The 144,179-nt window shown below is 31.7% G+C and overlaps 2 protein-coding genes across 6 annotated transcripts; both read left to right on the top strand.

Annotated features, from left to right (window-relative positions):
- Positions 1-16,684: 16,684 nt before the first annotated feature.
- On the top strand, positions 16,685-19,511 carry LOC123698564. Its single transcript, XM_045645242.1, has 6 exons — positions 16,685-17,138; positions 17,864-18,173; positions 18,247-18,343; positions 18,413-18,523; positions 18,639-18,812; positions 19,455-19,511. The coding sequence occupies exons 1-6, from the start codon at positions 16,685-16,687 to the stop codon at positions 19,509-19,511; spliced, it is 1,203 nt and encodes a 400-aa protein (XP_045501198.1).
- An 8,192-nt stretch (positions 19,512-27,703) lies between these two features.
- Positions 27,704-138,698, top strand: LOC123698517 (hemicentin-2-like). Of its 5 annotated transcripts, none has more exons than XM_045645170.1 (7): positions 27,704-27,961; positions 105,555-105,811; positions 112,124-112,260; positions 127,739-127,949; positions 128,310-128,409; positions 134,149-134,306; positions 136,946-138,698. In XM_045645170.1, the coding sequence occupies exons 2-7, from the start codon at positions 105,772-105,774 to the stop codon at positions 137,203-137,205; spliced, it is 906 nt and encodes a 301-aa protein (XP_045501126.1). In that variant the 5' UTR covers positions 27,704-27,961; positions 105,555-105,771; the 3' UTR covers positions 137,206-138,698. The 5 variants fall into 5 exon arrangements, with proteins under 5 accessions (XP_045501126.1, XP_045501124.1, XP_045501125.1 ...); XM_045645168.1 differs by lacking the exon at positions 27,704-27,961 and adding an exon at positions 97,154-97,332; XM_045645169.1 differs by lacking the exon at positions 27,704-27,961 and adding an exon at positions 97,173-97,275.
- Positions 138,699-144,179: the final 5,481 nt, after the last annotated feature.

Genomic DNA, 144,179 nt, shown 5'->3' with positions numbered 1-144,179 from the left:
AATTGAAGCAGTTCACAATGTTTGTACATATTTATCTTAATATTTATTATGTGTACACTACCTAGTCCTAGCAAGTACCCGCATCTTCAAAGATAATAATATTATATTGTACTTATTTGATTTATTTCAAAGTACGTTAATGTACATACTAAGTATACATATATTTATTTCGTTGTTTAATGACGTAAGTAGATGTATTTATTACATTATTATTATAAAATGATCAATAATGTATTCGTTATTTTTTTTTGTATTGATAGGATAGGATATTACGTTGAAGGATAGTCTTTAACAAATCACAAGGCCTCTTAGCGTACCTCTTTCCCTTTAACGGGATTTTCAATCAAGTTGCCCTCATCTGCTTTGCTTTATCCGTCATAGTCAACAAAAAATCTGCCTATATCAGTCTGTTACTATTTGCTCTAACGCACAAATAGCTTTAAACTTAAAGTCATACACCTAAGGTACATTTTGCATTGTATTGAGATCCATTATAAATGTTCTCGGAGGTGAATATCGGCGGCGCAGGCCATAAAGGCAGTGATTCGAGGAGCGTTTCGACAGTTTACAAGCTCGCTGTAATAAGATATTAGATAGGGAGGCGAGGTAGCTAAATGGCGTAATTAAACGGCGCCGTCGAGACTTATCAAAATCGATAGATAAAATAATTTCGAAAAGAAAAGCTTCTATGGTAAAAACCATTTTAGCGGTGGGTTTGGCGTGTACGGATTTTCAAAAATGTAAAAAAAAATAGTTACTTGGGCATTCTCGAGCGCGTCAGATATTCATACTACGTATGCCCCAAGTGCCTCTGATAACAACGGTATACTAATCTGCCGGTTTGCGTGGTGGGGCTAGGCATATTAATTCGTCAAAAATGCACAAAAAAAAAATTTACTCGAGCGCGTCAGATTTTCGGAAGGGGTGTTAAGTAGGCCCCAAGGAAGCTCCCCTTAAAAAAACTGACGATTTCGGCGTGACGATAAGTTACGATGAATTTTTGAAAATGCAGAAAAAAAAAGTCCTTTTGAAATACTCTAGCGCGTCAGATTTTCATAGGGGAGGTTTATCTCGGTCTCCTGAAAGCATATTTTCTTAATCTGACAAAAATGTTGGTGGGTTCTCTTAATCTGACCGAAAAAGGTTTGAGAGTTTCTTTTTTTTAATCATCGTTATTTCATATCAATTTTTCTTAACACCCTCAGTTTTCGAGATATACTCAAAAAACCGGGAGTTTGAGTTTTTATGATGCTTCAAGTCAAAAAGTTTTAACTTTGGACAAAAACGTAAAGAGACCTTTTTTGTGTAAAATAAAATTACCTTTTTTGTTTATTCAAACTTTTTTTTTTGTAAAATGTATCGTTCGCGACTTATATACTGCAACGCGTTTTTCGGAAGACGAAATGGCTCCTCCAGACTTCCGGTCACGCGGAAACCGGCAGATTTTGTATTTTTAGTAAGTTTTAGATTATATTCTTCAAAATAAAAATAAAAACAATCGCGCTCGAGAATGCCGGATTAACGTTTTTTTTTTACAAGTTCGCGACCCTATAACTTGGCGGCGTCAAGGACTTATCGTCAGATTAGTTAAATTTAGTCTTAAAACACTAAAATCAACCCCCAATATCTTAATCTGACGCGCTCGAGTATTTCAGACTATCGATTTTTTTTACTAATCTGATCGTCTATCCTGGGCGCGCGTCACTACTTAAAGAGCTAAATAGTTAACAAGGTTGTTCTATTAGGTCTAAGGTATCTCTCATATCTTAAACTGCCACGCTCGAGTATTGCAGAAAATTCCCCTCTTCGCCTCCCTATCTATATCGGACGCTCTATCACCCTGGAAAATGTCTTTATTATGCTCTCTGGAACAAAGCTTCAGATAGGTTCTGAAGAAATGCCGGAGTTGACAGTTTAAATAGTTTTTAATCAAACTCTTTTTCTCTTTGTAGAGTTTTTGTTGAGGAGTAAATTTGATGTACCTAATATAATAAATGCATTTGAAATTGTTTTAAATATATTGTGTCCATGATGAAACTTTTGATTATTTAATTAGGTATAACCAGTACAGTGGATATAGTGCGTGGTACAGTGAGTAACGTGTAGTAGATCAAAAAGTTACGGTAGGTACGGTCTGGCAGAGCTGGAACACAGAAGGCTGTTTCACCTACTTGTCCTTAATGTAAAATAATATTCAGTATAATAAATGTACCTATAATGTATCAGCCCCACGAAGTATACACGGGACTTCACTTTTGTACCTTTTTTTTTGGTAACGGGGAGGAAATCACTTTTGTACCTACTTAATGTAATTGAAATATTGTTTTAATAAAAATAGATGGGTAACAATTAAATCATTATTTGATTGTACTTACAATAGGTATATTACAACTTTGTAACGTACCTATTTAAATTATTATTATAAGTATTTATAACGACATGATTTGAATGCAGCTAGGATTATGTAACTCTTCACTGGAATATATAATTAATTTCGCTTCTACTCGTTTACATGATTTAATACCAGACAACAGATATCTATTACCAAGTTGATTGATTTACATAATATATTATATTAAGGTAGGTAGGTACATGCGTTAATCTGATCATGAATGTATTATCGTTTGAACCTATTTAAGCTTCTAAATTTATACCAATCTAAATTCGCTGAATAGGCATATATGAGGGTTTGGGACAAGAAAGCCGGATTGAGTAATTTATTTAGAATCAGAAAATTTATTAGAACACGTAGAAAAACAGCCTGAACGAGAAGTTTGTCTAATTTAATGATAGGACATAGAGCTTTTTTATATATAAAATCGAAACCACTTACAAAAGTTTCCCAAAAAACACTCAAAACTCGCCGTCTGTATTGGTGCCAAACGATTACGACTGCGTATCCCATTTTAAGTAGTTCTAAACTTTCCTAGAAAGGGTGAACCGCTTTGGGTGGTAATTTGTCGCTAAAATCCTTATTTATTGCAACAGAGAAGTTGGATCGGCCCCGGGGGCGAATTCGCGAAGTTCGCTCCTTTAAGTTCGCTTCACTGAATACCGACACCTTGAGCACATATTCAGGTTGAATCCCCCTTTTCTGTTTTACTTGAAATATGGTACGACGCATAGGTAGTTTAATACGATTTCGATAGAACTTTCTCTGTTTGCTGTCGTTATTCGGACTTGGAGTTCGAGTAAAAATATCTACTCATATTGATATTATTTACCCGAAACTCACAATATGTCGCAGTATCCATTGTAATTTCACATATTAGAAATAAGAAAGATTACGTTATAATCTTACATAGTTGAAAAGTTACACCTACTTAGAGTTCATAAATACAATTGCTTTTTTTAAATATTTCAATATTGTAATTGCATAAATTATTAACCTTTGTATTGTGATAAAATCTAAAAATACAAACCTGCTGACTACACAATCTTTCGTACAAACTGAGTAGGCATAGTGGGCGACTTTGAGTTGAGCCACGTTATTCGGACAAATATTTGCATAGCTCTTTTCATACCTCGTTGGGCGCTAGTAAATCAGTGTAGTTACACTACGGCTTGTTGTTCGACTTATGTTTAGCTGAATGTTGTATGAGATGTTCTAATATTGCTTAGCATTATTCATTGTTAATATTAGTTTTTCGTTTCGCAGAAAGAAAAGCGTTTATTTAGTTATTAAATTAGTTTGCGTTCGTTCTATGTTTATCTTTTATAATAGAAGGATCGTAATTAGTTTTCTGATGGACAACATAATGATAAGATTGCTTTTGACTAATAATAATTTAAAGAGCGCGATTATTTGGGAACAAAATACAAATCAAATCTCTTTAGGAAAATATTATTACTATTTATTTTGGCAGAACCCTTTAAAAGCACACAACCCACAATACACTCGACACCATAAACCACGCACCCCTATAAAGTTGCTGGGTTACTCGACGATGATAACAATCTGGTCTTAAATCATCACCTTTATCAAGAAGAAAACATTTTTGAACATTGTTTCACTAATGCTACGAGTTATATTGAAAATTTATCTTTTTAATAATTGACACAATAATACTTTATGTTATGTAATGGACTAATTTAACACAATTGCTCTAACTAGAGCTCTACATTTGTTTGTATGTCTGTTTGCTGTACAAGACTTTGATATAATATCGTGTTATACACCTACACTTACTCGTTCCTCAGCTGTTTGATTAACATTATAATCGTGTTTGATACCACATAGTTCTGTGTTTGATACATTGGCAATAATGTTGATAAAGCGGTGCAACCTGTTCATTGTAATAGTATATAATTAACGTACACGACTATTTTGGCGTGGAACACACATTGTGGCGGAGTTAATTATTTATTTACATACAAATCCCGTGACGCGATAACAATAGTAATTGTGTTGTATGGCTCATTAACGCGTATGTTTAATGTCACTATAACTCATAAACAGGCTATTTATATGATGACGCCTAAATATGATTAATGCTTCATAATAATATACTCGATACTAGAAATGTATTTAAATGATTGTTAGCCCAAATAATGTTTATATTGTCTAGGGCGGATCCGAAATCTGACCTCGTTTAATTTGGTAAACGAATGAAATATTAAATTGAGTTTGTTACATGAAATCTAAAATAATCTGGAAATTTAAATGTTTTTGTATCTAAAGTGGTAAAAAATATTCGTTAGAATGATTTAATTTCGTAGGTATTTGTTTTGACTTTTGTACATCGTCGCAAGATCGTCGCTAACAAAATACGCGCAAGGCGACATAAAATCTTCAGATATTACCAGACTGCGGCTGTCCTAGTTCCATTGTAGTCGTTGACGGGCGACTTTCAAAACATTTTTGAATATTTCTGTTATGAAAGTTGGGACAACCGAGGATTAGTGTGGCAACCCTGAGAAATGGTCGGACGGAATTGGAAAAGTTGAAGCGGCGCGGTCCGGATTACAGTTGGTTGTATTGATACAATACGACATGTAGAAAGTTTACATTGCGAAAGACATCCGTGTAAATGTCTCGAGCTGTACCTGTTTTATCACACGTAGGTACGTGTGATAAAACAGGTACCTACAGGTCGTCTTTATATGGAACTCTATAGAGCTGCTGTTTCATACCCTTCTTAGTTTTGTTTCAAAGTTGAATTTTCCGATAAAATGATTATTTACACAGGTAGCAGATAGCAGTGGGGAATGTGAAAATTAACAAGAGCATAATGAAAGTTCTGATCATTCTACGGTATCAGAAATAGAGATAATCCCTGATTCTGTAAATCCTTTGGACTGAGATTTGAATGATTAGATTTCACAATTTAAATGTAAACCAGTGTTTGAAAATCATTTTTTAATATAAACTTTGTCTTTTTTAACCTTCCATACATCCATCATTAGGTACGCCAGCTTCAGTAACACACTTTAATAGTTTTAACAAATATATATTCGCAATCGTGTGGCTTATCCTCGCTATTAACTTGCATTGAATTATCGAAACAAATTTCGTTACTTATCTCTTTTACCAGAAAATCATATTTCTAATAAACTATGCATGAAGAAAATACATTTAACCACTCTATATACATATCGTCTTCGGAGGCTCGGGAAATATGACAGTTGTCGAACAGTCACGAATTTTTCTATGCGCATCACAGCGCATTATTAGTTTGCGAGTACTGCTACAACTATACAAACATATTGCAATAAACGGTAGAACAAAGAACGAATAATTGAAAAAGAACTATAAGTAGGTAGACGCTGTGCGGGATCAATTGTTAAATGTCAATTAAAAATACTGATTTTTGTTAAATGTATTTCTTTTAAAGACACTGTAGACTCTCCTGAGTAGGTACTTATAATATACTATAAAATATACTCAGGGGAGGCTGGGGAGACATAATATTATGTTCTGTGCACTGTACTCCCTAAATCTATAATTAAATGAATGAATTAAATCAAAACGATGTCCTGTGAAAGGAAATTATAATCCTAGCTATCGAAAGGCACGACTTCTATTTAATTAATTTGGTGTAATAACTGAATTGAAATACGTAAGGCAAGTGTTGTTTAAATTAATTATTTCTAATATTAAGTTGAATCAAATTATTTCCATAGAATAAACTTATACGTTAACTTTTAATTCTAATAATTAGAAATATCTCAGATATAAATATATTTATTTTTTATCGGACATATGTTGAAAAGTAAGCACTATCCAATAAAAAAACAATTAAAAGAGAACAGCCAAACTTAAACATTCATATTAAAAATAATTTTAAGTTATAATTTTATCAACATTATCATTATAGTATTTGCTATTGATTAAAATAGTGAATACATGACGTATGTAGGTACTACGTAGTATAACTATATTCCTAGGTGTAGTTTATAAAAAACATGATTTAAGTGAGCTATAAAATAGTTCCAAAATAATGTGGATTTCATTTTTCTCGAGTGTAGATACCTATCTTATCAAAGATTATGCCGTTCACGCGCGTGTCTCACTTTCTAGTCACGTTTGCTAAAGGGGTGAGGCCGCGAATTCAACGAATTTTCATAATGGCCGTCATCATACCGTAGGATATCGACACTGATCTAACACGGTTTGATCAGGGAAAAATTAAATTTCAACATTGCAAACAATATATTTTTTAAAGGAACATTAACTATTATTTATTACACATACACTCCGACACCGCAGCTCATTTTACTTTATTCACCCTAATGTATCACTATCATAGAACTATACGAGATCATTTACGACGTGTATTACTGTATTAATCCAATATTAGCGAGACATTCAATAGAAATGATTCAATATCTATCACGTTATTCCGATCGCTGTTGCGTGCGTGAACAAATTAATTAATTAGATTTAGCTAGTAGGTGCGTTATCATTATTAATCGCTGGGCCTAGGCTGCGGCTGATGGATCACCGTGGACGCCTACGCACTTTATCAATTATTCACGTTACATTAGTTCACTGGTCAGCTCCTGTCATGCAATCAAATAAAATTAGTGTTTGTCGTTTAAAAATATTGCCCGCTAACTTATAGGGTCTTTTTGCCATTGATAGCTTCGTTGTAAGATAAAGTATAGATATGGTATTGTTCATATGGTAATGTTGTGTAGAAAATATAAGAGTTAATGCTTTGTTAAGATTACAGATTTTACTGTTTTACAAATAGAATAGCCATAAAGGAGTATGTGCGGGCACACAGTTATAAATTTTATGATTTTTGGTATCCGTGACGATGTCGCTCATGGTAATGTTTATTTGAATAACATTCGACTGAACCGCAGTCGTTTACGAGGGCGGGCCCTATAATATATTTTCATTATGCCCCATTTATTCGTGGGTTGTCGATATTCATTCTTTATATGCTTACCTTGAAATGTCAATAACGTATTACGAAGAACTCGTATCGGAACATGAGAAGATAGAAATTATTAGATATTGTCGATAGTAAATATACATATTTAGTAGTACAATACTGAAATTTAAAGCATGATTTAAACTTCGGACAAAATGTATTTAAGTACGCTATAGAAATTGTTAAAATATATTCAAAATATAGGAATGCAATCCAACGCCGTTACAAAAGTTATTCAAAGAAATAGGTTACAACTTTAGCGTAGCGCTACGGTGGCTACGGTAAGCGCATATCGTTTGTAACTTTGTGCACGTTCGTACTTCGCATAAACGGATACAGGGTCGTTGTTACCGCTGACCATTTAGAACGACTTCAATACTCCACTTCATTTTCCCGCCTCGGTTAAGTAAGATGAATTTAAAATAGCCTCGACGTACTGATTATAGCGTTGCGAGCCATTCATCATAAAAATTACACGCGTTTGACGTTCTAATACCATTTAATTGGCTTTTAGCGATCGTTAAGTAAGGTTCATAGTTGATACTTTATAAATTGGTACATGCGGTTAATGTAGGCATGTCCTGTAATGCATATTAAATAGCGGCTGATTTAAAATTCAGTGTATATCAAAAAGGTTTTGTAAAAGTAGCACGAGTATAAAACAATTTACAGGCTTTTCCTCGAAATGCTGAAACACTTCAACCTAATCAATGATAGTGTAAAAAGCCTAACCTCATATTATGTCATATCCATCTCGCTTACCCACTTTTACTTAATGATGGTGATAAATGAAGAATAATATGAATCGCGAGAATGAAGTATAACGAGAGAAGACAGATGGCGTGCATTATTCGTGTTACCGATAAAGAGGACGGTTTCGACGTTTACATTAGATCCTATTCGAAGATATATACGAGGGAGGGCTGCTCTTGTGAGTGACGAGTTCGTCGGGATTACTATCTACATTATTAGCTGTAATCATTTTCTAGTATGAGACGAAAATAAAATCTTAGACCATTTCAAATTGTGGTTACATGTGAAAATATGTTTAGATGAAATTGATGTCAACTGCGCGTTGGAGAATTGAATTGTTATTTTGACTATAAACTGAATTAAAATGGGTGCCACTTATACTTTTTACTTGTGAACAAAACTATATTGAATATGTCCATGTCTATGTCTATGAAAGGATAAGAAATAAACGATATATTATAAAAAAATATTAACGGCAAAAGTGTTACAATAAATTAATTTTATTAAAAATCATTCAAATCAGTGATGTGGTTGGTTTAGTTGTGAAAGAGGCAACAGGTTGACAGACTGATATTTCATTGATAACATAATAGCTCATTTCACAACCTGAAATTGTTCCTGTTCTTTTTCTTAATATAAAATAAGTTTTTTTATTTAATTTTAACGAAGCAATGTAAAGTAACTTAATAAACGAGACATTCCCGCTGTGATAATATTGTTAGAATTTCAGCATAGGTATATGTTATGAGATCCTAGACTGAATACCAATAATAATTTATATGATATTTCAGTTCATTCGGTGTCTTTGTTGCTAAAAATAGATAATTATGCATTGAAGATAATTGTACTATAAAGTTCTATTTACGTTATCTGCGTAGGTATTCTTGATTCTGCTAATTTACAATATTTGCGTTATTTTTATAAAGAATCTAATAATATTATAGCCAGCTTAAGATTAAAAATATGCAAGTTAATGCTGCGGGTTTAAATACTACATTACATTTTAACAATTTTCACCTGTCTTCGCTTGAACGTATCATGATGAAACACTATTTTCAATTACTTTGTACTATTGTATAAAATCAAAAATAACAATTGTACGATCGTGAGATACGGCCTCTTTATATTGTTTATCTCGCGTATGACAAATATAAAGAGACATGTTATCACTTATTTAACGCTTTTCAAAATAGAAGCTCATGTATAGACTCCATAATTAAGCAATGTAGTGAACTGAACTTCTACAAATCTTAAAAACAGATCTGTTACAGTAAAATTTGTACGTTTATTGCCTATCGTAGAGTCGACGTGAAGTTTAAAATAAGTCTCATTAGCTGGCACCTGGAACGTGTGGTCGTACTAGGACCGAGTGCTGACAAGCTTCTCATTTGTATGCAAAATACTGGTTATATGTTCGTTACTGCCCCTAATGACTGCTACTACACACTTACAGTGTTTCTTTTTATCTTAGTACCAATAAGGGTGCTACGTTTATAAAACATATGTTTTGATAGCTTTTTATTCCCCACATTTATCGTATTGTATTTATTGCAGTGCAGTGTATATTTTTGTTTTAATAGATGTAGATAATTCCATGTTCAAGTTCCGAAACGAAAATAGAGTTTCGTAGCTGGGATTTCGAGTAAAACCTACCTGCCTATTAAATTACCTTAATAAATTTTAACAGAAACGACAGTATTAGTCCTGTTAAAATCTAGCACGGCAATATTAGTGAAAAAAAATTCGGCTTAAAAAGTTTATATTATCTACTAACGTGATATAAAGTCTTTCCACGCATCAGTTTTCAATAGAATAGAGGTAATATTAATGTAAACGTATATTTTTATTTTATTTATTTATACCGAAATGAATAAAACAATACATAATTACCATGAACAAACGTTAAAATATAACCTCTCATTTGCGTACCTCAGAAAGAAAATTAAAGTAGTTCGTAGCATTTTTCTTATTCTCGCCACTCATAAATTAATGTCTGTCTACTTTGCGGGCTTTCGAGAGTCATACTAATTGCTCGCGACTCCGCCTAACTAGATCTTTGAAAATAATGAATATTTGAATCTGACTTTTGGACCGAGCTTTGTATTAATTTGTTCGTTTCCAAATTAAATGATGTTAAGAGTTTATTCAGTGTAAAAGAAGCTGTAAGCTATAACCTCATTATTTTTGAGGAACCTAGGTGTTTTGTAGCTTATAGTAAAAGTAGTACAAGTCGAGCTCTATTTCATTATCATTTTCTCTGTAACAAGTATTTAAGATATATTTCAATTGCCTTTTTCTTAAGTAAATCTGAATTCTGAAGTCTGTGTTAGCTCCACGATCACCACACAACTTTCTCGACTTTGCATTTTTGGATTCACGTCTGGTTTGAAGTACCTTTTCCAAGGTTGTTACTTTGGAATAGAAATAGATAAGCTTTTTAACTCCGTCTTTGGTCATACAATACAATTTGGTATCATAAAATTTTACCAATATTATATTATATTTATTTTAAGAGCAAAATTTTAATTTAGAAATGAAAGTAGTTATTAAGAAGGCAACATACAAAAGATATTAAAAGTAAGTAAAGCATAATTTGAAAATGCAAATGTAAAATGAAACTTTTTACTATCATACGTTTTCATTCTATATCTATCTAGAGATGCATACAAATTAGGCAACTATTGACTAGGTAGATAGAACGCAGCGAGAGCGGATATTTGACGCTCTAAAGTAAACTGAACGTGAATTGGATTCGAGTCTCCGCGTGTGGGCTATGAATGTTGAAATTTACAATGAGAACATCGAAAATTACTTCTGTGAGTGACGCAGTTGAAATGAACGAGGCACCGTAATAAATTTAGAGCCAGTTTAATTGCGTACGAAGGCTTGGGAACTCGATGATTACAATTGTTATTAGTTGTTAACACAATTTATGCCATTTAAGTTAAATTTGATAGAAATGTATTAACTAATTAAATGCTATAATTTTTATTATAAATTTAAAAATTCTGTAACAATTAACAATTTATTTATCATACTTGTATGGATAATAATTAATATTCAATTTATAATTGAAGCAATTTAATTTCAATTTGGAAGATAGACTGCGCAAAATAATACCGACTACATTTTAAATTTGTTACCGTAAAATATTTTACAACATAATTTAAAATGAAAGCTTCTTCATCTAACTTAAAAATTATTAAGAAGACGACAGAAAAACATTTTTTTTCGTCTATAAAAATTACAATTGTGAAAAATATAGTTTTAGAAATAGTCTCATTAAAAAAAATTAACACATGTTTAAATGATTGTTCCTAATTTCATCCTTTGTTCATTATTAACATGGATGTAGGTACCTAATCCATGTCACACACCAACTTCAGAATGTAAATAATATATGCCTTCTCGAGCCATCTTTGGCGGCACTTAACCTGGTTGGACATTGAGTGATGTGGTGCTAATTGTTGGGCAGGACCTTTTATCCACAAAATGTATTATGTATTCTCTGTCTTACATAGACTCGATAGAGCAAAGTGTATAAATTAACCTACGTGCGAGGCTATTATGTTTTATGACCAGTCATGTTTCAATACAAGGAGTATGTAAAAAATAAATGACGAAAATATATTATTCATAAATTTTAAACACGTGTTAAAATTTTTATGGAGCGAAGTTCAAGTCGTGTATTTGAATAATTTCGTTTCCTATCTTGTATGAGTTGTGAGTTTACTTTACCAGTCAATATAGTGAAAACATAGTACAGTACTCCAAAATTAATAATGCGCATGCAAATCTTCGCTAATTGTCGTATTTCCAAAATGTATTTCATTTGACTAAACAAATTTTACTAAATTATGCATGAAGAAAATGCATTTAACAACTCTATATACATATCGTCTTCGGACGTTCCGGGAATATGACAGTTACCGAACTGTGACAAAGATTTCTATGCGCATTATCACTTTTGGAGTACTGTAGAATATTTTCTGGGTGCAGCAGTTATGAAGTTTAAAAAATGTAATATAAACAACAAGTATATTTGGATTTTATATTATACTAGCTTCCGCCCACGACGTTGTTCGTGCATCCCCGTTTTTCCCGTTCCCGCAAGAATTTCGGGAAATCCTTTCTTAGGGGACGCCTACGTTATGACATCTACCTGCATGCTAAATTTCAGCCCGATACGTCCAGCGGTTTGGGCTGTGCGTTGATAGATCACTATATCAGTCACCTTTGAGTTTTATATATATAGATACCTGTAAGTAGGTACAATTTTTGTATTACAAGTGTCATGATAAATTATCGTAAAGTTTGATAGACGTATAAGAAAATAATAAAGCCTGGCACATTTTCTCAGTAAAGCTTGCTACGTAGAAATACATATATTCACATTGAAATTTTATTACTTTGAGTGCATTTACAGAAAATATCGAAAGGGCACTTACCATTTTAAATGCATTTTTAATGCAAAAATCACAAATGGTAAGCTTCAATAAATCCTACCGCGTATATAAAATGAATTACTCCCGTAGATCTTTTCGCCAAAAGTTCTAAGTCAACAATCGCGATCTATTCGGAATTATTGACGTTGAGAAAAATAAATTTATATAAATAATATAAGTTTCTAGACATGAGAGAAATCAAATAAATACACAATTTCGTATAGTGGTCTCTTACATGCTGCGTCGCGTCGTTGATATTCCCTGTGCTAAGGTATTTCTTATCAGTCGCAATGGATTTTCAACTACACATTTTATCCTGAAGATTTATCTTCTGATTCTATTAAACTTTATTTGTGAATGCAAATAGGAATAGTTATATATTCTTATGAGCTGTCTATTTGAGTACTTTTTTGAAGTTCTATTGATAAATAAATCTTTTATTTGTACACTATGTATTGTTAGAATTGCAATCACAACAAATAATCTGGCATCATCTCTTCATCGAATTGCAAGCTGAAATGAAGCTATTGCATGAAGCATTAGCTTCATTTCAGGTTGCAATTCGATTAACATTAGTACAGAAATGGATCAATTTGTAACTGAAAATAATAATAATTAATCCACCAGTATAAAATTAAATATTAAAACAATTCGACCACAATGTTTACGTTTTCTTTTCACGCCTTTCGTTATAATTCATCAATCATAATGTAATGTGCAGCGCAAATGCACTAAAAGGATTTTGAATTTTCAACCCGCCAGCTGCCTGGTACCAGAGAGAAGCGAAAATTTGTCACATGTGCCATGCCGTCGTGGGCTGTCGAGCGGCAGAACACAGTTTGTCTAAAATAGAATACAGCACTATTTAAATTTAAATATTCCCGTAGAGCATTGCATAATTTTTCGTTATGGAAATGCAATATCCAGAAGCGAGTTTATCTTGATTTTGATGTGGTCTTTTTAATTCACGTTATTTTTGAATTTCCTATACCTATTTTGAACAAAGTCGTTATACTTTAATAAAATTATGCAAAATGCAATTGAGAATGAAACTGAATGGAAATCTAATTAAAATAACTGAGACGAGCATTAAATACAGAGCAGTTACAATAATTGAATAGTCACTATTAGAACTACAGCTAAGTTTCAGTTTAAGTAAGTTTCAAAGGCAACACAAAGTCTTATTAGTTCGCTCCGATATCGAGTGTCTGCTTCCAAATCCTCTGTGAGGTTGAAACGCGGTGAATGATAAATAACTGACAAAACTTCGAGATGGTTGATAGATTAATAATGTCAAGAGTAGGTATGGAGTTTTGTTGTTACTAACCCTTTATGGAATTAAGTAAGTTCTGTTTAAATATGAATAGATTGAAGAATGTAAAAAAAAATGTATTTTAGAAAAGAAGGCTGTTATATAAGCTTGAATAAATATATAATACAATATTGGTAACGACGAATCCTATAGTAACAAACAACTTAAATCTATTTATTATATGTAAAATGAATTTCTTATTCATACAATTTGGTTGACACCGACCAGCAACTTTGATAAAACATTTAAAATGTTATAACTTACTTTGCATGGTGAGGAAGTCTCTATGAAATATAAATATAAAAAATGTGAAATGCAACCAACTTACGAGTTTGTTTGTATCTCTCTGTATCAAGATAAAAAAAAAAATAACCTTAATTAGTAACTGTCAGGAGAGTAGACCAAACATAATAAAAATTCTAAGAATCCTCGGATATTGCTGTCTGTGTATTTTTATCAGAAGCAAATTTTGAATTTAGCTGCCAAAAATTAGTTTGTAAACGTATGCAAGTATGTACCTACTTTTTAGACTATAATATTTTTAGCCCATATATAATATATAATATACTTGAAGACCTTGACCATGGTTATTCAGTGCAAAAGTCTTTTGGAGATAAGAAGATTTTTCCCAAACGGTGTTTTCATATAAACAAATATTTATCCAGGTAATAATTGGCAACATTGTTATTATCATGTTTACAGATTTGTAGGAAATGGAATACCTATCTCTTATCCAATTACTACGTAAAATTTTCTCGTCTTTTTTGTTTATTGAATTTGTTGAAGACTCGAATTAGTCTAAATATGTGCTTGAATAGTTTTACGTTATATTTAAATGAAATAGGTTTCTATTGTATTAAAAAAAGATGAAAAGATGTGATTGCATGTTGCCAAAATTTATTGCGATTGTATGTCTTTCTGGAATAGATAAGAAATATCAGTTTTAATTAGCATTGCATTAAACATGGTAGCAGTGATATCTAATTAAGCCTGTTTATAGGAATCAGATATAAAAAGACTAGTCCTACTCTACCAACGAAAGGCAAAGAGCTACAAAAATAAAACAAAGAAACAAAAAATGCCTAACTAATTGTACCACAAATATTGAGATCTCAGTACAATTAAACTCAAAGTAAAGTTTAAACAGTCCTATTAAAAAATATAGTAAATATTTTTCTATCCAACTGATTTAAGGAAAATAAATATAATTTAAGATTAAATTTATAAGTTTAACGTAAACTTTACCATAGCACTCTAATTACACTGAGATCAAAGTTATAATAATATATATTGAAGGGGGCGCTTAATTGGAATCCTCTCACAAAAATTGTTTAGAGAGCATTGCGAGTTGGCTCCGCTACCGGGGGAAGGTTGGCCCGCGGCCAGCGAGCTCCGTGCGGTCCTGAAATGAGACAAATTGTAATATCGAATATTTACAACGAGAAATATTATATGCTACTTCTTTAGATTATGAGTAAACTGAGATTTCATAAATTGTGATACTCGAAATTCCAGATGCTTAATTTAAAAATTTATTATACTACCTACAGTGAGAATATGAAAAATTTTTTTTGTCTTAAGTATACGAAATTGCTTTATTGCTATAACAAGCTAATAATGAAGAAAAATCTCTATTATGGTAAAATGTAGGTATAACTAATAATTAAGTCCTGAACTAATAACTATATTCTTGTTCGGTAAATTTCTGAGCTTCGTTTTAATAAAATTCGTTGTTTGTTGTGAAGTGTAAGTACTATATTATACAATTAGTACATTTATTATTCAGTGAGATTGAGTTATCAAAACAGTGATAAATAATTAGAACAGCTGCCGCAACAGTGAGCGATAGGTACAAAAGTTTCCTCTTTCGAGGGGGCCAAAAGTAATTTAACTTGATAAAAGTACTATTTGCTAAACTAGTGTGTTTTACCGTAGCCGGTGCCGCTAATAAAACATTCAGTTATTCACGCTGTAGTTTCACAGCTTGATATCATTACGAGCTATTTCACAAATTAGAAAAGTTTTAAACGACTCATATATTTAGGGATAAATATATAAAGGTAAAAACCTTTAAAGGTGTAGGTACTCTACTTTGGTGCTACGGATAATTCATTCGTAGCTTTATTGGATATTTAGATTTGTTTATTATATTAATTCATACAATTTGGGCAAGTATACTAAAATTTAATAAATATATAAAATAAAAAACTTGACTGTTTATATTATAATCCATTAGGGTTAAGTGAAGGTATATAGTCAGATAATTTAAATACGAGAATAATTGAATAAATCATTACTTCTTAAAATAGCAACCTTTTAGTGCGCTATTTCGTGTACATAATGAATAGTAGATAATGCTTTTAGAAATTAAAGATTTTAACGGATTTTAAACGCGATTTATTCATTACATTATTATCCCGACTTTTCGCTTACTTTGCAGCGAGCGTGATCACAGGGAGACTGAAATTCCTCTCCGCTCCGTCAAGTTTAAAATCCGTTAAAATCATAAAGTTTCTAAATGTACAATATACTCGCATAAACTCAAACACTAGAAAATACTATAAAATATTTTTATGGTAAGAAAATATAATAAAACATTTTTTAAATAGAGCCAACTCGATATTATAACTTAATACAATGCTGAATTGTATTTAAAAATCTATTAGAGCAAACTTTACACTAACTTACTTAACTTCTAACAACTAAATTGACTTTTAAAACAAATTTCTAATAATAATTACTGCCAGACACCATTTTGTTATTTGAAAGAAGTCTATTCACACGTACCTACCATGAAGAATTATTATATACTTAAAACATTTTGTAGGAAAATATTCCTCGTGGGTTCTGGGAATTTTTGGTATGAGAATGGGGAAATAGGAGATGATTCCGTTATTTACTATAGACTGTTTACTCTAATGTTATTCCTAGCATATGGTTCTATGACGGCATTAGAGATAATGGCGGCTTTAGTTGGCGACTTTCCGGAAGATGAAAAAAGTGATTCAATAACATTTTCTGTTAGTCACGCAATTGTGATGATAAAAATTTTCTCTGTATTACTTAATAAAAATTTGATAAAGAAGTTGATGTACGACATGATACGAGTATGTGAGTTACACGAGAAAGATTCTCTTATGGCAGAAAAATACAGAATAATGAAGATAAACATTATAGCGTATACTGGTACGGTATATGGCTCGGCTGCTTGTTTTGTGTTTGAAGGATTACGAAAAGTATACGAAGGTAAGCCTTTCAATCCAAGTTTTTATTGATATAAAATTATCTAGTTATATAAGTTATATAGTTTGACGACGCGGTTGGCGCAGTGGTAAAGTAACTGCCTACTGAGCCGACGGTCCCGGGTTCGATCCCCGGTCAGGGCAAATATTTGTGTGATGAACTCAATTATTTGTTCTTGGGTCTGGGTGTTATTATCTATATATCTATTTTTTAAATACATATTATATTTATCGTCGCCTAGTTCCCACAACACAAGCCTTAATTGAGCTTACTGTGGGACTAGATCGATTTGTGTAATAATGTCCTATAATATTTATATTTATGTTTTAAATATTTATATCTGGTATTCGTAGAAGGTACCGTTCTATTCAAGTAAAAGAAAAAATAAGAAGTAATAGCAAATTGAGAACCTCCTATTCCTATCCTTTTTTGAAATGTTTTTTTCCTTTTTTGTTATTGTTAGTTTTGATTCTACATTCAAAATCCAACTAGTGTTTCGTTGCATCAATCGTCTTATTGCAGATTGCTACTGCGGTCAAAATCACATACATTGTGAATTCGGGTTATTTCAGAAAAAATTCTGCAGGAACATTTCGAAATTTTGTGCTGTGTTTGAAATGAAAACAATTCTAGTGCATCTCTTGATTCATAAAGCGAAATAACACTACCTAGTAGGTACTGGCGTAACGATAATAATAATTGTAGTAGTTATTATTTTTTAATTTTAGGATCCCACTTTGTCACTGTCGTCACATATTATCCAACATTTACCGATAACTCAGTGATGGCAAACATAATCAGAATATTAACTACTATTACCCTATTCGTGATGTTGATGAGCATGATAATAACTGTAGACGGCTTTACAATGGCTAATCTGATAATGTATAAGTACAAGTTTATTACATTGAGACATTATTTTGAAGACTTACGAGATGAGGTAGAAAGGATCTGTGAAATGGGCAATTCTGAGATGGCGGCGGAAAAGTTGAGAAATGGACTTATAGAAGGCATTATTATGCATAAGGAACTTTTGAGGTATTCAAAGTGTCGCAATTTATAGAACAGTTTGTGTTAATTTACTTGGTTAGTCATTACTTTTTTTAAACAGGTTAGGAAAGGAAATTGTTAAAGCCTTTGGTAATGTAATGGCATGCCAGCTATGCCAGAGCTCAGGATCTGCTGTGTCACTTTTGCTTCAAATTGCGGTAAGGTTTTTAAAAAGTGTTTTGTAAATTAATAAATAATAATGAAAATACATAATCATTTCTGTGTAGGTTTCAGAAGATTTAACATTTGTTGCAAGTCTCAAGATAATTTTCTTTGTCGCTGCTTTATTTTTGTTGCTCGGTCTTTTCCTATGTAATGCAGGAGAGATAACGTATCAGGTAAGAAAGATATCTATCTTTATCTATCTAATATTATATCATTATAAATGATGGATTTATTTTAAAATTTAAATAAATTATATGCAAATAAGAAATATTTATTTTAATTTTGTAGGCGTCGTTGCTATCAGACTCAATTTTCTATTGTGGCTGGCATCTCTTTCCCGCACACTTGCCGCGAGGTTGTCATCTCCGCAAGATTGTCTCGATCGCATGTGTTCAAGCACAGCGTCCTCCGATAATGAAAGCTTTTAAAATGCTAGAACTAACGTATGCGACGTTTCTTTTGGTGAGTATGCACATTTGAAGAACAACTTTTAAATATTAAGTTTTAAGTATTCCCGTAGACCTGGGATTCTATTTTATTTGAAAACAAAGCACGCTTTGATTGCCATGTCTCATAATTCTGAACCCAAAGAAACCTTTATTGAATTTTTATTTGTGTGTTGCTTCTCAGCTCAAATTATTTTTATTCTTTTATGAAGCCGAAATGAATTGAGAGCGCATCGTTAGTGGGGACAATACAAATATTAATTCATCCAAAAATATTTTATTGGGCAAACATTAATTCTTTTAATTGTTTGCCTATTGGTAAGAAATATTGCTGATTGAGGTTCGTTGGAAAAATAAACCTAGAGCATGTCAATCCGAACCAATTTCTCCGTATTTTGATACAAAGATACCAAACATATTAAGATACCAAACAAATTAAGTCAAACAATTTTAATATAAATGATTTAAAAAAAATTACTTTATGCAGCTATGGAAAATATGCTCAGTAAATGAACTGTGCTCTTATTTTAAATTCACGTTTTTGGGAATATATTTTAAAACGCATGTCTGCTTTATGAATAATATTATTATCATTTAGAAATGTTTCTAGCATTTTATAATGAGTGTTTATATTATTGTGTTGGTATCTCTTTTACAGGTCGTTAGAGGAACGTATTCAGTTTTCGCATTATTTTATGCACATCAAGAAAAGTAAAAGGGTGTTATAAAACTACATTTTCGACAGACATGTAATGAGAATGTGGCATTGGGGCTTATGATTAATTAATGCAATAAACATAAGTTTAACTAGTAGAACGAACTGTTTTATTTCTAGTCTTAATATTGAATTTCAATTTCTTTGTTTTAATAAAATGCAGTTTTGTCAATTAGTCCCTACATTTTTTTAATTGGTTCCACATGATAACTTAACTATTATAACCTATTTTAATAGCTATTCCAATAGCATGAAAATTTTCGTTCCGACTAAAATTCAACAAACATAATCCGTATTTCCTTTATCGTGGCTCTCAGTGATTTAATTTGCGTTCTGATCGAATACCCCATGTGAGTTTTACCAATGCTTGAGGCTTATCGCGAATATCTGCGAACATAAACAAGTAACGCAAGTCACGCACGGGTGTATCAAATAAAACAAGATTGGTGATCTCGATAACCCGATCTAACTTATCGCATTAGGGCTCATACATGCAAGCGGAATATATTGTTGCCCATTGATTGTGGCCGATGTGTCGTGGGTACATTTTTGTACCGGAAATGTGAGGCGGTAAAATACGTTATAAACATAGAGGAAACGAATAAAACATTGTGTATACGTAGTTGCTAAAGTATATATGTCATGATAGTTTATACTTTTAGCTTTAATTATTTATTGTTTTAAGAAGGTCTAATACATGATCATATAAATTTAACCCTACAGTATTCGCGTGTTCTACATATGTAATCCAGTGATACAAAATTGCAAATTTCAAAAAATATTATAGCTCCAGCTATTTAATCCTTCGTGTACTCTAAGTTGAATAATTGCCGCATGCACTCAGTGCAGCGCGGAGAGTCGGGTGCGCGTGGTTGTGCAACAGGAGCTGCGCAAAATTCGTGGTCTACGTACGTATGCTGCGCGACCAACTACGTAAGGTTTTTGTTGTGACTGTTTCATTTATTTTTTACAAATATTTTCTTGTAAAATTTAAAATAATGTTACAAAACTCATAAATTATAAATTTTATAATGTATTTATTGAGACCATGTAGAGAAGCAGCAGTAGATGCCTATACTGGAGATAAATTGAAACTTAAATAAATTATATTATATATTTAATAAATTAGACTAGGATTTTCATGTATATATTTGTTTTGATTTCATATAATGTGAATTATGTTATATTACGACTGCAAAAGAGGTATTTTTTGTTTTAGTTGTTTTTTCAAATCATTAAACATATTATGGTTGTATGTTTTGATGATTATTTTAAATAGAAAATATATATGTAGTTATGAAGATTAATTATAATTTTATAAATAAATAAACAGACTTTTTAATTTATTTGTGTACATTTTCTTATTTTAGAAATGGTATACCCTTGCAGACCACGCGACATCACACGTCACTTTTAGATACGCTACTAAGTACTACTGTAGGGTTAAATTCTTGTACAATCAATCAATGTGACGATTTACTAAATATAAACATTCATTCAGAAAATAAGGTACAAGTAGATATTAATATGCATAAGGTCTAACTAAATTTTTACTAGTTAAACCAGCCCTTCCATTTTCCCCTTCCTATTACCATGTCGGTAAAAGCCTACTAAAATCTCTACATAATCCGATAAAAGCAAAAAAGATACGTATCTTGGTGATAAGAACAGATGCTTAATCAGTGATATCCTTTCATTAAAAATAGAATAGTTGAGATAGACAATCCCGTGTGGTTAAATATATTATTCTAGATTTCAAATTTCTACGCATAGAGTTTCTACGTATTTATTTTAAGTTAATCGCAACCCACAAGTTTTAATACTATTATTCAATATTTGAAAATAACCAATATATTTTTAAATCAAGAAAATAAAATTTTATGATCGCATATGGAATTTACTGGAAAACTCTAATTACACTAAGCTATAACGTGGATATTGAAGTATTGACTTATACGACCCTTTCTTCTTCTTCGACGTATTTATTTCACGTTAATATTTCGGTAGAACAAAATACCTACCGATCATTCAAATAGATGCCTGCTTCTAAGAAGACAGCAAAGTTTTCAACATGATTTTCAGTTTAGAGGTCATTTTGTTTTGTTTTTTGAAAACAACTATTGTGTAATTAACAGTCTTTTCACGAAACAGCAAATCAATTTTACTTATTCTATTTTTACCGAGCTTCTAAATAAAAACGTATTTATCAAGTTGATTTATATTTATTATAAAGTTCTGAGATCAGTGGTTTAAGTGCGTATCGTGGATGATTATTTTTCCAAGATTTTACGCGATAACAAAAAAACCCAAAGAAAGTTTAGGAGTTACGAGGCCCGAAAGAAACGAGTTTTTATTGCGATGCAAACTTTTCTTTTAAAGCTCTTATTTCGGTAGAGTGGGCAATTACTTAGAAAACAGCCGTGTAATATAAAGTTTGATTTACTTGTTAAAACGACAAACATTTAATTAGTGAGGTTCGAGCCGATTTAATGTCGAAGGTGAATAGGGCATTTCTCTTTGATTAAAATTTTTGAAATAATCCTTTGTTCAGCAGATATAGAAAACGTCAGCAAGATTAACAAATTACAATATAAGTTTAATTATTTATAGGGTCTTTAAGGTCAACGTTTTTAAAAAGAATATTATCACTAACGTTGAAGTTTTAACTGTTTGAAACACTTTTATTAGACCGCCGCCTTGGTACAGTGGTTGACGCGTGAGCGTAGAACCGAGGGGTCCTGGGTTCGATTCCCGGTGGAGACGAAGAAAAAAAAAATGTCTCGGTCTGGTAGGACACAGAAGGCTGATCACCTACTTGTCCCTAAAAAGAAAATCGATCAGTGAAACAGATGTATGCATAATGCATCTGCCCCTTACCCCACTACGGGGACATGGGTGATGGGACTTCACTTTTTATGTCTTGGCCATGGTTGATATCACTATGTATTATAATATTTAGGTAATTTATATGTCGTCTCTGAGGTAAAGAAAGCATTTATGTAGAACCTAATTTCGCAGTCAATTTTTTACTGCCCGAATATTTAGATCCACAGGGCACGCATACAAAAGAGGTTCCGCGCGGATTGTGAATCTTACTCGTGCCGCGAATAAAAACTTTCGCTACCATAAAAGTATATGAGTTCGTCCCAATACTGCGTCGATGACTTCCAATCTCTCTGTAGCGTGTCCCGACCCAACCCTGGAGATTACTTTTTCTCCTTCATCCACTAAATTGAATTAAAATGAGAAGCAAACGGATAAAGAAAACTGTGCACGTCAATTTTCACTAGAGTCTGACGATTAACAGGCGTTTCTCACATGTGGCCATTTGAGCTTTTGTTTTCGCGATTTTTCTGTTTTAATTCGATTTAAAGTTTTAATTTCGATCCGTTATGTTAATTTAACGGCTTAATTAATTACTTACACTGAAGTAAATTCTTTTATTTATTTCATGTGAAAAATTTTATACATTTAGAAAATAATAACAAACACGATAGAACGATGATAAAAATAACACGATGGTCTATTGGAAAAATAAAACTATTATTTTTTTGCTTAAATTAATTACTTAACCTTCTCCGGCCAATAGTCTTTAAGTAGATAATACATTTCGTCTGGACGTAACATTCGGTAGATTTATTTGTTTGCGTTAGAAACTAAGTGATCCTCTTAACGGCTACGACTCCTTATTTTACTTCTCATTTCCCCACAAATAGCCCAAGGTGCTTGTTTTCACTGTCGTCGCAAACTATGAAATTTAATTTAGAACTTTGTAAACGCAATATCATTTCTTGAAAGTACCTTCTACAAACTAGTTTAATATTTCATAAATGTTTTAACTTTATGTTACTCTATAGTAATAGAATGGAATGGCACTCCTTGAGAAGGTACTTTTAATGCTCCAACAAATTAACAAACCATTCCATTTTTTAGGAAATATGCTAGTGAAATAGAAAATAATGAGACATTATTGCTTGTTTATATTCAATACAATTGCTTATAAATAATATTCTGTCAAACCGTCATTATTTAATTTCTTTATTGATTTCACTAAATCACTCCGATATTCCAAACAAAATGTGAGATAGCTGGACGAAAAAGATAAAATACTTAGTTCTCAATAGCTTTTCCACAGCGTCGTGATTCACGTAAGCGTATTGGTGAGGCTTTCGGCCAACGTTTCTCGACACAGCCTTATACAATATAACAAAATAGTTTTGATTTTGAAACTAGTCTTGACATTAAATCAATAATCTTGTTCTGAAAAAAATAAGAAATGATATGAACAAGCAGCAATAGACTTAAAATTTAGGGGCATATGAGGCCAGCATAAAATAATGTTTCTACCACGCGCTCTAAAGGCATGAATGTAATCTGAGCATGTAATTAAAATGCAGCTTCTAAATGAAAATTCTTGAACAATACATAAAGATAAAACAGCGACATTGTAATATATATTATATATGTTACGAGGAGTGCGAAGGGAGAGGAATTTTCCAGTCTAGAAAGTACACGCGAGTGAATTTTCTTTCAGTTATATTTTTCTTGAAATAATAAGTTTGAGACATTTTGGGAAACAAGGTTCATTTAAGTTGTTTATTAAAAAAAATTATAATTGGCGTAAATTATTTTTTTTAGAATAGGTAGGTACTAGTATTTACATAGAACGATTAATGTTTTAAAAATGACTGTTAAAAAAGTCCATTTATGTTATAGTCTGCGAAAAATATTTAAAGTTGTTGTTTTAGGTATTGTAAATTTGAATTTTTAGTAAATAAATAGTCCATTTATAGTAACTACGTAGCTGCGAAATTATTTTTTATTTCAATTATTATAACAATATATTTTTCAAATACGTACCTACTCACAATGTACATTTTTGACTTATATTGTAAATTCTTGTAAAATAAAGATTTAATAATTAACTAAGTACCTAATTTAAAATATATTATTCCACTTTTTGAACACACGACATAATTAATTAACGACGTCATGCTATAAGTATGTTTATTTCTTCATTTGTTATTTAATTTTCATATTCCAACCATAATATATACTTTTGGTCGTTTTGTATTTTGTTGTAATTCTGTTAGTCCTGTTATCCTATTATTATGTGTCATGGAGAATATAGCCCAAGAGTAAAGAAAAGGATTGTGGTTTATAAATGAGAAAAAGTGGGTGGAATAATGTCAAGCGGTTTGAAATAGGACAAGAGCAAATATGTGAATGCTGAATTGCCATACATGAGGCCACAGAATTTCACAGAAAATCAATGTGTAATTGTTCGGAGTCAATATACTACGTTTGGAATGGATGAGGGATATTCCCAAAAAGATATAATAATTTTAATATCCATTTCTATTAGAAACATCGAGATATATGTACTACGTAGTACATATTATATCTCGATGATTAGAAACGACAAAGTTAACGACTAGGAAATATGCAGGCTTAAATTCTTTTTCCACGGATATTAATATCTTGTGATCGTTATTTGGACGCTATAAGTAATTACTTATATCATTTAAAGTTTTCCTTTTTACTTTACTGTTTGTCAAAAAAAAACTGTAGTTTTTAAGTTAATTATGAAATCCCGAATGGTTTATTAAATTTCAATAAAAAAAAATTTCAATTCGTATTTGTAATATTTCTGAGCAGCTATATCTCGATTGGTAGTAGTTGGTTTACGGTAAAGCATCTGCTAATAAATCTAAATGCCATAAGGCTCTATAGAAACCCTATTTACTTTGGCATGATATTCATTTGTATCTCAAAATAGGTTCCGATACGCCCACTCGCTTATAGCAGCTAGGAACTATTAATACCTGACTATTTCTTTTCTTTCTTCTTTCTTTGACACCCAATACATACAAAGGAAACCAGCCAATTGATAAACATATAACCGAACACGACATTGATTTTTTGATAAAGAATTGAATACATCATACAGTTATACACTCACAATAAAATTATTATTTTACAAAATAAGTTTCTGACGGTGAAAGAAAGTAACATCTGATAATAAATAATTTTATTTAAATGCCCAATGTACTGTAACGATACGCAATTTATAGTAACAACTGTGGTTACAATAAGAATAAAATCCTCATCACAAACCAAGAGAAATTTTTTTTTTCATGATATGAGTTTGTCATTTTAAATGTATAAGCATAAGCATACAAATATAAGCATACATGATATATCCTCGGAAAAATTAACATGCCTTTATCCTGTCCGCCATTGGGACATCGCGTAATAAGATGAAACATAAATAAAATGTGCATTTGGCCAAGGAAGTCATAGAAGCGTTTCCCAGTGATGTGCTACTTTTTTCTTATATTTTATCGATGTCCAAATATACTCGATATTTACTGTTTCATAGAAATTTTCCTCGATTTTATAATAAAATATTTATACTTAGTTACTATAAAAGCCTATCCGTTTTCATTAACTTAGAAAATTTATTTCTTCTATAAATCGTATATGTATAGTAAAATGAACGAACTCGCCGAGCAGACAGTCTGTCATAATATAAACATAAGAAGTATATTATGTGTTATTCTGGATATTTTTGAAAGAAGGAATATGATGATATTCCTACATCCATACATAGATGTATGTATATGGAAATTAACCAATGAAATGTTACTTAGATTTCTATCTGTCTCTATTCCCTAGAAATCTAAATAACAAGTCTTGTTATTTACATTTCTATGAAATTAACCAATAACTCCTTTAAAATAGCTTATCTCAAAGAAAATAAAACAATATTTTACTCAACGGATCATATTTATATAAAATAAATACGAATTATGAACTCATACGGTCGTATATAACGTACCGAATTTATCTTAACTACTGTTTTGCAATATGTGTCAGTGCGTAACCATGTTCCCATAAATAATTCCCCGTTGAACCGATATCATAAAGTTTGTGCTTGTCACGTAATCCGGATTTACAGGGATAATCCGACATAGTATCGATGTTTTAAGGATGTTCAGCGACAAGCAAAATATTGATAAATGAAACATCAAAGTGTAGGTACGTATTTGGGACGAGGGCGGTGTACGGAAAACAGGGTTCGAATCTACGCAATAGATTAAATATGAAATACGTTATTATAACAAAAGATAAGAATTTGCGTGACTTTCCTTGACATTCGCGCCTTTATTTAAAAATCCAGAAAATCATTTTTTTACAAACCTTAATTAACAATGCATTTTTAAGTTGATAATAGTTTAAAGTTTATGTACTTCATATCTTGCATTAACTAATTTATAAATGTAAAATACAAATAAAAGTGTTTCAAATAATTTAAGTTGGTCCAAAGAGAAAATAATAAGTATTTTCAGAAGACATCAGTGTTCTGTAATTATAAATTGTATGAACACATGAACCTGCAAAATGGACCAGACATTTTAATTAAATTAAATGTATTCAATAAAATTATTAAATACCTATTTCTTGTACTTAATTTTACGTGGTACATCTGAAGACCTTTTAACGAACATCAAGCGCGATTTATTCGTTTACTCGATGTTTTCAAACACTTTAAAGAGAGCTTTTCGAGAGTAGGTACCCTTGACTGAGAGTTAAAATAACATAGAAATCATTTGCTTTTATAACAAAAAATGAACTATAATTCCTAGAGTAAATGCTCGTATTCTTCACATTTCAGCAATGGTAGAACGGATTTTGTAATGATATTAGCAACCGTAATGCATGCATAACTGTTGGTAACTAAATCGTTGACAAAAATGATAAATTTTATTTTATTTATCGTCTGGAATAAGCAATATTAAAATAACATAGAACTATGAAAATGTAGAGCAATAAATTTTTATGATCAAAAAGTCGAAATAAAAGTGATTGTATATTTTAATAAAATCGAATTGAATTTCTGTTTGATATGAATGGACAAAATCGTTCAGCAGTTTGTTTCCGCAATTCGTGAGTCTAATTTTATACGAGGGATAATCTGAGTGCAGCGTATGCCGTCGACTGCTACCAATTTCAGATACAAATTACATACCAGATTGTTTCCTATCACGCTTCGCGATAATTGTTTTGCACTTTAATAGATTAATGCTGATTGGTTCCGACAAAAAATGCAATGCCAATTATTCCGTTTATAAGTGAGAATTAATTTTCTGTTGCTAGTTTTAATAATTCAAACTTCATTTAAAATTTGATGTTAAAACGTTAAAAACTACGTTTCAAATAATGTTAATTGCTGCTTGATTTCAATTAACTAATACATACTCTTGAATTTAAGATAACAGACAATTAATCAAACTTGTTATCGTGACAATAATAATTAAGAGTGATTTAAGTGCCGACGTGTGCTTGCTTTAATGTGAACATATTAAGACAGGTTGTTTTAATTTAACACATGATGAGATAATGCGGTGTTTATAATAGCAGTGTGGGTGCAAGCAAGCGTAGTGTTGGTAAGTGGACGTGGGTCGTTGCACTTGGCGTGCTAAGGAAGTGTTAACAACTGGCGGCTTGGCTCTCTCGTATCTCGTTTATAGCAATTGCACTTGTCAGCTTACACTCGCCTACTTAATGCTATATAATAATTTATTGAAACAAACGAATTGCTGTCGGCAGAGATTTCTATCAAGAAATATAATCGCTAAAGAGGATTGTAAACGTAGAATTGCAATGGAAATTCAAGTTGCCTAGCAGCTGAACCCTCCTTGCTTTACGATATTAAAGTATGCAAAATAGTAATTTCTTGGCTGCAGACATTACAAGTATTAATGGGGCTTTCATCCTGTTATTTAAATGTTTAATTGTAACGCAGTGTTGTAAGTTGCTGTTTCTCATTTGTAGATGTTTTTATGACAATTGAGGTTTTTTGCGCATAACCATTTGAAACGTACTGCATTCACGTTTATAATGTTTAGTTATATTTTGTGCTGCGTGATTTATAATAGAAGATATAGATATCATAATGCTACTAAAAATACTCTCAGTTCAGTTATAATAAACAGAGGGAGATACATACAAAATATCATATTCTAAGTAACTTAATAAGATATACATATAGGTACCTATACCTCAAACTATTAATTATGGCCACTCGTGGTCGGTGAAAACCGAAAGGTTTAACCCTTAATATTATTAGTGGAATACCCGGAATTCGTATAATTCGAAATAAGCAAGGGCCTTCATAAACAATGCAAAATTAGCAAAAACCAACCAGGACGTAAATTATTTACAAACGCACTAATCAACTCATTATGCAGGTTAATCCGTGATAAATTATTCCATTTGCTAATGAATTAATATTGTCGTCATTATTCATAATTAATACAAGGGATACATCAACTATGCAAGCGTTATAGAATATTCTGGTAATATTATATGCTGTATTTAAACTTTTTAAACTGCTCGCGAAATACATTGGATCAATGAATAATCGTTGTTTTTGAAGTACAAAGTAAAAGTATCTAATTATGATATTAATCAACAATTATAATAGTATCTGATTGCTTTGGTTATGCTTGTGACTTTATGTGAATGAAAAGTTTTCGTATTTAAAATAAACAAATAGAAAATTGATCCAATACATACTATCAATTTAGATAATGCGTTTTCATTCATCTTTTGAACAACAGTCACACGTTACAGAAACGATACATATAAGATATTTAATTAAGAAGATAAGATTCATTAAAGATATTAATTAATTGTTAAACATTTCCTGATTAAAATTACTCTCAGTTTCTCACATTAGCTTATCAAAAGATTCTGCCGAGGACTCCAATTAGTAAGGAAAAGGGTAACGAACTACAATCCCCAAGAAGTGTAAGGTAAATATTAATCAGAATATCCCAGAAACAAGCTCTAATAAAGCCGAGGCCTTGCCTGAGGGCACGGCAAACATTTTTAATCCACCGCACATCGCATAAATTTCATTGCGCTCGGAAGTCTTCTTTGTTTTTCTTCACGAAAGATATATTTTTAGTTAAATTTACAACGTTTAGTTGCGGCGCGCTGGTGTTCGACCGTAGCATTTTCTTTTATTGTTCGACTCGTCTTCATCGAAGCCACGTTAGATCTTATGAAAGCCTGACCTTCTCTCTGTGACTCATATACTACTGCAAAACCTGAGCTAAAATACTTTACAAAATTGTTCAAACATTTCTGTGTGGCTTTTGTACCTCATAAATAAAAATTAATCCCCAAAAGTGTTGCTAAGCAAAAACTTGAGAACGGCGCTACCAATTCGGCAATTTGTTTTTACATAGTTTTCACAAGGAAGTATTTTATGCAGAGAAAACAAAGTAAAAATTACGAAGAAAATATAAAAACAATATTTTCATTTTCCCGTAGAAACCATTCCCGGCGTCAATCATTTGACGTCAATCAAAGCAATACAAAGGTCATTAGGTTAACCCAATGTAATCATAACGTACATTGGGTTAAGCTAATGACTGAAAAAATTAAAAAATGTGAAAAGAAATTAAAGCTGAAATCATAGCCATGATTTGCTATTTAATTGTTCATATAAAATTAAATAAAAATAAAATTAAAGCTTATTTTGATGAACCATAGAACATTTTTTAATTATATTTACATTTGTTCTTTGAAAATTGTCTGAAAAAACTTATACACAGTGATAAGACTGTGTTGATTTAAAGTTTCATTTATTTCTAATCTCCATAACAATTTATAATGCTGTATATTATAAACGCTTACGAATTATAACTGCTTCAAATGAGCGTGCTAGTTACGCATTACCGTAATGGTTAGAAATCATCTATGATGGTATCTATTACAACGATGAAGTTTAAACATAATGCGAACATGCAAGAAATTAATATATCAGGTGGGCTGTTTACATTGTAACTTTCCTTATAAACATAGATTTATTGGAGGCACGCTAGGGCCGCCCAGAGCACAAACTTTTAGATACAAGGTTGTTTGTTTATAACAACTAATGAAACAGCTTTCTATAGCAAAGTTTTTTACCTCAATGATGGGAAACCATAGATATTATATCGCCTTCATATACAAGAAACTATGATGAATAGAAAAATTGAAGCTTTCGTACGAAGAAGAAGCGAGATTATCACTACTAATATTAATTATAAATGCGAAAGCAACTCTGTGTGTTTCTCGGCCTGTCTGTCTATCTCTCGCTTTTTGCTCTTCTCTCGCTTTTCACAATTAATGTATTTTAACAAAAAAACACTTTATATTTTCTTGTCGTATTTTCCTATACAAGACTAGATTTCCGCTGCAGCTTCGCCCGCATTTTCATAGAAAAACCCGCATTTCCGTTCCCTTTCCTGTGGGATTCACGGGATAAAAGTAACCTTTGTCGTATTCTGGGTCTACAGCCATCACTACCATTGTAATCCGTTCAGTAGTTTTTACGTGAAAGAATAACAGACATCCATGCATCCTCACAAACTTTCGCATTTATAGTAGTAGGATTGTTTTGTTAACTATTTTGTTTGAACCAGTTACAATATTTCAAAGTATAATTAGTTTACACGTGCACTATGTTAAAGTTAATATTTCTTAAATAGATTCGTAGATCGATTGTGATACTTCACAACAATGTAAGCGAAGTCTCTCTTTACTACTTCTTAAGCAACTAAGCGCCTGCAACTTTTAACTCGATGGAGATAAACATCAAGGAACTAGGTTGCCAGCAGTTTATCAACTTTTATTATGATTTTCTTTATAATTTTACAATATAATATAAAATTGAAATTATCTATTTAATACATTATTTTGTAGGTAATTATGCTATTTTGTTATTTTTAATGACATACCAATAGATAACAATATAGATTTTTAGGTACATGGAGTCTGGCAAGATAAAATCAGCTTTTGATTTTTAAGAACCTTATTAAGAACACACAAGCATACAAATAGGTGATTAAACACCAAATACTTTATATCAATTATCAATAATGATAATCATAAATGTAACAATGAAACTAATGTGTTTATTTTACGAAATGTTCTTTTAAAAATATAATAGTCTTTGTGAATACAGATCGATTTATCCGCACTTACATTAGTAGTTCACAAACGAGCTACAAAATTTCTTTTGTATCGACAAAGTAACCACAGAAATCCCATTTTACGATAACGATCTGTCCCACCTTACGCCCATTAAGGGTCAGGCGATGGCCAGATAGAGGGCAATTTATGCACTGCACACTCCAAAGTCTGGGCTCCTTATATTTACTTTTTTATGAGTCAAGATTCTTATCCTGTCCGTGCAAAATGTATCCATTGTTAGGTTCGGATTTTCATCGTCCCTTTTATTGCATTTAAGGAATACAATTACTGTATGGTAATTTTAATAACGACTACTCGAAATAAGAGAAACAAAATTTTATTCTATTCGATTGTTTGGATAATCTCATTCGTTTAGTGGGTGTATTAGGAGTAAAAGGTTTATTTGTTAAGCTCCCCGAATACGTGACTAGAGGCTATAAAGGCACCTCTCTGTGTCATGGCTTGGAGACGGTGATAAATAATGAGATACGTGTCGTGTTTTACAATTTAGTGTTAATCGATTACAAATTAAGAGGTCGGTGGAATGGATACCAGTCGTTGTTGTGTATTTCATTATCTCTCACAATTGAAAATAACTTCATCCCGTATTACGAGAATCATTCGTAAATAAAAGAGTTTTTATTAGAATGTTTTGATGATTAGAGATAAGACATCATCACTTAGCGTTAGATAGAGTGTCTTACACCACTCATCTTCATACAATAATATTTACTACCTATAATTAAATAAAATAACATTTCAATCTACATTATGAGTTTAAACTAAATCTTACAAATTCAAGCTTTATGAATAATAAATAAAGTTCCTACTTAAGCATGTGCTTAGTTTGGGCACAGATAGAGTAGAACGGAAGCGGGTCCAATCGCGCAGAGTGTCCGTTAAGATCGCACTCTATAATGGTGACTCTACATTTGTGCCGTGAAGCTCCATGAACAGACGTGAACGTAAATTTGGACGGTTTTTGAGAGGTTCAGGTGACCAGAGTCGGTATTTCATAGCACCGTGCCATAGTAACCATATTAATCCATAGTAACATAGAAATTTGGGCAGCAGCTTCTTCGTCCATATGACGACAGGTGTTAAGAACGACTGCAAATGTCGTATGAATGTGTTATATGGACGACATGACTTATACCGTGAATTCGCGGCATGAATTCACGTCACTAATCTAGAGCCCCCATTTTGCGCGATGCAACTATTCGCTACTCAAAAGCTTTTGGTACATTGCGGACATATTAGGCAATTTCTTTCAAGCACCCTTAACTGACATTTATTGTGAGGCGGAATAAAAATATCGCGCTTAGCTCGCTTGTAAATCAAAGTTGAGCTTAGAATTTTATTGACTGTAGAGCTTAAGCGTACTAGGCTTCGTTACGTTTGAATGTGGTTGATATTATATTTATGATTTTGGGAAATAAAAGAATAGGCTTATCGAGATTGGTTGTAAATAATGAAATGTATTGCAATTAATTTTGGTGGTATTTAAGTAAATATATATCAAGAAATGTAATATGGTTGTTACCTATGTCAAATATACCATTTTCAATATGTTTATTAACTTCAAATTGACTGTGTCTTAAACGCTTTCCGTATTCATGTTACAAATACCCAGGACACTGATGTTGTTGACGGCAAAATGATCGAAATGGCCTGAAATGGCTTTCTTAATTTCGAACTACATGCAAATCATTTGGCCGCACGTTGGCTTCAAAAACACTAAATCGAATCGACTGTAGCGACCACACAATCAGCAGAGCGCCACCTAGTACCAGCGTACTGAGGGGTGACCATATTGCGATTTATTTATGGATTTTTTATATTTTAATATTTTGGAATTACTGTTTTTATTTACCCTACAGTGTTCGTAGATAAAAAGTTTTTTTGGAAGGAGACTCTTGCCTCTTTCTTTTCTTTTGAATGTTGTTAGTTCGCAGCTTGGAATGTATCAAACAAGAGATACCTAGGTTTTAAAAAACAAAGAATAAATGTTAATAATTTTTATAACCTCATTTAAAAAAAATGGATATGGGTCAAGCTTATATATTTTGTAAAGTTGTAATTTGATCCTTTCCACAATCGCAATGGTGAGAAATGAATAGAAGTTATCTTTTAGCTTTAACATTCAGCTAACAATTTATTCAATAATCTGATGTAGTATCATCGACAGGTATATAGTTCGCTCGTTGAATTATTGGGCTAGCACTATTTCTTAGCAGGTACATTACTAATCCTAATCAATAATAGCTCTACGTTAATCAATAATGGTTACCGTAAACTCGGTTGCATATCAAGTTGATATATTATGGTTATCTGGTCGAACTAGCTGGCACCATCTATTTCATTGCTCCGAACCCTTGCGGTCCGACCGTGGATTTGTGGCGGTGTGATAAGCCCTTCGATCTAACTCCATCGAAACACCCTTTTGAATAGCGCTTAAAGAAATTCTATGAGATTACCCACTTTTGCTGAACCCACCTTAGATACTCGCCAATTTGACAGGGCTTGTGACATTGCTAAATTGCCTTAATGCGAATAAGAACTTACAGGTAGACGGTGGTAGTTACTTTATTCATATTATACGAATTAGATTTTGAAATACTGCTTAAAATTTCACGATTGTCTTTTGTTATTTTATTTTAAGAATAGCCTACGATAATAGCATATAATGAAAGTGACATATTGAATCGATTATGTCTCCGGTGTACAAACTGCGTTTCGATAAGCAAGTGTTGACGTATCACTAAAATTGGGTACTAGTTTGGTTAATTTAAACCATACAGAGAAACTACGTTAAAACCGTTGTTGATATAGTTTAGAAGTTCTGAAACAATATTGATGGCTCTGTGAAACGCTACAATCGAGATTGGAATATGTAGTTTAGTATTTATTGTCGAGATACCGTTCTGGTCATTTCAATTTACCTGTCAATACTCTGTTTGTTGAGTAACAAAGTGCAAGGCTGTGCAGGAAAACTAAAGATATATCTTTTGTATATCACTGGGGGCTTGCCTCAAATGGTTATTTAAAAGTCAATTTACAAATACACATTATAACTTTTATAAGCAATGAATATAATAGTAATATTAGGATATGAGTTTTACGATAGGTAATTGTTTCTACGGTCTATTTGCAATGTGATTATTCAAATGGTTCGTAATGCCAATGATTCTATTTCATAAATTTTATGATATTTTACACAAAACGTTGTGCCGTCAATTACTCTGTTTGTTTACAAATAAAATTTTATCCGTTGCGATCAAGGCGCCCGTTTGTAGCGTCTCTAGTAATTTACGCAGACGTCAGTAAAACATTCCGAAACCTAGCGTTCATGGCCCAAATCAATTTACGGTACCTATTTCTATCAAAAACCTCTCGTTTTTATTTACTTGCCTATTGGTCAACGGATATTTTTGTACTATTTCGATGTCTGTTTGATACTGAATTTCAGTTGAATTCTGAAACTATCAAAGTATGTTTACAGGAAGGAAAGTATTTATATAAATACGTTTACGATAAAGGAAATAATTACGCGTTTCTCACGTACCAATGGCGTTCATTATGATCATTCAGCAGGAAATCGTTAACCAGTACATTTGATATTGAATTCAAAATTATCCCGTTAATAATCTCGGTCAAATAAATTATATTGAAAGTCTTTTTATACCTATTTGTAATATTTTTTCCATTCAATCTTGTCTTCTAATAGATTAAGAAATGTTTTTTTTTTCCATATTACTATTTCTAGTACATAGATTTCTATCTTAATATTATACAATATACATATACGTTACGTCTATGATGTAATAGGTTTATAAGGTAATGTTTTAATTATTTATCTGCATACCGAATTTCAATCAAATTGTCGTAGGTACTAAGGCTCTTGGATTTTATCACAATTAATCACCTTTCATATGTATAGAAAATGTACTTCATTAAATGTTTTGTTCCGTAACCTTTGTCATTGTCTATAATTTAAGCCCGTAAGCTCGATAAGACATGTACATAAAAGTCAAATAAAAGTTTTACGAAGCATAAAATAAGACAGACATGTTGAAAATCTTAAGTCATAAAACTGGGTGCGTGCATCACCCACGCGATTTCAAAAACAAAATGGCGTTATGGGCGATGGGCGTTGCACAATTTAGTTTAATTATTTTTATCGTCCAATTAGATATGTATTATAATTTTGAAAACTATACGTATTATATAATTCATTTGGTAGAAATTTATTTGATTTCAAAATATTTGAATTAAGAAACGGGTTGAGACTTTAAATGATTTAAAATCAATTACTCATTTTTTTCTTTTGAATGCTAGAATATAACTTAAATTTAGAAATTGAAAATCAACTCTTTATTTTTAGCAGTTATTCATTCATTTCATTTTCATTATTTTACCTTATACGTGGAAAAGTTGTGAATGGCGGGTAACCGCTGGCTTCCTTTTTGTTCTCAAACGATTTTGCTTTATATAAGAAATATTATTAATTTAGCCGAGGACACGTGTCAGAACTGAAAAGTCTTTGGCAAGATTCAAAGATACCATAATCTTCGTGTTACTCCATGACGTGACGGTATTGCCATGACGCGACCATGAAATTTAATTCTCAACGCGCCTAAAGAAGTTTCACTTCATAATAAACTGGCCATAAGTCTGCTTCACAAGACTCTTAAAGGTTGAAATGCTTACAAACAATATAATTGGTATCTCCACATAAATCTAATCGAAAGTATTTAAGCATTGTTGAATTCACAATCAAAAATTAAACCTAAATGCTCATACCTCGAATACCACTTAATGGCATAAATTTAATATCGTGACCGAGAGCTATCCAATGGAACTTTTGTAACAAATTTCATTTATCTCTCCTCTCCAAGGAATTCCATAAAATCGATTATTATCAAGATGATTTAAAGTCAGCTTTTAATGAAATTTTGAATTTCAAATTCTATTGTCAATATTTTCGTCCCTAACAAGGATTTGTACCGTGTTATTTTAGCGACATAATATGCAAAATATGACGATCCTGTTAAAAGTTTACGGACAATTCCTATTAATTTATGGTTTCCTGTGCAATACAAAGTTATAATTACGACAATTAATAACAAGAAAAGTGATGATTAAAAATATTAATACTACGTATTGAGGCGGTGTTTATTTATAAGTCATCATCATCCTTTATTTATCGTATTATTTTTGTAAAATATATGGTGTAAATTTAAACGTGCTCTTTATTCCGAGAACAAAAAATCTTTTAAGTAGAATTATAAAACTGAAAAGTGTGTTTACAAACATAAGAACTACTGGTATGTATTTTTTTGTGTTGGATAGTAAAATATGTTTCAAAAACTGGTCGAAATTGTGTAGGTCAACTGCTGGTAATAATAAGCTTACAAATGTTATTTATTAACGTTTAATCTCTGGTAAAATACAAGCGACGGATAAAAAGCGCTTCAGGCGTCTATAGGAATGCCATCTATCACTGGCCGTCTTGGGAATGACTGAGAAAAAGTTTGGGTTCTACCAAATGTCGAGCGCACATTAGGATAGTCGAGAGCAGGAAATTTATACCCGCGATTCTAGAATACTACGAAGAGTAGTGAGTAGTCTAATATTTTAAAAAAGCCTTTCTTTATTTGAGTCTTGGATCCGATGAACGTCAAATCCAGATTTAGCGTCGTCGTGTGTAATTTATTAACTGAGGTAATAGTTTATAATATTTTAAATTTATCAAGATAACCGGGGAATAAATCTTATGGATTTTAAAAGTTGGAGTAGTTACTAGTTTAACATTATAAAATAGATACCTAATATCGATAGGTCTGGGTAAAATAAAGCTAAAGCACAAAAAAAAGATGCTTATTTATCAGGTGTTAATATTTTGAGTTACGGATTAGAATTAAGTCTTATGGAATTATAGCCTAGGGAATAATTCCATAAAACGCGCTGACCATATGAAAAACAGCAAAATATTGTAAAGAGCTTGTTTATCTGAAAAACTTTATTTTACTACAACTTGTCACAAGTTTAAGTGACAACAAACATTACAGTTGTCATCCTTCTCATTATAAATGATCGTATTCTACCTACGCGCCGTAAAAAACAGCCTCTAGTTTTTCCTGAGAGAGCTGTCTCCGTATTATTGTACGGGCAAGTTTCATCTTCATTACGTTGTTATCGACACTGGAAATCGGTTTTCTACGTCATAAATCTCCACAGTAATTAATCATGAACCTGCCCGTGATGGCGGAGTAACGCTGACACCTCCCGAGACAATGTTTTTCTAACCATCCTTTGTCTTCTGTGTCCACAGACTTTCTCGCTTTTGTTCGTTTTAAAAGAAAAAATATATAAATTGTAACTGCGCTGCGCAGACGAGAATAGTTAACACGTCAAGAATTTATTGTTCCGTTGCTTAATTTTCACTGTAAAGGTTATATTGCTTTACGAAAAAATGTTTTACGGAACGAAAATATCACGTGGATCAAAATCGAAAGTATCCGTTGATCGTGATATGAATAATTTTAAAATAGGCATTGAAAAATTAAAATTTTTCATAACATAAAACCATACACTATTATTTTTTCCTGGTTCAATATTTCTAACTCATTAATTGATATAATATGTTACACTTTAAAGTGCAATCACCTCTCACGAGGACCATCTTAAGCTTATAGGCTTATTACTTATTCAAATTTGAGTAGAAAACGTCGTCAGAACCTTTCATGTTAGAAGATAGCGCCATGTCGGAGAATATTTAAAAGGAACCTCGTGGAGAGAGTCGACGGTTTAGACCCAGCGTTATGGAGCTTTATTGTAAGTCCTCCGACAAACGATTATTATGAAGACGACTCACTTTGCACACGTTCCGCTCTAACAATCTTCTTTGATATAATAGCTTTGTATTGCCCAAGACAGGTAACTGTTCTTTTTCATTTCGATATTTTACCAACATTTATTTCTTCCTGTTTATTTTGGCTCAGCGATATTGCATTTTTAATAGACGCTGTGTCACAACACTGCAGTATGATTAAAAAAACTCATTATGTTGTAAGAGTATTTTGTGCCTAAAATAAAAAATGTTTTTTAAACGAAGAATTTTTTAATAACATATTTGCCAAATTTTATTATCGTGAAATTGTTTTATAATGTGTTTCAAAATAAATTGTGATTTAATGAATTTTCCATGCTCAAGTCCGTTAAATTGGAGTACACTGAACGGCGTTGAAATAATTATGGCCTGACGACGGTAAGGATATATTGTATAATGAGAAACTTTCTAATAATGAGCTTTACTTAGCTTTAATCCATAGTACTAACAGAGCTTTAATTCTTATTGGAAACCCTTCTTAGAGTTTCGAACAACTATCTATTAACCAGGTCTCATTAAAGTAGAACTTTGTTATATTTTTACTGATTGAAAAAAGGTTCAGAATCTGAATATGCCTTTATTTTAACGTAGTACTTTTATGTTTGTATGTATTATTAGATTGTGTTGGAGATAGGACAACACAATCTAATAATACTATTTTATTATTATTTTTAAAGAATGAAAATTGTATACTTACACACAAACAATTACAGAAAACAGTACTCTTTACCCAATATTATTTTACCTTAGAACTGGGGATGCTATTCTTTAAATGTAAGTTGACTAAGTTTTATTCTAATAACAGCGAATTTCCGTGAGAAGTTTAATCGATATTTCATATTCAATTGTGCGGCAACTCCGGTTCCGGTAGGTGAGAGCTGGAGTGGTAGCATGAATTGAGCAAACTTAGCGCGAGCGGTTTCTAAGTTGGCTAAGACCATGCTGTAAATTGAAGCACGACTCACGTCCCATTTATGTTGTTTTATGGTTCCTTTCCTCCCCACACTCAATTCTACTCAACTGGAAAACGTATTCTTTTTCCTCGATTTTCCTTTGTTACGATTTACTAAACTTTTATGCTCTAGCGAGATAAAAGAAATAGTAAATTGAAGCTGTATGAGGCATGATTGTGTTATTTCGTGAATAATAATTAACTGTTTGAACTAAATAATACGTTTAGGCTTTACACATGTTATAAATATGCGGTTACTTAAATAGATATGATAGAGTTACGAAAAAATTAAGGAGAGTGTTTTTTTTGTTTGAAGTAAAAATAACATGAAATTATTGATCAGTGTTGTCTATAAATATCTATCAGTGGTATCGATGTGACATAAAAGCAATCGATTTTATGTAACAATTGTATTATATATATATATTGTACCCACAGGATTATGAGCTTCATAAAATATTTAATGGAACATAATTACATAAGCAGCTATTCGCGTTCTTGTATGCGGGAACAGTGCAACAATGATGGATCGTTCCGGCAAAGGAAGTTTTAGCTCTCATGTCTAAGAGAATAAGGAGTATGCACTGGCATTCTCTTCATTGTGACATAGCTCGGCTTATGCAAATTTCAGTCAAGTTGCAGTTGAGGTTAGTTTTGTTGGTGAAGTTAGTAATCTTTGTTTATAAGACAAATATTAGATCTTACGCTGCGAGTTACTATGCCTGAACTCCGCTAATTGAATATATTTTAGATTCAAATTAGAATTGGTTAGATGTATTATTAGGGAAGCATTTGACCAATTATTTAGTAAACTACCATAATAGACTTAGACCGTTGATATTCATTTGAAATTGTACAATCGTTTATTTTAAAACGAAGTAGTTATGACAAGATATTAAAAAATATTTGAGTGGTGCTGAAAGTGAGACGTGCGTAAAAAAAGATTGAACTCAATTGAAAATTCTGATTGCTAGCATTAATCAAACAAAAAGGTCTTTAGAACAGACAAAAGTTATATACATTTATTCAGGATAAGAATATATAAATATGTATTTACATTCTGATATTGTCGGCAGACCTTTGATCTTTTATTTAAAGGTCAAACTTTCATCTATCTTCATTGCAGTACTGCGCAATATTTGAGACAAGCCTACGAAATGTACATATACTGATTTATGAGATAAAGTTATTCGGTTATATTAAACGTTTCTATCGGGTAAGATCTTTATAATAAAATAGTATATATTCTATAGGATATATATTATGCATATATTTGTTTTAACATTACCTCTACGTATGCCAAAGTAAGTAGCTGTCATGAATATGCATGACGCGGCTGAAATATGTGGCAGATTTGGATTAAAACTATTTCAAGTTAAATCCAGATGGAAGATAATAAAAATATAATAACCCATGGAGGGTTGTCGCGTGAGAACCGCAGGACAGTTCTTTGGCATATTATGATAATATATACGTACGGTTACTTACATATTTTGTAAAATTAAATTGTAATACTGAAATGATTTAAAAGAGCAACTATGGAGTTTCTTGCCGATTCTTCTCCATAGATACTGCTTTCCGAATCGGTGGTAAATGATAAAAATATGTATTGACGTTTCAAAAGTGCTTCTCGAAGAAGTCTAATTGAATAAATAAATGTTTGAGTTTGAGTTTGAGTTTGAATAATACTAATGTAAATTTAAGTTTATGTCTTTCATACATCACCGAAAATTGTCTATTATATTTGTGAAGCTTTTTATATAATGTGTTGGCGAAACTCAACATGCTCGGAGTTTCCCTACGAGATCGAATCAGAAATGAGGAAATCCGTAGGAGAACCGGAGTCACCGACATAGCTCGCCGGATTAGTACGTTGAAGTGGCAATGGGCGGGGCACATAGCCCGTAGAACCGATGGCCGTTGGGGCAGAAAGGTTCTGGAATGGAGGCCACGAATTGGACGACGAAGCGTGGGACGACCTCCCACAAGATGGACGGACGACCTGGTCCGAGTGGCAGGGAGCCGCTGTACCGGTCGTACTGGAAATCCTTGAGGGAGGCCTTTGTCCAGCAGTGGACGTCCCACGGCTGAAACGACGACGATGACGACGACGAAAAAAAAAAGTTATAAACGAACCGATAGAATATGCTATTTATAATATAAAGTTATTGTGGCTAAAGAGATTGTTATTGTCTTGACTTTATGAAGATTTTCATCATTATTGTTGAAATAGTTTTAGTAAAAACTTTCTGAGGTTGTCACAAGAACTACATCTCCTTTATGTTCAAGTGGAATTGATTTGATCGGATTCTGTTAAGTTTTCAGACCTCTCGTAAAAGTTTGTATAAAGTTGTGGTTTAAAATAGTTTCGTCTGTAGATTGAAGGTATTTCTGTAAGAACCCATTCTTCATATAAGTTGATCGTTGGGATGTGGAATATGACATTGATTTATTTAACTGGCAATAGCGTGGCGGAGTTGTAATATGAGAAATTCAACATTACGTGCTACACTCTGTGTAAACATTAAATATGTTCCTTCATCCGTTTCTTGTGCATATGTCATAAATTATGCATGCAAATAAGTGTAATTACTTGTAAATTTGTACTGCATTAAGCTGTTTACAGTTTTGTTTATGGAAGGAGGTATTTTCGTAACTTCTCAGAAACCGCGGATGAGGATTTCATATTTATTTTTTATGTAGTTAACTCCATTCTTAAAATAATTTACTGCAATTCAATTATTTTATTCTTACACTACATGTTACTACAAACATATATCATTCTTAGAGATAGTTGTATGTTAACGCAAAGCAATTGAGTTTTTTAAATAATTTCTTTCGAAAAGGCTTTGAAGTGAATGAGCTGCTTTACCTCAAAGCTTCGGCTCGTTTTATGCCAGTGTTAAGTAAAAGTGAACCTTGATAAGATTGGTTCCTGTTCAAAGAAACTGCAATATAAAGGAACCCGGTTGTTTCTTGTCCTTAAATAAATTTTCTTTTTGTCTTTGAACCCTTGGTCCCACGTGTGGAATGAACCATAAATCAAAGCCGTCTCAATAAATCTCGTCTTCCGAATTTCCGAATATCATCTGCAGTTTATAACTTTGAGTATTTTACAGGAAAAGGTTTGCTCTACATTAAGAAATATTATGACTGATTATGATTTATGCCTATCGATATTATTTAAGAACCTATCTCATAAAAAATGTTATGTTAACAAAGTAAACATTTCGTGAACCGTTAATGAAAGTATTTTCCTTCAACGCTGAAAATATATCTGTTTTAAATTAGAATTTGTAATGTTTATTATGTAAAGTCGATGAATAAAATTTTATTAATCCCCTAAATTCAGGATATCCTTTAATCTTTTTCTCGAAATTAAATCATTTATTGACGTCCCAATTTCGGGAGGGCTGAAGCAATCTATACATAAAATTAGTGGATGTTAGCGTGGGATTTGAGTAATATTTTATAGAGGGATATAGAATGGTGTATTTTGCTCTCAAGCCACGTCCTCAGCTATTCATCAAGTCGTCGGGCCATTACCGGGCCCGCCACCTGCACGGTCCCCACTTTGTATTATGTAAGATTATTCTCGCCTTTCATTTACCGCCAATAACTTGTTGAATTACAACGCGAAATCGATTTGGGAACGTAATATTGGTTTGCATTATGTGTTTATTATGTTTCGAATTTGTCGCCTTTATTCGCTTGATTGTATATTTTGTTTCATAGTATTTGTTGTTGATATGTGTGTTTGTATCGTATTTGCTTGTAAAATGGGATGCAGTAAAAAAGAGGTAATATAATGCCACTTATGTACGCATTTGTCGTAGCATGCGCTACGTCGTAGCAGCGTAGTACAATGATATACAGCTTTCTAATAATTATTTATAACAAAAAGATAGCCGTAAATATAGTAACCGTCGCGTATACTTCAATTCTTTTTCTTAAATTCAAATTCCTTTTTTCGATTACAAAATGTCGAATTGAAAGGTCTATTGTAAACTACGATTGGAACTACAACGTTTGGAGTGAAAAGCATTGCTTTCTATAGACTAGATCGAAGCGTGTTAGCAGAATCACTGGTTTTTGTGATATTGAGTGGATCGATAAATAAATATTGCACCTATTTTCGCTCTTCTACTCGTAGTATCTTTTTAATACTCTTAATGAGATTATAGACGATGAGCTAGGAATTATGCGGAAACAAATTGATCCAAGGTTGGAATGATTAATGTTTTGCATTATTGTTTATGTTTGGTTAAAATTTATATTATATTAAGAAAGATTACCTCTTTATAAATCTACTTGTGAATGTAAAATGTATGTATATATGTAAAATGTATAAATACAATACTCTATTTATAAAGTACTACATTAAATTAGAAAATCATTTACGCATAGACGTAATTACATACATACATGCCTTTAGAGAGAACTTCTTCGAAGCATAAACGGAAATTTCTAAATTTATAAAACAAATATAAACGCTTAAAAGTAGAGCTTTAAAAAAGAAGTGTCATATATTCCATGAAATATCATAATAGATCACACAGCTTGGTAAAGTAATAAAACGCATAATGGATTTAAGTTTTCCACTCCTCCATTGATTCAATTAAGCCGTGCACACGAACGACGATCATGTGTCATCCGGGAGGTAATAGAAACCCGCTTCCTATGATATTTTGCATGACGCTATTGAAAGGATTTTCATTTTCATACGCTTCTGATGCGGTATTACTTACGATAGTGTTTATATTGCAGGCATTTTTAGATTATTCTGTTTTGCTTGCTATTTAAACGACGTTGACGTTTAAGATCAAACATAACTAATATAATGGAAACTAATGCAAAATAGAGATTCTCTTCTAAGAAAGAAAACTTAAATTACGGTAATTTTTTAAACAAAATAGAGCCTATTTATTATGGATCATACATTTAATTTTTAACGATAAATACAAGATAATTGCGCTAAAAAGAAGAAAAAAAAATCTCAATTTAAATATTTAATCGCACATTTAAATAACTTACACCAACGTAGCCACAATAATAATTCTATTGGCTTGATATATCGAGACACGGAACAAATATCGTACCAGATCGTTTGTCATAGAATAGGCAATACCGCTCGTTGCATCTGGTCCTCTCTATTTATCGATATCCAGTCATTACGGAATTCCGTTTTAGATTAAAATACAAACTGACTTTTGATCTTCCCATTTTTATGGTGTTACACATTTTTAATTTGATAAAGCTATTTCACAACAGTTTACTTAATATTGTTGTGAAATAGCTATCAATATAGCTTGTAAATTTTGTATTCGTGTTTAGTCATGTAGCATATTTTCATATTTTAAGAACAAAATTTCAATCTGAATTAACATTTAAGTATCTCAATTAATTGCCTATTCACTTGATTAATTATGCAAGATGAATCACCTTCTTCTTCTGCTTAAAATTATTTTGTAATTTTGATTTTGTTCGATATGAATCAGTAAATAAATTTTCTGTATCTTGTCTTTTTTTGGTCATATTTTACATTAATTTATTATCATTTCAATCATTTTATAATCAATAAAAATAAGGTATATAAATATGCTATTATTACCCTTTGTTACGTTGTAGAAGTCGGCTACAATAAATATCTGTTATAAATTATAACGTTATTCCATTATCCTGATTACCATAGAAACGGAAAATATTGTAAAGTACAAATTTATAAATATCTTAAGAATTTTCCTTCACTTTAATTTAATTTTTCTTTTATTTTTGCCTCTATAAATTATGAAGACATTTCTATTTTAAGTGGGCGTTAATGATTCGTTGAAAGATTTTCTACCTCAAAAAATACATTGTGAGGTTACACCGGCAGCGTGTTTAATTTGCCGCGGTTTGAGATTCAAATGTAACGTTTAATTAAATTCCACTAGAATTTATTAAATAACATTAAGTAATTTACTTCATATAAATTCCGAAAAGATATTAAGTACACTAATTGACTTAAAGCATTTGTAGCTGTGACAACGAATTAGTTTTTTCTGGAAGTACATTACGAATGAAAACGTACTTTACACATGTGATGTTTTATTAAACGAGTGTCGAGTATTTGACCAGTTTTCTAATAAAAACATTCGTATTAAACTTGCAAGATTAAGGTACGGGTGAAGTTTGTGTCATGACTCATGCATGAACTGAGGAAGTCGAGAAGTGATTTAGTTCAACTTTGAAGTAATTTTAGTTCAGACACGGAGAAGTAGCTGATGAGTGTGCGAAATGTAAATGAGAAATTATTTTGTTCTAAAGGTACGTTACGACTTACGATGTAAGAGAGAAGAGAAAATTTGTATATAAGTTCATCAAATTAAAATGGTATTTTAAAATAGAAGTTCTAGGTTCGGTATATTTTGATGTATTTATTATCAAAAATATCTGAAATTTTCATAGATATTAGGTCAGTATTCATAAAGCTTGCAATATGTCATAGTTATATTTATTACAAACTAGCGGTCCGCCCCGGCTTCGCCCGTGGTACATATTTACGCTTTCTCTACATAAGAACCATCCGGGTACTTCAAAGAATATTATAAAAAAAAGAATTAACAAAGTCGGTTAAGCCGTTCTCAAGTTATGTGCTTTCCAACACATTTTGGGATTCATTTTTATATTATAAGAAGGTGGAAAAATTTACTAATGTTATAATAACTTAATATGATTGAAAGAGTTATTTCACATCAGTGAATTCATATTTGATATTTTAGGTTTCGGTCAAAGGCACTTGGTCAAAGGCAAAAGTAATAATTTTAAATACAAAACGAATTCAAAAGGAACTTTTGCACCACGAGGCAATACAATAACGAAGTATAACAATAGTACGATCCTCGTGTATTTTTTGTATGAAGAAATAAAGTAATATTTATTGTGATTAAAATAAAACTGGATATCTTCATATTTATATCTATAATGTGTATAATTAGTATGGTAAAAATAATTTCTCTTAGTGACATGAGACAGAGACACTATCTCTTTGGAGAAAAAAAGGCCCTACAATCTATAGATATATATTTATAGGACTTGTACTACAGCTAGTATATATAGCTAGAGGCTTATGTATCCATAGGGTGAGGCATGGCTACTTTGTAGCCAGACCACGTCGTAAGACATTCATCATCAGTAAGCCAGCTTATTGTACCTACCTGTAATTTTACTTTTGGTGAAATTTCATAAGCCTGGCGTTCTTTTTTTTAAATATGTATGTTATCGTATCGTCGTGGAGTAGGTACCTATTTACCGAATAAGATAATGTCTATTAAACGTTCTATTTAGGATTTTTTTAATCTACTATTCGGAAAGCTTAATATCTAATATATAAAAATCAATGCCACTTTTCGTTGTAATTCCATAACTCGAGAACGGCTGAACCGATTTCGATAATTCTTTTTTTATTATATTCCTTGAAGTACGAGGATGGTTCTTATGTAGAGAAAACGTTAATATGTACCACGGGCGAAGCCGGGGCGGACCGCTAGTATTTATCTATAAACAATTGTCATTTATAGGATTGAAGCTTCACTTTCATTAGCAATTCCGTATTATTAAGACTTAAAAGGTAACAATAGCATTATGCTCTCATAAATCTTCAATATTGTTTGATAAATGGTTTCATACAATTTGCAAGACGATGGGGTCGCGGCTCGCCTGTAAACACTGAATGTTATCACGGAAGCACTATGACGAATGCAGCTATTTTCCGTTGCTATCATGTATTCACGTTCAACTTTTATTGCTTTTTCTGCGCAGTTACAAATCGATTTGGCTTTAAGCCAATCGCGTCATTTTTAATAGTTCCTCTTTGCTACTGACAGATCATGCACACATTTAAAAAAAATATCTACTCTACCACAGACTCTACTCCCGCATATATAAATTCCTAAAAGAAAATAAATATATTATTTACAAAATCTAAAAACATGTGAGTGTTAAAATATGGTTGTTTTTGAATAAAGGTCGACGTAATTCAAAGGGACCTATGTTTATAAATATACCTGATTGATGAACCGTAGTAAATTTGAAATCCTTATAAAAATATTTTTATAAGTTCAAAGCGTAACAGTAGGTATTATGATAATTTGTTAGTCAGAAACAGAATGCTAATTAAATTTTGAACTTCAAGAACGGAGCAAGTCTAGACAAAGGATATTAGACAGTCATCATTTTAAGCATAATAGGCCTTCAATTTCAAACTTAATTTTGCTATACGATCTAAGAGCCAGCGCGCATTAGCAACTTTGACTCCGCAACTATTTTGTCTCTTCCATCAATTGTATGGGGAGTTGCGTCGCTACGTGCGCGCACTTTCATACTAGCCCATGGGTGGGACTTGGGAGAGACAAAATAGTTGCGGAGACAAAGTTGCTCGTGCGCGCTACCTCTAACAGTGTCAAAACTGTATCACAATTTTGTTAAAATTTCTCAAGTAAGAATTTTACAAAGACATAAATTATAGAGTTTATTGAGTACAATGAATACAAAAGGAATCACTTATAATTTAAATACCACAGAACAGTAAGTGTTAAATACATATGTTGGAGCAGATATTATAAACTATTTGACGTTCATTGCGAAACAACTTGAGAAATATGAGTAACGACTGTCCACAAGGTCCTATGTTGCATATAAAAGGGCTCGCAATAAATCTACCAATTAAACCAATTAAACCTAGCGCTCCGTACATTATTTACATAATATGACGAAATATACGTAGATATTTAAATGAAATATGACTTCCACATTTTTAGAATATAGCATAGGCAACTATGTATATATATTATTTATATATTCAATATGGAACTAAAGACTTTAATAGTAAATAGGTAATACACATTCTATACTTTTTAACAGCTTTACAACAAAATACTTTATTTAAATCGATACATTAATTCTTGTCTAACAAAACATATTTTATAACTAAAATATACTTGCAACGTTGCAGTGTCGATGATATTTAACTGAACCCTTGGACATAGTATAATATAGACTTTATGCTTTAGGTTGAGCACGACTTAACTTTCACAACAGAGAGCTGTAAAAACCTTACGTCGTTAGTAACTTCCCGATTCAGTCGCCGAGTTGCTGACGCGAAATGTTATTTAAATGTGCCTGATATTTTCTCTTTCATTGCGCTAATGTAATAAAAGTGGAAATGAAAACAGCTAAATAGGAAGAAAGGATAAAATAAGAGGTTAAATGGAGCTCGTTAACAATATCGTTGGATGTTAAGCTTTGTAACCTTATATCGTAACATAATAATATTCGTTAAGATAAAATATTTAAGTTTTTGTAATAAAAGGTCTTTATTTTATTGATTTCTGTAAATAACACGAGACTAATTATAATCTTCAGGCAATCATTCACATTTATCAATCAATGAAATCTATTCCCGTCTCATCGCGTTCATTTTCACAAATCAACTTATATAATATATAAATATTATTTATTGATATAATAATATTAATAACCTTTAATGGTCTCAATGAGTGAAGTTAATGGTGCCTTTATTTTGTAGAGTTAAGACAGTTAATGTTCAATAGAAAAGCGAATTCAATATAGGTACCTACATTTAAGCAATTTATTGTAACATCGTCTATACCTCCTCCATTCAATGGAATTTTGGGGTATTTTAATGAAGCGGTTCTCGAACAAAATTAAATAAAACACATTTAAAACAAGTATATTTTTATTAAGAGTTTTAGTATCAATGTAGACAAATAATAAATATATGATTTCGTTTGAGTTTTAGTAAAACAACAGTTAAAGTATTTTGATTAAAAGCTTTCATAATCAAACTTTCATGAAAATAATAATATATTAATTCGCAAAACTCCAGGGCTTCCCGTATTTGAATTTATTCCCAGCTCATTGCGTCCGTTTCTGACCGAGTTAACAACGCTCGTTAACAAATAACTTAACTTTTAATTAAACGTTATGTTAATAATATTCGCGGTAAAAATGTTCATATAAACCGCGATATAGGAACGTTATTTAATGCATGTACTGATCAAATTTTAAAGTAAAATGAATCAATTAATCATCTATAAACATTAATTTGTGAAATAGTTATAGAATGTTTAATTTATAGGTACCTACTATCTAGTATCTAACCTGTGCTACTAAACAGAATACGAGATTGCACGGTGACGTTAAAAAATGTAACCGTACACAATGCATTCTTGTTGCCTGTGTTACATTTTGTGATAGAATCTTGAAAAAGATTAATTTTACTTTTATAGCATATACAGGGTGTAATCGTTAAGTGTGCACAAGCAATTATTCCGTAACTATTGCAGATACTAAAATACTTTAAACTGATATCGAAAGTACTTAACCTAATGAGTAAAATGGCCATAATAATTTTTTAAAAATAAAACGAGAAATATCCAAAAATGTTACATTAAACGCTCCCATACATTTTATTTCCCATACATTTTGTATTCATAGCAGATTTTCGAAGTGATGTCCTCATTGTGCAATACAATGAGGAGCTCTATTTACAGTTTCTAAATGAACTTCCCTTCAAATTTGCGAAGTAATTAAAGCAGAAAACCAAAAAAAGAAAGAAAAAGCTAAAATCTTTCATATTAAATGTACTTAGTTGATCCAAAAGTAATGATAATTGGGTATTTCCTGTGCACATAAAAATATAAAATAAATGTTTTTTGCTTGCTCATGTATTCACTAAGTAATCACAAAAAAATCATATCAACAGGCCACGTTTCCAATTATTTACATTAATTTGAATGTGAACCGTGCGTGCCAGAATGTTTCCCGACGAAAAGAAGAAACAACGATTCGACATGTAGAGGGTAAATTTCTAAATTTTTAATGATATCAGGATAATTTTTTGTCACGTTTTGTAATCATGGACGTTACCCGAGTTCACCATGTTTATGCTGAAACCAAAAAACAATCAATGTCCTGGATGCAAGCTTCCAAAGTGACGATGAAGAAATTCAAAGTGAAAATCAGTAGGTTAGATTAAAGCGGTAGTTTTTTGGGACGCTGAAGGAATAATTATGGTTGAATATTTTAAAAAGGTAGCCACTTTATTAGGCTCTTTCTAAACAGACCAAATTAAAAGATTGCGGTAGGTTAGTAAGGAAAAGAGACATGGCAAACTGCGGACCTGAACGCTGTTTCACCAAGACAACGCACCAGATCACAAAGCGTCAGTTGCGATGGCTGCCATTCAAAAAACGGCATTCCAAATGCTTGAACACCTACCCTATTTTTTAGATCTAGCTCCTATTTACTTTTATCTCATTCCTCGGCACAAGAAACACTTTCTTAGCAATAAATTATTTTAAGACGACAGCGAAGTGATGGCCGCGTGGAGGGGTTTTTGTGGATGAAGTCAAAGTGTTTTTTTTAAGTTTAGGAAAAAAATATTGAAGTATATTTTCTAGTTAGAAGACTATCTAGAGAACTACATAATTATTATAACTGTAATGACCTTGTTTAAAATTGATTGTCATTACTTTTGGATCAACCCATGTACATGGGATATTCGTATCTCATACGAAATGTATGGGAGGGTTTCAAGTTAATTTTTTAGATATTTCTCGTTTTATTTTTAAAAATTTATTATGGCCATTTTACTCATTAGGTTAAATACTTTCGATATCAGTTTAAAGTTTTTTGATATCTGTAATAGTTACAGAATAATCGCCTGTGCACACTTAACGATTACACCCTGTATATATAACGTAAATCAATTCAGCAATGAAAGTATACATACTAATATAATCGATGATATCTAAAGGGGCAAAGCGGCTTTTAGTTTTAAATACCGTAGGTACAATGTTTTCAATGCTTTCAATGTTACGTGAAAATTATATTTCTTTGCAATTTAAATATATAAATTTAATACCTATCGGATATGTCGAATCCTGCACAGCATTTAAAGGAAAGTCAGAGCCTTTTACTATGTTGTGCTGTGGACAAGAGCCGTCGCAAACACGTGCAAACTTCGCATTGCTTTTGTAAACACACTTTGCAGTTAATTTGACGATAAACTGCTCATTTCAAATTCGAAGCTTTTGTTCCTTTGATATTACATTAACAAAATTTAATTATGATGATTGATTTTCGAGGCATGATTAAATATAACATTTATTGAATGTAAACTTAATTATATTCAAAATAATATTCCAAGATAAATAATTACCGGCTTTATATTTTTGGAAATACAATTATTTTTCCACAAATATTAATAAGCGAGGAAAATTTTGAGGCAACAACATATTCAGAAATATCAGAACCACAAATGTGTGCATGATGAGATTGATGAGTAATCAGAATCGAAAAGCAATTTACATAGAAGCTCATAAGGGTAGATAAATTGTTCTTAATTATAGCGGAATGCGTTGTTAATATTATTCAGTAGTAATATATAAAGAGATACTCACAGAGTTCGTATAACAAGCGTTTAACTGCCCATAAAGTGGGATTTATGTGCACCAATACGCGCGTGTGTTGTGGATGCGATGTTTACCGTGTCACGTTTTTAACGGCCGTTCATGAAAGATCACAATTTAACTTAGATAATTTAAGTAGTTATTAGTCTTATGATTATAAAAATGGAACTATATAATTAGTTTTAATGAATATTCACAGTTTTATAAAGCCATACTAATATTATAGAGCTGAATTTGTTTGTTTGGTTTAACGCGATAATCCCAGGATACAGGTTAGAATTGAAAAATTGTTTTTGTTCGAATCATTTATCGAGGAAAGCCATCGGAGCTACAACGAAAAATGTATAAATGTTTTATGGGTCAGATATTAATAACATATTTAAAACAAACACTTCATTATTACTACGTGTATTTAAATAATAATTATGTGTCTCTATATTTGAACTCACATTTAACAAATTCGAATGAATCGAGTTTCCTAAATATTTAATTTCGAAACTTTCATTTTGCTCGGTAATGTTTGACTGTTTAGACATTTTTAGTGTGAACTGTGAATTTAGATACTAATTTCGAAATGGATTTTGTTACCGAGTAGTTCGTAATATATACATTTACATGCCTTTGTAACCTACATAGGTAATGTAATATTGTTTTTATTGCTCCTTGGATTAACTTTAATTTTAATATTTTAAATTTATTTATTTTTTTGTTCTCGATACTTATATTTAATCAATCAAATTAACAGAGCGCATTTTATCCCGTTGATGTTAATTACATGAATTGAGATTCATGTTAATTGTTTATATTCATTTTAATTCATTAATGTACTGTAGCAAAAATATGAGTAATAAGTATTGATTTTAAGACGTATTACAAGATTATGTATTGTACTTGAAATAAATTATTATTAACATTGCTATGTTGGAGAATTTTTTACTCATATATTTAAAAAGACTAACTATTACTACAAATTCCAATTTTGGTCAACGAATCATGAACATACCGCTTCAATGTGTTTACATATTATGCTCAGTTTTAGATATACATAAGTACCTTGAAACGTTTAAGTATATACATCCCGTGCTATTTGTTACAATTTGCCTACATTCATTCAATTTGCTACACTTTAACAAAGCCGCATCCAAACCGAACTGTTTGCATTCACTTGCATTAATACACATGAAATCGTACAAATCCATTTATGCAGTTAGGGCTAGAGCACCTAAATAGCTATGTGTTAATCGGTACTCGGTCAACAATGGCCGAGTCCGGTCAGGATCGATCTTATGGTGATCTAGACAACGTCTTGCCAGTTACCAGGGCATTGTGTGCAGCTAACAATAGATGATAAATTATAGATGGAACTTTTCAATACGTCCATTGAACGGGAGCGGTGTGTAGTGCATCGATAAATTACGTTTATATAGCGATGTGACGGTGATTTGTTTCAATCACGTAAAGGTAAGAAATGTTGATATAGGTAATATTATCATCATCTGCAATAGTTACGGAATGGTCGCTTGTGCACACTTAACGATTACACCCTGTATATATATTGCTTTGGTATGCACCACCTACTTGTATTCCTTCTTAGTTACTGTTTTCATTGGTTGGGTTACCTGGAAGAGATGGCTCTGTAGCCATAAGGTCGCCTATTGTGCAATTTATGTATATTTTACTTAATGTTGTTTCATTGTTTTGGTGTGTACAATAAAGCTTTAATTCATTATTTTATTCATCATCAGCACCCTACGTTTGTTGTTACGGCAGGAACACAGATCTCTTATGAGGTTTCAGTCTCGATTATAGTTTTGTGTTTCAGGCCAAGTATTTATTTACAAATTTAGTACAAAACTTACGTTTTTCTCGTAGGAAATTAGAAAAACATTATTTTCTTGTAAGACATTTCAGTCAGTATAGAAATTATAAATTTATTTCATAGTACATAGTATTAAAGTTTAGAGCTGATCTTCTGAATTATGCAAAAGCGATTGGCTCCTGAATACTGGTTCTGTAGGTGATATTATATTACAAGGTAATTAGTATGTATATTAATTACATAGCGCAACATCTGTCTTGGACACGTGAACGATATATAGTTTTAATTTACAATATTTATACAAAATAATTATGTTTTATCACAGCTGAAAATGATCTTTATAGACCACAATACATGTAATAAATGTCCATGACAGTGAACATATCAAATTCAGACTTTTATTAATAATGTAAGCTTTAATTCACTGTCTTTACTATACACCGAAAACAATAATGCTAAAAATAAATTATACACTACAAAGCACATTGATAGATGTCGGAAGATTCGCTCTCTACAAGTACAATAAACATTAAAAAACATAAAAAGAAAACTGTTTCTAGACCATACTTCGTACTTGGTAGATAGTACAAGAAACGTGTGAACATTCTTTTGTTACACAAACGGTTACCTAGAAAAAGGTCACTATTGTTTGTTGAGAGTCTACACACGAGAGAAGTAAATCTTTCACTGTTTTGTTAGAAATAACTGACGCGTTCACTTGGACTTCCAAGTGGTCATTAAAATGTCTGCATAAAATATACATGATAATTATTAGATTTTAAGGTGCATACTTTAAGCATGTGTAAATCTATAATATATAAATGAATCGCAAAATGTGTTGGTAAGCGCATAACTCGAGAACAACTGAACCGATTTCGTTAATTCTTTTTTTATTACATTTCTTGAAGTACGAGGATGGTTCTGATGGAGAGAAAATGTACCACGGGCGAAGCCGGGGCGGACCGCTAGTGTCTTATGTAATCTAATAATTGAAATTATTAATTTTAAAATGAATAGTTAATTGTAGTATATAAGATGTTAATAATCTGATTTCTTTGATAGAGCTTTACGTGATTCTATATTTAGGCACTTAATTAAATTTTATTCAAAAATGTTCAAGCAACCAATTTGAAGGTTTGAAATTAATTAAATTATAATAATTCGATGAAATTTAGTAATAAATATATTTCTAGCGTCAGCTATGCCGTCTCTATATTACTTCTTCTTTTTCTCTACTTTTGGCAAGTTAGATCATCTTCATCATCAGTCGATATTTGTATATTGACTGCTTGAGCACGTCCTCACTGCTGGAACACGGGCCTCCTATGAAAGTTCCCGGCCAAAATACACCACGCTGGCCAAGTGGGGATTGGCAGATGTCACAATTTCGTCGGTGTTTTTAATCTTACGCACGCAGATTTCTTCACGATGCCTCCTTCACTGTTTCGTGCAGCGGTGATGTTATTCACATGTGTAGATAATTGAACAATCAATTCAATTTCTGCACACTAGCCAGGTCCCGAACTCTACTTATCAATTTTAAGAGCGAGGTCCTCACCATTGATCTGCCACGGCTGCTGAAACTAAGATATGACTTCTTTTAATTTGGTATTCTATGAAATGAAGTGTTTACAAGAAATATGAAACAAAATTACTTTAATTTTCTCATTTAGCAAGTTAATTATTTTTGTACTTTGGTAAATGAGTGCATAACGACACATGTTTTACAACAAATTATCATGCGCACATATTTCCTTCTCGCCGTAACACATGTATAATTATCATGGAGCGCACCGCCATAAATTATTTTGAACATAAAGCGTCGCTACAAGTGCGACGTGGAATCAAGCAAGAAATGTGCAAACATAGTCGGAATATTCATGTGTGTTAATATTCATGGCCGCGGCGGCACCTGCCCCACTTCGGTTAAGGACTGCTACGGACAGAAGTGTATGCATTTCTGCTCGCACTCACACCCTCGGCGCCTCGAGACATCACCTCATACACAGTTTATTTGGTCAGATAACGATAAAGGGAGCAAGTTTCGGGTCCGCCCCACGCGTGCATACCGCCCCGCTTAATGTACGGTCCAGGTTAACTTTAATGTGGGTTCGTTCGAAGTTTAATAGAATCGAGTTCAGTTCGGAACGTCTAATTGCAACTTGATAGAGTGATTGTTGTATAATTTCAACCAAATTGAATATTATCAGTTTAGACCAGCGTTAGTCTTAAATCTAGCTTTGATAGTTAATGTGCTGCTAAATTTGTTGGTGTTGTATAATATTTTAAATGTGTTAGAATAAAAATAGTAAGTTAATTCTTTTCATAAATTCAGTAATGTCAATAGGTACTAAATATTATCAAGTTCAAACCGTTAAAACACGTGAATCAGCTTCGAAAATACAATTGATTACGGGAAGGAGCAACGAACGATTGCGTACATTTTATGAATTATCCTTCAATTACGGATGGTAAACAGAAAATCATATTTTGTTATTGAAGGTTCTTTGTTCAGGAAGTGATCAAAATTTCTATTGAGTTAAGGAACGTGCTTCTCATATCGTACCGTGGCATGCGCCAACATATAACGAGATTCGAAACTGTAATGGCTCCATGTTATAGACATCGATACAATTTTTAAAAGGAATTTAGAGAAATGTAGCGAAAACAGTTCGTAGAATTTTAATTTAGAAAGTTATTTTACGTTCTTATTTCATAATAATGTTTTCACTTCCAAGTATAATGCGATCTGCAATAATTCGTTTCATTTATTGATTGTAAATGATATTGTACTGATGGTATTGCTTGCTCTTAATTCTCATTCAAGGTTAAGTTTTGACCGAGATAGAATTCTAAATAAATATATTATAATAATAAATGAATTCTAAACTTTGAGTACCCTGTTAAAGCCTTTTATAAAGTACTAGCTTTCCACCCGCGGCATCGCCCGCGCAGTCAAAGACAAACCCGCATAGTTCGTTCCCGTGGAATTTCCGGGATAAAACCTATCCTATGTCCTTTCTCGGGTATCAAAATATCTCTATACCAAATTTCATGCAAATTGGTTCAGTAGTTAAGGCGTGATTGAGTAACAGACAGACAGACAGAGTTACTTTCGCATTTATAATAGAGAATATATCGGGCTACAAAATTTAAGTTATTCGTTTATTAATTTGTGTAAATAACGTTTCCGGCTCCCTGCATGCTAATAAATAAGGCAACTTTGTAATAGTGAACACCGTTTTAAACAGAGCTGAAGGTAAACAAAGTTTTGGGGTAGTTCCTATTTAACATTATAATGTTATGTTTATGTTTATAAATTAAACATAAATATATTAAATTTTGGTAATTATATCCATGGATTTATGGGTTTGTTGACATGTCAAGGTAGAAGCTTAATATGACTTCGCTCTATTTATATAGCTATATATGATATGACTTACTAATTGTTGAATACAACAAAAAGTGATTTGCACACATTAAATAATAATTTATCTTAAATGTTTTACACCATATTCCCTTGGTATATTTATTTCGGATGTCTACTACAAGATCCGCGTATGAAACCTGATATAATACTTGTAACTAGTTCAACGGATATTAATTGTTATTTAAGTACATAAAGCTTAACTGATGTGGCTCTAACAAGGCTAAGGTGGAGAGAGGGTTCGTTCGATAACTATGAGCGCTTATTAAATTAATCACTCCATCGTTGCATAAATCGCAAATGTTATTAGCGATTAACAGAGACTAGACTTGAGAATGAATTCCAAACGAGATCTCTGTAATGCAAATAACTTAGTAAAAACCTGTAACAGGAGGCAAATATTTGAAATACTGAAATAGCAACGCTGAAAATGGAATTTTATACTCTTTAAGTATGATCTATTTAAAATTTTATCATTTAACTCGAAATTAATTATTCTTTTGCTATTCAGGTATCTTAAAGTTTTAATCTTAATATTTTTGACCACTAAAGCCGTTTTAGTTGTAATTCAAGAACGGCTGAACAGTTTTTATATATAATTTTTCTTCACTAGGATTAACATTAGGGGAAACTTGCCTAATTCGTACCACTTAAGGAGAACCTCAAAAATTTTGGAAATGAACAATGATACACAGTTATTTATATTAAGTAATTATAATTTCACTAATGTTCTATTAGTATTTCAACAAAAAATAACATATATCTTATAAACTTCTGAGAAATAAACAATTTTCAAAAACTTAAAAAAAGTACGATTTAAGACCATTCATCTTAAATCGTACTAGTATATTCTTAAATCGTACTTTGAGATCCTATCATTGGTTTACAGTCTTAAAAATCACAATCTTAATAATCTTCTCCTCTTTTTCTTAATTTTAATGTACCTAGATTAATTCTTATTAATACAGCGGATGGTCTTTGCCAAATCCTGACAGTCATCGCAGTAATAACATTTTGTTTTTTTAGTTGTCCCTGCACATAGCTCATGTAGGTAATTGTGAAGTATGGGTAGGTACCCATACTTCACAATTACCGCATTTAATCAAATAATTTACAAGTTCGAATTCTTAAAATAATAGTGTCACCACAAATAAAAATGAAATTTAAAAATGATACCTCAAAACTCTTTAAACACTGTAATGTCCTGCCAGTCAATTATAAATTTGAACTTCAGTTGCTCAAGGAAAACTTTTTCAAAACAAACAATCAAATAATAAACTCTAACTGCTACCACACACGTAACACAACACTTAAGAACTTAACTAAACCATTCTCAAAAAACATGTATGGTCAACGTCGTACCGCGTACTTGCTACCGGATATATTGAATGGGTTGGATATTAAACTAAGAAATAGTATTACTGAAACAAATATCAAACGTAAACTCAAGCAATATTATATAGCCCAATTGTAGTTATGTATATTAAAGTTATAAAATGTGTCTTCATATTATGTAAACATTATTTAGTCTTTACTTATAAAAATTGTTAATCAGTTAAACCGAAATTGTCATTATATAAATACGAACATCACTATAAACCTCAGTGGTTTTTTAAGTCACAACTGTACACTTATATTTGTAAACATTATTGTTTTTGATAATTAAAAAAAAAAAAAAAAAAAAAAAAATCATGTTTTCTTTAACGTCTTCTTGACATATTTTGCAATACCAACTGTCATTTTCATCTTGTTCTTGTTTCTTTTTCTTGTTTCCTTTTTGAGGTGTTTTCGTTCGTTCGTACAGGTACGTTTTAAGAAGTTGCTGCGAGTACGAAATAGGCACAAGTATCAAAAGAATTTCAAATTTGCCGCAAAAAAAACTGTCAACGAACAAGCCGGCTTTACTATATTGAAATATATTCACAAATATACGCATAAATATAAAATAAACAGTTAAACAACTTATGAACGGTATACTTGGAAGACAGTTCTTGTGAAGTGTGCGAAAAAATTACTCAAAAAGTAAGAAAAAACTTACTTGATAAATATTTTAGTCGGGAGCAACGTAACAGGTATTTATTTGTCACATGGCAATATGGCCGACTATTATTGACATTTTATGCCACCAGAGGCGCTGGTAACTATTACCCAAGCCGAGATATAGACGAGGTACGATTTAAGCGCAGGTACGAATTATGCAAGTTTACCCTATATATAGAGCTTTACATTAGATGCATATTGTAGGTATATAAAATAATAAAAGCCATAGAACAAGGAGATTATAGAGAAATAATATACATAATATTATAATACTACAAGTTTTGTTGGTTGTAATTATCATCATCTCATTTTTTTCTGATTTTTTTTTTACTCTTAGATTAATTCAATTCCTTTATGAAAATGAGGTGTTGATATTCCTACTTTGGGATATGGTAGGTTTTATTTTAGTCTTGTTTACTTTAGAAACACATATTTCATGTTTACAAACAAAGCGATATAATTACTCAAATCTAAACTTGTGAGGAAAAAGCTGTATATTATCATGTTCGCATATTCCCTAAGGATTTTTGTGAGCGCCAAGATTCTCACGAAACGCTCACTCCAACGTGTTCATTTATGTACGCCAGGAACAAATTAGAATAAAGCTATCAAAAAGGTATTCTCATTTCCAGAAATTAAGCGAAGATACGAGTAGAATGAATTGAAAAACATAAAGTGAGTGCGCCAGTATATCCGTCAGACTCAGAGCGACGTTCTCGCAAGTAATCTGCGACCCGACGTGCTTCTTTAAACTGATTACGAGTTCAAATTAAGTCGTAAACTCACACAAATTACTCCACATTAAAGAGATCCCAGTATTTATGCTGATTTCCCTAATAAAGTACGTAAAACCGTCGATTGCGATTTGCGTCTACGTAGTTTTATTGGACTTCGTTTCTGGCGTGCTTCTATTGTTTTATATTACTGTATACGTGTTAGTTCCACCCTACATGTAGATAAATTATGTTTGCTTAAAACTTAACAATACTTAATATAGAAAATCTCCACGCTGGGTGCGCGAGTGGACTAAGAACGTAATATATTAAAAGTTTTCATTTGTCTAATTTCATTTAGTAAAATTTTTGTCAAATTTCTTATCCATACTAATAAGATAAATGCGAAAGTAACTCTGTCTGTCTGTCGGTTACTCAATCACGCCTAAACTACTGAACCAATTATCATGAAATTTGGAATGGAGATATTTTGATACCCGAGAAAGGAAAAAGGCTACTTTTTATCCCGGGAAAATGACGCAATCCCGGAAATACCACGGGAACGGGAACTATACGAGTTTTTCTTTGACTGCGCGGGCGAAGCCGCGGGCGGAAACCTAGTAAAAGATATATTTAAGTATTTCTCAGAAGCCACATACTTTATCAAGGATTGAAAATACGTACAAGGCAATATGGCACAAGGAAATAGGTAGACTCTGGAAATAGTTTTATCGTTGAATGAACCATATTAATGATGACAGTAAGTCACGCCAAGATATCTGCTCAGCTAAGTTTTTGATAAGTCTTATGTTTGGTTTTGTTGTCATATTATATATTACTTATTACTGAAAAATATTGAAGTCTTCAATCTAAGTATTTAATATTACGTTTTATAATATTTTTATAGATATCTTATTTAATAATTTCGTGCTACGCAAAAGTCATAATATTAAAATTATATTCGAGACGTAACTATCTTCATTTTATTGCGTCTGATAAATGTTATGGGTTTGAAATTCCTAATGATAATAATAAGCGCAAAGGAAGCGGGCTGTTAAAAGTATAATAATCGTTAAGAGTAGGTATCGCAATAGGTAAAGACGAAAAGTCTCATTAAGATTTTCCAACGAAGAAATAAAGCTCATTTATGACGAAGTAATGGTTATTGAGGTAATAGTTATTGCTAGACAACAAAGGGTACGATATCGTCTATGAATTTTACCATTTAATTTTATGTTATTACTGAAATAACGCCGTATAAAACTATAATGCTTTATAGCCTTAAAACAAATACGCGAGCCATATTAATTTTATATTGCCATAAAGAGTTTTCCGAGTGGCTTCATTAGTTCCACTCAAAGGGATCCTGCAGAATGCTACAAATGTTATAGTTTTAAAAAATATTAAATAGTTGTTAAATTGCGAAGAATAGCTACGGTGAAGTTTCTAATAAAATGTATTTTATATTGAACAATAGACTTCGCCGATATTGTACGCCGCCGGGGTGGCCTCTCGCTTTTCAGCCAGCTATTTGCAGCATTTCACCTAAATAAAACCTCTTCTATTTATTTGTTTGACACACATTGTACTTCTAATGCTTTTAACTAAACAATATTGTCCATTGAATGCTTCGTATATATAATATATACAAAGTAAGGAATTTGTATTTTACTTTCTGAATTGGTGTTTATTTTAAGTGTTAACGTAAGAAAAAATACTTTAATTAACAAAAAAAAATGTCCTGAAGTATATTAATCTGTTAGTTGTTTCTCCAACAGTTTACTATAAAATTTGTGTACTTCCAACATACCGAAATGGGCTCTTAGCAAATGCCTTTTTTAATAATTAGTGATAAATATCTTAAGGTAATTTGTCATTAAGATCGTGTCAGTAACCCCCATCGAATGAAAACGAAGATCCACGTCGATTACCTCAATTGCTCTAACTATTGTTATCAAGACAATCGTTAAGCCAACGCGTTTTCTTGATTGGCGAGGGTTTAATGATTTCTTTGAGTATAATTTTTAAACGCTGATACATTTTCTATCTCTCTATTACTATTTTATATTTTTTCGTATCATATCATCTATTTAAGTTAATCAGATACATTTAATTTAAAAATATTGTTGAGATATACACTTTTATATTAAAAAAAATATCACTATTAATTGTACCATTATCAATATATACCTACACTATATATTTACAGTTATTTAAATTTATTGAACGCTAATTTGGAAGTAATTTAAAAAGGATTTAAAAGTTACGTACTGTAAATTACAGGCGACGAACGCTGTGTCGCAGAAACAATGGTACCAGAATCGCCGTTTTACACGAACCGGGTCTTTATAAAACCTATTTTGCACTTATCTATAATCCTATAATTTCCTTAATCTCGCCACTCAATGTATATTTAACTTTTGTTCGTTATATTTTACAGCTAATTATAAAATTAGTATCGATCCGCAGATATTTTTATAATAGTGAAACATAGGAAAAGCCTATTTTGCTTTTGATCTACTGATCAACTCAATTTAGCGTTATGACTATTTTATAGGGGCAAATTGGAGATCTGTGTTCTTTTATTTATTTATAAAACTCTTTCCTAGTATACACTGCCTGGGACTCGCATTTACCTAGATTGTAAATTGTAATGCTAACGCGCTAAATATTTGACTAGAACGGTATTCGGCAATTATTTTTAGTACCCAGTTTAATTATACTGACTATTGAGAAATCGCCTTTACAAGTGGGGCCATCATTATCCGTGTTGATATTAATTCTACGGCGATGAATTCGTTATCCTTTAAATTAATTGGATAAAACGTAAAGTACATTTCTTTTTGAGCGTTATAAAGTGGTAATTTTAACCAGTTTTAATTACACATCAATGAGATCAACCACAAATTTTATTTATTAATAACATGGCGGATTCTTTAAATAGAAGTTTAATATTTGAACATTTTATTATATCCTGAAGCTTTTATATTATTTTTGTGTTTATTATATTCGAAATAGCACACTAATTATCTAAAAATATATTTACATAAATAACACTAAACAGTCAAACGCTTAGTTATTTTTTGAATTGTAGGTTGGGTTTTAGAAACATAACAGTATGCTTTTCGAGAAAATGTGAGGATAAAAAAAGCTCGAAGCCTAAATACTAGCAGGTAGCTGTTATTTCAATTTTAAGTTACAGTTTGTATAAAGCGCGGTAGCAACAAAAATGTGAAATTAAAATGATGCTCTAATTACGCAATCCTGCCTAATGAGAGTGGCTCATCACGAACTTCCTAGGGTTATCACGGTTATGTTTTTAGTCGTAAATCAGAGGGCGTGTTCCCACGTAATGATATTACTTGCCCCTTCTGGGATATGCACTGAATATTTGTTATGGGCTACAATCGCAGTGACATACTTTCCGCAGTGATACCCTGGATGCGACGATGTGGGAAATTATTTTAAAGTATCATATTTGAGTAAGTAGTTGCGGGAGCTATAATAGAGTGAATTTGGAAATTAATACCTACATTTTATAAAACAATTTTTATTTCGTCATGTGCAACTTTGGCATAAATATTTCACGTGTCGACGTTACATTAACAAGATAAGCGAGAGATACGGTATGTATATGTATGTATATTTATATTTGAACCAGATTTAAAAAACGTGTACAAAGTAAACACTCGAAAAATTAATATTAAAATTATGAATATTCGCACAGCTTTATCTAAACCGACACGATACACGAGTTTAATCCAATTTAGTTAATTTAAAAATGTTCTCTCATATTGCCTCTCATATTTTTGTTCCGTATAAGCAAAATATGACACAAAATAAAGGGTGAAACAAAACAACGCGAGCCCCGAAAATTGCCATGTCGACCTCGAGAATGGCGCAGTCAATAGCAGCGGCTGAATTATGCAAAGTATGCCACGGTAAAATTGATATAAAAATTGCCCGTAAAGCATAAAATTAAAGCGTGGATCAGCGGACGGTGTTGCAACATGCTAAATACCTGTCGTATTTCAGGCGCCATCTGTCGGCGACGGCACTGAGACTGCCGCTTTTAATTTATTAACCAATTTGCTGAACGCTCCGAACCGCGCTCCAGTCGTTATTTTGTTTCTTGACTTAATAAATTTGAAGTCATAATCCGTGAAAAAGTATTTTCATGAAGGTATGAGCGACCCGTATTACCTAACTATATTAAACTCCATTTTTCATCAAATTAACTTTTTCTGGGAATGTAAATAAACATCCTTTCACGTAAGTTTTATATGAGTTTGAATTTTTAATACATTTGCGTCGTTATTCAGAGAAATGTAATATGTAGTTAATATTATTACGAAACAGTCCTTTATTCAGCTCAGTGGGGTGGCTTTATGCAATCAAAGGAGGCCATTCTGTACATGCCGTTCTAATAATACCGTGATTCGACCGATTCATTCGCTTCAATGTTTGCTCGTGGCAGAGTTGTTGTTGACATTAAACATGATGTACGCTTATCCCGTTACGTGTCCGGCGCACAGCCGGCACCGATCCCGATAGTGTCAAGGGAGTTCACGAAATCTAGCTTTTTTATGACTACCGAGTTTGAAAATTTTATTTACCCTATTGTTCTATAATTATATGCCATGTATGATATATTTTTGGAAAGTTTGGATCTTGTAAAGCCGACGATCTATCTTCCATTCCCTCCCTACAATTACGTAGACAGGTTTTATATCATATGATCAAAATTTGTTATATAATAGAAGAGAGCAAAAAAAAAAATTAAGCATCAAAATGTTTCAAGAAGGTATTAGATATTTTTTGGTAGGAATAAATGAAATATATTTATTTTCATGTTTATAAAAAGCCTTAAAAATAGATTCTTATAAATCTTTATATTTTCTTATTTATCTTTTGGGCAAAGATGTAAATAAGGCCGCCATACTTACATAGATGCATAAAATATAAATAAACAAAAAGTTTTATAAGAAATTATTTTTAAGGCTTTTTTGAATAAATTATAAGGAAATGTAGGAATTTTCTACGTAATGAAAATATCTAATAGCTTCTTTAAATTTATTGATGTTAGTTATAAATTATAACTTAAATTTCATATTATGTTCTTGTAATAGCCGGGTAAACTCATAGATAAGACATTATACTAATTACTGGACAAGCTGCATCCACTCAACCGGTCTACAGAGAGTATTGGCAATTCACTTAGCACGAGTGGCTATGAAACTATTGAGACATCCGTGTTACTTGTTAACAGCTCTCAACATTTCAATACTTTCCAATTTTTAGCAATTTGATGATGGAGGCGAGTTGATTTTATATGTGGATGATATAAAAATGTTGCTCATATAATAGATTATGAAGAAGGTTATATTTTATTTGTGTTTTCCAAACCGCAAGCCGATAAATAAAAACCAATTTACTGATTTTTTTGATTTAGCAAAACAAATATAAAGAACTAGAACTCCTGCCAGCCTGTCCGAGATAATTGGCGCCTAGAGAATTTAATCGTAAAGTACTCCCTTTTTTGGTGTAATTTATGTAATTTAAATTAACCTTACTTGGTGTAATTTAATACAAATATTCCCAGTTTCATTATTATTATTTTTAGACTTTATTTATTTGACATTAATTGAGATAATGACAAACACGTAATAATAGCATTAATTTACTGTGTAGCTGTTAATATTCATTGAAAAACAGCTTTTTTAAATCCGGTATCATGAAATTACAGTGAAAGGCGGAGTTGTTTGTATCAACCAAAAATAAACTAATTTCACGGTAAAATTCATCCCGACGTAGAAAACTAGATGAAGTTTATTACCCAGCGAAATTGTAATGAACTCATTCCAGCTATAATTTCTAGTATTTAATAACGTTACCACTACACGATAACGTCTACATACATTTCCCAGTTGGAATAATTTGTTCTTTGTCTTCGTAAACATAGAGCAAAGCAAAATAACTATTCGGCTATTTATTCAATTTGTAAGAAGTACTGTTTTACTTTCGTATCTTCGTGTTATATAATTAGTTAATAACAGTTTGTTTCCGCTGATGGGAAAGCAAAGAATGGTTGATATCGGTCGGCTTAGACTGATAGAGTTGCTCTCAATAGTGAGTGTCACGCTCGATAGGGATTGGGGGATTTAGCGATTTTCCAACACAACGCCATCCTTCTATTTTCCGCTCTGTGGATTCCGATCAAGATTACGCATTATGTGTGGAAATATTTGTCTTGCTTCAAGTACTTTCTAGCATTAACGCGGTATATTATTGCGATCCAATTTCAAAGTTTTTACATGTATTTTCGGTTTTAGAAGTTACATAGCTCTAAATAGCTTTGCCTTGAAGAGGTTGTGGGTTAACAACAATGCTGTTTTGAACTCTGTTTACACTGCCGGTCAATGTATCAAGTATAATTTTCTTTTTAAATGTCTAATCTATCCATATTATAACGATGGGCTTTTTGAAGTGATATAAATAGCACGACATGAATTATTTTTAAAATTTGTATTACAAATACTGTGTAATATATATTAATTACTTGTATTCTAGTACAAGTTCATACGCAATTAAAAGGCTCAAAAATCATATAAATCACATTAAATTGGTGATTAAACGGAAAAATAAAATATGAATCAGGGCAGAGTAAATACGCAGAACAATGGACTGCGGTAGTCCGCAATATTTTCCTCAGAGACGAATTTCCTTTAGCAGAGCGTAGGAAATTAACAGTTAGTGTAGCCATAAAGCGACCGACAAGACTTTGTAAGCATTGAGTGCTTTTAGCTATTACGTTAACTCGTCCATTTACCGCACTCTCAATTGGCGTCTTTTGTTGATTTTCTTGAATTGGTCATGGCGAAGAACTCAAGTTGACACAGATGGAGCAGATAGGATAGTGCCAATTTAGCGGTTCACTGTTGAAGTTTTCGCGTTATGTATCGTTTAAATTAAGGCATGGTTGGTGCGGATTGAGTTGTTTGCATATTCAAGGGGCAATCTTGCGACAAGCAGTTAGACACAGCCACCAAATGACGTAAGCTTATGAATGCAGACGAACATAATATTGAACGTCTTTAAACCTTATATAAATATCTACATTATAAAATCTACATCGGTATTAGGTACACAAATTACTAAATATATAAATATTGTTAGTATAGCATAGCAGTCAATATTGACCAAAGTATTCAGTTTTCTGTTAGGAAATAACTTTCTCCTCTTTGCTAAAATTTGATTAAATATTTACCTAGTTGAACGGTAGGCCTGCAGAGTTTCTGTAGAGTTCTATCGATTTTACTAACACGCCCGTCCTATATGGCTTCACGGAACGTCAGCATACTTGCCAAATGTTTGCTGCAAAGCTGCATGTAGTAAATATTTAGAGAGCCAACAGACTTCACACTCTTTACCAAGACATTCACGTCAAGATCTCAAGTTAGTACGACGGGGAAGGATAAATAAAAGCATGAAGATCTGCCTGAAAGATACGTGCTTGCGCGCTGTGCAAATATTGCACTGAGAAATGTACACATACTCGCATCCGACGTTCGACAAAATCATGCCATGAACAGCGATCGATGAAACGTAACGGAATTAATTTTTATTTGAATAAGTCTTGGGTCTGGAATAGATATGTAAACAATAGTATTGTAGTAGTAGTAGGCAGATTGGTAAATGATTGTCAAACAAGTTTGTTTAATCTACTGAGTTCACTTTGATATCGTTCAAAAAGTCTGAGGTAAAAAAGTGGTCACGATCAGGTGTATCCTGCACTGCAAACGTATCTCAAGTTACAAGTAGGTATGCTCATAATTTGTAATTGTCAACGGGGCATTTGCTAACAAAGCCGGGCATTTGAGTGGAACCCAAGGCGACGGGGCTTGACAGCGACAGGCGTAACAAGATAAGCGGCCGCACGCGAGCCGTCTGCCCGTCGCTATTCCCTCGTCCACTGGCTGTAATCCCTTCAGACGTTGCGATACTTGTGCTCGCTAAGATCGGCTTAATCACTATTCACCTCTTAGCTATCTTCCGTTTGCCCCAGAATTGACGATAGTAAAACGATTTAAGGGTATTAAGAGGGAAACTTTTAGTTCGCTAAAGTTTGTAGACACGTTTGGGTACTAATTGGTGGTGTAATAAGATGGTTTAATATTGATTGATCTGGTAAAAACTTAACTCACAATTAATTTGAACTTTTCTAAATTATTTTCATTGTGAATCTAAAAAAGCATTATTGATATTTTTATCGTCAAAAATATACTCTTACAAAATTTTTCTATTTAAATATAAATTTTATCTTACAATTTTGCAAACCGAAACATAGACTTCATTTTGCATTCTGATATAGGGACGTAATATGAAACTTTGAAAGTAGGTAAACTACTAACATGAGACGTAATAAACTTCTTCTTGTTTAGTAGCATATTATAAGTTTGAAACTTAAGGACCTGCATATTAGTCTCGAATGTAAGCAGTGCGTTAGTTCGAAGTTCTCGTCTCGTGGTGAACTAGAAACAAAGTCAACAAAACTGTTCGAAGATATTATATTGCCGGCTTTAGACTCGCCAATATTAAACCGGGATGAAATTGCTCTCAAGAAGCAAAGTCCGAGTTCATTTAGATAGGAAATTTAAACTTACAATTGTTTTACTCCAGTTACTTCGCATTGAAATGAAATATGTAGCGAAGAATTTTCGTCAGATTGTTATTGCTAAGTTTTATAAGAAACCTGTTTGTTAGTCGTCGATAACAATTCATTAGATAAGTAATTAAAAATAAATGACTTTATTAAAATGTTCCGTTGTTTTAAACATAATTATAAACAAAAGATAGACAAGAATAGTTAATGTTATTGGGAGTTTTGGTTTGTTTACTAATATTATTTTAAAGGTTATTTTATTGGATAGAAATAAATGAATAATGATATTTAATTATCGTTCTATAAATGTTATTTTAAACATATCGGGTGAGAGTTTTTATGTAAGTATATTAATTATTAATGTCTCCCAATGAATTTTTGTCATCGTTTAAAATTCGACCAAACCAATTAATAAAATAATGCAAATGTGATGCCCACTGATAATACCATAAAGGTATTGTGCTAGTATTGACAAGTTTATGAATATATAATCGAACAATACATCAGATTTATCGAAAGCCGTCCACTACGACCGTCATCAATATCTCGAGACTCGAAAGGTATAGCAGAGCAAAATAGACCGCAATTATTTACGCAGAGGCTCTACACTATTCCCAAATCCTGTATAAATATTCATGGAACGGCTTTATAAGGAGAATCCGGCGGTGTAAACGAAGTTGAAAGACTTTACTATCCCCTTGTCACCTCGTAGTCACTCAGGGAGCATAAAGCGAGAAATACCTTATCATAAGAAAGCAAATTATTCTTAAATCCGCAGCGAACGAGTTCGCGAAACTAGTTTCAGTTAAAGAAATATTCGTTTCACCTATTTCTTTTTTTCTTCGCTCAGTTAATATTTTTCAATACCCATTTATAACGGACAGTATCTATGAATTGTTTGCATTTATAAATATATCATCATCTTAAATTCAGTGCAATGAAATCTTCCTTTCTCGAAATTTTAAACAAGTATAAAATGTGGACATTGAAAGTGAAGTACCTAGCGCTATTGCTCATTTGTTGCCTCTACTAGGAATTGAATGTTTATTCAACAAACCCAGAAATTATTTTTTTACAATTTACATTGTGTGTAGATCAACCATGACGACAATCTGAAAAGAAAGCTTACATTATAAATACTAAAACAAAACCAAATAAACAAATACTCTAATTAGTTGTTACACAATGCGGTATTATGGACATTAATTGTAAATATAATAAGGTCATGTCGCGTAACACTACTTAATACTTGTACCGGATTACGCGGGCCCAAACAATCGAGATTGTGGATAGTGGAAATTTAATAACTTGCTCCGAATACCACTGTATCGGGCGAATTAAGTATTCCATTACAAACAAGTATTAAGCTTTATTTGCATTAGATATTGCTAATAAAAGTTTTGCGGTTTGTAGTTTATTTAAATTTCTTTAATGTTAAGAGCACACACATTTCATTTTTGTTTAATTTGTATTGTATGTAGATATCGCCTAATTTATTATTAACTAGCTGTGCCCGCGACTTCGTCCGCGTGGAATAGTGACTGCATAGTAGTTACTACTTATCTTAATTATTGAGTAAACACAGACTACCATAAATAATTAAAAGAACTGTAAGTAAAATTTATTACTAAACTGAGCTAAACAATACAAAAAAAATGCCTTATTAATTTTCTACGTAAAATTTCTTTTAAATTATGTCATATTATTTTTAGGCACCAGGGGGGAGGGGAGCAAATTTATTTTCCTTACTTCCTTGTATGGATGTTTTTAACTATGTATCGTGCAGCAACTGATCAGCTTAATCGATACTCAGTTTTTATCAAATCCAGCACAAAATCCAAATCAGATCTTTCCTGAATCCTGTCTCACGCATGTAGTAACTAAACCGTTTAGACCGTGCAATAAAAAATAAATTTAAAAAAAAAACAGCGCTACGAAGAAAAGTGCATAGAAAAAGGAATAAATAATTTGACAAACTTCCCGAAGATTTTTAAAAATAAATACCATTTTAAATAGGTATTTATAAAAAAAAACAAAGTCTTCGCGTCGGGGCTGCCATGCCAACATCATCATAATATACCTCATTATCAAAATTTAAGGTACTTAATTTTAAAGATCGTCGGGAAGTTTGTAAAATAATTATTTATTCCTTTCGGTTTCTTATTTTCATGTAATATTTTCAAGTGAGCGAGACCTACCTCTACCTCCATATTACATTCCTACATCATATTGATATCTATAAGTTTGTTGCTCCTTGACATCTTTTAAGTTGGGCCGTAACCGTGCACAAATTGTAATGGACCACAGTGGCAAAAGAAGTGGTATACTTAGGAAAAAATATTGCCAAGGGCCAGGCCTATGTAGCTTTGAGTAGAGTTCAAAATTTCCAGGGTGTGGCTATCCTCTCGCTCCCGTATCCCCTCTTCTTTCACAGACTTTCAACACTTCCCTTTCCATCCCTAGTAAATGGCAGAACCGATTTTGATGTAAACCATATCTAATTGTACCTATATGTACACGTCATATCCTGTAGTTTGATGCTCCATTTGGTTTATTTATCCCCACTGTCACCCCTAAAAAGCCCTAAATGTAATAAACGGATGAACCGATTTCGATAAAATATGACTGATTGTAATTCACACGATGCCCTTTCATATTTTTATATGCCGCTTGAGTATTATTTGACCACATTCGATTATTGTTCATTCCCACTTTTACCGCTGTAATCTAATAAATGGATAAACCGAATTGGATAAAAATATAACTAAGTGTACTTCACCCGTTGTGCACTTTTATTTGATATGTCACTTGGGTATATTTGACAACATTCGTTTTTTTTCATTCCCACTTTTACCCATATATAGGTATAATAAATGGATGAACCGATTTTGATAAAATATGTCTAATTACACTTAACACGTCATGCCCTTTCATTTGATATGTCACTTGAGTATGTTTGACAAATTCTTTTTTTTATTACCACTTTTATACCTATATCAAATAAATGGGTGAACCGATTTGTTACTGATAGGTCGTTCACTTTCATTTAATATATAACTTAGGTACTTATATTTGACAACTTTCGTTTTTTTCATTCCCACATTTACCCCTATATACCTAGGTATAATAAATGGATGAACCGATTTTGATACACTTTATATAAGAACCAGAACGGAAAATATGCTGCCTAACTAAAAAAACCGCATCTAATTCGGATTACCTGTTAGCGAGCTACGGTGGCACAAACAGACACACACACACAGACACACATAGCGGTCAAACACTTATCACCCATCTTTTTGCGTCGGGGGTTAAAAATATAATACGACATAATTTAAAGGACATTTTATGTATAAAATTTACCTAGAAGTAAGCATAATTCTAATTTGACCAAATCAGTCCCCCCCCCACCCTTGGGCACTTTCGATATGATCACTTGGACATTTACAGGAATAATAATTGTAACAGATAACTTACGTTTTATTGTACAGTGTATAGAATGCCTTAGCAAATGTTCGCCGTGAATACTTAAATGGTCATCACTTTTTTATTTACGAACCGATTGACATGAAATAAACACTAAATGTTAAATGAAGATTACCACAATATATTAGTGAAAACCGCATCTTAATCGGATAAGCCGTTTCTGAGATTAGCGTGCACGAACATACAGACAAACAGACAAAATTTTTTTTAACTACAGTTTTGGGTTTGGGATCGATTTAATAATAGCACCTGCTATTTTTTTTTTATATATTTTGATTGTACAGACACGACTTTTCTAGAATTTTATTATATGTATTGATTTTTGTGAATGTAGTGTTCATCTGTAATAGTTGTGCATAATAATGTGTAAATCCTATTGTTACTATTTAACGAGAATGATACATATGTAACAACTGGTGATGAACCTTTTTAATAAATAAAAAAATAAATAAATTTAAATATGCATTTATTTAATTTCTTAATAGAATTGGCACTCACTTGAAGCTTATTTTATTGTAACTTTTATAGATAAATTGTATTCTATATTTAATTCAGTATCTTAAATAAGCTTACAAATGTATTTAAAGTTAAATGGCTGTCAACCTTAACAACATAATCTGTAAGAACTGAGTATCCCTTATACGGGCTGGCACGGCTACGATACACTCTCGTACCTGTGCAAGGAAATAGGGACCTAAGTCTAGTTTTGGCATTCCAAGCAATAACAGAAATAACGTACTCACTTATATTTGGAACTTTTAAAATAATATTTCGGGATAGCCGTCGCAAGCGCAATGAAATTTTTTTAAGAAAGGATTACCCAAGGTCTAAAAATTCCAATCGCCAGAAAAAACATTTCACTCAAAACAGCGATACGCATAAAAGGATTTTGCACTCAGTGTAACAACAAAACAGAACCGTATTGAGTAGGACAGTTAAGGTCACTTTCAATTAATAAAATAGTGAAAGTGTATCACGTAGAAGTAAACTTAACGTGATGATTAGCAGGACCTCAAGGCACTTGACTGTCGTGTCACGTAGCCACCAATCTGCTTAGCGGGACACCTTTGTGTAGACCCTTTATTTGGGTCGCAATCCTCTTAGGTAAACAGAAACAGATTCTGAGATAAATACTCCTTAGCGAAGTGGCCAAACTTTCTCTTGTCTTATTTATTTGTATTGGAGTTCGTTCCTTTTTCCAAACAGAATATTGCGTTTTTATACCACTGGTTAGGCGCAAAAGAGTTTTAATGAATTTCCCATTTCAAAGTATTTTTTTGTGTAAAATATAGGTGAGGCTTTACCGTTTCGATGGATAAAAAATTATAATAGAAATCACCTGAAACAGTTCGTGGCATGCAGAATTAAAATACTACGTACAACTTATTAAAATACATATGTACACTATGTATAAATTTAACAATGATATCTCAATAATATGATTGAAAAGTTTTTATAACTATTAGTTCTAGAAAAGGATATTTTGTGCTAGTAGAATAAATTTAATATCTTAAATACATTTAACTTAATTATTATTGATCAGGTATATTAAAATATCAAAGCTAAATAAGCATGTTAAGCAACCGTAATTTCAAAATGAAAACACACAAAGATGAGACTTAAAGGTCTTTTATTTATTCCTTCAACACTTTCCATTCATTCATAATAACTACTTGAAGCATTGAAGTGTTAAAATTCAAAAGTATTTAAGGTTTTCGGGGAAAAGCTCAAAAATATAATATTATGTTTCATTTTAAACGTATTTGTAGATCCGTTTTAATATGCTTATAAATTGCCAGTTCAGAACTCATGTTTACTGTGACAAATATGCCAGCTCCGTATATTATGAGAGTAGATAATATGAATGAAATTGAAAGTTGAAGAAGTAGGTCTCAGTGTATAAGAACACTTATAGTTTGGGTTCGTTAGTTAATGGGTTTATTGGAATTATACACTATTACTGATAAAAGAACATTTATTAATATTAAAAAAACACAAAATACTACAAGGATCAGATCAAAACCGTTACAATGAATAATTTTAAAAGCGCAGAGACATGGCTGGACGCTGGCGAGATTGTAACGGACTAAACTTTCACTTTTTAAATAACTACGTCGTATCCAGAAACAGAACGGGCGGTCGACGAGTCCTTGAGGCGCGCGGGGTTGCCACATTGCTTGGCGCTATACACTGCGTTTTAAATGTTTAAAGTAATTGCTTGGAATCCTGAATTAATAACAAGACCGGCTTGACGAATTCGATTTTGTGTACGAATCTACAACATTTATTATGAAGGAGGAATACACGTGTGACGTTCAAAGAAATAGCGGAATGTTACAAATGGGTGTTAAAATTCGCGAAGAGTGGGAATTTTGGTAAGATCCATCAGATATTAATATCAGAGACGGCATCTGTTTCGCACCTGGGAATGGTCTAATAAAGCGTCTTATAAACTCCGCTTTTACAAACTTTTTCGTAAGCCGGCGAAGTAAGTACCTACTTATTTTCGCCAAGTAATATGTTTTCCCAATCGATGGGATCAGGAAAAGAAGTTATTTATCAAAGTATTACGGAGTTTTTGGAATATTTTCACCTTTAGTTAATAAGCTCAGGGAACCATTTTGTTATAAAAATGTGGCACAGCTGGATTACTTTATTATGGAAGGATTTTTATATTGCTATATGCAGTTGAATAACAAAAATTGTACAATTCTTATTTATTTTATTCAGGTACATTTTATGATCTTAAGTACAAAGACTACGATTAGCACAGAACGTATTTAATAATGCTTTCTGGAGTCGAAGTAGTTTTTTATCTAAAAGGTATTTTCGCTCTACAATCACATTGTACACAGAATAGATTATAATAAGATTTTGTCTAGTTCAGTGACTGTTGTTTATAGATGCAAACACAAGGAGAATATTCATGAGTTTGCTAGTAGTATGGGCTCCCAGCCTCCCAGCCGATACCACGCTGCTGACGATCGCATTTTGTGTGGCTTAGAAATATAAAGGGGAACCATCATAAATGAAAGTTCCTTTTTATACCTTTTTAAAATCAGACATCTGATAGAAATACAAACTTCAGAAGGTAAGTTAATGGAAAAGTAATTCAATAAAAAGCTGAGCATAATTTTTCATATTATAGCGTTATTTTGAAATATTAATATAGAAGTTCTTTTTAAAACTGAACTCTTTTGTGTTGAAATTTCATAGAAAGCATGTCGAAAACACTCCACGCACATATTCGTGTTAGTTTTAATATAAAGTTACGAGCATAGCCAATTCCTTGAAGCCAGAACAAGAATATTTCAAGAACTCCTGGCATTTGCTTATGGTATCCGATTCGATACTCTCTACAAGTTTCCAGATATTGTTGGAATCGCGTGCTAATAGATCAGTTATTCAGTACAGATACTCTTTAATTAATTGAAGTTGATCGGGAATAACTCGTTTAATTATTATATAGGTATCCAATTTGACAGTAAGACTATTTAATGACTCAAAACCACTCTCGATGTAAAATTATATTCTTTAAGTTCATTTGATTAATCTACCATATACATAGTATTTAAAAAAAGTGTGATATCCATTTCGTCAATTCGTGTAATAAAGTTAATTATAGTATGCTCAATTGCGAACATCATTCTGTAGGTACTAAAGTATATTCAAGATTTTATTCAATTTATAATATACCCCCACTAATTACTCATAGATAATGATTTTATTAAAGTATTGTATTTAGTAGAATCTAAAAATATCTTAGAATAAATAGTTGAAGTGAAAATTAAATAAGACAAAGGCAGACTAACGTATGTATGTCGTGTTATCAATAGATATGACTTATTTTTCGTTTTTAAAAACACTGTCCTTCGAGCACTTAAAGACTTTTTCTTTTTGGGACATATCATAATATACGTACAAAATTATACTAAGTATAAGACATATAATATGCTAATAATACAAAAATATACATTTTGGCAACGGCCAATATCTGTAATGCGAAATGAGAGAAAAAGTAGAGTAAAATAGTTACGACGCTATGGTGCTTGAATTGCGCGAGTTGGCAACAAGGATAAAAATAAAAGGCCAGGCGCTAGTAAAAAGGGCTATATGGCGTCTGTTTTGAACAACTTTATGGACCTAACTATTATTACGTTTTATGTCTCTTTTGTTTTCTATTTCACCGCGCATAAAAGTCGATTATCTTATTCAACAAGCGCATTAGCACAATTATTACCAAAGTATCGGATGGCCTAGTTTGGTTAAGTACATAGATAGTATTGCTAAGCACACAATGAGCAATTGCACATCGGCGATGTAATGCACGAGTTGTGTACACAAGTAAGCAATCAATACGCTCTGTGGCTTTATAAGCTTAAATGCCTATTGCTTGCCTAATTGATATCTTGTATTCGAATTTCTTAGTGCTCATCAGCGATAATACTAATTGAATACTAACAAGATTTTCTACACCGTTGCTTAGTATCTAGGCGTAAGGAATTTCAAATTTATTGTCCCACGTTATATAAAAAGGATGGAACCAAACTTTTAGTATCTAAGCTTTTACATATCGCCCCAATATTATTTGCGTTAGTTGTCAGGAAAATATATAACGGTTTAACATTTGTGATTTGAAAAATATAATAGTGTTCTATCTTACAAAGAAAGTTAAATTATGGGTTTATCATGTTAAAACATTTTTTTAATTGGCAAATAATTGAAATAAATAAGAAAAAGAAGTATCGACTTATCAATAATACTCGTGTGAACAGGCAATAAACAATCAATTATTAAAGCTTGTCTTATCTTGGCCATATCTTAATTGCCAATAAATCTGAGAGGAACAAAGAAGCTTTATCTCAACACACAAACCTTGGAGCTAAGCCGCTAAATTAATAAAGCTCATAGCTTACGGTAATATACGTCCCTATATGAGACAACACTACGCACGTACGGGGCATAAAAATATACCGAGTTATAAAAAAGTTCCTTATGCTTGAATAAATGTTTATATTTATTCTGGAAAATTCCGAGGCGGTACCTGATATCTTTATATATTTTGCTTCAGACTAAAAACATGATACTTTTACAAAAAATTTCAACAGTATCTTTTATTTAAATAGCAATATTGTTTTTACTTTGCTCTTAAAAATTTCTTCTTTATACCTACCCGTATTTGAGTCGAAATTACTGTACCATTCCCTAAATTGACGGAACGGCCAAATAAAGTGTACCTACATTAAAGGAAGCTTAGTCGTAAGCATCAGAAATCGATAGCCTTTGCGTGTAATAAGTATATGATATTGTTAATATAGGTACCTCCTAGACGTAGTTATAGGGCAGATCGGTTTATTGTGAGTCGTAATGAAGCTAGCTAAAGCGGGGCTATGTTTCATAACTCAAACAGAGGGCGTATTACGTTTCATAAAATTCACCAAGTTGATTAAGTACTACGAGTAAAAAACGGCTGTGTAATTATCTTGTTTTAACAACATTCTGTTTATTACGAGATAATTTGTTTTGACTACAATTATAATACAGTGTTGTTTATTGTATTTAGCGTGAATTTTATACAGTTAATATAAATGATGTTGTATGAGTTTAAATGTTTAATATTATATCAATAATGTAATTTGAATTATAAAAATCACATGTAAAATATTAAAAAGAACTTATATTACTTGTGAAATGTGTCCCGAGTTTTTTTTTTGTACTGTGTTTATTAATAGACCATCCGGCGTTCTTGAAAGCGGATGAGAATCCAATCGTCTGTGAAGTTAATGCCTCGGATATCAAACGAAGAAGTTCACACGGACCAGCCTCGAGGGCAGCTCTCAATCTTTGAACACCATTGGGATGCTTAATTGCGTACAGTGTATAACGATTCAACCGCGCCCTCTACATGAGAGCTCACTTAAATCCTCAACAACTCAAACATCAAAGTAACGTACGGCTCGCGGTTCAATTTTTCAATATTTTATTTCTTTTTTAAAACCCATAGAAGATTATATTTAAGATTGTATACATATTTTTTCCAGAAACACGTGATTATAGAGATCCTTTCTCAACCTAGATTTTGAGATTTTTCTAGCAATTTCAAATTTTCCTACTAGTAGTGTCTTGACTCGTTCGGGTCTCAGATTTCCATGGTAATGTTCAAATCTTGCGAGGTGAATTTCAGGAATTGTTAGAATAACTTTATCTTGATTATAAAAATATTGTTTGTTCTTTTTTCAGGTTACAATAATCATAATTATTTCAAAAAGACAATTTGTTTGGCCAAAAAATTGAATTGAATTTGACTTAAGCATCAATTTTTACAAATTGTTTTTACGTAAACGGTAAAAGTGACACACTTTCTTAAGAAAGATAAAAAAAAATAGTCTTTTACACATATTTCAGTTAATATTATAAGTATGTATTAACTAAAATACCCTTGTGACAGAGGACTTAAGACGATTTTTAATCTTCCAATAATTAAGTGGTTCGCTCGCACAAAATATCTCTCATCAATCACTCTTAATTCTATCTAAGTTGATATAATAATTGCCTCAACGGTATATTGATGGCAATCCTCGCATACATTACTTTGAATTACCATTAATACGCTATTAGCTTGCCAGTTAACTGAGTTATAACATTGTAATTGACTGTTGTTATGTACATATTATGTTATGCTATAACTCAATGATGTATCAACAAATAAGTATAAATGTAGTATCTGTAAAGTGTTAAGAATTTAATTTATATAAATACTAGTTTACTGCCCGCGGCTTCGCCCGCTTTCTCTAAAACGATTTGAAATTTAAACTGTCCTATCTCTCAAGTTGGATCGAACTGCACATGGTGTGCGAATTTTATTATAATCGGTTATGTGGTTTAGGAGTCCATTGAAGACAAACATTGTGACACGAGATTTATATATATTAAGATAGTTCAACAATAATCTTAGTATTATTACTAGTACACTGAAATATTTCTCCTGAAATATTTAGTATTCCGTTCGAATATTCTTCCTTTCATTATTCACACTGATAAAATAAGTACCTACACCTGCTAAAAGAAAATAATGTAGAAGGATTATTTACCGTACTGAGAGTCACTTGAGTAATATAAAATAAAAAATAAAAATAAAAAAGCTTTTGTGTCTCAAAATCACATTGGTTTCGTACGTGCTAAAAGTATGGTTAAATGTAAGGTTTACATGAACTCAATTATTATATTACAAACTATAACTAAACTTAAAAATTAATGAGCTATACATATGAAGTGATGACTTATAAATTATATAATATGTAGCTTGAGGGTGAAGGCCTCCTCAGGACTGTTCCAGTATTCTCTTTTTTGCACTTGTAACATCCACTTTTCGGCAGTTATTTTCGCTATATCGTCTGCCCAGCGATAAAGGGGCATATGCTTTCTTTTGCCTTTCGGACCAGACCAAGATGTTAGGCGTATAATCTAGCGGTCATCTTTCATTCTGGCTATGTGGCCAGCCCTTGAGTAATATACATTTATAAAAAATATAGTTATGATAACTTTTTTCACTTTTTTGCCAACTTAGAGAATTAACAACTCATAAAACATTAAACCCCTTAAATATTATACCCCTTTTTTTCTCTTCACATAAAATATGTACTCAAATCAAACAGAACTTAAAGCAGCCGCAATTAAAGATTAACAAAAAATATAATATTTATAACAGCTTTCAATTTAATCGACACTATAAAAATATTCATAACAGCTTTCAATTTAATCGACTTAATAATATGATTTGGTTTATAGATAATAATTGCTAGTTATTAATATATAACGATCATGTTAAACATTGTGATTACAATGCTTTAAAATTATCTATTAGCTCCAATTATGTAAACAATTATAACCAAATTAGTTGATATTGCACTTTATTTTTGATACAATTCAGTTTAAAAAGATGTGGATTCTTTTTTATTATCTTTTTTATAGTTTATAATTAATTATCTTGTATAAATTAATTCGTATAATCTTAAAAAAGAGCATGTGTGCCGAGCAAACGTATCAGAATGACGTGACGCAACCTTGAAATTTTACTATCAACGATACAACTACAAGAAGTAATACTATCAATTTTATATTATGTAGATATTTTGAGCTTATTCTTCAGTTAAATAAAATATGTATAAGTAATTATAAGCGCGTGTCTTTTAAAAGACGTGTAACAATTATAGTTTAATAAAAATCATTAAGTAAAACACACTGTAATCTCAAAATATAACGAAACAATCGTGGAATTTCACTTTGATTAATTAATACACATTTTTGAAACACTCTTATTATAGTATGATTAAAAATTCAAATACTGTCTTCCGCAAGCACGCACGTATGTAATTTGATAATTCTGCTAATTACGCCAGTGTTGTTAAAATTTGAAACACCTGATACAAGCTATTTAACGACCTCAATCTAAAAGAGAAGGCCATTTAGTCGCACAAGCGCTGCAAGCCGCTTATGCGGACAAATTTGTGGTTCAACATTACAAGACTGCTGTATTCGCTAACGATCGTATAAAGCTATATTAAGGTTAACAGTAAACGTACAATGCAAACTTATAAACCGAAATATTTGCTACATTTTCGTGCGTTAAGTTAATTATCTTCATCGGCCTTAATAAAAATCTTCTTATTCTTCTCTTTGTTAATGGCCCCATCCTATAGATCGACCGCGACATAAAGAAAGCCATCCTACGCTGTATTTGAAAATATGTTTTCAAATTTTATGTTTTTATATACTTATTCGAAAAGAATTTTCTTGTATTTATATTATATATTTTACTCATTTCTTGATTACTTTTCAAGTTTGATATAAAATGAGTGTAATTGGGTTATCATAATCTGCTTAAAACTAGCACCAATTCGGCTTTCAGTATATATAAATTATAAAATATACCATCGCTACCTGATTATAAATATTTCACAAATTATTTATTACATATGAAATCAACAAAAAAAAAACACACACAAACGTATAATATGTAAAAGACACAGACATCGTTTAAGGTCCTTTGTTGAATTCAGAAAAAATAATACGATAATTTTACGGAATATTTTTCTGTTAACGAATTAACATGTTATTTATATAAATTAGGGTGTAATGCTGGATGTTACCGCTTCATTCTTTGCATAATCAGTTAGTAACACGTTACACGACTCAGAAATACCCTTTCTAATTACAAGCAAAGGATATAATGAGGGCATAACTTCAAAAAACACGGTGTTTATAAGCCGATAGGAGAATGAAAATAACATATTACGAATTCAATGTTTTCGTTTTAAATTAAATTACATTTTCAACGAATCGTACTATGTGGCTATGATATTTGATCCCTTTGTGATATTAAAATATTATATTTAAACGCAAACCACGAGCTGACGTAAAAAGTAATAAATAACGTCACAGTATTATTTACAATGAATATTTTAACCAAAAGAACTAACTATATAATATTTATTAACCTATGTTTGAGATTTGTTCTCGGAATGAAACCAAATACCTACATGAGAGATTGCATTCATGAAATATCGACAAAAAGGGACAAAAACGTAAATAATGTAAAAGTATTGGATGTATATGGGATAGTATATCTAACTTCGTACTAGTCAACAACAGAATGGTTTTTCTTTAGATATATGTAGGCTATAGGTGTAAGCTAAGTGTTTTGTCACGTCCGAGGCCGACACATCGACCGTCGGACGTGACGTCATGCGCCTCCCTGATTTATGAAAGGGAAGTCGGGCCGGTCCGGGCGTAGGGAAAAATGTTACACCCGATAGCCTTTGCGGGGACGTGGGGCTGCGGCGACAAATGGAAGGGATCGGTTTTATTCTGTTACTCGCTTGATGGGATCACAGAACATTTGTAGTACGTGACGATGTGTCGACGTGCTTGAGTTCATTATGGGAGCGTGATTTTAACAACCACGCTTTTGATAATCATTTATTTGAATGTTTGAATATTTTTCAATAGGATTATTAATTATTATGTATACCAGTTGACTAACCATGCTATCTAACACCGAAAGTATTTTTCAAATCGGACCAGTAGTTCCTGAGATTAGCGCGTTAACAAACAAACAAACTCTTCAGCTTTATAATATTAAGTATAGATTTACTTCAGTATAGACAAAATTATTAAAATAAATTGAAAATTATTTACGTAATGAAAATCTCCTGAAATGTAAAAATAATATGTATTGTTACACAGCCTGTATTAAGCATATAAAGAAATAATCAAGTGTATTTATGAAAACATGGCTTATCTTTAGTAGGAACTTTAGTATAGAAGTCATATCACTCAGCTACCATGATTTTTTTCTTTACTGAATGGCAAATGCCGTTATATTGTTATTAATTAAAATGGCTTAAGACATGAATTAGTCAACGAAGTGGATATTAGTTAAGCTTGCCACTTAATGAAGATTCAACTGAGACACTTTCGTACAGGAAAAACAATTTTCTCTGCTAATGACAAAGGATCTCGAAAATACGGCCTTTACTCGAAGCAAAGGGAAATTATCAAAGTATTTGAGACAATTCTGCTCGATGTGAGAGGAAATGTCGTTCGTTGATCTTTCTTCCTGTATTAAGTAACTGGGTTTGTTATTATCTTTTGCAGGGTAAACACATCTTTCAAGTTTGGAATCAATTATAAAGCAAAATTTACAAGACATTGATGTTTTAGTGGCTCGTTTTGTATTTTAGTCCATGAATCCATAAAGTCTCAACTACATCGCGATTTCAAATAAAATTAAACGAGAAAAGCGTTCTTTTTTCTACTCAGTGATTGTTCTATTCACACAAGATCGTGATTAACATTCACCGGGGCGCTGCGGTGACGCTCTTTAATGGTTTCAATTGTGCAGAAAATTTTATTGCATTCAATGGATCTGGGGAGAATTGTGCCTGTAGCTGCGACATTCGTACCGCAGCCACGCCGGGGATATACGGCAGCCTTTTGTCGGTCATTATTGAATCATCTCACATTTAATCCTTTTTCAATAAGTCACCTTGAAGGACTTGAAGGATTTCTTCGATCATTTAGGTGTATTACAATCAAAAGTTATGTTCCACATTTATTTAAAAAAAAAAACGGTGCAATTAAAAACGTTTCATAATTTGAATGTTCCTTACCCAGGCTTTTCAATTTTCAAAATTGTGTTTATCTAGGGATGGGATTTTTTTATTTTTAGAGTAGTTGTGGTTTAAAAGGACCTCAGGGCATAAGCATTTGATGACCCAAAATATATAACTTCTAATTTATAAATGTACTAACTTAATATAAATACCTCATAATGAATTTATTTATAGAGTACTGCTTATATCTACACTAATAAAATATTCTTGAAAAATAGAAAATACACATACAAATTCGACAGAAATAAGTTCTTATAAATACTTTCACAAGATTACGCAATCTTCCTACAATCTTTAACGTACATGCATTATTAACAAGACTCTGTAATGTACAAATTGTCTAAAAGCAAACCTATTTGCGGTTAGAACAATATTCGTTTTTGTGTAAACAACAACATCTGGCTTGTTCTATTGAGTTTTGAGGTTCCGTAACTTATTTCATTGTCCAATTTGGGATTTTATTCAATAGTTGTAAACAGGGACAGGATATTGGATTGGAATATAATTCAAAAACTTTATGATCAAGTTTAATCAATTTTAGTGACGTGACCAATTACAGTAATTTGAAATGAGTTTATTACAATTGTGTGATATTACGTAGCACTGCTACGCTCGTAGCACTACGACATCGTAGCACCTACAAATATATTTACGTTTATTTTTAAACACTGTTGATCCAATTATGCTGCTCCCACGCAGCAATTAAATACAATTTAGTTGTATTCCAATTATTATGATCATACAGTAGGACCATTATCGGTATTTAGTTTGGTTTTAAATAATAAATAACATTAACAACAATTAAACATTTAAATATTCCAACGTTCACATAATTAAAGCTATTTTACCTCAAATTCATTTTCTCCTCGGTGGTTCATTCCATTCTTTAACTTTTGCATTACAATTAGGTACACAAAAGTTGTATCATTTAGCGCAGGTCAGTGCTAATCCTCCAACGTAAATGTTACATTTAAAAACTAAAGAAGTTCGCACAACTTACATTTCATTTTGAGAGCACCACAAAAGTTTAAATTGTTTAAAACAAAAGCGGTATACGGCAGACGGACGAAACAAGTCCTTTTTAATTCGTACGCAGCGACTGGCCGGAAGCATTTCACTAGTATTAAAGGCTCGTTAATGAGGCTTGGAGTCTCTCTTGAATTTTTTCCCTACTTCTCAACATCAAAAGTTTCCCTTTGCAAAATGCTAACGAGAATTCCCATGTTAATTGCCTCGCGCTGTCGGAATATATAATTGCATATATTGTTTCTCTTGTTTTGACATAAGAAGTAGACGAGATTTTGTGATTATTCGTGCTCATTAATTAGTGTGCAGATAAAACGTCGAGGCGAAGGACTTTGCAACATGTAAATGTTGTTTCTGTTTAACTTAAGCGAGTCAATGAAACTCGGATTCAGCAATTCCATTTAACTTTTTATTACTCTTAGGTAGGTATAATAAATATAGGTACACATTTTACTTTAGAATTAACATATGTTTTATTAGATTAGTATATAAAAAATATTTCATACGAGAATCTAGATCGATAATATTGAAAGTAGAACATTCATTTAGTTACGTGAACTCACATTCAGTATTATTACACCACACGTTGAAATATTTCCATTCAAAAGTTGAACTCAAATAAAATAGCAATCACAAAATATCCCTCTAAGGTTTTCATTTTATACCAACATTAAAGCAAAGTTGAATATTTTAATAGGTTTCGGAACTAGGATTGTGCTTTACTATGATAGTCATGAAATTAAACCATAAGTTAATTTATGAGTTGCGATGGGTGGGACATTAAGATCAGGTTCGCTCGTAAACAGTTTTAAATAACGATGATAAAAGTTTTATCGTCACTCAATTTAAGCGCTTAATGTATTTAGGGACACCTTTTAAATATTCGCTTTATAAAATTGATATCTAATATATATTGAACAGAATTTTATAGCATGTATAAAATATATTAAAAAATTGTTTTAACCACGTAGTGCCTAGACATTAAATAACTGAAATCTGCTGTAATAGTTTTAACTAATATACAGCTCTAGGGCGTAATGAAACGCTCTTACTTGTTAATAATTTTCAATTGTGTGAGCGAATTAACACGCAAGAACGCGTCAGTTATTAGGTGTAATATGAATATCACAATACGATCATCCAATTATAACACATCAAATATGCTTCGATGAATCCAAATGTATTCTGTTGAAAAATAAACTTAAAGTATTTTGTTTTGAAATATTAAATAATTCAATTAAATTTATCTTTCGCTTTATATAATATATTCGTTTATCCTTTAAATGTATTATTAGTTATTTTGATAAGCACTTTAGAAACATCGAATACCTACTCACATTTTTTAGACATTAAAATGTCATCTGTGTGCGTGCTGCTCCACCAATCTGCTGGTACATGCCTCGCCTTATCCAACAAAAAAATTATCCAATGAAAAACTAGCGCGTTTGGTCGTATCATTCAAACGGCCATTCTATTCCTATTGCAGTTCAATTCCAGCTTCTCTAGTGATAAGTTAAGAAATAGTTTGATATTTTACAACCTTACGAGTGAAAAAGTAAGAAAGTTGCAAGGTTAGCATCGTAACTGACCACTATAAGTGTAATCAGGTTAAGCGGGCCACTATATAGGTTAAGTGTTTCATATTATAATCGCACACTTTGTGTTCTATCATGATGCTTTTATCAAACACCTACTTATATAAAAAGGAATGTAGCACTTAAACTCGCTTAATAATGTTAATGTTATTATGTAGTTTTGTGGTATGATTTCCCTTTTTGAACTTAAAATTGTAATTGAATATGTATATCAAATAATAATTGTAATAAATAATACGAAACATTTCACTTGAATCATTCCTGGATACATTTGCCGGGTTCATGAACCCTAATTATACCAGTATACCTATGATGTTATAATTATTACTTAGTTGTGAGAATATTAAAATATATCTAAATTATTATTCACTGTTTATTAAAATATTAATACATGCTACAAATAATGAAAATATGTTAACAAAAATTTATTTCAGAAATGTACAATAGGCTTCAAATGAAGGTTTGCAAATTCTTCATTCAACGTAAATAAATAAGCCAATGAACGGTACCTAGCGGAAACGTTATTTTCACTTTTGGGCAATAATAATTATTCATCATGATGCACATTAAGTCATACATGACGCGCGGATACGCGAGTTTTAGCACATTTTTCTTAATAAACATTACTCCGACAGAGGATTACGGGGTCATGTTTTGTAAATCCAGCCTCTGCTAAATTGCCCATTGTGGAACGAATGCGGATTTAAGCTGAATTAGCCTAATAGCAGCTCAGTTCTTTAATTCACATTTATTGTCTATTCTATGGAATTTAATTTAAGTTTGTATTTCATCAACAAAGCTTGCTGCTTTTGGTTGCTAAAATATCATATATTTTCGTACGTTTATTTTTAAGTTTTAAATTTAGTAGCAAAAATAAATCCATTTTAATTTTAGTCGAGCTGTCTACATTCGATACATGAACATATTTTATCGTTAAATTAAAAATTAAACATATTTGATATATTATATTATCTCATATAACTTCAATCAAAATTTACATTGACAATAAAATAAAAATATTTAATCTTGAGTTTAAATGCTTTAAAATTAAGAAAATTAATGAATGTGAAAATGTGTCGCATAATTATTTGGCTGTAATTAAAAATGCTTACAAATATTTTAAGTAAAAATTACATCGCCACTGAAATTTATAGCACTTGGCAGTCTTAGGCCAGCTTCGGGTAATCCTTTAGTGGATTCGCAGACAAAGGTTTTTACGAGGTGTCAGCATGATGAGCCAACAAGCAGGTGCATCATTAGACAGGTCTTAATGAGCGTCGGGAGCGACAACGACACTATAAGGGTTACTGGCTATTTCCCCTTGCAATTTTCCCTTGCGAAGGGCAATCGAGTCGCCATAAATACCCTGTCTAGTTTAATTTTCGTTTGCGTTCCACGTTCTAATTGGTTCTTCGTCTGCTTTATGGTGACGAATGTTTGCTAGATACTAACGAGGATGTTTTGCCTATGTCGACGCTGGATTTATAATTCCATGTTAATCTGTAGTATACGAGAGAATTTAACTAGAATTCGAAATAATATTAAGTATATTGTATTTAAACGTTATCGTTAGTGCGTTAATTACGGGCTAGCGGTAGATACCAATAAACCGCATTCATATAACATTCTTGTTTACAATGTTGTTTTTGCTGTATTCAACATTGATTATAAAATACGATAAAACTCTTGACAGACTGATAGCATTTTGTGGGCAGATAAAAATATGATAGAGATTGATATCATTTATTTGACCCAAATATTAAAAATTAAACTTTTACAACTGCTATAAATTACGGCAATACATTAAAATGTTCGTTTTGCAATAATATCAAAATGACAAGTGCGATTCAACTTGCATACCGTATTGGTACATAAATCAGATTAATGCTGATTCCATATGTACTCGTGCATCGCTCGTATGTACTAGTTTCACATAATCCTGTTTGGGAACCGGCTGCCAAATTTGCCAGCATACTAGTCTGATCGATGTCGCCACAACCTGCCACGTTGACGTATGCACTATTGATCGTTCAAACGAATATGAGAAATAAAAAATTATAGGCGGAAAGTGCGATGGGAACTTCGAAGCAAGCACTATTTATATTATGTTTGTGCCACTTAACGTATACGCGATGCTGGATGCCTTTGTCCTTTGCAGAATGTGCAGGGACATAAACTGTCATGTTGTCTTTTTATATAATGGTTTAACAATACTGTTTATTGTGTAGCTACGCAGTATAGAAAGTTTTTTAACCGACTTCAAAAAAAGGAGGAGGTTATCAATTCGCCCGGTATGTTTTTTTTTTATGTATGTACACCGATTACTCCGAGGTTTCTGAACCGATTTACGTGATTCTTTTTTTGTTCGATGAGGGAAGGTGTCGAATTGGTCCCATAAAATTTTTATTCGGATAGTAAGTAGTAGTTTTTATTTTATGGGCATTTTTGCAAGTGAAAGTTTGAAGTCGGTTGTTTTAACGCAGTTATCACTTGTCTTAAGATACAGTGTCTGGATTTTTCCATCAAATATTCCATACCACTGTGTTTGCAGTTATTATTTGCTACTGATTGTACGCAATATATGTCAGCAGGTTTAGATTATAATATACTTATTAATATTTTTGTTTTGTAAAATTTTCCGATTTATTACAACAAATTTTAAAACAGAAAAATGTAACCAAGTAAAATAGTATATTTTGCCGGTACGAAATTAAAGTGCCCGTAAATTCTGTGTTTGTGTTATTGTTGGGAGATACAATGTGACCCTGACTTAGGAACAGGTATGTGTACACCGTTTTGGATTCGAGCCAGACCAAGAAGAATATTAAGGTGGTGAATATATTTGTGACATTTCTCAAGTCACAATATTATAATACACTAGATTTCCGCCCACGGCTTTGCCCACTTTTTCAAAGGAAAACCCACATAGTTCCCGGTCTCGTGGGATTTCCGGAATAAAACCTATCCTATGTGTTAATCCAAGTTGCCTTCTATAATATGTGTGCTAAATTTCATTGTAATCGGTTCAGTAGTATTTGCGTGAAAGAGTAACAAACACACACACACATACAAATCCTCACTAACTTTCGCATTTATAATAATAGTAGGATGGTAGGACATAAAAACTTTGCAGTGTTAATTATTGATATAAATCCTTTTATATTAAAATTATTTATAGATTACACTGTATAAAGGGTAATAAATTTATAAATACGTCATGGCCTTTGGCAATACCAGATTCGTGAATATTGAGGAAGCAGTTATTGTTTTCCACGAAATTACAAATAATGTTAAAATAGAATTATAATACTTACAATAGTATTATAGCAGTAAATGTAATAATCTTAGTATATAATTAGTTGTTTAATACAATAATATCATAGCAGTCCCAGTGTTGATTAAATACGACGCCGTGATCGTCACAGGATGAACTAACAATCTAATGACTTTACAAACAGTAACCGAACCAGAATATTATTTAAGTGGCCAGTTGCTGTCAAAACTTTAACACTAACAGAGCACTAAATCGTCGTGAAGTTGCAGGTGAAGTTATCAAACTTCCAATTCAGTAATTAACCGTGTTCACAGTTTGAACGTTACACATGACTGTTTTCCCTAAACGACAATAAATTTGCCTATGAATACTTGGCTTTTAATAAGTCTTACACTATTTAGTTAATGTTAAAAAAATGTTTAAAGTACGACAAGAATAACCCTGAAACTTTAAAAATAATTTAATTGTACATAATACAGTATACTGGTAAAAACGTCTTATAAATTACTATGAAATAAGCATAGAGATCATATTTTGTACGTAACTATTATACCAAAATAACGCATTAATAGTAAATACCTACTCCGAACTAAAGCGGGTCGGGTGTTTGACACCAAATAAGACCATCCTTAGCTATTTATCAAAGTAAAAGCAACTCACGCTTAATTCAAATTTAAATATTTAAAAATTATTGTCTACTTTCTATTTCGGAGATTTAAGCTATTTAAATTATAATTTATTATTGATGTAGATGTCTGTACTGTGAAGTCCTGTGGGTAACATAAAAGGACAGGTACTTTTCGAAATTAAATTCAACAATTTTATAGGAGATCCAATATAATATGATCCGTTTATACACGACTATTTATCTTCTTTTTGGATCTTTCGTAGACTAATGAAAGGATTTGATTTTTATGCATTAATAAGTAAGTGAGCAAATAGTTTTATTCTGGTAAATACCTCAAAATGGTATTGCTCACGGCATAACTGCTCCCTTGGTAGAATGAAATGTTCATGACCTTTCCAATCGACACCTCCTCGTAGCAATTCCCAGTAGAGTCTTGTCCGGTAAAACGCCTTCGTCTAGTAGAACATAGTATCTTAAACATTTATTTGTCCGTAAAGAAAAACCTCCATCCTGGTGGCATACCTATATTGTTCCAAAACCCCTAAAGAGACATGCAAATATATGTTACTTATAGAACAACTAGCTTCTGCCCACGACTTTGTACGTGCATCCCCGTTTTTCCCCGTTCCCGCAAGAATTTCGGGAAATCCTTTTTTAGGGGACGCTTACGTTATGACATCTACCTGCATGCCAAATTTCAGCCCGATACGTCCAGTGGTTTGGGCTGTGCGTTGATAGATCACTATATTATCAGTCACCTTTGAGTTTTATATATATAGATTATTGCTAACATAAGTATGTGTTACAAGATTTTCATACTAAAAGAAGTATTGAGTTACGATAAACATTTATAGAATTAACTTGTAAACTAAGAATAGAATGTCGAGCGTAGGAAATTGCTAAACTATTTGGAATAGATACATGCCTTTTGCATTTACTTGCTAAATATTATTTAACTATTCAGGCTGTTCAGAGGACATCTTTCATAATATAAATACTATAACGCTGTCGAAGCCATCAATTTATAGAAAATATATTGATATAGATAAATAACAAGGTAACACATCTGATATGTAGGTACTGAAATTTATATGGTTCACGTTTTAGGAATGACATATTTAATATGATGGAATATCTGATATTTTGAATGAAGATTTTATATTTACATAACAAAGTAATTGAATTTTTAATAATCGTTTACTTGGGGCTTTAACATAATTGAATTATTAATATATTCAAGCATTATATATAGTATGGAACGTAAATCTCGTATTCGATCGTAAAAACTGTTCCCCAGAGCGGTTAAGTAACTCTGTTTCATTGGAATCGAGCCGTACCATTGTCCTCACACGCACTCTAAGAAAAGGCCAATTTCTGAGATTTCCGAAGGGCTTAGCTTCATTTCCTTTTATATCTCCCCAGATACTAAATTCGTCCAGCCAATAATAAAAAATTGTCTGGGACAACCGGAATGGACTTGACGTAAAAATTTACTCTGAATCCCACAGCGAATTGAGCTCTAATACGTGGAAATCGATATTTTAGAAAGCATCGACGTTCTTATTGATTGATCTTTAAAATTTCAAAACTACAGAAATTTTGTAAAAATATCAGCAAAATTTCGAAAACTCTAACTGCTTGCTGTCGTGGTGTATATTACGATCCTAAGTAAGTACTTATTTAATTAATTCTCAGGATTTATTTAAAAAAATAAAAATAAAAACGAATAGGTAAGGTTTTATATTGAAATGTAAGCATTTTGATCGAGCTATTGATCGCTTAGTTTATTTTTCACTAAACAATCAAACATATCAATCAACCATAAACGATATCTAACCAAACAATGAGATTTTCTCTGAAAAACTAATTCAACTCATTTTAATAACGAAGAATAATATACAAAATTCTATTCAGAGTATAAATATTTTATTGATAAATTTTATTAGGACGCATAGAGCGGACCATATGCGAGTAAGGACTTATATGCTGTCTAACCCATATCAAATCGGTAACAACTACGATTGTTAAGACAAGGGCACTGGTCGCGTAACCAACAAAAGGGATTTAATGTAGCTTTTTTAATGTCATCACAAGGGCAGCTGTGACAAAGTACCGAACTAAACATTTCAATCACGAGAATTATATAAATGAATCCTATATTTCACCATTCGAAAAGTATTGAAGCGTTAATAATAAGATATTCGCTTATGAAAACCATGCCCCGGACAGACAGCTTTGGAACTTTGAATTTCTAACTTGGGGAGTCACATATTTTAGGGTCGCGGTGTCACTTAGACAGTCTCCGATACTACGCTTTTCGCTTTTAGAATTTAAGTGCTTAAAAACTTCTTCAAGTTCTTTTTAAACTTTCATCAGATTACGTTTGACATTTTGAGATCAATTTTTTGTTTTATTTTATTGAAATTTGACAGGATCTGTCATGTTATTTTACAATTTCTTTCTAATGAATCAATATCATCCATACTAATATTATAAATGCGAAAGTAACTCTGTCTGTCTGTTACTTAATTACGCCTAAACTACTGAACCAATTTGCATGAAATTTGATATGGAGATGTTTTGATACCCGAGAAAGGACATACCTTTTATTGCGAAATATGTACCACGGGCGAAGCCGGGGCGGACCACTAGTTAACACTTAACTATATAAATAGAAATTATTAGGTATTTTTTCTTTATAAATTATTTTTTCTTTGTTATAAAACCTGACTCTAATAATAAATGTATATTTTGCTTTCATTAGCGTTTAGCTACTATTCTGTATTCTGTGCTTTCATTTCAATTGAAGACGCAATATTCTACTTTATTGTAACCGTTTGCCGAACAGAATAAATGCATTGCTCAGATGGCTTACTTATAAATCAGGCTTTGATTTGAATACCGTAATGAGATCTTACAAGTACGCGATAGCAGCCGGTATTTTTGCGAAGTTCGTGTAATAGGGGCTCTTTGTATTCAACGATGGATTTGTTTTTCACGCATGCGGTAATACAATTAGGGAGTTTTTAAGGTTTCTTGGCATAATTTTGTAGTGTTTGTTTAGAAAAATCTATTATGATTACATGTTGATGTAATTTTCAATTAATTGAATTTGTTCATAATAACCAATTTAATAAACCGCTAGTCCTGCTGAACACTTTAAATCTGTATTTGTTAAAACGAGCATCCAAATTGAAAAATGTATTATCTATGTTGCGGTAATCGATCCGGGACGAATAAACAAATTCAGCCTGCCACATTTTTAGAATTGTGTGCAGATATATAACCGACAACTTTGATTTTTTACAATTAAAAATTGAGTTTTGTTGCATGGTTCAGTCAATTTGTATATTCCGCATTTGCCGGAAGGCACTTGGCTTCATGCACAATTGTCGAGAATCACCCATGCATTGCTACGAATTTAGATTTTATTTTAGTTCCTCGTGTGAAATTTCGAACAAAAAAGGATTTCGTTGAAAAATATCAAAACTAATATCGACTAAACCCACTGTGAATGTAATGCGATTTTGATACTTATTTCGCTTGAAAAATATATTTTAGATAACATGATCGAAGAATATGTAGTGTTTTAGATAAAAGTATAGATAATATTAATAAAAATAATAAAACTAATTGAAGCATTTTACATCTTGAGATATTATGTCCGACGTAGAAATAATGTTTCTTTACCTACTTTTAATAAAAAGTGAAAATGATTTTTTTTTCTTTTAATTTAGCTTGGTAAATACTTGGTAAAGACTATAGAAAACTGTTGCTAAAATTGCCATTTATGCCGATTTAAAAGCTTTGTTTATGTGATTAAAATTTTACTATCAACTATAAATAGGTTTCAAGAAACTTAAGTCATAATGAAAACGTGCGGCTTTTAGTATAGAAAGTTTTAACGATACAACGTTTACTCAAAATGTAAATTACAACTAAGGAGACGTGGCGGGAGACTTAAAGCATCTCAGAATACAACAGCCACTGGATTAGGTCATTAAATGGCATCCTTCCTTTCCATTTCCATTTCCATTCCTTTCTTGGCATGCATGTTTGGAAAGTGAGAGTCAACATATTGCGACGTTAATATTACTATGTATCTATATCACAATAATAATTTGAATTCTATTTTAGCTACCTAATTGCTACCGAACCTAATTGCTGTTCATGAATAGTTTATCATTATCATGAAAATTTTGTAGCTCCTGCAACAACAAAACTCGAATAAATAAGCGTATTAATAATAATGTTATAAATGTCCCTCAAATTGACACTGAGTCTTTCGTACATGCAAAATATAATTTCGCTGTATCAGAATTAAATAAGCTCATAATTTTGCCACTGCATTTAGTTATCACGTAGCATGTTTAGATCAACTGTCAGGGCAGTTAATACCGTGCAAAGTTGTAATTTTGGTAAGCGTGTTAAATGCAAATACTAGAATAATTTGTGAATTTGGAACGTTAATATTTTGCCAACAATTCGTACATGCAGTTATTAAGTTTGAAAGTTATTTTGTTTTTAAGATATTTCTAGTATGCAGATCTAACCTTGTAATTTTAACTCAATATGATTGCAAATGACCATAAGAACATACCTATTTCATACAAATCAATAATAATATAGAACATAAAAGAAAGCTTCGACAGTTGTTACTTTGTTGCAGAAACTGTACACTGAAATGTGATACTATTTTAGAAAACTGCTAACTAATCCATAAATCTGAATAATCACCTTCCCCACTAATCGGGGCATTCTAGAATCAAAGTAGATTATTTCCAAGTAGCAATTAATCGGATATATAAAGTCTCCAACGCGTACTTTGCCGTAGCTTAGGGATTAAGCGGGAACGCTTTCTCGGAGACCACGACAATGTAGTTTCTTTGAAGTGCAAACGTCACTGTAATAACCCGGAGAAGTTATAATCTAGAGAGTTAATGACTGTGATTTTATATAAGTGAAAATAATTCTCGTTTCCCCCAGGAAGCAGTGAGATTACAAACTTATTATCTACTTCGCTGAGTTTTTATTGTTTGTCAGAGATAACAGATAGGCACGGCTTAATGACGGTATACACTTGTACCTCTATGTATAAAGTAGGGAGTTTATATACTTTAACGTGTGTTATTAATCAAGTTAGCAGTTGAGAACTTATGAAGAGCTATGTAAGGTAAAAGCAGAAACAGGGAGCACCGTCCCGTCTCGGGAGATTTCCATTATATTAGTTTTCATCTTCGTATAAATTTTAGTCAGAAAATCACTACTTGTTTGACTGGTTTGGTCTTAGCATGAATTTTGTTTGAATATTGTTTCTATTAATGTTGTAATTCGAAGAATGTGTAATACTATTTCATATTACAATAATCAAAGAGAGGCATCTGTAATAAGGGTAGGTTCACAATCCATTGTTTTAGAACAACTGCACAAAGTGTTATTATTATGGAACGATATATTTTACTTTGTTTTTATATGGTATGCTGTTGGGGATTCATATTTAATATTTCATTTGAGTGTTTAAAAAATATTGATTGATTTATAAGTAATTTTATAAGATCTCACGAAGAGGTTACATTACTAATATTTTTTTTTTCATAACAATCTTTAAAAATTATACAACGATAAACTTGTTTTGTTCTCAAGTGACATAGAGCCTAGAAATTTATGATTATCGACGCGAAATAATCACTATAGTTCACAATATCTAGCGACACCGAATAATAAAATTGTTATAGCTAAGAGGGGGTGTCGCTATTTTCATGAGGGCATTAAGTCAAGCTGCCGGGAGGCGGGGTGGCATTAATCTGTTTACGAGATATCGGGTTATATAACCTGCCTACCTGGAATTACCATGTACCGACGTTACTTATTACAACGCCCTAAGACAAACGGCGTGTTCGGCCTGTTCGTACACTATAACTTGTTACTTGTAGGTATCTACTATTATATATCGTATAGTTAGAGATAGATACATGGGCTTCGTGTCATAATCCAACTAACTAAAAAATAACCAACTATCCAATTGTAAGACTAATTTACTGATACTTAGGGCATTATTTAAACAGATGATTCAGTGTTTTTTTAAGCCATTAGCAATTATTAACGGAGATATAACCGATCACCATGTTCCATTTGCATGTATATATAAAAATAATGATCTAAAATGGTAAGATAAATTTATTCTTCCAAGAAGTTAACATTATCACCCTTATTCTTCCAAGAAAATGTGCCTACTTAATAAGAGTAAGAAGAGGAAAAATATTTTTGCTCACAACTTATCCACCTACTCGAAACTAAAATATTTGAGATTCTCACTAAAATTATTTGTAGTATATCTTTGTCTGTTTGGTATAATATTACATTCTATGACGTAGGTATATCCATTGTCTAATATCCCATAATTATGAGTTTGTTTCATATATTAAAAATTTATCAAAGCTACCGCTATAGCCGTGGGCGAAAGGTCACAAAATTGTTGCTACCATCTATATTAAATTAAAAAATATCCGATATGGAACTTTATCGAATTTTTATTAATGCTGAAAAAATATTAACGAGGAAATTTATGTCAAAAATTTATATATAAATAGGCTTATTATACCTAGGTATTTGAATGAAATAAATATAATATGAATTACATTTTATAGATCATGTCATGAGTCATCTTAAAAGGTTAAATGAATCGATATTTCAGTTATGATAACAATTAAGAACATGCTACGAATATATTCTTGAAAAAACCCAATACTTAACATTTATTTATTTTTATTCCTCGTCGAAAGCGAAATATACCAAAAGCCACTGACAAAATTTAGTCGGCTTTCTTTCGTATTGTCTATTCGAATAACGTCACCGAGCCAAGACATATTATCCAATTCACTTTACAAATATACGGTCACAGCTTTCCCTTCAAATTTAAATTTACCGAAAAGGTTTTCTAAATTCTCAAAATCCTTTTTTTTCGTTACATTTGTTTAAGAGCAACGTACTTTATATTTTTTTTATTCCTATCTTCAAATATACCGATATATAAATTAGGAATAGGTATTTACTTTTATCTAAATGTGTTTATCTTACTTTTCTTAAGAAGTTAAATTAATTATTTATTCATTTATTTATTTAGGAACACTGAATTATGTAAATGACCTTTCATTTCCTTAAATTTAGATGGATTTGGTAAAACTCTCTCCTAAAAATTCCAGCATTGTAATTTTATTGTTACGGCTACTTGAACTTAATATCAATGTCATACTGCTAATTTCTACGTTATGCGCCATCAAATAGTATCAGCCGGTATTATGAAGTGATAGCGGTACAGTTAAAACTGAGATGGCCCGGCTGTATCATCAAATTTATCTTCAGCCAATGCGGGAAAGCTTACAGCGGCAAATTTCACAATGGGCTCAAGGCAAAGGATTGTAAGTGCGCATGTACAGACGCGCCACATCGCCAGCCGGCGGCAGCACTCCAGTTCGCTGCTAAGATCGGGCCGCGCTACGTCCGCCTCCGCTAATTTCGCGCGCATCACTCGTAAACAAATTTTCATAATCTAAAAAGTGCTTCCTCAGTGACAGTTCAGTGAAGTTTAAAAGTTTCGCACAAGGAGTTTTGCTATTCTGAATTTCAGAACGTTTGTATACTTTTAGTTTAATTATAAACTGATTTAAAATAATTTTAATTTTCAATTTTTTTATGAATAATATCTACTTAATAAAATAAAGCTATTATCAAGATTAAAATGTCCGGCACGTTCATAATTTACTAAATAGATGCTGATTATATTTTTGAAATAAAATAACAGCATTTTTGATATTTGAATAAATGAATATCCACCTACATCTTACATTACGGAACAACGGTTTCAAGGCGTATTTTATTTCAATGTAATTTTTTGTTGGAGCCGGACCCTGTTTAATTTAATTCTGTTCCTCCGGTTCTTACCGATAATCTTTTTAAAGGCGTCCGCGTGCTCAAAATGTTTATTTTTACTTAAGTTAAAAAAGGACTAGAATTACCTCTTATTTGCATATTAAATTAGTAAGAAGCTTCACTATGGTTGAACATTTTATATTGCCTATCTTGAAATCTTTTGAACTAGTTTCAACCGTTTTATCTTTATAAGATGGCATACATTGTCGGTTCATGAAACGCTGTTTGGATGTTTATGAATATTAATCATCGGATGATCCCCTTGAAATAAAAGATCGGATAATTAATTGTTTGAACAATTTTACTTTGTTCTGTTACCACTTTGTACGTTCCGTACGTTGAAATGGGTTGGTTTTTCGGAAAGTTCAACACAACCTTTCTACAACTTTTTGATGATGTATATTGTATGCCTTTTGTGATAACAATTAAGTTGTTATATCCTCAATGCCTCATGCATTGAGGATATAACAATTAGAAACTTTTTTGAATGCGGTATTTGAGTTCAGTCTCGGTAATGTGGCAAATAGATCATGACGTCATGTCATAATAATTAATGAAGCACTATTTAATGATTGTTGAATATTTACCTAAGTGATTTATGAACATTAAACATCTTACGTAGGCTAGTATTCTGACCCCCCAAAATTCTTTTCAAAGGAACCTAAAAAGATTTAATAGATAAGTAATGCTTTATAGCTGTAGGCGTTAAAAATTACCAGCTGCTATTGTGAAGTCTCTAACAAAGGGTTGAACTATTATATAATATTAGCTAAATATTTCAATATTCTCAACATAAAGGTAGATAAATTACTGTATTGTGAATGCTTTCAAATGATTTGAGAACAAAAGAGTGGTAACTCAGTTGATACTATTTCCGGCTTCTAGTTAATGTTTGGAGGAGACTAAACGTGTATGCAAATAATCAAATTGTTCTTTTACAATTTGAAGGGAGAAAAAAACGAAGATGACAATATAATATGCCTATCCTCACTTGGTAAGGCTAAACCTCCTATGAGAGGAGGCTGCGTCCCTGTAGTGAGAGCACAACGGCCTGACGATGATTATGGATAATAAATAATATATACATTATATAGCTATGAATTTGAATGGAAATTTAATCTTCAAATCATTAAACTTTCAAAAGTATTGAAAAAAAAGAACGTTTACAACCATTGAGATATACATATGGAGACGACACCGCCTACATCACTTATGTTCTGCTAAACATACGCCATATGGCGTAACTGCACGCTCATTTTTTATTTGTTTTAAACTGAAATGCATCAAATATGATTTCGTGTGTGTTACGATATTGCACAAATAATACGGAAAAGTGCAATAACTTTCATCGGTAAGTACCTAACTAGATAATAATTTTTAAAACTTAGAGCAAAAAAATGGCGCACAGATTTTGTTCGTGGTGTCTCCTCCATACGTAGTACTATTATCTCAATGTTTACAACGAATAGTTTCCTAATTAACATAGTCAGAAAAGTTTTTCTAAATATTGCATAATTATGATTTCGATAAAAGGGAACAAGATTTCATTTAAAAATTAAACATGTATGAGAATCTACACTTGCAATAGAATCAACATTCAAAACGAAATCGTACTGCTTTAAGATTTCTCAACGGCTTCTCTAATTGATACTGATATGTACGCTAGATAATTAGCAATTCCTAGTAATCACTTGTTTATATTTGAACTACATTAACGACTTTTCTACCGTAGCTCACGTTTGCAACACGTTTTGATTAATTAACGATACTTAGTCTATTTTGAATTAAAGATCCCTACAAGTACTCTATTTTCAGTTACAAAGTAATTTTATGTTCTGTCTTTTATTTATAAATACATTTATCCGGCTCGTTCGAATAACTAGCTCAACAAAGGATCGGCTTAAAATAATGAACGTAATTCTTAATATTCATTTATTCCGGTATAAATGGACATCATCAATTTTAATTTATACCTATTTGAGTTTTCAAATTAATTTTATTTCAAGACTAGCTGCGCCTCAAGATTTCACCCGCGCGCTTGAATGATTTTTCCTTTTCTAATCCTAATGTGTAATCCTGTAGGAATATCGATATAAAAAATAGACTAAGTTACTAGTTAGAGTACTTTCTTGTTTCTACTTTCTACATAAACAGTATTAACTATTGGATAAATCTATATATAGTCTTTTGTGTAATTTATGGCCATATAGAGTTTAAATTCTAATACAGGGGAAAACGATATGGCGACCAGTAAATGAAGTTTTCGTGTTTGTTCCTAGACCACAAATCTGTTAGGAAAATTGTTTATTATTTATCACTGTATTTTATACACATATTACGAACTAGCTCATAAACTCTTCAGCTTTATAATATTAAGAATATATTCATCTCTGTATTTAATTTAGTTATACATTACATTTTAACATGAAAGGTTTAGATAACACAGATATTTTATTGAACTTATAGGAATATAGTCTTATGTTAGGTACATAGGCTATTTATGTATTGTTTCCAAATAAACGATTTTTATTTTTTTATTATTTATTTATATTGGATTTCCAATTGAGTTCAGAAGATATTGTTTAAAATGTTGCTACAAAATACAATATAAATAAAATTTCGTTTTGTTACTCCGCTCTTGTTCTAAATGATTTAATTTTAGAATATTGGACTATTATTTTAATAATGTTAATTAAAAACAGTCAAGTACACTGGTAATACGTTGACCTGATAGCCGTTGTACTAATTATGTATATTAGATAATATTTTTCTCCCCAATATTACTATTAAAAGGAAATTTGAAAGCTTCGCGGTCAGTAAAGTTTCTATCAAGTAGCAAATATGCCCAGTCAAAATAATTATTGAATCGAAAAACATCTCGGGTTAATAAAATGTTAATGTTCTTTTTTTCATTTTCATTTCAATTCTCAAGAGAACGGTATCAGCTAGTAATAGCCACTTATAGAGAACGATACTAGGTTTTAATTCACTTCAACTGGGGTTGAATTGAACGATCTTTCATTACATGTGATAATAATAGGATCAATAAATACTCTTTAACCAAATTTGATTGAATAGTAAATTAATAGGTTATTAAAGGCCCATAATTTATCTTATCTTTAGTAATAAACAAAGTCGAAATAGAGTCCAATCAATATTATAAGTTCAGATTTGATATCCTTATTTATCCTCCTTACCCACATAAATATTGCATGTAATGTAAATATTTACGTCCATATTATAGAAGAGGCAGGTCATCATCCTAATAATTGTAAGTATTTTACTAAAATATTATCTAAATGACAAACAATTACAAAAACTTCCTAAGATTATTTTGGACTCTACGATAAATAGTACAGGACAATTCAAAATTTATATGAACGATAGCAACTTACAGAGTTTAAAAGAAAGCCAGGTTTATGCCTACGTATTCCGTAACTAATTTAGGACAATTCAAATCTACGGTAAAAGGGTCGTCTTAGTGAATCTAAAAGAAAATCTGTACCTATCAGAAGACCCTCTCTTCCATATCAATAACTTTTAATAGAAAGTGTCTCGGAGCCTGACCCAATTTGCACATCATTTTACATGTCTAGTAAAATACCTAAAAGTAAATCTTTACAAATGTTCTTAAAGCACACTTACAACAGGCTCTTTGATACAAATATTTCACTCCGAAAGCGAATTTTAGAAGGTTAAACAGATTCAGAAAGAAAATATTTACATAGCATTTTTATTCCATATTAAAAGTCTGAGTATTTTATGAAGTAAGATTTAAAAATTGGAAAATAAATAAGCCGTGATTAAAGGATTTTATATTTGGTAAAGAGTCTCAAAAATCATCAATCAATCAAATATTTTTATGTCCAACTACATCATAATCTAATCGACCGTATGTATACGATAATTTCCGGAATAATTTGTGTATGTTATGTGCACAATATTTTAGTGAGCACTAATACTCATGTACTTTAAAATATACAATTCTGTAGTGTCAAATATTTTAAAAAGCTCACTCCCCCATAATATCTACAATCGATATTTTTGTATTACAAAGCCGATTTGTCGATTTTTTTGGCAGTTTATGTGAGATCTTAAAAACAAAAGAAGAAAGAAAAAAGAAAGAATTTTAACTAGCAGATAATTCTAGTCTTGGTTGGAAATCGTAAGTACTAAATTTTGTTAAAGAGAAAAACGAAACACATTATCATACATTTAGGTATTTAGATTTTACATTAATATCTCATTAACAAGAAAATATTGTTCTTTGACGATAATAATTGCTGGAAGCAATTAACATTAAAAACGTCAAATAAATAACCTTTTATCAAACGAAATTAAAACAGAGATAGCCCAATTAACTTCACTGAGATGAGTCTGGAGCTGAAGTCTTAATTTGTCTATTATATATTTTATAAAATCGTGTCCTATATTTGTTATTGACTTATTTTCTTCAAAGTTGTTTTTAAGGTACGGTACGAAAAAGTTTCTGTATGATAAAATATAATTTTATAACGTAATTGGGACATGGAGGCAGGGCCAAATCAACACATGATTACAAATAGTATCACATGTAGCATATAAATGGGACTTAACAATTACTATGTTTAAAATTACATTCAAAAGCTTGTCATAGAATCATCATGGGTGATTTAAAGCATTTGCGGGTAAAGGTGTTCTAATCAAAACCACACAGTGATATTGGAGCAAGAATTGTTAGCCACAGCATTTCAATTAGGTTGAAAAGGTAATGTAGTGTATGTTAGTATAGACACTCGCAGGTCAAAGGCGTTGCTTACACATACGTATGGGAAGTGTAAAGACTGTTTAGTGTTTGTAAATCGATAACGCCCCGTATATGAGAAGAGTAAATCTCATGTTTGTAGATCAATCCGTTTATGTTACTTGTGGGAATAGTTTAGTAATGGATTCGCTAGCAAACGTTAATTATCTTACTCAGATAAGTGACTTTTTTGATTCCTATTGACATAGTATTATTATTTTAGTGACATATTTCACTCTTCTAAATTATTCCAAGACGGTAAAACTGTTAATGAAGCAAACGTAACATACGTATATTTGAAGCTCGATGAATCCCTACAACTCTACTGTTACGATGGTCTCTACTTTGTTCAGATAGATTTTTAGAAGCGAATTGAATTTGAAAATATATTAAATACATTTTTTGCAAACAGTTTAAAATCTCCAACTAATAGATGAATGTTAACGAATCCATACTAATATTATAAATGCGAAAGTAACTCTGTCTGTCTGTCTGTCTGTTACTCAATCACGCCTTAACTACTGAACCAATTTGCATGAAATTTGGTATAGAGATATTTTGATACTCGAGAAAGGACATAGGATAGGTTTTATCCCGGAAATCCCACGGGAACGGGAACGGGAACTATGCGGGTTTTCTTTGAAAACGCGGGCGAAGCCGCGGGCGGAAAGCTAGTTATGAAATAAAATAATAGCAAATTTTACATCTAAATAGAGCAATTTAAATCCTATCGAATATTAATATTTGTAAAAGCTTGTTAATATTTAAATATTTGAACAAATAAATACCAAAACAGTAATTTCGCAAAAAGCTGTGAATAATTGTATTACCGTTTAAACAAACTTCGTTTCAGGTCGGCCGGAGCTGATAAAACAAAATATTCAAATTCGATAAAGTAATGTTGCCACCGTGCGCCCACGTTAAAAGCTCACCTGCTCTCTCGGGACAAAAATTCCGCGCTCGACTTTTTTGTGTAACAACCAACATTTCGTTTATCCAAATGCTGGAACATTTTTTTTTTCGTATGTACGGATTTTCATTAATACATATTCAGTGTTAAGCTATATCTCGATAGCTCTATGTAGAATGCAGGTTGCGTTTTTATTCGTTTGTTGAGTGGTGTTCGTTGGTAAGTGGATTTATTGGAAACTCTGCATTTATTGCTTGTTAACTAGATGTTGGTCATTTTCTGTTATTCTATGTATAACAGACCAAATGAATTCAATTCCACTGAACGTCAAATTTTCAATATGATAAACTAGCTAACTTCCGACAAAAGAGCCACCGTCCTTTCAAATGCAAACTGAATGGATGATAAACCCAGATTCCTTCCTCACCTAGGAGTTAGTAAGGAAATCAAACTCGGAACTCGAGCCCGGAACAACCTTCAATACCTATATCCGACAGATTTCAAAGAAATCTATATTTGTGAAGTATCCCTACGTTATATAGGTACACAATAACAGCAGTTTATTGCACTTGTATATACTATACTCTTTCAGGTATTAAGACTTTATACGTAAAGTATTCAAGGTATATTTTAAGGATCTTTTGGTACGTTATGTGCTTAAAAACTCGCATTAAAGCTGAACAATAAAATAAAATAACTTTAGAGTTGTATAACTCACGCATGATAAAACATAAGATTTGACATGGTAAAAGCTAAGTAATATTGTATTAAAAATACTGGTTTGTTTGAGTTACACTTTTAAATTTGAACAATGGACTAAATGGAAGTCTGTTCTATAGCCAGAATTAATGTCCTAGATTAAATGTAACATGTTACAAAGGACTACATTAATGAAATATCATCAATCATCGATACAATAGATAAAATGACTAATGAATGATTTAACGATATTTAAGCAGTTCATATTATATTAATACAATTAAATTTATCAGACCATTAATCATCGTTAATAATTATAATATGTCATATAAGTAATATTTATATCGCATTGGTACGATTATTTTTTGGTATAACTAGCTGTTCGCCTCGACTACTTTCTTTTATTTCGGATATAGTTATTTTAGTATATTTAACTCAAATGTGGCTCAATGCATTTTTTACCATATTAAATACGACAAGCCCACTAAAGCAAATAAGATGTTATAACAAAAATATATCTTTTTACTTCCTGAAATGAAAGTTTCACCAAAATATACGTTTGAGGGAACCTAACCATGAAGATAACATCAAAATAGTCGTTATAGATCAAAAAAATACGTAGGTTAATCATCTTAGTATTTACCAGCTACTTAAATAAGCTACCCAGTAAATATCAAAGAACTAGTTCAAAAAATAAAAGAATAAATTCAATCACGACAAGTAAGGAGATTAAACTAAAAAAGAAATACATTTAAACAAGTCGTACTGATAAAATAGTGAAGAATTTATTGCTTCTCTGAACAAACGACATGCTAACATTTAATTATGCGACTAAGTGCTTTCATTATACTAGGTAAAGTAAATACTGAACGTAGCATTGTTTACTGACTTTTTCTCTGACATATTAAAGTAAAATAAGAATTTTTTCGTGTTCTATAACATTACCTTTTTGTTCTCGTAAGGTCACAGTATATTACAATAGTATTACATCAAAATAAAGGTCGGACAAAGCGTGTCGGACGTCCATTAACTAGGATGCTATGCTAAAAGTTCTTGTCACAAACTAATTTTCAGCCAATTTGTACTCAGCCGTGATTTTATTGGATTAACATGCCCTTTAATTAATTAGAATGAAAGGTCGGTAAACACATTACGTCAAAGAGAATTAATTACCCACAGGAAACTAAATGTGAGATTCGCATAGATTTATCAATTTTGAGAATCAACTATTTGTCCATACAAGTCGCTTTTAAATCACAAAGAAAATATTTTGTTACGCCCAAATTAGAAGTAAAAGCGAGGGCTGAAGGTTAAAAACATTACAAAGTCATTTAAGATCTTATCAGTGTATGAAAATAGGACACTCATTTTTCACTTCACAGAACAGGTTTATTGTCGATTTTGAAGTAAGACATAAAATAATAAAATAAAGGTTTCGTTCACTTATACTTTGAAGGTTTTATTTTATACGCAAATTTCTTTATATAGAGTGAGAGCACTACATGTTATAACAATTATTTTTTAAACACAGGTTTTAGAAAAGAACTGTGCCAATAAATGTGGATAAAGTGGTAAAAGGAAATTGTTTAATCAACAGCAAGTTCATGAACATTTGAAGTGACGAGTGACGCTGCAATGCGAAAAACAAACTGCCGTGAACACTGAATTATGCCGAGTTATAGTGGATGTTGTGAAGTGTTTTCATATATTTTAGTGGACGCATAATGTGAAAGTGCAAGCATTACGCAATGTGGGCGGCGAAGCTCAGCTGTATTTTCATATTGTTTGGTAAGTTTCATTTTCTTATTTAATATACGTTTTGAATATGAAATAGAGTTGTCATGTAGAAGTGGAATTGTGATGCTCTACAGATAACAGGGTACCTACTTTTGTAAGGAGAATATTTAGTACGTAGATTTATAAATTAATTATCTAAGCATCGTTAGTAAAATTATTACTTCCTTACTGGTCCTTATATTTAAAATACGAAAAAGTGTTTGTATTTCTCTTCCAAGTGCAATTTTATAGTATCAGTGTATATGTTAACGGAAATGTATGTAATCCGACATTGTATGCAATTCCTAGGAAATGTATGTAATTCCTAAAATCGCACGGAAATGTGTGAAATAAATTACTTTAAGGAAATCTATACATTTCCTAAATAGCAATCGGAAATGTAAAACATCTAAGATATTGGAAGGTACGCGGGTCGATGGGGGGAGGGCCGAAAATTCGTAATCAGAATTTTTGGTTTGGATAAGGGGGTGGGTTAGGTTAGGTTGATGTTTTTTAAAACTACGTAGAAATAGGAGCCTCACGAAGTGGGGCTCCATCGGCTCGCGACCTTCTTTTTGTAGAATTTTGGAAAAAGGCGAATTTCGGCATATTACAAAATGCCGGCCGTTTGTAATACGGCGGATTATACAAACCGACTGGGACGTGTACGCGGGGACAGCGGGACGAGGGGACTGATTACCTACTTACCAAATGAAAATTTGATTTGATTGAATATAAGTTGATTTAAGAAATGTTAATTAGTAAGATAATATGAACATATTATTATTATTTTACGGTAAGACTGTTACCCGATACAGTGTTTTATTACAGAAATCATTTATTTTATACATTTCCTAATACGATATTGGAATTGTATACAATTCCTAGGAAGATTATACATTTCCTAAGATATCTATGAATTAAATAGTTTATTAAACAATATTTTATACATTTCCTTAATGGTATCGGAATTGTACACATTTCCTAGGATTTGTTTACAATTCCTTGATTTCATACATTTCCGGTAACATATACATATACACACACCGGCACAATTAGCGGAACAGAAACCGATACGCGAGAACATCGTCTGGGATTTGAACGAATGGCAGCAGGTTCTCTTTACTGATGAGTGCAGAGTTCTTTTAAAACAGATCAATGGCAGACAGCGAATATGGAGATACAGAGGAGAACGCCAAATATAGTCTAATTTTGAACACACAGTGGCTTATGGTGGCGGCTCGATAATGGTTTGGGGAGGGATATGTTTGAGAGCTCGCACGGAGTTATTGATAGTCACAGGAGGGACCATGACAGCAGATAGATACATCAGAGACATTTAAGAAGAACATGTTATACCATTTGCCCCATTTATTGGTGACTACTTTATTCTAATGCAAGATAATGCTCGTGCTCATAGTGCACAATCGGTACAGGCATATCTGAGCCACTTAGGTATACCGGTGATGCAGTGGCCAGCAAATTCCCCCGATATGAATCCGATAAAGCATGTCTGGGACTTGCTAAAAAGAAGGGTTAAATCCAGAATGCCACCCCCCAACAATCTGAATGAACTTGGAAACGAATTACTTGAGAAGTGGGAGCGGTTGCCTCAAGAAATCATCGATAACATAATCTGTAGCAAGCCCAGACGAATGGAAACCGTAATCAGAGCAAGAGGGGGAAACACTCGTTATTAATTTTGCTTAAATTTAATTGTCAAATCATTTAATGCTTACTTTTTTTATTTTTTTGTGATGGTTCATAATCATCAAAAAATTTCACTTATTTCAAATTTCTTAATTTTTCAATAAAAAATAACGAAGACTTTTCAAAGTCGTTGTTAAAAGATGTTAATCAACTTGTTATTTTGTATCTAATTACATTTTCGTCAAATATATGCGTTATTATCTCATAGTCTCACTTTTTTTTTTGTTCCGCTAATTGTGCCGGTGTGTATATTTTGTGGCTATGAGGTATGAGGGGTATGAGGTTATGAAGTGCTTTATAACGGTCCTTTTACCGCGGTGTAATATCTCATTCTCATGGGAATTTTCTTTACTACGATCTAGTAAAAATGAATATAAAACAAACACAAATTAAAATCGATACAGAAACATAGAGATAATATGTACTGTACATATTATTTCTATGTATAGAAACATAGAGATAATATGTACTACGTACTAGTTCATATTATCTCTATGTATAGAAATTGGTTTTTAGTTTGAACACTGAATCATTCATCCCTCTTTATCTTTATAGTTACGTAATTGGTCAGCACCTATTATAGTATTCTAGAATATCTATGAATTATTTATCGGAGTATATAAACACATTTGGAGGCCTGATACTTAAACACCTTTCACACAAACACAAATCAATCAATCATGAATAGGAAAAAGTTAAAACAAAAGTGTCTTTCGTATAAATTATGTTAGAATTGAAAATTCATAAACAGACAGGAAAAGTTATCAGGTGAATATTTTCTACAAATTAACATTCTGTAAAGAAAAACATAAGGATTAAAGTCGATTAAAGCATCAAAATACTGTTTAAATGAAAACAGCCAAAGGATTTTTAAAATCAAATAAAACGCATACATTCCATTTACATAAAACTTATTACTTAACCTTTTTAAATAGTCTTGACAGTTACAAGCACACTCGCGTTCCATATAAATATGGTGCTAGGTCAGGACCTACAACTTTTACTGTGTTATTTTATAATAGTTGGAATAAATAAATAGCTACCTTCCTATTATTTAACATAATCAATATTTACATACACCTGTAAATACAGAATACCTATCGAACCCGGTAAACGTTCTTCAGTTACTATAGATATCACTTGGGGCTATAATGTCAGTTTACAAGCTATTTTCAGATACTGAAAAAACTCATAAATATATCTTTTAAGTAGATATATATCATCACCTCTTATAAACCATATAACGGTGATCATAAACTAATTACTATATTTCAATTCAAAAGCATCGGGATTTGGAGACGAAATCTTTGTGGGACGTAGAATTGGCGCCATCCGGCTATGTTCTCACGGTGTCTAATATGGCAAATATAGGTAGTAGATTATAAAAATTAATATTACCCTATGCAATGAAACAGAATGTATGAGAAATAAAGTTTTACTGGTGAAAGATAAAAAGGAAAACGAGATAATAACGATGGAACCCGTAAAAGGCTTACCTTTGACTATCTCAATAATAGTTATAGTCCTTGTAGCGTTTAGCTACTATTATGTATTCTGTGGTCCTTGTATCCATTACTTTTATGGGCAGACAATTTTTAGTTCACTAGATGCAAAGCGTAGTCTATAATGCTTTTGTAAACAAAATCTTTATGTTATGTTTCTGTATGTTACGTGCAAGTTAATATATAAGATCTATAGGTAGCCATTTCTTACTAAAATTGCCCACATTGCATGAAAGTGTAAAGAAAGCATTATATACCTTTTAATGACACTTTTTTGGTAAAATATCAAAGATTGCTATCAAGTGTAATTAAAAGTGAAAATATACGGCAATGGTTATTTTTAAAAGCTTTACAACCTATGTTAGCTGATTTAAACCCCCACATTGAATTACGATGCTATTACGTTAAAATTATAGCCTTCGTATAAAACACCAACTCATTAAAATTTCTGTAACATTCGAATTGAAAATAATAACACATAACCAAATATATATTACAAATCGTATCAGATGTGTCATAAATTAAAAAAAAGCAAATTAAGCTTAATGCATTTATTAACCGCAAATATAAAACAACATTTACTATGGAAACAGAAAACACACAATGTGTTCAAATTACGCAAATATTGTTTGGTTTTATAATAACGTAGGTACAAATTAATTTAAGTAGTTTTCATTTATTTACATGCGGGCCAAGTTTTTAATGAAAACCAGTCGTATTTCCTTAGTGCTTTCTCGATTAAAATTATGTTGCTTTGTTGAAATTTTATTTAAGGCGTTCTTATTTTTATATACACTTTAAATTCGTGGATTATTTTAATCTTGATCTAAAAAATCTGATATTTAAATTACGGTGTAGTTATTGAAATTGTAATTGAAAAAGTTGTTGAATAGTTACAATTAAACAGTATTCGTTAAGGTAAAAATTATTCATCGAGTAACTGTGTGCGTGTATAAGTGTAATTTTTACTATCACAACTAAACGCCTTTCTATTCACGGTGATTCTGTGGTGATTGTTTGTGCGGAATTAAAATGAAATTACTTGTATTGTCGCTGATAACTTCAACTGTAGCTATTTGTTATTTTATATTCTAACATGCTTAATTGAAAACTTTATGCATAGGTATCTCTGTGTAGAAATATTTTAATACATGTGTAGGTATTTAACTATAGCTCATGAAATATATACCTCAGGGCAGGGCATATATTATAGCATTTGATGATCTTTATTGATTGTTAAAGGGCCCAGTTTGGATAACAGCAAAACAGTTTGTTTTAATAAATTTGCTCATCGTACTAGGAAATCATCCACTACATAATACGTTAATTATATTATAAAGAACAGCTTAAAATAAAGATCTATTAAATCTAAATTCATCTGGCAGTAGCCCTTGCTTTTGAGTCATAATGTGAACAGGCTTAACCAAAATTTGGGGCAAATATGATTTCACCCTTAGCCGAATTTGTCCGAAAGCCTCCATTAAGGCGATCCCCGGTGACGATAAAATGTATTTTGTTTCCCGTCACGTCCCGTTATTTTTTATTTCGGCACTTTTGAGCGTTAACCGACGTGCTATGTAAATAAAATGTTGTGTTATGGTCCGGGAGCCAGAAGCAGATTTTATGATCAAGTTCCTCTCAAGCGGTAATTAGTAAAATGTATCAAAGTATAGTATTATGAAGCCTCGTGAACGTCAGCTGGAGCTCGGTTGGGGGGGTGAGCGGTTGTAGCCTCCCACGCACGTAAGAAAAAAAAGTATATTCATTCATTTCCTCTCAGCTAAAAATTTGTCAAATTGTAGCTAACCCAATATCTCAACGAAAAATAATAATCAGCTGGTTACAGCATGGTGTATTATGCGTCAGCTGGTGTCTCGAATATAATGAGACATTAACAAAATCATCGAGATACGTGGAATTCCATCAAAATAAGTCCCCGTAAAAGATAAGTAATAACTTTATTAATTATATATTATACTATTATTTTTTTAATAATTATAGTTAACTAATGTTTTTAGTGGGTTATTTCATATTTGTTACACTTTTATGTAGTTATGTGAATTTGATGATATGATAGTTATTTTTAAATGCAGTTTATAGTATTTGTAAAAACATGTTTACCGATGTGGCTGAATGTACGTAGTACCCCGATCATGCGCACAACTAACCACCTCCAAGTACCTTATTACTGTCTATATTATGCTAGCGTGTGTTGCTTGAATTTTTAAAAATAACGATAATAATTAAAGATACGTCATTTCATCTCAGATGAAAATTTGTGAGCTGATTGTTAATATACTGATGCGATAAATAAAAAAAAATCAGGTAGCAATAATTCGAGGAAAAACTAGTCAGTTGATGCATATAAATTGGCAATAGATGCTTCTGTCTAACTCCTATGTAATAACTTTCAAAGTATCAGCTGACGGTTTTTCCACCAAGATACAGCCAGCTGACCTATATATATATCCACAGTTACATATAAGCTATCATCAGGTAAATTTTTGTTTGAGAGGAAATCACGGAAAATAATTTTATTTTTTCATGTTCGAGACACCAGCTGACGTATAATACACCATGTTGTAACCAGCTGATTATTTTTTTTTGTTGAGATATTGGGTTAGCTACAATTTGACAAATTTTTAGCTGAGAGGAAATGAATGAATGTATTTTTTTTTCCTATGTGCGTGGGAGGCTACAACCGCTCACCCCCCCAACCGAGCGCCAGCTGACGTTCACGAGGCTTTATAATACTATACTCTGATGCGTCTGACGAATTATCTCTTGAGAGGAAATAATGAACCAAATTTGCACCTGGCTCCCTAACCATTACAGGCCTTTCAAAAGCAAATTTCCATTCTTCCTCCTTAGTTGAAGGAAGGTTTATTTTACAAAAACGTATAACTTTTATTACTAGACGATTTTTATTAAGACTAGATAGAAAGGAAAATACCTCCAGTGAATTATCTTGAAATGACAAAAATAAGCATTAATACAGGCCACTACATTGTGTCAATCAATCGTGCGTTTGTAAACAGGACCATTGAAGTAACAGTTTTCAAAGCAGTCAAGGCTCGTGATATGTTTCAACAGTGTGTTAACTTGTGGACAGGTGTGACAGCAGGCGGCGGAGGCTGGGAGCCTCTAGGGCAGCCGTACTTCGACAACACGACGAGGCGAGAGGCGACCGCCGCCGTGGGGCAGCCCGCCTATCTGCATTGTAGAGTGCGCAACCTTGCTGACAGAGCGGTATGAAATGTTTTGTTTCTATTTCGTATCATAATATTATGTGCATTTCGCAATAGGGTTGCCACTGAAGACTTTATTAGCGTTATTAGGAAATATATTGTAATGTTAGAAGTGATAATTGCATGCAAAATACATCGATAAGACATTAGAAAGTTGTATATTGTCAGATATTAAATTGATATTATATTCATATTTTAAGTTCTTAATTAACGAAATTTCGTATCAAAATTCATTAAGAAATATTAAATTCTATTTTGAAACTTTATATGCTCTGTGATACCGATTAATGCATTAATTAGCACATTGTGTGGGCTTTCTGTTTGTTTTAATTGGTTCACGATAATAATAATTTGGTTCTAAAATAGATAACATATTCCTATAATATTAATGAAAAAATAAAATCCAATGTAACATTTTTGTTGTTGTGGAAAAACGAGTTATTTTAAAAACAAACTTTAATAATTTCACGCAGGTTGTTTTTAAAAACGTAACACAGGAGAGGTTGAAATTCTACAACCATATTATTTTACTACATAATAATAAAATCGATGAGCATGCAATCAAAGAATAACTTTACAACAATTCCCATTGGACGGAATAAAAATTTAACTAATCGAAATAAAAATTCAACCGACAACAATCGCTTGCTAATTAAACTCTACATGGTTTAATAAGTTTCCTTATCGAGTCAGTTACATGCATAATTACAAATTTATGTGCGGCAATATTTCATACGGGTGTTAAATCTATTTTGGACTTTAATAAATGACTTACGGTCGTGACTTCAGGTGGTTAGGCTTAAGCTCTCTATCGATGTTATTTGTTGATAGTGGCCGATGAAATGAACTTTATCCCACTGAGACCGTATTGCTTGAATGATTACGAAATATTGAAATGAATTTGTATTTTGTTCGGGAATATCATAACTGTTTGTCGATGTGAAAATGATAGATTTCTTTTTGTGCTCGCTTTTGTGCCGAAAATAAATCTTTAATAGCTTTTTCGTTTTTATTTTTTAGGGAGAAACATTTTTAAAATGTGAAACACACAACAGTATTTGGATAATCTTTTCCAAAAATTTATATGAATAAGGTTAAGTGTTAAGACAATGGTCAAAGATTGTATAAAATTAATAGAACAATAATTCAAGTCGACTCTTATTAATAATGGTATAAGCTCATAACAAAGATAATTTTTATTGAATGTTATTCTCAAACTTTAGTTTTAAAACTCTCTCAGTATATAATTTACTCATCGTTGCTTGGTATCTATTGCACAATTTAGAGTTACTTTTGAAAGTGCACTTCAAAACCAATTTATAGTGAAAGTTATACGAATAGCTATGTGTTTCTAACTTTGACCTATTGCATGCCGTTCGCGAAACTACATACATATATGCATACCCCGCCGCTTTGTTGCTCAAACGATCTTTTGTTATATTGGGCTATGTCGAAAAAGAAAATGTGTATAGACTTCAAAATATGATTCTTTATATTTTATAGTTTTTTATGCTCCCATGTGTGCATGATAATCTTTTTTTTTTCATTATTATAAACTTGATTTCAATACAAAAATTGCGTTGGGGTTCCATTTCGTTTCCGTATGCGCATTCCTTTTGGGTATTCGCGATTAATATTCATGTTGTATAGAAATCGTAAAAATGGCTGTCATAATCTTCTTATACATACAACATTAGTGTGAATAATATTTTCATGGGTTCCCTAGAAAATAATACGTCCATTTTTTATATTGATTTAGTAATACGAATAGAAATAATAGATTAAGTGAAAAACTCTGTTCATTAGTCCGCCCTACAGACTAAAGAAAAATCCAATAATATTCTCACATCGCCCACGCCTTGTAAGCAATTTATATATACAATATTATCCCACGTTTCTTTCGAATATGGCAGATAGAGTGAAGTTCCTGCACAATTATTTTATTATTAGCCGTCTGACTGATAATAATTATTGACGGGAGAATAAATCGAATGCCAAATGCCTTACCAAATGCTAACAAAATTACAAATCTTTATTATCAACTAGTGGTCCGCGCCGGCTTCGCCCGTGGTACGTGGTACAGTATATTTCGCAATAAAAAGTAGCCTATGTCCTTTTTCGGGTATCAAAATATCTCCATACCAAATTTCATACAAATTGGTTTAGTAGTTTAGGCGTGATTGAGTAACAGACAGACAGAGTTACTTTCACATTTATAAATTTCCGCAAACATTACTAAAATAATAAATATAATAAGAAATCATCTTAAAGATTCCATATAACATTTGTTAAAAATCCATTATTAACTACAAGCTCAAAGCATCTGTTCGTCCCAGTTTTGGTTGGTTCACCTGTATGTTGCAGTAAGACGACAATACATATTATTCTAGACCATCTGTGCTCTGAGTGAATCAACCTTGTTACTACGTACTAGTCCTAAACCAACATTTTATATAATAGAGTTGGACAAAACATTTTGCCGAACATATTTTTCTATGCAATATTAATAATTTCATATATGTATTATACAGGGTTACTTGTAAAAAACCGGCAACCTTGCAGGACAAGATAGCTAACATCATAAGCAACAACATTTGTTCTACGACTTTTGATAATTTGTTAGATTTTATTTTCATACAAAAATAAATATTCATTTAATTTTCCGTTTGAATATTATAAACTCCACGCCTCCCAAAAATTACGTAAACAAGAAGCGAACGAGAGGGGGAAGGGGGCGTCGCGTCGTCCATCCGATAGTGAATAGAACATAGATTTACAAATGTTAGGAGAGTACAATAAATGTTTAAAAAATCATTTAAAAATAATTTATTGCGTTATGCCAAAAGTCGTAGAACAAATGTTGTTACTTATGATGTTAGCTATCTTGTCCTGCGAGATTGCTGGTGTTTTACAAGTAACCCTGTATACTTTTCTATCAATGTACGAAACATCATGATAAGGGTTCAGCAAGCATGAAAAAAGAAACCTATGGCTATTGGTTTCATAATTGATAAGTAATTGTTTATTAATATTAATACAAACACAAATAAATAAAAGAATTACAAAATAAACGGGTGCAAAAAACAGATGTGATTCATTTCACGTTTATTTCTATTTCTCGTATATGCAATAATTCATGCTGCTTTTATGATAAGATATGGAAGTTCCATATAAATCCGTCCGTACATATTTTGAATTCTATATGAGAAAGAATTGTATAAGACGGTTGCAGCTGCTAACATTAAAGGCTCCACAGCAACAATAAAACCTTTCTAAAAAAGGGAACAACACTGTTTGCAATTGGAATTTTAAAGTACCTATCTAGACAAAGAGAACTTTCTTTTATCGTTGTTTCTAGAATGAGTTGTCTGTTGTTTGTTGATTTACAAAAATAAAAATAATGTTAGCTATCATTTAGTTTTTAAATTGCTTTTGAACTCTCTAATGGCCATAACCATTTAACAACTAAGTACGTCGTTATAAGTCAGTAGATTTGACTGTCGATTTTTTGGGTGAAGGTTAAGCACTACATTTTTATTCAATAAGAGTAAAATGGGTCATCTGATGTCAAGGGGTCGGCCTGACGCTTACCACAGTTCAAAACCACAAAATGAAAAAAAATCTCCGAGAACCTACTCTTTTGTTGTACACTTTCTGCAATACTATCTGTCTATTTCATTTATATACCTACAAAACAGTGTAGCGTAAGCGTCTTGTAATGGTCATATTCTTAAGTAATTTAAGAATTTTAGGGGATATAATTTATAAAACAATGTACCTACTTATACGTATTGTTTTATAAATTATCTATTGTGCAAATTTAAAACGTTAGAAAACATCACTACTTATTCATAAGTAGGTACATTGAACCTAAAAATCGTTATTTTAGTACGTTTACTTATAATATTTTACTGTTCGTCCGCGGTTTGGCTCGCGTGGTCAAAGAAACTTCTCACGGGAATGAGATGTTTCGCCAGGAGAAAAAAGAAAAGATGCCAATATCTGCCACTTAACTAACGCTAATAAACAGAACATATAGAAGGTGCATTCTAGTCTATTAGTAAATTACCTTACAATGGCCTATACAATATATTTCACCAAGGGCGGATCCAGCTTTAGTGCCAGGGGGGGGTCACATAGTCGTGGTCAATTTACAAAAGCTATATTTTGATAATTTAATTGATACGTAGATTTAAAAAAAAAAAGGTCAAGTGCGAGTCGGATTCGCGAACCAAGAGTTCCGTACAAACATTTTTAATTTTAAATTTATGCTTTTTGCAAATTTTCCTTTATCTGTGTTATAAGACGTAACTTTCTACAAAATATCAAGATTCTGTGTTCACGGGAAGTACCCTGTAGGTTTTGATTCCTGGCGACACTTGAGAATGTTGATAAGCATGAAATGTATGTTTTAGCAATTTTTCATCCATCTGTGCTGACATTGCTTTTCACCAAATTTCAAGACTCGTGTTCACGGGAAGTAGTACATTATAGGTTTTGATTCCCTTGCCGATAAGGTCGAAATTTGCGATAATTTTCAGCATAAACGGCTGCATCTTATGATTGCGTTGGCTTATAAGTTTGATTTTTTCACAGCTTTATGGAACCGTAGATGTGATTATTCTGTATAAATTTCAGATTGATACCTCCACGCGTTCCTGAGAAAAAGGGTCTTGACAGGCAGACAAACTTGAAAATTGTTCAAGATATATTTAATTAAAAAATATATATTTTTTGCAATTATTCCTGTATCTGTACTATAAGATGTTACTTCGTACCATGGAACTATTGTATATAGTTCCGTGCTTCGTACCGAATTTCAAGATTCTGAGTTTACGGAAAGTACCTACCCTGTAGGTTTTGAGTTTTGATACCCTTGCGAATGTCGAAATTTGCGAAATTTTCGGCATTTACGGCTGTATCTTCTGATTCGTTGACATAGAAGTTTGATTTTATTATAGCATAAAGGTATCATAGACTTGAATTTTTGGCATGAATATCAATTTAATACATGTAAGCGTTCATGAGTAACAGGGTTGTAAGTTTATATTTTTTTTTAAATATTTTTTTTATAATAATCTAAGTAAAAATTCATGTTTTTCGCAATTCGTAAACAAAGTCGTTTTCTCTGTGCCTATGTCCCTTTGTATGATTAAATCTTTAAAACTACGCAACGAATTTTTATGCGGTTTTTTTAAAGATAGAGTGATTCAAGAGGAATAGTATATAATTTATAAGGGTTTAGACAAAGCGGGCGAAGCCGCGGGCTAGCTATTTCAGCATTTATTTATTGGTTTATTTCAGCTACTTTCATAGCATTATGTCCTATGGAATTCTACTGTGGGGCAGGGCTGCAGATATAGAAACTATATGTATCTTACAGAAAAGAGCCATTCGCTCTATATATAATTTACGTGCTCGGGACTCACTAAGAGATCATTTTAAGAATACTGGTATCCTTACTGTACCATCACAGTATATATTTAATAATATTTTGCATGTACTTACACAAAAGCTCCGACTTACACACAAGAGTTGGAGATAGACACGATTATGGCACAAGGAACAGGAATAGAATTGAAATGCCATTTTTCCGATTAGCTAAAGTTAAAAATTAATTTATGGGTCAAGGTATACGCTTTTACAATGGAATTCTTCACAATATTAAAGAGTTTAGTAGTTCTAAATTTAAAACTGATATAAAAAATGTATTAGTTCAGAGAGCGTACTACAGTATTCAGGAATATATGGACGATAAAAACCCATGGAGGGTTGTCGCGTAAAAACCACAAGACAGTTCATTGGCATATTATGATATATTATGTAGCTAGATATAAGTTTCATATATTGTAATATTTACATGATGTTAACCCGCCATTGGTGACGTGAATTTGACTTACACCGTTGGTGACCCCGGTCTCACGCACCAGGGTTTTTGACTACGAGTTTTTCTGTAATTTGCGGTTCATGCTACTTTTCATTGGGATAGATATAAAGTTTCATCTTTTATTGTCAATAAAACATAGGTATTTCATAAATCAAATCTCTTTTATTAGCATAAGACAATATCTTTGGAATAACTAAAATTTTCAAGTATTTTAACAAAGTTTTTTTAAAACTCAAAAATAAAGCAACAATCTTAATTATTTAACAATAAAATTAGGCTATGACATTGAAAATATAAAATTAAGTAACATAAATGGTAATACTTCGACCAATAAAAAATATATACAATACTAAAATCAATCATCTTCAACAGCCAAACAACTAGAGCAAGTGGGTAGGTACTACGTGCGATCTGGTTCAAAATTATCTGATTCGAAGTCACTTCCAGATTCACTTTCCGATGACGTTTGTAATCTGTCCTCATCAGATACTGCTTCTTGCAAAAGAGCCTCGAGCCGACGCTGATTACTTTCGTAAGGCATGCTGAAACAATGTTCACAATTTGAACAAAAAACACGAAATTTCTTGTAAAATATCGATCAAATCTAGCAAAACGCTTACTAATAATATAATTATATGATTAAACTGTAAAATTACAACAACAGCTTTATGAAAATAAGTAAAATAAAGAAATACATAATAACCATTTGACTTACTTAGTTGGTGACGCCGGTCTCACGCACCGGGTTGGGGCCAAAAATCTGTAACGTGCGCCCGCGTCGCTATCGCGGGGTAGGGGCAGGGTAGGGGGCGCGAAATTAGGCAGCTACTCGAAACCACAGTGTAATTCGATAAACGGTGACAAAAATATTTGGGTTCCTTTAACTGCCCGGTCTCACAGACCAATAGGTCACCAATGGCGGGTTAAAAGAGCAACTATGGAGTTTCTTGCCGATTCTTCTCCATAGATACTGCTTTCCGAATCGGTGGTAAATGTTAAAAATACTTACCTATGTAATGACGATTCGAAAGTGCTACTAAATAGTAGTCTAATTGAATAAATGAATATTTGAGTTTGAGTTTTTGAGTTGAGCTAGTCTGCGTTATAAGATGTTACATTGTACTACATTTCATGACTCTGTGTACTCGGGAACTACCCTGTAGGCTTTGATTTCCTAGGGAGTGTCGAATTTTGCTAAAAATGGCAGCATTTACAGCTGCATCTTTTGATTAGATTGGCTTATACGTTTGAATTTTTCACAGCATCAAGGGACCGTAGACCGTAGGATTTCGACATTAGCAAAGGAATCAATACCTGCAGGGAGCACCCTGTCCCGTAAACACAAAGTCTTGAAATTGAGTTAATATCGTCTTATAGCACAGATGTAGGAATAACTGCAAAAACCCTAATTATTTAATTAAATTAAATAAAAATATATTTTTTTAAATAATTTTAAACTTACAATCCCTTTACTCATGAACGTCTACATATTGTATTAAATTGATATTCACATCAGAACTCAGGTCTATAATAACTTAAATCTGTTATTTAATTCAAATTCTATGTCAAGCCTCATAGTCATATTCTGTAACTCGCAACTACTTGCAAGGGAATCAAAATTTACAAGGTACTTCCCGTGAACACAGTCTTGAAATTTGGATAAAAGCAACGACTTATAGCACAAGATAAAGAAAAAATTCCTTTAAATAAAATTGTAAGATACAACCTATTAAAAAAATAGGTTTGCTCGGAGCCCTCGGTGCGCGAGTCCGACTCACACTTGGCCGATTTTTTGTCGTAATTTTCTATTGTTTATTAAAAAAAAATTGCTATTTTATGTCTTATCCACGAACTGGGATATTTCGATATTTGAGGTTTTGTGTGAAAAGTGTGCAAAAGTTGTAGTAAAAAGATTAATAACCTACTATAACTTTATTCCGCAGTTATAGGTTTTTTCAAAAATCGATAAACCTGTTTTTTGCCCTTGAATCACGACCACAGGTCGACCCTAATTAACTTTTCCTCTAATTTTTGTTATATTCTCTTCCGTTTGTAATTGATTTACCTAATTGTTTTATATTACTTTTATGTCTCAAAAGTCAATAAAAACATCATGTTGAACAGTATTATGTTGTAAATATAAAAAAGATAATATTAAATTAGTGGTCCACTTAGGTCGTGGACCTAGCCCAGGGGGGGTCATGACCCCATGACCCCCCCCCTGGATCCGCGCTTGTATTTCACATACTTATATCGAAATACTCCTAAAAATTATCAAATTGATATTGCTCAAATAAAATATGCAACAAGGGCTTTCACAAAGTACTTAATAAGGTCTTTCAAGTAACTCATGTTTATATCAATATTTTTGTATGACAAACAATTTATTGCCCGAATCAATACAGCATACAGGTGTAGAAACAAAGAAAAAATAATTTGGAAAAAATATTTTTGTTTTGAAAACAGAAATAAATTAATTAATTGGTTAAATTATTGCCTTATTCTCAAATATTACAGAGTTAAAAATAAATTTACATTTACGTACAGGAAGATAATACATTATGATAACAATTCTAAAAAAACCTACGACTCTATTCTCTATTTATTTCATGCAATGAAAATAATTTTCTCATTTAAATGTTTATTTATGAAAATCTACTAACTAACTAGTACTTAATATTCAATTATGTGTACTTTTATTAGCTTAGCAAATTATTTCATACGAACTCACGCAACTTTTTCTACAAAGAATAGCTTCTTCGTTATAAAGGCTGCCCAACACAAATATAGTTTTTCAGTCGAACCAATGCTTCCTGAAACTTACATATATGCAAATGATCAATTAAACAAAGCCTTTGAATGTAAATATCACAATACAGCCTTAAAATCATAATTAACATCGTTCTTGGAACATATTGAAAATTTTTTTGGATCCTATGTAATATCAGTTCAGATAAATACCTACTTAGTATTTAAAAATGGCAAGGCTACGAGGTTTGCTCAACCTCATCGTCAATCGATATAAATTTTATTCTCTGATCTCGTTGCTTAAATATTTCAAAAGAAATATTAGGCTATATTTGTAATATAAGAGTTCTATATGTGATTGATGGGTGAATATCAAACGATATTCCAATCAATCATTGTTACCTATTATGACGTTAATGATTATAAACATAAAATAAACAGATCTATGATTAATGTTACTTTTATTTAATAATATATCAGATATTTGAAACGATTATAACGCTTGAATTGGCACAATATAATGCAATTATCTATACATAATATAATAAATCTGTAGAAGGGTCGATTCTGTACATTGAAAATATTGAAAAAATAAATAGCAGGGGGTGTTAATGGATCGATACCAAACCCAAATATGTGAATAAATAAATTTTTGTCTGTCTGTCTGTCTGTCTGTATGTGAAGACATCACGTGAAAACTAACGATTCGATTTCGATGAAACTTGGTATAATTATACCTTATTATCGTGGGCGTAAAATAGGATACTTTTTATCCTGGAAAAATACGTAGAAAAAAATTAATCTTAATTTTTCTGTTTTATCCATAGACGTTGTTCTGTAGAACCGCGAACACACGTTGCGTATTATTATAGGCCTAGCCGTATTTGGGTCCAATAGATATTTATAAGATGTCACTGTCAGATTTACTCAAAATGGAGAAATAAACTATCCACGCGAAGACCGACATCCGCGCGGACGGAGTCGCGGGCGGAAGCTAGTAATATAATAAACTTTCAATATCACAATGGAAACATAAAATAAATATTGAAGGAACGATAACAATATTTCCAATATTATGTTTAAAATAAATATTTATTTATGATGAAATACTTAATTTATGAAATGAATTAAAATTGTATTCTGTATTATGTAATTTTTTATTTCGGATGTTGTTCCAGTTTGTTCGTTAAAACAAGTAATATGAATTTATTATAGTGTAATACGTCTTTATTATAACAGTAATATTATGTGTAACAAAGAAGACGTATGTTTCTGGAAAATTTCACTTTATTGAGACAATTATGTCAATTAACTATTTATATAGAAAATACTTAATTTTATATAGTAATTTGTTTATATATCTTCTCAATTACATTGATATACAATAAATTGGATAGTGTATATATATATATATACAAATATGTAGAAGGAAAATTATGTTTTCTATAAAAAATATGCAACATGTCCGATCAACGGTTTGTTTAATATTTATGTGTTAGTTCAATATGTTAAAATTGTGTTTTTGTTTTTATTATATGAATAATCTTTATATGAATTGTCTTTATAGAGTATAACAATAGGGACTTGATCTGCGTGTAACATTGGTACAGTACAAACAATAAACAATAATAGTGCATCAGAATATCCTCTGATTCGAAAACGTTGCTTATTAAAAAGCTTTTGTAAAACGTAGTATTCTCGATTTTAATCTTGGTTTCTTTGAGTAGTAAATATAAAATTCACTCTACAACATTTAATCTATTCAAAACAGAATAATCTTGGAAAGAACATTGCAAATGTAAAGAAAGATTTTAAATGAGGATAGCAGGTACCGTAAACAATCTAATTTGTTGCGAAAGTTAGAAACAAAGAGTGGAAACTTGAAATTATTGTTCTTTACTCTTGTTAAGCTCCTTGGATAATATATTGAAATACAGTTTGCTATTGTGAACTCACCAATGTAAGTCTTTTTCGTCGTCTCGTGGCTTCCTACGCGGCCTCGCGTTGAATGAAGCTAGATTGCTATTAAAGGGCTGAGTCATTTCTGTCGCAGATTGCTCCGATTCAAGCGCTATGATTTTGTGAGGATACCAAAAATCGACTAAAGCTCGTTCAGTGAATTATTGGCTTTGATGTGAATTTAAATTTAAAAAAGGGATAAGGTTGAAACAATGAGTATCATATATATATATACACACATATACATTCTCAGTTTTCCATTTAGACCATTAAGTTTTGTCAGAATAATAATGTTAGAAATTTTATTCGACAAAATGTTCAACTAGCTAGACTAGAAAATACAAGTATCTAAATGCAACAGGTGTGACAAAGAAACACACTTTCAGAAGCGTATATTATTCAGAATGGAAATAATAATTCCAGCTCAAATTTAGGAACACAGTTACTGCAAACCGTATTCTACTTGAATATAATATGACTCTATATATGTATATCTAGGCCACAAGTCTAGGCGTAACAACAGCTTGCTATTGTAACATAATTCATGTCTTGTGATCTAATAAAATCATGGGACTGTATTCCCTAGAGGTAGAACACATGCAAATTTGGAACTTTTTTCAAATTGAAATCCTGTAGTAATTAAATTAAAAAAATCGCGGAGTAATAAAAATGCATTGTCGGCACCGTCCTCGCTTTTCCACAATGAATTTAATCCGGACTGATCTAGGCTTGACCTATAAAAACTTTAGTGCGGAACGAAAGAATAGTTGGGGATATGCCGTTATATCCAGTTAGTTCCGTCGCCGCGCCGCCAAGCTTTTAAACGCAAAGAAACTTTTTAAGCCCCGCAGCAAAACGTAGCAAATATAAATCTACTAGAACTCTCGATACTGCGCTATAAATTGAAGAATTGGAAAATAGGTCAGCAATTGCTTTGCTGAGTTGCTTTTTACTTTTGTGTGCGTAATCAGCTTCAAATGAATTTTCAGAGTCGAGAGTGGCAGTGAATGCTGTTATTAATGCCTGTCGGCAGTGCTGATGAAATGGACTTTAAATATGCAAATCCGCCTATATTCAGATTGAATGTCGTTATTACCTAGCGTCGACATATTTGTGTTTTTGAATAAACATACATTGTTTTATCAGAGACTAAGAAGGTATAAAAGGTGGTGTATAATTGAAATTAATTAATGTCAATTCTGCTTAGATGATAAAATCAGCAATTCAAGCTAAGATTATATCAATTAATGAAATTATTATTAAGCGTGTTAGCGAAGCATTAACTCAAAATTATGTTAGACTTACGAGTACGATTAATCACAATCTATCTTCATTAATAAGTATACGAGGCCCTAACTTTCAAGAACAAGAGGACCAAAGTTGTATCCGAATAAATACCATAAATAAATATTGAAACTTTGGACAAAACGAACATTCCAATTGTTTCATCAAACGCAATAAATACTTACAAAATTAATATTTTCGATTGCAAGAATTTCGAATAAATGTCTGGAGTCATCTCGTGCTAAATTTAATTTACCAATGTATCGGTATAATTTTATTATCCACAAAAAAGCACTTCACTTAGCAATATAACCATATTATGATTTCTGAAGAGACTTCTGTACTGTAATCATCCATCTGACATATTTATGTGCTCTTTGGCTGATCAGCTTATCTTCGCTTCGCATAAGCATCTTACAAACTCAGAGACATTTCATACATTGTATTTGTTCTTTATCAAATCAATCATGCCTTCTGTTCGTAATCCTTTTTCACGAATGAATAAATTCGACCTTTAACGTGTTACGTGTTGAAAGAATAAATCATACTTACTTAATTTATAGAACGAATTTATGTAAGTATGTTCCAATATCCGTATACCGATGAACAAAGGCTTTGATTTTTGCAATTTTGAAAGTATTGAAGGAACGGCTGGAAGTTCTTTTACATTAATTTAAGAGTTCAAGCGAAGAGAACTGGCGAGCAGCAGCCGTGTGTATATTTACACGAACCATTTCGAGCCACTTTTCACCCCCTTATAACTCGAAAACTATTTAAGTTATATAAACCAAATTTGGTACATATCAAGAGGACCTCAAGATAAACAAGAACCTTAAATTTCATAAAAATACAGATTAAACAGTTGCGTAGATATTAATATCCAAAAATCGCAATTTTTAAGACTGACTGACTTATAGACATATACAAAACCTAACCCACTTTCAGATGACCTAGAAAGTTCAAATTTTGTAATCAACTAGGTAAACTCAAACTCAAACTCAAACATTTATTTATTCAATTAGACTACTATTTAGTAGCACTTTCGAATCGTCATTACATAATTATTTTAACATTTACCACCACATTTACATTGTAATAGTGAGTGTACAAAGGAAAAAATCAGAAAATACTGAATTTATTTGTATTTAATTTTTTTTTCAATGACATAAATTTTGTTTGTATGGAAAAATGGAAAAGTTTAAAAAAATAGAAAATAGTATATTCACCTTACTAGTCTTAAAAAATAGATCAAAACTAATCAGTGGCCGAAAAAAAATTTGAAATCCATCAATAAATGACTGAGATATAGATTATTGAAGTTTACATATTTTAGGACGAAACATCTGTAGATTCGAAGCGCCTCTGACATCACACTCACTCGCGCTAGTATCGCTAGGGCGGATTACTTCGATTGCATGATTTCTTTATTCAAAACTGTTATTAAACGTAAAATAAAAGAAAATTGTAATAAAAATATTGCCTTTATTGCTCATACAGTTAAAAATAATATATAATTTTACATATTCACATTTATTTATTCTTTATTTATGAGTGTTTAGTTTAGTTTTAATTTCAGTGTAAATAAATAAATAAATAAAATCTTTATTTTGCTTTAAACATGGTATTCAATGGTGATACAATTATATTAATAAAGCACAAACATGTTTAGCCAATACAAGCATGCAAAAATAATTACCATAAATGGTGTACCTAATGGAAGAAGGCTTCGTCGAAGGTCGAAATGATTTAATTTGCGTAATATTAATATGAGTGAAACATCTTTAGGCGCGTTTAGAGTAAAATTTCAAGATCGCGTCATGGCAATACCGTAACGTCATGGAGTAAGGCGACGATTCTTCTACAACGATCTTTGCATCTTGCTAATAGTGTGTGTACAATTAATTCACGCTGGATGTTTAGAAAATCATGTAATCTTTTAAACAGAAAACGAGTTTAAAAAATTGCAGATAATGACGGGGCAATGTGCGCTGACATTCATAACATACAAGAAAATATAGAGAATAATAATACTAAACAAACCATACAGAGAAACCGCAAGAAAAAAAAATCGTATATAAAAAGTATTATATTTATAAAGTAAATCAAATTTGCAGAGTAATTTTCTGTACAAAAAGTAATGATATCCCACCAAAAACATAAATGTAAAAATTGGAGCCGAGTTCAATCGTTGACTTAATTTGCCAAAAAAAGAAATGAGATCTAAATGTGTGCCAAGTTCTGCAGACAGTCCAGAAATTTATTTACAAAGATGTATTAAGTTCTTGAACCCCAAAATTTGATGAGGCTAGTTTTACATACTGTTTATATTTTGTGAGGTTCTAAAAACTAGCCTCATCAAATTATGGGGTTCAATAGGTCATTAGTTGTTTGCTTTGTGAAAATAATTATATTATTCAAATTAAAAAAGTTATATTTTGGAATAAACATTGTTCTCTAAGGGAAAATAAAACAATTGAGTTTTCAGTCAACCTAAGAACTTAATACATCTTTGTAAATAAATTTCTGGACTGTCTGCAGAACTTGGCACACATTTAGATCTCATTTCTTTTTTTGGCAAATTAAGTCAACGATTGAACTCGGCTCCAATTTTTACATTTATGTTTTTGGTGGGATCTATTATACTTATATTGTTTATGAAATAAAATTTTAATCAACATTTAAAAAAAGAAGATCGCGCTTTAAAATAATATTTATCCCACAAAGGGTGCCCACCCATACTGTAACATGCATAATAGTAGGTAAAAATAATTGTAAAACGGTACTCTGAACGTCAAATCTTATTTTCATGAACTTGAACTTCTAACGCGTAGGTACGCATCGCTACCAATTTTACTTTGTTGTGAGACTAACAAAAAAATACGTACTAAAAACAAGACGATGTCTACTGACAAAGGTCTTTCCCAATAGGCAGTAAAAACAAATACAGCTTTGTTATTGCATAGTTTTTGTAACCTCCAAAAATATTTTTGGCTGTCAATTCCCATTTTTATTTACAAATGAAAATCGAGTTCGTAATCAATTTCTCTGGCCATGGGAAATATATTTAGAGTTCAAAGGAAATTCAAATTTTCGGCGTAGTAGATACACTATGTATCTTCAAGTCACACACATTAAACTCAATGTGTTTCATCACTTCATATTATAAAACAAAATCCTCCATCCAAAGACCGTCTGTTTTTACCTACGGGATAAACTCTATAATAAATAAAGATCGTCGATAAGCTAAATCTCGCCTCTAGCTTTCTTTATATTTAAGAGACTTTTCTCATATCGTATCTTGCCTCTTGGGAATCATCAAATAGTTTAATTCGTTCATGTCGTTTCGTACTACAATTAACACACAGCTTATGAAATATTGTGTAATAACAAAGCGTCAGCCAGATATTCTGTAATAACTCAGGCCCCGGGACCACAGACACAATAGAAAATCTATTGTGTCTGGGACCGATCGGGCCGCTTGGGGCTCAATAGGTTAAAAGATAAAAGACGAATAAATGGCAAATTTGATATGACACTTGTTACCATCTTGCATTGTTAAATTGCCATTAATGTATTAATACATACTTTTCTTTTGTTCCAGGTATCATGGATACGCAAACGTGACTTGCATATTCTAACTGTAGGGGTCCACACATACAGCAGTGACGCTCGCTTTGCCGCCCTCCACGCGGACGGCTCTGACGAGTGGACGCTGCGGGTGTCGCCTGCGCAGCCGCGGGATTCTGGGGTGTATGAGTGCCAAGTGTCCACGGAACCGAAGATTAGCTTATCCTTTCGGCTCACTGTTGTTGGTAAGTAATACTACATATTTCTAATAGTAGGTAGTACAATGTGGTGGCGATGTTTTTATTTGCTCACGAAAATTAAATTGAATTATTCACTAATCAGGGTAAATAAGCTCTTATCATTTTATTCATATTACATGTTATTTAATTGTAAATTTAGTTTGCAGATACTGTTTATTTTACTCAAAAACACAGCGTCATTTATTATGAAAATCTCCGTGCTATGATATGATAATCGATTGCCTGACATCATGCCCGCCAATGATATTAATACCCTTTTCCGAAGCCGTAAAATATTAGAGACACATCCCCCTTCCTATTTAAACGGCTTGCCAAAGTAAAGATCAATAACCTGTTTGCCAACAGTGTCGAAGGCTGAAATCCTATCAGGACCAGAGCTATTCGTCAGGGCGGGTTCAGACATCAATCTCACTTGCGTCGCGAAATACGCCCCTGATCCGCCGAGGTAAGTGCAGATTAAACGTCAAACCTCCGTCATTTACTAAGTTCACCGTACCCCAATACTGTTGTATTAGGAGAGAAACATGTCTCATTAAATTCGCAATGTAAGGTATAGGTATACTGAGCAAATAGTGTAATAGGGATACCATTAGGTTATTTGATAGGAAAGGTTCGTCGCTGTTTTTCTTGCTTTTTGATTATTTTATAAAAATGAATACACACACTAAGACACACTTGTATAGTAGGTAAATCGTATGTATGTATGGTACGCCTTTGTTTCATAATCAAAAATTGAATTTATTTGCAAAATATGATTAAATTATTTAAAAGTTAAATATGTTGATAATGAATATATTTTACGCAGTTTACACGCCAAAAGTTCATCGTATTTATATTATTTGGAGTTATCGTTTCAACACAAACAAAAAGTATCGATCGCGCCGTTAGTCAACATTGTAGGAACCAAAGTTGAGGAACAAATTTACAACAACTTTTTATTTTTGTAAAAGTTTGCTCAAGAAATTCCGTAACGAAAAACCTCACACTCCCCACTCCAACGGGCGGAGGTGTGGCTTGAAGGCATATATCATGCAATAGCTTTACCGCGGCAGTCCCCGAGTGCCACACGTCTTTTTTTTTATTTAAACTTCTAGTGAGTTTTAGTTATGAAATTACTGTCAAGTCCTAAGTACGATTTTTTTTCAGTGTTTATTCGTGTCATCTCATGAATCAATCAAGCTAAACAATTTTGCAGGCAACTGTAAAATATCCCAACCTTCAATGACCTAGTTTTGATTAAATTTTATGTATAAAAAATTAAAACGTCAAAATCTTAAGTGGTATTCGATTACACCGTTATGTAGATGTTTATAAAATGAACATGATGTTAGCATCTTTTGACCTTTAACTTTACCACGAACGAACATGATCTTTTTAAAATGAAAAACACTTGACAGGAAAACAATATCACTTTTAGCGACCATTCATTAATAAATTGTGTTTGTATTGTTATTGCGTAAAATATAAAATCAACAATTAAATTTTACTAAATCAACATATTGTAAAATCGTGTTCGATTAAAAAAAAATCACTTGGAGATTTGACCAATTCTTGGTTTCCTGCGACATAATATTATATATATAACAAATTAAATATTATATCGAAAAGGTGAACTCATTAAAAAAAAACATTATCAAGACTGCTGGAACATTAGGACAAGCTGCTTATTTATTAATCATTTACCCTCGTCAAACTTCGCCGTAACAGCACAAAAGGTGTTATTTATTAATGATTAAATAGAAAGAAAATGTATATTTTCTATGTAACTGTTCAAAAATACATTAGTTATTTGATTATTAATTTCTTTTGTTCCAAATTTAAATTACTTCAAAATCTTATAACTTAAATTAAAGATACATTTGCCAAATTTAAAAAACCAGCGGTGCCACATGCTACACCCTATAAAAATGATTTTAAAACGTAGTTTTAACTCTCAGTGGATCGAGATTATATTTCAGCGTAGAGGTGAATTAACTCATCAACTTAAAAGGTTATGCCTGTACTAGCAGACCTCTCCAATAACATTAAGTTTTCCTGTAAAGCGATGACTTTCGCTTGTAGCTACGCGGGACTACGAATTGTACTCACCCTCTCAAAATCAGCAGTTCTTTTATGCTATTCTTTGGTTTCCTTTTCAGTTACAGTTTCAAGTGAAATCGAATTCATTTTCGTAGTATTTTAGGCATTAATTTAACATGACATTATACGTATATTTTCGTGTATTACATATAAGAATAAACTAATGATTAATTCTCTCCATTTGTTCACACCTATTAATTTAAAAACTGTTTAATCTAATGAAGACTATTTGATATTATCTTAAAAACGGTTGAACAAATTTTAACTTCAGAGATGAAATTGGAGTATTGATCTCCAGTTTCGTCTGAAAGCTTTTGTTGTATCAAATAATTACAAGTTTCTTTTACATTGCGCTATGATCAAGAAATGTTATTATTTTGATCTGTACATCTTGGATCATAATTACCTACTTGTCCTTACCAGACTAATAGGAGCACGATATTTTTGTTTATTTTTTTATATACCACAACCTTTGAATACATACTTTTAATTCCTTGCACTACTTTTAATGACTTTTTTTTCCTTTCCTCTATATACAAACAAGATTGTATTTCTTTTGGTAAAATATCCATGAGGTAGGTACCATATCCTATTAGGTAAACCGGTAATAATATCAAGACTATTATTTTTAAAAGGAGGTACGACTGCAAAAAATACATTGCCTATGATTTTAAGAAGATTTAATATCTCAATGAAATTGTAACAGCATTATAAAATTTCACCACAAAGTATTCAGGTCGCGCAGCCATAAACACGATAAGCTTATTTTCTGATAAAAGGGTCGGAGGAGCCTAAGTGAAGTATTCTTTACCTATCGCCATTTAATGGTACCATGTGTCTGAGATCTCGGCGAGGGGTCTTCAATTTGAATATTGATAGAATGATACGCTCCGCGCGGAAAGAGGGTTTTTTATTCAGGCCACTTTACTCATATATCTACTGCGTTTTTTGTTCATGATTTACGCTTATTGAAGATATGTATCGAATATAAGGTATTAAATATTTTAATATAGTGTTTGTTCTTTTATTGACTAAAATGGAAGAGAATAACTGCAATAGTAAGTATCCCGATCTAATTCCAAATTTATCCTATGAAATATAAGCTAGTTCTGCCCTAATTTTAGTGACAGAATGAATTTATAGCCTCTGGAGTATTAATAAAAATGATAAAGTAAAATTGAATTTTCAAACGATTGTTTGATGTTACGATGTAATTAATATAACTTAAATAAAGGCCAAATTAGAATATTCACAAAAATAATGTAAAAAAAGTTTGCCTCTATAAAACGTTAGCAATTTTTTTTAAGTATTTAATTTAGAAACTTGTTATTATTCTTTCATTATAGTGCTCCTACCAGCCCAATACATAAAAGTTTTAGATACCTTATTTAAAAATGAAGATTTAGGAATTAAATAAAAATACAAGCTTCGATTTTTAAACACGGCTTTAAATATATTTTGGTACTATACTTAAAAATAAATACATTTTAAGTATCATTAATACATATTATTAAAATCATATTACACGAGTAACGAGCGTATCTGGGTCAATCGGTAGCTTATTATTTTGACCATATATCGATAAATGTGAGTTGTCCAGTCATAAATCGTGATTAAAATACAACATTATACAAAATTTAACCTTAAATTCAAAGTAATAGTCTTTCAAAGCTCGAGGGAGCATTGTAGTTTATAGTCATGCTCGTTTTGGAGCGGGAGGCTAGCAGTGGGACATTAATAGTCTAGTTTTATACCCTTGAAGCAAAAGCAACCCGTACTGCGGAGCAATACACATACTGAATAAGCTCGCTTAAATGCTAACAAGGCCATTGATGCAGATATTTACGATTCATTAAAATGTAGGCGAGTATATAAGACGTATTTGTTCGCCAAGTTACTATAATAACGCATTCAGAATTGTTACTCGGGTTTATAATCGGGGAATTGTATACCCTCTTTATTTTTAGAGCCTGATTCAATTTGGTTTGATTAATTATATGTATAAGAAATATATTATTCAGTTCGTAAGCTCACTAATAGGCTTTCTTTTTTGTTCAACCTTTTGGTTTTATGTTGTCCAAATAGACTGCATATGGAGCTATATGCCAAAAGTTGGATAATCAATGTAGATTACCAAAAAGCTCAAAAATGTTCGAGTTCAGTTTTAATCCTTTTAGTAGTAAATATTTTCACGGAATGACTCATTAAATATACAGTAGGTAAAATTGTGCTTAAGTTTTCTTTGCATTCATACAATTTAAAATTTAAATACAAAGTGAAAATTTGTTTTTGTTCATGCGGTTACATTAACACGTCTATTATTATTATTATTATGATCGTACCTTCCTTTCCTTGTATTTGTTTTCCCGGTCTCTTACGAAATAAAACAATACTCTATTACAATAGTACTACATTGCTAAAATAGCATGCAATTTGATAGAGCCTTTAACAAATAGGAATTCGCAGAACATTTTAAACAATACACGTTAACTAGGGAGGTCATACAGACAGCTAGTTTATTTGTACACTGTTAATTTGTAGCTGTTTGTTTGTATCACTCTGATATCCTATTTTACATTCAACTGCCTAATAAAACGCATTTGCCATGTGAAATGTATTCATTTTTAAATGTTTCAAAATATTAGGTTATATTTCACTGCTCTCACTGTTGGGTATTTTTAAAGTAAAAAGAGAAATACGCATGTCTTTCGATGTAGAAAAAACTTGATAGTTGGTTTATATGAGCTAGGTACCTACTATAATTTAATTATTTTAAATACATCCATACTAATATTATAAATGCGAAAGTAACTCTGTCTGTCTGTCTGTCTGTTACTCAATCACGCCTAAACTACTGAACCAATTTTCATGAAATTTGGTATGGAGATATTTCGATACCCGAGAAAGGACATAGGCTACTTTTTATCCCGGGAAAAGGACGCAATCCCATCCCGGAAATCCCACTGGAACGGGAACTATGCGGGTTTTACTTTGACTGCGCGGGCGAAGCCGCGGGCGGAAACCTAGTTAATTATAAACTTCTAATTCTAAACGTTCGTTGACAATTTTTGTCCATGTAATAATTCTATCAAAAATCGATAAAATTAATTAGTCTACCTTTACGGATTCGTTAATTAATTTATAATTATGATCTTAATTGATATTTAAGATTTACCGTTGAACGTGAAGCCTATTATAAAAAGATTGATAATAATTAGCGAAAACTTAATTGAGATACTATTTATAATTTGAATTGCGACTATACTGAAAATATTAAATTTGAAACACTCATTATATTATATAGCTGAAACTTCGTTTGATGGTGATCTTCTGTATATAAAAGATTAGCGTATTCATTGTACATACCTTTCTTATTTATAAAAAAAATATACCATAGAATAATATAAATGAGTATCTATGTATAAATATTAGGTATTTAGAGTACCAAGTAGTAAGGTATAGCGGTGGATACCTACCGTAATTTAAACAGAAATTCTCAAATCAGCTCCTAATGTATTCTTGTACAATTCAAGTGAAAATATTTTAAGTGTACCTACCTTTATTACCAACATTTATCTACTTGCTCAGTTAGGAATGAACTTCAGTAAACGTTTAATATTAGAGTACTAGAATAATACATTATGATAACATAATATTCATTTCTGACGAACGGAATTAAAACTACTTTTCGCAATGTAGACTACATATTCTTTGAAATATATTAACTATCTACATTAAAATTTTCACGATATTCAAATACTGAAGTATTATGGTAAAAAAATATTCTCCTTTTTATTATCCAGGTTTAAAATGTATATTTTAACTGAAAGGTTTCAAAAGAGACATTAGATAACCCCAAAGTAAATAAACCTAGGTACAATTATAATTAGGAAAATATTTTTTTCAAAAGACTTAAATAAAAATTAAATAGACATTTCTAATCCGCACTAATTTACATAAATAAGCTGACAACAAATTAAAAACGTGCACCGTTATGTTAGGCGAAACAAAACTAGGTTTCCTTCATTCTGGTCAATTATTTTAAACTTTGAACGAATTATTTACCTCTCTTCAAACAAATACACATATAATTTTCTGTACACAGTTTTATCTACTGGTATCGAGGAGAACAAGTGGTCAACTATGCACAGCGCGGCGGGATCAGCGTGGAGACGGAGCAGCGCACGCGCACCAGTCGCCTGCTTATCGCACGCGCAGCGCCCCATGATTCTGGAAACTACACATGTGCGCCTAGTAGCTCAGGTAATATATTCTCTATGTACATAAAATTCTCGTGTCAAAAAATTTATAGTTCAGGATACATCGCCCATTTTTGCAAGTGACTACTATCAAGCTGATTTTCCGTTTGTAGCTTTATTTTGATGAGACACCGAATAATTTCGTGTACGAAACTCTCGATTGTGGTAGCTAACAGAGATAACAAGGATAAATTTTTTTGATTTGATGGTTCTCAAATATTTATTACGCAATTTGTAGGACAATGTGTCTGTTGAATTATATAAACATTAACTAAGTGAAAACAAAAAAATCAGCTTGTTAGTAATCATTTATGATGACCTCGTTATCGATACACTTTGGAAAGGGGGACTCTTTGAACCAACCATAGATTTTGTAGGACAAATATTTTTTCGAATAATTTAGGTAATTATCTTGATTGAACAAAAAAAAATTCAGTTAGTAATAAATATTTGAGAACCATCAAATCAAAAATTTTTATCCTTGTTATCTCTGTTAGCTACCACAATCGAGACTTTCGTACACGAAATTATTGGGCGTCTCATCAAAATAAAGCTACAAACGGAAAATTAGCTTGATAGTAGTCACTTGCCAAAATGGGCGATGTATCCTGAACTATTAGTTAAAATACTCCTCCGAAACGGCTTGACCGGTTCTCATGTAAGTTTGTGTAGATCTAAGAATCGGCCATCTTTTTTTCATACCCCTAAGGCCTAAATGATAAGAGTAAGTTTCATTATAAACACCGCGACACAATAACTTTATACATTATATTAGAAGATAATATAATATGCGTCTCAGTTCAATTTATTTATATCCATTTCGAAATAAATTAACCTTAATGTTAGTGTCATAGCATTTGGAAATTTACATAAATGCTTAAACAAACTGCATCACGTTACTTTCATATTTAAAAGTAACTGGATTGTATACCCAGCGTTTTAATTTTTTTCATACTTTTTGCTTAGTAATATTCATAGCTTTAAATAAAACATTGTACGAAACAAATGGTTTTGAATGCGTCACAATGAAACAAAGCAATGTTCTGAATTAAAATTTATTGTGAGTGAAACCACAGAATAAATAAAACAGTCATAGTCCATCATATTGAATGAAATCAACAATAGTTTTGGTACAAAGCACTGTTAAGAACTGTAATTGTATTTTGAAAGGACTAATCGCATTTTCATTTACTGCTGCGTAAAAAAACGTCAAGCAAGAATAAGGAAAAGCTTTTTGCAATTCCATATAGCAATACCTTACAGATGGACCTAGAGAGTTGTTTTATAAAAATATTAATTTGTTAGTGATTGAAATGTTATCTTTTTGAGAAATAAATGTCTTAGACCGTAAAATTCAAAGCTCTTGTCTGAATAAATGAAAAAAATCTGGCACCTTATAATACAGGGTTAGTTTTCAATGACCAGCCAAAATTTAAAATTAAAATCTAGATATTAAACCAAAGGTATATTTGAAACATTATTGTCGAATAAAATAAAATAAAAATAATAGCATTCGTTTGAGAATGTCTTAAAAACTTCCTAAATCGTAAACACCGCCAGAATCAATGTACTTGTGTGCGTGCGCGCATCGCCAAATTTATGTGTGTGCTAACTTCTACCTATCTAGGTTGTTGAACTGAATTGTGCTTTTGTAATGTCCACACGTTCGCTTTTTAGTGGCGGACAGGAATGAAATCCAATTAAAAAAAAACGTATTTTTTTTTTCATTAGACCTAAAATGTTATCGATTCTGAACCATTTCTGAAAATTTGGCCGGTCATTGAAAACTAACCCTGTATAAATATATTTCAGGGATGCAGCAAAAGTTTGTTGTTAAGCTGAATAATAAATTACAAATACAAAATACAATAACAAGAAAACAATTTCTTAGGGAACTAACGGGAAGAAAAAGATACAATATTCTGATTTCTCTTTACTTCTGATAAACACGACTTTGCCTATGGCATTAAAAGTATAACAAACTACAGCGCAGGACCGCTGTTTACTTTACTACGAGTAAACGTAATTAAGCTGTACAAAGTTTTCCTCTGAGAATTTATTAATTTCCTATCATGGCAATAAACAACTAATAGATAAATAAATGAATAAATGATTGAATGGTAGATAAATAATAATCAATTTCATTACTGCTTTGTCTCATAATAATATTATGAGATATTTAACTTAAATGTTTCAGTTCTAAATATCAAATGAATAAAAATGTATAATAAACATCAATTATTACATACAAAGCAATAATCAAATACAACATGTCAATACATACGCGAAAAGCAAATAACATAATTTCAATGACCGTTAATACAAGCTATTCAGTAAGGTAAATCTCTGCTAACATATTATATTCAGTTCATTTCCCCAGTTTAGGCATACAATCCCAGGGACAAAGCGTATTGCAAGTAATTATTTTATTGCATGTTTGTAACCTCTATGGGATAGAGACTTTCATTGTTATCAAAATCGGTACGAATATATTGCTTCATCAGTATTAATATGAATTCCAATAGCCCCTCGAGGGACAACTAGCTTTAAGTTTCTTTACGTATTCTAAAACATCAGTTTTTTTTCTAGATAGTAGAAGTGTGGATATAAATACATATTTAGAAGATAATTATTTCTCAACAGAATCGGCTTCAGTCATCGTTCACGTTCTCAGCGGAGAGAGGCCAGCCGCTATGCAGAGCTCCAGCACTTTATCATCCCATATAAATCCAGTACTCTTCATGATCCTCACATCTGTATCCACTTTTCAACTCCACGTTTTAAATTACCATACTTTATTTAGCTACTTTTTGAATGTAACCATTGTAAACAGTCTCTTTAGTAAAACTATTTTTGTACTTATTGAAAATACTTTTGATAACATCTTTAAACTCATGAGATGACCTGTACAGTAAATACTTGGTAATAAAACATTGTGAAACTATTTTAAAACATTTTATTACATCCATGACTTTGTTTAATACATATAATATATAGTATTCTGAATACAACGACTACTTACTGACTTAGGTCAAAAAATGTTTCTACGTCAATTTTACTTGTAGATTTATTTTCTATGGATACATATGATGTGTCTGGATTGAAATGACGAAAAATTTAGCTCAATTTACATATAATTTAAACATTGAACACAAAAGGGAGCTTAGAGAAGAATTGATTCAGTCATAAATGTCTCTAAAGCGATTAGGGGAACGCTTACTTCGGGCTGGTTTAAGTCTTTAGACGATTATCCGTTCCTGATTTCCTTTTGTTTTTCCAGCTAACTTCCCCGTATTAATCCTATAGTGAAATAAGAACGATTCGATTTCATAGCATAAAGATAATCCCAGATTTAACATAGGAGGCACTTTATGTGTTTAACAAACTAAGCCCTTTGCCGCCTACTTTAACCACGTGTTTTCTTTACTCAGGCTCATCAAAATATGTTATATTGGATTAGTTTCTAAGTTAATATTTTTACTTATGAGCATACACGATTACAACGTGTACGGTTTTACATTTATAGTCATGCGTTAAATGTATGATTTCGAAATGCTTGATAAAGGTAATAATAAAAATTGTCCATAGATAGCTGTAGCAGTCCGGAATTATTTTACTCTTTTATTTAACTTTTATCATAATATTTGTCTGTGTAAGTATATTTTTATTAAATTTATTGTTGTGATCATATTATGTTCAGCTTAATAACAATTAGTATCTGTTTATTATAAATATTTTAATAGATATGAAGTAGATCGTTGTTCAATATAAAATTTTCCCCGAAGAATTAATTAGTTTTCATTATTTTTGAGTATATTAATACGATATAATAAAGACAATACCTATCAAAACAAATATCTCTCAGGAATTGAATATGGAGTCATAGAATATTATCTACAAAACAAATATTTTTATTCGGTTTTTCTTCTACATGATTCTTCTGGAATAAAAATGTTTAATTATTTTTAATGCTTTAATAGAATAGTTGGGCAATTAAATTGCGTTTTTCTAATTTATTCTTGAATAATATAATGTATGTCTATTAAAACGTTGGCTTTCTGAAATTCTGTAAAAATTGAAATAGTTATTATGAGTAAGGTTATTCGAAACTAATGTTTATATTTTGAATAAGTTATCTTATTATAATAATAGGGTTATTAGATATACACTTAAGTTACAATATGTTGTGAATATAGGTCTAAAGCATGTACATAGATATTGTAAATAATATAAACTATGAGATGGTCAGCATAAAGTTGTATAATTATGGCAGACAGCCATTCATTCAAGTAGTTAATAAAAGGGTTGTGTAATAAACTATCAATTGTAGCATTGATCTAATTATGTTATTTAAAATTTGTAAGAAAATAATTATAGATATACAATTAATAAATAACTTTGTGTTTTATTTATGAAACGTTTTGAATAAGTATACTTTAATATGACATTCCTTTGAGTAAGTATTCTATATGCTAATGATATGAAATCTAAATTGTATTAAAAATATGTCAGAAGTAACAGGGGTAAAACTGACCGCTTAATTCCATTGAGCTAAAAGTGGTAAAGTGGTTTTATGAGTTATGGTTTGAAATAATTAATTAGATCAAACGTGGATGAGCTTTCTCTTATACGGATTAAACTGCAGGTATGTACATTGTACATTTTTAACATGGCTACACAATTTTATTTTTTTTTTTTCTAATAAAACAGACAAGAAAGAAAGCTTTGTAGGTAATTAGTTTTGAAATTGTTTTATCCTAACAGTAAATATTTTTATTTTAATAAACCCTATTAGTCTCTTCAAGCGTGAGAAATAATCACAAAAGTTAGGATACAAAAGAAATCATATTAAGTAATGTAGCTCCGAATTAGAAGAAAAATGAAGACAGAATTGAGGGAAGGAAATAAAGGGTCGAAACGGAGCGTATAAATGAACGGAAGGGAAAGTTGGTATTTTCTGCCCGTTCCTCATGTCTATATGTTAAAGGAAAACATTTATTTGAAAAGAAATTCTATGTAACATATTTAACATAATTACATAACACTTTATATACATCTCATATTTCTGCGATTTGAGGACGTCGACGTGTTCTAGGAGTCAGAAAAGGCTAATAATAATGATTGCACAAATTTCAAAGTTTCATTAGACAATCGTCAAACAACAGCATAGATTTCTTTTAATTTTTTGAATCTAAAGCCATGTCATAAAATTATATACCTTAAATAACGAAGGGAATATAAGTTAGATACTAATTATACTTTTTTAAGCTTTTGTATTAATGTCCTAGACTCTAGAGTCTGTTTGGGTAATGTACAACATTTTTGATAATGTGGATGTTCGATTCATCGGGTTATATGTTTTTACGGCCCTTAGTAAATGCTTTTGCAGTGGATTTTCCTGTTTCGAAGGTTCAATAGCTGTGCCCTTTCCCAAATCCCTTTTATCCGCTGGCGACGAATTCGAGATGATGCCTATGGCGAAATCACTTAATCAAAAAGATTTGAAATATTTTATTTTTTAAATTTACCTTTGAACGATATTCCCTAAGTAAAATTATTTTCCATTACAAATTACAACAGCCCAAATAAATTCAAACAACCTTTTCAGGAAGTATATTAAAAGATAAAGATTCATAGGTACCTAACTTATAACGCTAGAGAAACTCTCAACTCCGCGTTACTTTATTGTTTTTTTGTTCTTACATTTAAGATCCGAAAACATTTGTTTCCACTCTCTATTTTGTAAGCGACATTTTGTTGGGTAGACATTTACAATGTAAATACTCGTTCTTTCAAAGACAACCCTGTTTGTACAGAGTTTTCTAGAAACATCTTTAAGTGTTTTACATTTCAATTTTCAAGTAATCTTAGTGATATTTTTTGGAAGAAGTTACAATAACTACTTTTATAGAAACAACAAAGGAATTAGGAATATATCGAAATCTCTTATCGCCAATGCGTAAATTGTAACAGCAAATCACATTACCAAAATATGTTATAAAAATTATCAATTTAAATTTTAATGTATAGCTACAGTGTGTACACTTTGCACCTTGCCGTTTTATTATGCAGCAAATACATACATAGCCTCAATTTAGAAAACAAAAAAGGTTTAAAAATCTATGTTGATCAACAAACATGCAAAAACAATGTTGAACGAGATAGAAATTTTCAAAAAATTAAAGCTCAATTTTTATGTTTGTGTGTAATTTTACTCCCATTCAATTTTTTTTTACTTTGAAACTTTATATCGATGGATGAAACTAACAAAAAACGTTTTACTCAAAAATGAAATGTATTTTTTCTTTCTGAATAAATTGAGCAAGCTGAGTGCTAATACTCTCTCTAAAGAATAAACAACAAAACATCCGAATTGGAACAGTAAAGGAAAATGTTTTGAACGATATAAATATTTTGTGGGAGACTATAGAAGTTCATGTAAATTGTTTGAATGCTATTTGCAGATGAATGAATAATACAATAGATTGTTTAATTCGAATCGATGACTTTGTTACGAAAGAGTCTAGTTAGTTTTGGTTTTGAAATAGATTTTTTAATTGAATTGTCTATTATCGTTTTTTATTTTATTCAAGTTAAATTAACAGCATTTTTAGGGTGAAAAGAAAATACATAATTTTATATAACGACCAATTATAACTTTCCATAGCACACCATACAAAGATGCATTGTAATTGCTATATTATGGTTTAATAAAAAAATAGTTTTTCTTCAAGCATTTATTTCCCTTTGATCGATCCCTTTGGCTTCTCAGCTAGAGTTTGTCGTGTTCCAGTGAACACGACAAACTCTAGCAACAACTGTAGCAGTCTACAACGCGAGAAATGTTCACTATCATCATAATATAAAAAATATATGTGGCACTCGAGGACTGCCGCGGTAAAGCATATAGCTGTGCCGGTTGGAGTGGAGGGTGTTAGGTTTTTTCGTTACGGAATTTTTACATTCGGTCGCCGCGCTCAAAGTCTGACATAAAAGCTATTCAATAGCTTAATAACGCAACATTGTCTACAAAGATCCTAGTACATATTTATATTCACATCTTCAATGCCGATCGATGTTTTAGATAGATACTTTTTTCTTCCCCAGCAAATAATCCAAAAGAGCGCGATTGCCCTCCTAAGGACCCGCCTGTATTAACACACTGAGAGGATCCCACGATGATGATGATGACGAATGGATTAAATTTAAAAACTCATAGGAAGCAGTGACATAATGTGTCCCATATAGAACGTGGTGAGGGCAGAGGCGTATTGTCAGCAAGTGCTATATTGAGCGACGTGCTCCTGACAGATGACCGATAACCCGCTCTCGCCTCGCGCCCAGTGACCTTTTGTTTATAGCGAATAAACTGCGTCTGTTGAATTCCATCCGTCCGCGTCGGACTGTAATTAGAAAATGATTGATTTTTTTTTTAATAACAAATATTTCACTTGAAAAAAAAAACAGATATTAATGAGATGACTTACCTATAATACTCGAATGAACGTCCATTGTAAAAAGCTAAAGAACCCATAAATATATATTTTATTCACAATATTTCAAACCAAAGTAAATGTTATGTATGTAAGATTTAGCCTTGAATGAATAAAACTAATTAACACAACGAACTCCTAAAAGTTATTTTGGTGCTAAATTTCAAACCTATTTTTCGTCATGCGTAATTGAATATGAGAGCAATTAATTTCGCTTCAAATATTTTAAAGCCATATTTAGCGTGAAAACTTAAAGGCTTAAGCCGATATTGCAGTAAATTACATGTGTGGGGAGTCTAATAATCCTATTACACCAAAACACGAGCAGGATACAAGCGATGAATTTCAAACTGTGCAGTAAAAGAGAATCGCTGTATAAATGTGATATTTTTCAGTTCTTTTGGCACAAATTCGTGGTTTGTACATTTTTCTAGTTCGGAATGGTATTTTCGTTTATATTTGTCATGTACGGGCAGGGTCCCTTGGGTGACGAAAGTTACGGTCACGTTTTGGGAATATATTTTTACTATTCGCTTTGTGACCTCTCCAACATCAGAGCCTTTTTCGCTAAATTGGAAAAATCTTTTTGGTTGAATTCACAAACAACTTTGTGTAAACACTTACGCGTCCGCGTGACCTCTGCTATTGAATAAATACGAGAGTCGTTTTAATAAAATTAAATCCATTCTTTTGTTAAATAATGTTCGAGATGATATTGCGGTTTGTCAGTAAAATAAATTAATTTCTATATTTTATGAAATAAAAATCACTTATTACCTACCTGCTAGAAAACTTTGTGCATAAGTTTCTAAAAAATATACATATTTGGAAATGTCAAATGTGAGTTTGAACACGAGCCTCCCAATTTATACCTTCGCAAAAGGGATCTTTTCAAACAATAGATACACTCTCCTTTGTCATGATAATTGAAATGTGAAAACGGCTATTAAAAATATTATTATAGATTAGACAAGTATTAACTCCAACAAAAAACTGTCTAGCAAGCATACAGAAATTATTATCGCATTGTGGTCATCTTTTATTTCGTCCATCCAATTTATTTGGTTAATGTAATGTAATTTCATTAGATACAAAAGATTATGCGACATAAGCCTGGTTTATATCTTCTGAAAGATAAATGGGTGATAAAGGCGAGATAGTGGTCAAGCGCTTTCCTATCAAACAAAAAAAAAATGGGAGAACTAAACTTCGGAACTAAAAACTAAGTTACCTACCTAAGATTTCATTCACGATGTAAATTAAAATTATTTACGAAATATTTAGTATTCTGATGAATTCTCTATTAATAACTTCGTTCATTCTATATCTACATGATTTCGCTAATCTTGAATTGCTAATGACATACATATTCTTAAACATTCTGTAATCTTTATTCTTTTTTTCATACATTTGATTTTGTGTATCTTTATTCTTTTTTTCATACATTTTAGTTTTAAGCACTCCCTATAGACCCACTATTGTAGTAAATATGTACCAACGTCTGTGAAAATAATGAAAATATCTTGCGAAAGTGTTTTACTGCTGTAATTTTTAACAGGCTTAAATTCAGAGTGGGTCTCGTCTAGATTTTAGTCCCAAAGTGGCTAATTAGTATGTTCACATTCACTTTGACCTATATTTAACTGCGAGTATTCATTAGTGAATAGAATTTATAATGGCAAGAGAACTAAAGTTAAATGGGGTAAGATATTTTTTAAAATACTTCTTTAGAGTGCGCGAAGATACGACAATTTAGCTTTAGGACTTGTTCGCTTTTAAGGCGTACTTTTCAAAACTCTAGTAATTAAATATTTTTATATTACTCATATTATAACAGGACTATTAAGAGGTATTCACGTATGAATGTATAGCAAAAGAATTCAATGGAACTTATTCAAAAGTTGAATTCAGTAGTAGCATATGTAGAAAGGTATTTCAAATGATTGAAATTAAAATTTTAAACGTATGTCAATTAAATTAAAAAAGTATTCCCTCGATCTTAATTTTTTAACATATTATAATATACTTTTTGTGGGTGTATACAAAAACACAGAAGGAGAAGCGATGTAATTTTTCAGTCGTGGCAGCCGAAGTCCCCAAAGATTTATAAAACAAAAAGGTATATAACTCGGAGTCTCTCGGGCTCTGAGAACATCTAATTCGTTATTTTCTGCGAGTCACGAGGACGCTCATTTGTCATCCGACCCTTATTGAGGAACAAATTTTAGTGACCGCCTCATCCGCAACGATATCTAGTGGATATTTCATAATTCAAGACCCGAAAAGTCTTTGTTTTAGACAATGATGGTTCGATATAGTTAATAAAAATGGACGAAAAATACTAAAGCGAATTGAAGTTCAAATTCATGTTGAACAACCCAGAT

Source organism: Colias croceus, chromosome 16 (assembly GCF_905220415.1).
Source record: "Colias croceus chromosome 16, ilColCroc2.1".
NCBI lineage: Eukaryota > Metazoa > Arthropoda > Insecta > Lepidoptera > Pieridae > Colias > Colias croceus.
This window is presented reverse-complemented; position numbering and strand designations above follow the sequence as displayed.

Coding starts and splice junctions, on each gene's coding strand:
- LOC123698564 (XM_045645242.1), top strand. CDS start 16,685: ATGAAGAATTATTATATACTTAAAACATTTTGTAGGAAAATATTCCTC. Junction 18,174..18,246: donor ATGCATAAGGAACTTTTGAG/GTATTCAAAGTG, acceptor TTTTTTAAACAG/GTTAGGAAAGGAAATTGTTA. Junction 18,524..18,638: donor CAGGAGAGATAACGTATCAG/GTAAGAAAGATA, acceptor TTAATTTTGTAG/GCGTCGTTGCTATCAGACTC.
- LOC123698517 (XM_045645170.1), top strand. CDS start 105,772: ATGTGGGCGGCGAAGCTCAGCTGTATTTTCATATTGTTTG. Junction 112,261..127,738: donor GCAACCTTGCTGACAGAGCG/GTATGAAATGTT, acceptor CTTTTGTTCCAG/GTATCATGGATACGCAAACG. Junction 134,307..136,945: donor ATGTGCGCCTAGTAGCTCAG/GTAATATATTCT, acceptor ATTTCTCAACAG/AATCGGCTTCAGTCATCGTT.